Source organism: Trichomycterus rosablanca, chromosome 17 (assembly GCF_030014385.1).
Source record: "Trichomycterus rosablanca isolate fTriRos1 chromosome 17, fTriRos1.hap1, whole genome shotgun sequence".
Classification (NCBI taxonomy): Eukaryota; Metazoa; Chordata; class Actinopteri; order Siluriformes; family Trichomycteridae; genus Trichomycterus; species Trichomycterus rosablanca.
Window position 1 is genome coordinate 6486231 of NC_086004.1, and position 144179 is coordinate 6630409.

Genomic DNA, 144179 nt, shown 5'->3' on the forward strand with positions numbered 1-144179 from the left:
GCCAATTTTAAAAGCCTAATTCTAGTTTGTTTTGGTTATTTTAATATCAGTTTTCATTTGTGTTTAGGGTCATCAACCTTATGAAACTTATGAATTTTGAGGTAACATTTCTTTATTTATGATAAATGCCCTATTCACCGACCATGCATAACATTATAACCACTGACAGGTGAAGTTAATAACACTGATTATCTCTTCATCATGGCACCTGTTAGTAGGTGGGATATACGTATTAGGCAGCAAGTGAACATTTTATCCTCAAAGTTGATGTTAGAAGCAGGAAAAATGGCATATGGATGTGAGTGAGTTTGACAAGGACCAAATTGTGATGGCTAGATGACATCTCAAAAACTGCAGCTCTTGTGGGGTGTTCCTGGTCTGCAGTGGTCAGTATCTATCAAAAGTGGTCAAAGGAAGGAACAGTGGTAAACCAGCGACAGGGTCATGGGCGGCCAAGGCTCATTAATGCATGTGGGGAGCGAAGGCTGGCCTGTGTGGTCCGATCCAACAGACGAGCTACTGTAGCTCAAATTGCTGAAGAAGTTAATGCTGGTTCTGATAGAAAGGTGTCAGAATACACAATGCATCACAGTTTGTTGCATATGGGGCAGCAAAAGGGGGACCAACACAATATTAGGAAGGTGGTCGTAATGTTATGCCTGTTCAGTGTATTTTCTTCTTTAAATACTCCTCTGGTCATTGTGGCCAAATAATGTAATCACATCTGAAAGTCTTTTTTGGTCAGTATACTGTAGTTAAGCTTTAAAGTGCCAATTCTGGACCTGGTGCTTCTTTTTAAACGTACCCAAAATCGGCCTTTAAGCCTGTGGCGGTGTACAGTTTGCTTGCCACCTGTATTCCAGCAGCCTTTATTCATGACAGACCTGTTATTTTGCTGGATCCTGAAGTACATTTGACAATTTGGACAAATTCTCTTAGCTGGCAGTTTTATTTTGTCCTCTAAACTTGTTAGATCTCGCTGTTCTATGGAAGCTAATACTGTATGTATCCACAGACATCTGCCTTTACGGACAGACTGCTAGTCTTGTGGTGAAGCTAACAAAGATGCTTTAAGGGGTTCCAATTCTTGATTTGTGACAATGTATAATCCACTTTCAGACATCTCTACAGAGCTTCCTAGACTTTCACATGGTAATGCTTTTGGCTCAGTCTGATAGGTCCATTAAACTAGCCCTATTTATCAGCACAGATGCATCACCAGCAGTAGTCAATTGTAATTACAAATAAGGAGTTGTGAGACTGTGTCACAAAGTTAAATGGCATTAGAAAACCTTTCACACCCCCAAAAGCTTTGTATGTTTGTATATTTTGACCCAGCAGAGTCTGAGACATCTCACAAAAAACTATTTATTTCATCACAGGAGAACAAAATATTTGCATGAATCATTCGTCCCCTATGAGGGTATGTAAACTTTAAGTGTAGGCATCAAAAGAACAATTAGAAATTGAGCAATTCATCTGTCTGATCTTTCTATTTCTTTTAAAAAAAATAGCCCCTCATAGCCCCCTGCTCTTGTGCTTTTTTTGTTTTAAATCTGCGCATAAATACACTTCTTCATTTCATGTGTAACACACATATACTGGTGTCAGTGCTGCCTTACAGCAAGCAGCTTTGTACTCACCATCTCGCTCTCTCTCGCTCTCTCTCGCGCTCTCTCTCCTGCTCTTTCTCACTCTGCTATCTCGGCTGTGCCACCTTAAGTGGAGCTTAAGCAGGCTGTTCATGTTTGTGTTGAAGCCAACAGGCACAATATATTACAGTCTAGGGCTTGCTGCTGAAAAGCCTGCTGGATCTCCCAGTGACCTGCTGTTCTTTCCTGCTTTCCTGCTTTTTCCTTCCTCTGTTTCCTTTAGATTTAGATTTAAAAAGCTCTCTGCCTCTTACCCTCGTTTCTCATTCCTCAGTTCTTATTTTGTTAAACAATCTTTTTAGTTTTTAGTTTGTGAGTCTTGAGGAAGGAAATTGGTGGGCTGATTCGGATGGAGATGTGTGTTTGTTTTGGGGGCTCGTTATGGTGCTTTAAGGAATGACAGCAAAGGGACAGTCAGATGTGACTACTCATCAGGGCACAAAGACTCAAGAGGAGAATCGAGAGAGGGACTTTTACTTCTTTAAGTCAAAGAGTTTCTGGAATTCATTTTGTACCAACCCTGAGTTTTGTGAATTAGAAAGCATCCAGCCTGGGGTCTAAACCAAGGTCCTACTCCAGATCCTGGACTTTGTACCTAGTTATACCTTTACATCCTATTTACAGGAGTGCAGAGGGCTAAGGAAGCTTACTATCCACTTACTATCCATCAGACTACAACAGACGATTTTTTTCAGCACTGACTATGTACCCACAGGGTAGACACCCGGTAAGTGAATACCACTTCATTTTGTCATGTCTTATCCTGTATTTATTTGTCTTAATTCCTCTAACATTTTATTTCTATACACATGTACAGATACACTTCATATCTGGCAAAAGTAAGAGGAGAAAACGCAGATTAAACAACTTGAGAGATGCCTCTCTTTATAAGCCATCAAACACACACACACACACACACCTGTCAGTTGCACCCAGGTTTATTTTAGGTTGTGTGTGCTGAATATCACTGTGTGTGTGTGTGTGTGTGTGTTAGGGGGAGTTTGTGTATTATGCTTGGTGAACTAACCTTCTGATGGTATTACACACTTGAATTCTTAGAACCAAGAAGAACCAGCCACAGCAAGTAGACTTGTTATCAGTTAGGTGTTGAAAGCACGCAGGTCCTGTTTGATGTGTTCCTGCCAGAGACCCCAGTGAATCCATAATTCAGACTCAGTGGGCTAAAACTGCCACAGTCGGTGTGAAGCGATTACACCAGTGCTGTCTGAATGACATATCTCTCCATACTGCATTAATGGATAACCATCATTCCCCTAAAATTGCTATATTACTGCTTAATCACGGCCCTTCAGAACATCTCACAGTACAGCAGTCATATGGGTCACATCCACAGAGAGCTTTCCTCACAGTGAATAAACTCCAGAGAGCAGTTAAAGCAATATCTCATCGGCAGCAGAGAATATGGAGAAAATATATGAGTCAGTCTGTGCAATTTTGTTAGGGACTTGCTTACTTTTGCTTAAAGAGATCTTCATTTTAGGCTAACAATATAATATTATTGTTACGGGCAAGCCGTAGCCTAGCGGTTAAGGTACTGGACTAATAACCAGAAGGTTGCTGGTTCAAGCCCCACCACTGCCAGGTTGCTGCTGTTGGGCCCTTGAGCAAGGCCCTTAACCCTCAATTGCTCAGACTGTATACTATAATAGTACTGTAAGTCGCTTTGGATAAAGGAGTCTGCTAAATGCTGAAAATGTAATGTAAAAATGTACTGCAACGTACCAAACCATGTAACTGTATTATTAGGTAAAAATGATTATGAAATTCTCAAACTACAAGTTACTTGAGCTAATCATAATTATAGTATAATTGGCAAAGATCAAGTTTATCATCAATTACTATATTAAAAAATTAGGACACAGTGCAATAATTCGTTAATCTTTTGCCCATTAAGTTCTTTAAACTGTTAAGTACAGTACTTTAATACAGTTACGGTATGATATAAAAACCTAAAGCCACTTTGTCCATTTGTGGACAAGATTTAAGGTAAGTAAATTCCAGGAACTAGATGACTTTAATCATCACCATCAGTTTAGTTTACAGAAAGGTAGATCTTAGAGACTTCATACAGTGAGTAAAAATGTGCCAGCCTTCTGTCTGAGCTACTTTCTTCTTTGTTCTGTTAACATGCATGTGAGTAGGTTAACCACTGCTTTGCAAGGCAAACAGTGTTAGGAAGAGTGGTAGTGATCACTGGCGCCCATGGGTTTTTGTGGGTACTGTCAGGGCTGGGTAATATGAGGATAGGATGAGTTAAAATATGTCACAATAAGCTTGTTTTGTAACACTAACTAACTCAGTTCAAAATCAATATACAGTAATATAAATATTTTCTTTTCAGTTTATTTTTTTCTGGTCCTTGTGGCACATGAATGTCTGTAAACAGGCTCAACTAGCTTGCAATATAATAAAACTACAATTAACAGCATTGTTTCTCTTACAACAGGGTGACAGTGTTGGCTCGCCAAGAGCACCCAGAACATAATCAGTCTGCCAGGTGATATAAGTCTCTCAATCATTACTAAACAGATGGAAAATCATTCTTCAAAAAGATATTTCTTTGTTGATGGTAAACAGTACTGTTTAACACATTCCTGATTTTCCAAACCTAATCTACCTCTGCCAGTAAGATAGAAATGCTGTAACATAATTAGATGATTAATTACAAAAACCTTCTATTGACTGGTAGTGGCACAAGTAGATCTACACTGTGTAGTTCACCTGTCTCGAAACATCTTGGCTTGTTAAGGGTTAAGGAAATCTTAAACAAATAAATGGAGGCAACCGAGTGGGTCTGGACTGGCTGCCAACCATCGTGTTACCCATTTCCATACGTCTAAAAGCTATTTAGAACAGCCAATTCACCTACTTGCGTATTTTAGGATGATTGAACAAAAAAATCTGATTATCTTAATCCAAGCATAGAGGTTTTGCTGTTATCTGTTATGAGGCAGAGTTTTTGACTCATTTTAGCTGTGATCTGTTTTAGTCTATGCCAATTTCTACCCACTTGCTTGTTCTCACAAAAGCTGCTTTTCAGAGAGGGCAAGATTTAAAGGTTTATCATAAGTAATGCACCTCTTTATTTTCCCTTTTTGTTTATTATTCCCTTGTCCTTTCAACATAGCCAATCCAATTCCTTCTCTGCTACAGACCCTCAACCTAACTGAGGAACCCCCTCAGTTATTTCATAGATTATGAAATTCTTACATAATGTTAGAGTGTAGTTAAATAATGTATGAGGAGCGCTACCTGCCATATTCTAAGTACATGAGCTCACGAGTGTCTGTGATTGGCTAGTGTAGTTCTTATTTAATAATAAAAATATTCTATGGCTTTGTCATCTATATGTATTTAGGTGAATAGTGCAATGAAATTCTTTCACCAAATGAATAACTATATACCAATAACTGATACAGTGTAAACTATATCAGTAGCAGAGTGGTAGCAGTGACTGTCACTTGTGATTATTGGTCATTTGTACATTGCTCTAGAATGGTTAAGAATGCAAAATTTGATCAGTGCTGAACAGCTGCTGTACATTACAAACCAGAGACTTGAATACACATGTTCATGGTCAAGAAGTGTGAGCTGTTTGAAATGTGAGCTTGCTTATCAAGACAGGAGCTGAAGATCTGTTTGGCAGATGGGCTTTTCATTGTGCATATTTCTCAAGAGCGCTAGTAATTTTATACAGTTAAGTAATAAGAGTCCTGTGGTGTCAACGTGTGTGTGTGCACTGTGTGAAACCTCGGCTACTATCAAGACACTAAGTATGTAAGCAGTGATGGTCTGTGAATGCAGTTAAAGTCAAAGGTTACATACACACGGGACTTGGGATAACAACAAGAAATCTATTCTCTTTTTCTTTTTTTGAGTATCTTTTTATACATTTTACTCTCTTTTTCTCCCAATTTAGCATAGCCAATCCTCTGCTGGGGACCCCGACGGCATCCAAGGAGGATGCATATTTGCCTGACACACACTCCGTCCGCTGTGTGCACAGTACACCAATTCCCTTCTTAATGACCCATACTTCAGTGGATTTGCCCGTGAGGTCGGCTTCACGTACAGAGAGCCACGCCCCAATCTCCGCTTTCCGTCCACTTTCTGTACAGGTGCCCTGGGCAACCAAGGTCCTTACACAGCGTTGATAACCCCACCCCTTAGTCCGGTATTTCCCACCCAGCAAGCCAATTTTGTCTGCTGCAGGCATTTGTGCATGCTAGAGAGCGCCCAGCCGACCGGTAGCAGAGCCGAGATTCAAACTCTCATATCTATTATTTTTTCTACTTGTGAAATGTTTCTCGTGCGACTGGCTGCCACACAAAGCACGATAGATCCACTTCATGCAACAGTTGACAAGGTCTAAGACTGACAATTTCTTTCGATCTGACAGTTGTGACGGTTACTAATCACAATTCTTGACCAGCGTAGTCCAATCAAGTTAATTATTGCCTAACAAGTTTTTAAGCTTTACAACTAAAATAGTGTTCATACTTTTGCACATGTTTTACCCATTGTGTTTTTCAAATATAATGGTTTTAAATAGTTAGCCTCAAAGGTTGTGTTCTCTTTTTACTTTATTAATCAAATAAATAGGGGTTAGGGGTACCCAAACTACACACAACTGAATAAAAAGGATGGCAGTTAGTGCCCTGTTTAGGTTTGATGAAGGAATCTCACCTTTATATGACAGCAGCTATCTTACAATAGGAGAGACTAGAGTCTGGCAATGACTTAATTGAAATAACATTTAGCATAAATCTGCAGTCTTGCTTAAGCTCATTTTTAAACCTGTTATATTTGTATAAATTGTGGGTAATTGTATAAAATGCATACTGGTTTCCAGAACCAACCCTAGCGTCTGCGCTGGAATCTTCGGCACGAAAACGAAGCATTTCATTCTCTTTTTATCTGAGAGAGAACCATTTTTCCCTCACAGTGATCAGGTGGACAAGGATAGTTTCTGTGCCAAATATTCAACCCCAGAATTCACACATGCTCACTTAGCCAGGAGCCTTTCCAAATCCAGGCTTTCTGTTGTTCCATACTGACTATAGTGCACCACAAATCTGTTCCATTTTTATTTTGAATGATTTGCCAATGTACCGGGTTTTTTTTTTTTACTAGCTTTGGATATTAAGATATCCACATCAGGCTTTTTGTGCTGATCTACAATGCTGGGAAAATGGTGAAAATGGTTTTGGAATGGTACCAGACTGTTTCCTGCTGCCAGTTTATTTTCTGATCCAGCATAGAATTGGCACTTGTGGACCAACCTCGCAGAGCGTGGCATTGCACAGAAACATGATACAGTGAAGCCACATACAGTACCTGGTGACTTGCCATAATAGTTGTTGTAGTTGCAGAACATTTCAGAAGTAATGCTGGGGGCATGGGTTTGCACTGGGAGCCAGAAGCTAGCACTATTACCCTGAGTGGCCATTGCCTTTTATTGGAATGTGGAGCGTGCAGAATCCAGTCATGCTTCTCCAGTGAACAGAAGAGCAGAGATGAGAAGCCTGATCTGTCTCACAGGACTTAGCAAGGGCAAGAGAGTGTAGGATGGTTCAGAGTCTGGAAAGCATGCACTTGCACAAACACTTGCATCTCTCAGGATCACAGTTCTTCTTCTCTCCCCTCCACACTCTGCTGTTCTCGTCTCTTCATGTGCCTTTTGTTGCTAAATATTTCACCAGCAGATGATTTTTTCATGTCTCTGGACATTCCCAGTCAGACTGTGAGGATGCAGTGATGCAATTGCCATAGATGCTTTGGAAACAGCTTAGTATCTTCTTACCACTCAGGCTCAGTTCTTCAGCGCATAGAAGGATAAATTTAAAAGCGCATTTTTCATCACTGATACTGAAATATTATGTAAGCCATGTTGATGTTGTCTCTCTCGCTCCTTAATCAGATTAAAATGGCTCTGCTACAAATTTAGTACAAGATTAAACAAGCAATGTCTAAATGAGTAGTATCATAAACAATGACAGTGAATACAACATAGCTAATTATCACAAGATTTATAGACAAGGATCACCAGAACCGTACTGTACATTTGAGACGTTCTCATTGGGTTTTCTATTAATTATATGAAATTAATATTTGGAAGTGTCTTACAATCTGTAATGTTTTCTTTTAAAACCTTAGTTCTCATGCTACACCAAGCATCTGCCCTACTGCACATACAAGTACTAACTGGTGCTAACTGCCACCTGCCAACATTATGTTTGTTTATTTATTAGGATTTTAACGTCATGTTTTACACTTTGGTTACATTCATGACAGGAACGGTAGTCACTCGGTAGAACACACAAGGTTCTTCAGTTCACAAGGTTATATCGAACACAGTCATGGACAATTTAGTATCTCCAATTCACCTCACTTGCATGTCTTTGGACTGTGGGAGGAAACCGGAGCACCCGGAGTAAACCCACACAGACTTGGGGAGAACATGCAAACTCCACACAGAAAGGACCTGGACTGCCCCACCTGGGGATCGGACCCAGGACCTTTTTGCTCTGAGGCGACAGTGCTACCCACTGAGCCACCGCGCTGCCCCTGCTAACATTAAGCTGTATTGCTGTGATCTACAGTATAGTGAAGAAAGAAATGCATTTGCTACATTTGATTCACTCACACATGCAAACCTAAATTATTAAGATGGCAACTATTTGTCATGCAAGACTTTGTCATTGCATCTAAATGTAACAAGTGCATAATTTTTTGCTAAGAAACAATTGGTCTGGATGGTCATATGTAATCCAAGAACTACCAAGATAAGATCTGTCACAAATTGTGTAATTGAATTGTTTGTTATCATTGAAATCCACTGGCCGTGACATTCATGCTCCTCACAAGGGTGTGTAAACCTTTGACTTTTATATGTAGATCGGCTTAAATGTGCCGTAAAGGGAAGTTTAATAATTAGATTTTTGTTACTAGCTCCCGTTCTATAATTTTTTAAGGTTTTTTTCCTTTTTGCCCGTTTTATACTCCTCCCTCTCAGTAGATAATCTCGGTAATTCTCGTCTCACCCGCTCTAGCTCATCTCATTTGTGTCTGATTGATTGACTTCTATTTCACCAGACTCTCTTTCTGTGATTCTTCCCACCAGCACACACACAAACCCCTGGATTAACTGGATCAGTTTGAGATTTCAAGATCCCCCTGCTGTCTGACACCCAGTTTCAAAGCAGACATTCTAAGCCTGTTCCTGTTTGTGCTAATGTGTGGGCATGTGCAGATATTAAATTTCCTATTATGGAAATTACCCAAGCTTTTATAGTAGCATTGCAAGATAGTGTTCAAATGGACTATGTCCTCCTAAATTCTCATTTATCAGTATTTTTTAGAAATAAAACTTTCAGCTTTAGATGATGTGTTCATTCAGTCACATGCTGTCCGACGTTTTCAGTTTTTATGTATGGATGCTAGTGCTGATGTGTCCACAATACAGTGTTTTGAATATTACTTTCCATTGTTTTCACTAGACATAAATATGTTTGTACCCCCCAACATAGAAACCAGAGCATTGTTATTTACCAGTAGTATTCCAGCTTTATCATTTACACATGCAGTCTTTACACTGTAAATGAACAATATGTAATTATTTACACATCAATTATCTACACATTATTTATACCTAACCTTAGTTCTCATGCTGCATGATGCATCTGCTTTCCTGTTTCCGGTGTTAGTGTGCTGTTATTTCCATATCCTGATAATTTACATAAAAATCTATTGTAGGAAAAGATGGCCTGCCCTAATACTGATGGAAATAAATGAAAAAATCTGTCAGAGAGCACAAAATTTTATTCACCTTGGCTGGAAGCAACATTGGAAAATGTAATTTTATTTTTCTTCAAGTAAGGCAGCATAGGAATTTGTCACTATTGAATACTCAGGGGTCGAAGAAAGACTTTAGTTTGTTACAGGGTGGCTTGGTTGTGCAGTTGGTAGGTTTGATGCTACAGTTGCCAGCTACAGGGCAGTTGTAGCCTAGTGGTTAAGGTACTGGACTAGTAATCCAAAGGTCGCTGGTTCAAGCCCCACCACTGCCAGGTTGCCACTGTTGGGCCCTGGAACAAGGCCCTTAACCCTCAATTGCCTGGACTGTATACTGTCACAGAACTGTTTGCCGCTTTGGATAAAAGCATCTGCTAAATGCCTAAAATGTAAATGTGATGTCAGTGCTACACAGCAAAATGGTTTCTGCAGTCCTGGGTTCGAGTCTTGCTTTGTCACTGTCTGTAAAGAGTTCAGCATTTTTTTTTTTGTTTTTTTTGTTTAAGCGTGTCCAATTGCCCAATTGCATAACGCTTCCTCTCCACTAATGCCGATCCCCGCTCTGATTTGAAGAGAACGAAGCTAACCCACACCCCCTCCTACACATGCATCTTTTCACCTGCACTAGGCGAGGGCTAATGCGGATCAGCCCTGTGTACGGAGAGACACACCCTGATCAACGCACTCCTTCCCGCCCCTGTGCAGCCCCTCAGCCAGCCGAGGTCGCAGTCGCATCAGCTACGAGGAGATCCTATCCGGCTTACTACTACCCCACCCCTATATGAACAACAGGCCAATCGATGTATTCGAGATCCCATCTCCGGTGTGCTAGAGTGTGTTTTTACCACTGCACCAAGAGTTCAGCATTTTCTGTTGATATCTATGTGGGTTTTCGTCTAATACTTGGGTCACTGAATTACACTAAATAGCCTCTGTGTGATTCTGACTTACTCCTAGTATTTTGGGTGAACTGTCTCTAATAAATACCATATAGAATGTCACTCTGATGGGCAGGATGACTAGTAATATTATTTTTGCCTGGGTTTGAGATTAAGTTCAGTCCAGTGGTCTCCACATGCTTACTGATACTGTGGACTGAAGCCCGGTGACATTGTGCAGTGTAATATTGCTCTGATGGGGTGTCCTGTCTGTTGGCTAAAGGAAACTTGGAGTGCACAAACTGTGTCTGTGTGAGCGGATAAAGGTCAGTGGGGATGTAGTAGCCCCCCTTCCTTTCCCAGTCTGTCTTGTCTGTACTAAAGCCGTTCAGCCAGTACTGAGCCTGTAGCTTAATTACAGTAAAGCCCACAGAGTGGCTGACCTCCACCGTTAGCTTAATTGAAATTTAATTAAGTTTTGCTTGTCTAGACTAATTACGCTTGTGCTAAAAAAAGGGAATCTTTTTGCTGCACCTTGTGCAACTTGCAGGGTACTCGTCCTACAGTGTGCTATAATAACCCCGACAAAAACAAGCCACAAAATCTAAGGCAACAGAAATAGCAGGCGGCTTTGTGCAGGAATAGAAGCCATTTTATAAAATGTGGGCCAAATTTAAAGGACTTAGCTATTAATAGCTAAAAGGATTAGAGCAGCCGAGGAAATTAATGAAGAAAGGAGTTTATTTAAGGGTGCTGTTGGATCTGGGAAAGTGTGAGGTGAGCGAGAGGCTGACTTGATCTCATTATCTAGAGATGGGATATTTAGGATGCTGCACTGTCATCAGGTTCAGCCGCAGCAAGTTGTTCAGCAAAAAATATCAATATTTTAAAGGCAGGTGTCTAAAATTTGCTTTGGGTTTTTACTGAAGCCATAAAACAAATAAAAGCTGTACAAAAACACCACAATGTTCCATGCATTGACATTTAATTACCAAAAGTTATGTTCAAATCTTGAAAAACAGTTCAATGTCAGAAACCATAAGCCGGTGGGTCTGTTTCAGTAAACAAAAGGCATGAAAAGGCGCCCCAGAGAGGTCGCCAGTCCATCACAGGGCACACACACATACACACTTATGGCAATTTAGTAGCTCTGATTTACCTCACTGCATGTCTTTGGACTTCTGGCAGGAAACCGCAGCACCTGGAGAAAACTCACACAGAGAACGTGCCAACTCCACACAGAAAAAATCAAACCTGGGCCCTTCTCGTCGTTAGGCGACAGCACCACCCACTGCACACTAAAAATGTGTTAGTCGTTATTGATAAACATGGATGCTAAATGAATAGGAAAAGTTATTTTAAGATTTTTGGGTCCTCCACCCTGCTCCTCCTAGGACACCGTGTATTACCTGTGTATTTTTCTTATTAACTTTGTGCTTTTAGAAAGATAAATTATAGAATTGTGCTTTTTACTTAAGAGTAAATGGCTGACAGCGTAGACTGCTCTAATTTGCAAGCATTTTTCTTTTTTCACTATGTTAATTTATTAAGACACCTCAGGTCGGTGCGTAGTATTTACAGTAATGGCCAAAAATATTGGCACCCCTGCACTTGTTTCAGAAAATTCACCATTTCCCCCACATAATTTGGAACTACCATCCCCCACTCTGGCAGGTATAACAGCAGGTATAATGTTGAATAGAAAGGCCTGATTTGCAATCAGATTAACATCAATTGGGTTGATGTTAAGGCTCCATGCTGACCACTGGAGTTCCTCTACCCCTGACTTATCAAACCATGTCTTTATGGGCTTCGATTTGGGCACAGACATGCTGGAACATATGCATTGTTTATTTTATATTATTAAATGCGGAGGGGTGTCCGCATACTTTTGGTATATAGTGTGGATACAGGTATGCAGAGGCAAGTGCTGTACAGACTGATTAATGACGAATATTGTTTTTTTCTTTAGGTTCCCCTACAGCCTGGCCAGTCCTTCAAGTTCACCGTGCTGGAGACACTGGACCGCATTAAAGAGGAGTTCCAGTTCCTGCAAGCCCAGTACCACAGGTTAGATAACTTAACAGCTAGTTAGCCAGGACATGTTAACCTGCATGTGATCAACAAAGATGTGTTTTGTATTGGCAGTGTTTAGCTGCTAAAACTCAGGGCTTGAAATTAACATCTGTCCATTTGCCAAACACGGGTACATGCCTTTAGCCATGTTGACAGGTAACCTTACTATTCAAACACCTGCCAATATAATAGTACAAAATATAAATAAATAAACAATTTGCATGTAGTTTGCTTATGGCCAAGCAACCAAGCAGAGGAGGAGGCGTTAGGGTGGTGCAGCCCACCACTAGCCCACCACTGCTAAGCTCTCTGTTGGAGTCTCAGCTGTCCTGTCAACTGGCCAAGTGCCTACACAGACATAATTGGCTGTGTCTGATGGGGATGGTCGAAGCCCTCAGATAGATTGGTGCCCTGTCCTCTACAGGGTATTTCTGCCCTAGTTACCAGTAAAAGACAATAATACAAGCTCTGCATGTTTTCTGAGAAAATTGCTTTCATCAAAAGAAGTATTAAAAAGTTGCAGTGTGTTTTTATTTGCTGCTAAAATGTATGGTTCTTTTCTCTTAATCCATAGTTTAAAGCTTGAGTGTGAGAAGTTGGCCAGTGAGAAGACAGAGATGCAGAGACACTACATCATGGTGAGTTCTGGCCATGTTTGGTTAAATCAGTTATATGCAGCATGTATGAAACAATGAATGATTAGTTAATAATAAACTAATTAATCCAAAGACAAATTAAATTAAGCAGTGGTCAGTAATTAAAATTGAGAAAAAAGATGAAGGACGCTGCAAAAAAAACATAAAAGGGATAGAAAGTGATGCAGAGCAAGTAAAAAAGCCAGAATTTGAGGACACAAGCAGTCACATAAATGTGAAGCTATAATGATTCTGGGCTTTCAAAGCAGCTAACCTAGTCAGCTATATTTAGCTAGTGAAGCCCATCGTGTACACCAGAAGTTGTCTCAACAGCCACTGCCTTTATTTTCATATATATATAATTCATCAACTCTCAGCTCCCCCTTACACTGTTGACAGTTTACTAAATGCTCTTTTCGGTAAATAATTTATTTGCTGATGGGCATGAAATAGTCCTTCGACCCAATTTGTGACGGTGGATTAGACTCTGGCATACATAAAACCGTAAAGTCAGCAAGCTTTGTCTCACAGTCATATCATCTTTTTCTGTCAGAGCTTATCTGACTAGAATTACAGTCACAGACCATCATGCAGTAGGACAAAAGTATATAATTTTAAGTATTATATATTGCCACTAAGTTTCAAGCCTCATACTTTAAACACCATGATAATAATAAGAAATGTTTAAGTGATTTTAAAATTAAAACGCTAATTGTGATGACGGGGTGGTAAAAAACCACATCAGTGTGCTCACCAACCAGATAATTAGGACTCAAGTGCAGTAAATGAACCAAATCAAAACACCAAACACATGATCAACCAGTGGCTTGAACAAACCAGTGCTATATAGCGAAGTCTCACCTTTTTCAAACCAAGCTATCCTGTCAACACTGATTGGTTAGTGAATAAAGAGGGAAAACCACAACTAATCGACTTTACTGCCTCACGACCTCGATCAGTCCTCGGGAATCTGACAACACCGATCGATTAGTGAAAATGAACAAATGAACACGATCAACCCTCGGCTGTTTGATAACACAAGCCTGTTCTGATAAATCTTGATTTTACTACAACATGCAGATGGTAGAGTCAGGGTTGGGATTTGGCACAAGCGCCCACCACCGCTACAGTGGGTACAGGCTCAGCAAACTAAGAGAGTTAAAGATTGGAAAGACTGGTCTGATTAATCTTGTTTCTGCTACAGCATGCAGATGGCAGGGTCAGGGTCAGGATTTGGCACAAGCACCCACCACCGCTGAGATCTCTCCATACATGATACTGCTCTCTATGAGACTCCGTTACAATCAGGGGAACTGGACACGACTATATTGGAAGGGAGGCATGCAAATAAATAAATAACTAAATACATTTTGGCAGAAGCAGGAGGTTGTCTGACAGGAACGGATTCCTGCTGTAGCCCATCTGCTCCAAGGTTCAACGCACTGAGCATTCTGAAATGCTTTTCTTCTCAACATAATAACAAAGTGTAATTATTTCAGTTAGGATCCTGGATCCTATCCCAGCTTTTCAATGGGCACACAGTAACACCCTGAACGGGGCGCCAGTCCATCGCAGGGCAGACAAACACACACACACACACACACACACACACACACACATTCACCTATAGGGCATTTCAGTGTCTCCAATTAACCTGACTGCATGTTTTTGGACTGTGGGAGGAAACCAGAGCTCCCGGAGGAAACCCACGCGGACACGGGGAGAACATGCAAATCCCCGCCTGGGGATTGAACCCAGGACCTTCTTGCTGTGAGGCGACAGTGCTACCCACCGAGCCACCATGCCGCCTATGTGAAACATTCTTGTTAATGTAATAAAACATTATTAACAGTAGACGGATGCACGTACCAACATCTCAGTAGGATGTATTCCAAATTTGTGTCATGTATTTATTTTTTACAATTTAAAGATTGATTACCTGTTTAATTATCGTGAGTTGATAACGACAGTTGTCAGAACAAGTGTTAAATTTGGTCAGGATATATCCCTAATCATCTTCAAATTTGGTTCTTGGTGCATTTACACCAAGCTGTGCTGTAAACAGGCTCAAATGTCCTTCTGCTGTTCAAGCTTCATGGCAGTTCTTTGTATTTTGCAAATTTAGATGTTGGCTAAATGTGTTAACATGCAGGATTGCCTGTGTGTGAGTGTTTACAGTGTGTATGCAAGTGTGTGTGTTTACACTGTATGTAGTGTGTATGTGTGTGTATGTGTGTGACATAGGTGAAGTCAGTCTACTGTTATTGATATGTGGTGTATGCATGATCACACAGCCACTTGGGTCCATGTGTACATACATACAGGGCCCTGAGGTGTGACAGAGGGATAGATGAAAGAAGAAAGAGGAAGACGGGGAGATGTGTGTGTGTGTTGGGGGGGCATGGTAAAAGAGCTGGAAGGGAGGATTAATGCACTGTTCTGTGCTGTAACTCCCCTAGCCAGCTCATCTGTCTGATTCACACTGACACTCTCAGTTCTATTCAGGAACATTACTGCCACAGATTGCCCTTACACCTACAGAGAGAGGGAGCGGAGAAAATAGAAGGAGATGGAGAGATTGAGAGAGAGTGAGGAATGGGTGTTCAAAACAGCGGAAAAAAAAGGAAAAAAGCAAAACCACAGATGAATACAGATGGACTGGGGGCAGAGGGAAAAAGAATGATAAATAACATAAAAGCATCTAGGTGAGAGAGAAATACTGATTAGGCTAGAGACAAATGAACAACATGGGAGAGAAAAAGAAAGTAAAGGGAGGGAAACATGATTATTCTAAAACTGCTACTCCTCAGTACATATTTATATAAGGAGAGTACATGGGGAATATATTACATTAAATTAGGATTTGCATTTTTTTTATTTTATGGCTTTTTTATTTATACCTGCCAATTTTATTTACAGATTGAATTGTTTTACATAATTAATAATAAATATTTTTTTTACTTTGATTGCATTTAAAGTCTGTACTAGAAGTTTTTGTAAACTTTTTGAATATAAAGCGCCTCATGACCCTGGCTTGTACCTCACTCACTCATGTTTACCATGGTTCTTCTCAAAGGGGCGCTATCATACACATTGGTGCTGAACTGTGTGTCCATGTTGGGTGTAACACACCTTATTAACCTGCCATGTAATTTAGTCACGAACGGTTAGTGGATAGAAGTTTCTCCATAAGTGAAAGCCTTTGTTACTGTAGAAGTTATTTTTCTTTGAAATCCTGCGATATGTAGGATGATACATTTAAAAGAATAGGAGCTTTTGCTTCTAGTTAGCCAGCCCATACTTAAAAGGGTCAATGCACTGTGTTTGTGATTCATACACTTCATTATCAGTGGTAAAATGTACTACAATTTGAGCTACAGGAGCACTTCTGCAGGGCATAGTCCTCTAGCATGAATGTATCCAGACAGGTGAACTGAAGATACAAAATTAACTGTGACATTGAACTTAAACTAATACATCATGTGTAACCTGTAATTACCTGTCCTGTATATATATATACTGCAGTGTTGTCAGGAGGACAGGCTTAGTCGAGGCTCAGTTGTACCAAACCCAGCTATATCTGCCACATGCCGTGTGCAATCTGCTTCAGACCACAACACACATACACACACTTACACACACAGCGCACAATGACAGTAAAGAGGCATATTATGTAACTGTAAGTGGTAGCAGGGGAACAAAATCAATTTAGATCATTACGAGCCCCCAAATATCTTGCAGTGTTGCAGTCTAACTTTAAAGTCAGTTAATGAATATTTGCCTCAGTTATATAATTATTGTAAAATACCAAACATATTAAAAAAAGACCACCGCTTAAATCACTTACCAATTTAAAAATTTTTCGACATTTAGCAGACGCTTTTATCCAAAGCGACTTACAGTATGTGACAGTATATTGTCTAACTAATTGAGGCTTAAGGGCCTTGCTCAGGGGCCCAACAGTGGCAACCTGGCAGTGGTGGGGCTTGAACCAGTGACCCTTAGATTAGTAATCCAGTACTTAACCGCTAGACTACAACTACCCTATCATTCTTTCGGGTCAAATGAAATTTACTGGTCTCTCACATGAGCCAAATGTTGTCATATAAGCTGTTTATGTAAACCAAACTTGTAGCAAGCATTTGAGAAAGAGAAAAAGAGGGGTGTGTGTGAAATAGTGCTCACTGAGTGATACCTCGGCACGGCTAGCTCAGTTTTTAGAGCATGAGACTCTTAATTAACAGGGTCATGGGTTTGAGCCCTGCATAGGGCGATTGCTTCCTGGCAACAGTATGTTTTAATGTTCGTAATAAAGTAGGATAACAGACTATATTTTATTATTTTATATTACTCTTGTTTCTTACTCAGCATTTGTAACTACAGTTAGATCATGTTTTATACAAACAATTATATTTACATAAAATATTAAACTTTTATTTTAATTGGCACTGTATGACCTCATTATAATGGTCTTCATGATTTGTGGATATATCTAATGTAAAGTCAATGACAAATAAACATGGTCTCAAAGCATGACAAGTACAAAATTACTAATAAGCTAGCCTGTTAGGTTACAAGGCAAACACTCCCTTAAAATATAAACTATTAAAAAGTTTTATAAAATGTTTATAAAACTACCAGTTTAGCATCTGAGGTATTACCTACTTATTATCTCTGTTATTGCAGATCTGTTGTAATCATCTGTCACCTCCTCTGGACTGACATATATAAAACATTTTATGAATATTCTGAACTTTTTCTTTAGATTCTGGTTTAGATTTATGATTACGTGCTTTTTGATTTTTCTTTGACCCCACCACCCACCATTTGTCCTCTGGTTAACTCAGCAATATTTGCTTCTGTAGTTTAAATTCACTTCAGATTTCAGCTCTTACCTGTTTTTAAAAGAACAACTGAGAGTTTTTGCTTTGTCTGGTCTGTAAATAAATGGCCCTGAAATGATTTTGTTCAACATGTTTTATGAAAGTGGGCGGCATGGTGGCTCGGTGGGTAGCACTGTCGCCTCACAGCAAAAAGGTCCTGGGTTCGATCCCCAGGCAGGACGTTCTTTCTGTGCGGAGTTTGCATGTTCTCACCGTGTCTGTGTGGGTTTCCTCCAGGAGATCCGGTTTCCTCCCACAGTCAGGGAATTGGAGACACTGAATTGCCCTATAGGTGAATGGGTGTGTGTATGTGTGTGTGTGTATGTGTGTGTGTGTGTATGTATGTCTGCCCTGTAATGGACTGGCGCCCCGTCCTGTGTGCCTTGCTCCCATTGAAAAGCTGAGATAGGTGACCCTAATTGGTTAAGCGATTAAGAAAGTGAGTGAGTGAGTGTTTTATGAAATTTCGGTTGACTCTATGATGCCACCATTGTGGCTTTACCACGCTGTGCTGGCACAGAGATGGTACAGATTTATAGAGTGTAGTTTGGGTCTGAAGGACGTTCCGTTGGCTGGGTGGCAGACGTGTCGATGCTGCAGGGGGATGTGACTGATGGGTCCGGCCTCGCTCAAGGTTGCTGAACAGGACTGAGTCATTAGGAAGTGTGTTTAAGACTTCACAGTCTATTAGCAAAAGTGCAAGACCTATAGTGTGCCATCCCTTTACCGTATTATTAAAATGAGTAGTAAGATCAGAGGAGGGACGACATAGAGGAAAAATAGTACTGTAATAGTAACCTGTAGTGGTGTAATAATTTTAGTAATGTAATATAACCTATAGGGATGTCCAACCTATAGTAATGTCATAATCTTTAGTAATTTAGTAATCTATAGTGATGAGTTTTTTTCTCTTAATTACTGACTTTTTGCTAAATGTCCTGCTTTTAATGTCAGTGTAGCATTTCTTTCCAGCAAAGACAGGTCACTGAGGTAGAAATGTTCATAAGAAATAAGTAAGACCATGAGAATGGATAGCAGGGCTTGAAGGCTGGAATGATGGAAGAAAAATAGATTTTATATAATGATAGAGAAGAAAAGCAAGGATGGATCAGAGGAGCTGAACAGGACTGACAGATAAGAAGACCAAGTAAGAAATGATCAAGTGAGCAAAATAGGAAAAAATGAGCGTGGCTGAATCTAATCACACATAAAAAAAAATTTGGGACATAGAGCAAGGGACAAGTGAGGCAAAGACGAGTGACATGTGAGGAAGAGGCTGTAAAAGCTGGGGAAAGGACAAGTAACAATGAAAAATTAGGAATAAATGGGGGGTGGGGGTAGAAAGGGCTGAGTAAGGAGGAGAAAGGGACGAGTAAGAGAGATGGAGAAAGTGGGAAATAACAAGGAAGAAAAAAACTGAATAAGAATGAAGGGAAAGAGAGAGATGTGAGAGGGACAACTGATGAAGGAGCGAGAGGAAAAAGGAAGAAGAGAGAGGTACAAATGAGCAAAAGTAAAGCGCTGGACAAATAAGGGATAAGGGGAAAAGCGTGTTGAACAGCAAAAACGAGAGGCACATGTAATGAATAGCAAGGAGGGGAGAGAGGGATGAGTTTAGAGAGGGATGAGTTTAGAAAAGGAGAGAGGGATGGGTTTAGAAAAGGAGAGAGGGATGAGTTTAGAAAAGGAGCGAGGGATGAGTTTAGTAAAGGAGAACGGGATTAGTTTAGAAAAGGAGAGAGGGATGAGTTTAGAAAAGGAGAGGGATGGGTGAGGTGAAGTGATAAGGAGACAGAGGAAGAAAGCGATAGGCGTGGTGTAGTGAGGAACAGAGAGACAGAGAATGAGGTTCAAATGAGGTGGAGAAAGGAGTGAGTGAGAGAGAAAGAAGGGCAAAGAAAAAGGAGAAAGCAATTAAGTCAGATCTCATCTCCACACTGCACTGTTCATCTGCCTAACACACACACACACACACACACACACATACACACACACACACATATACACACGCACACACCAGGGTGAAACTGGTATTATTTAGTTGTGATGACAAAAGGGCAGTTGACAGAGGATCATGTGGAAAAAGGTAAAGATGTTAGACCTGTGGCTCATTACATGTTTTGGTTGATTTACTAAGATTTGGGCAAAATGTGGTGGCTGGTTTTGGGCCCAATTTCCTCTACCTCCCAAAACCTGGTGTATATTAATAGCAGCAGTGTTGCTCAAAGTGGTTGCCAGATTCTTGTATTTCCCTGCTCTGATCTCATTTTTCAGCATTAACTGTATAAATTGGTTGCTGATCACCTTTTACACTATTTGTTTGCTCTGTTTGTTGATGTACATCTTTAATCCTAATCAACTTTAGTCTCAAGTATCTTGATTTCTGGGTGGTCATGTTCAAGTTAAGAACATACCCTGAACTGGGGTCCAGTCACAAGGAATTGCACCCTTACCCTTTCACTTACTCTTACATATGGGCAATTTAGAGGAGATTAGCTATAGCATTAGGAAAAGATATTTTAATGTAAGACACATTGGGAACGATTGTGTGTACAAGAAGTCACACTTAGTAATGTACCTTCTCACTTTAGCAACAATTGTGATGCTAAACATTTAAGCACATGTGTGCCTGTTAGGATATTCATTTATGGTCCATTTGGGTTTGTGTGAAAAAAATAGCAATTTAAAAATGTCGCAGGCTAAACCCTAAAGACATGGACATGTAACGGTTTTCAAAGACATGTTTGACTCTTATTTATTTAAAGTAACAAAAATGTCATTACAATGAAAGCTTTTGTCCATCACAAATGTTGGTGATTGGCTGTTTAGCTGCTAAACCATGTTTTGTATATGATATGAACATTATGCTTACTTGAAATGTCCTATACAAGTATAATAATAGGGTGCCCAGGTGGCACCCAGATATTCCGCTAGCACACCAGCACCGAGTTTCTAAACAGATACTAATTGGCACTGCAGGGTGGGGGCCAGACTATGTGTGGGTGGATGGGTCTTCATACGCTGTGTAAGAACCCTGATTGGTGGAAGAGACGCCTGTGCAGAATGCAGGGGCGAGAAGAGAAGGGCTGTACACATGTCAGAAGAGGCGTGTACAGTGACGTGCTCTCCTTGGATGCAATCTGGTATCTCTCATCAGCGGAAGACAAAGTAGAGTACGCTAAATCGGAAGGAAAATAGGAAGAGAAAATGCATTAAAAAACAAGTATAATAATAGGATTTTAATGTCAACAGCCTTTCAGCAGCCTCTAAAACAGAAGCTTTTTTGGACTTATGACCAGGCTTACACCAGTCATTAGTGCTTGCCACTTAGTCTCTCTCTCTTTCTCTCGTCTTCAATCTCTCTCTCACCTCCTCTCTCTGTCTCTTATAATGGATTGTTTGTCCTTGTCAGGCTATAAGTGTGTTAATGTGACTGATGATTTATTCGTTACTCATATTCATCAGCTGTGGTTATGATTAAAGACCCTGGGTTTCTGTTTCCACAGTACTATGAGATGTCCTACGGACTTAACATAGAGATGCACAAACAGGTAAGACCTAGTGTGTGTGTGTAAGTGTGTGCTTTGTCATTGGTGTTAGTACACACAGAACAACACTTATTGATCTCTCCGTGTCTGTTTTTTTCTATGCATTCAAAGATACATGTATCACATTGCTTCCTCTGCTACACACACGTCTCTTTCTCGTTCATTTCCTCCTGCTCTTCAGCTCATTGGCAGCGATGGATGCAGTCAAGCTTTGTTGCGTTCTGTCCTTGATAGATGGTTTACTTGAAGTGACTCAAGGCTTTTGATGAAATCACATGTGTGATTTCGACCCAGTGCTAATGATGCTTAATAAGTGATGTGCGTTATAACAGCCAGCTCATACAGTCAGAAGATTATTATAGGATTCATAAGTGTTAAATATTACAGGTAATATCAGTAAATCAGTGAAAACTGTCCTAATACATAAGACGATTCTCATGTTTTCTGTTTCCAAGTGTTTTCTAAGCTAAATGGAAGAGTACTCTGACTCTTTCCAAACTCTTTGCAACATGTTGACCAGGATAGAATTTGGGCCAGATGTAAAAAGTATTTAATTTAAACATGTCCATTTTTAAAAGTGGAATTTGGGTATATCCACGTGTGTCAAAATCTATCCTGAAACTGTAAATGGTTTTATCATTAAATGTGCATTTGCTTTTCCATTTGTAGCTTCTAAAAACCAAATAAAGTGAAGGCCTCAAATTTGTGAGCGGTGGGTTGTAGTGTAGTGGCTCACTTACCACATCTGTAGAGCTTCAGGTGTTGGGGGTGTTATTAGAGTTTATTTAGGGTTTTTTCCCCACAATACTGACACACACACACACACACACATTATTAAATACACTGACAGAAAGACAGACACACACACACACATTATCAAATACACAGACAGAACGACAGACACACACACACTATGTTGGCAGGAGCAGTGTAATCACTCTGGCTCTGTGTGTGCCAGGAGAGATGAATAGTAAGTGATAGAGAGAGAAAAAGAGAGAATTTCTCTGCGTTCTGTGCCAGCAGCTGGCTCACTTCCCTGTCATATCAGTCCAACATGTCACATGATGCAGACCAGGGTCTGTGTTGGCATCTATCTGTGTGTCTTTGTGTCTGTGTGTGTGTGTCTGTGATGGCATTTGCCAGTGTGTGAGCACAATTAGGTCTTTCTCATATTTGTGTGTATGTGTGTGAAATCTAAATCTACTATATATATATATATTTATACAAATGGTGTATTTTAAAGTTTCAGGATATGTTGTTAACACTGCCATGTTACAATTATTCTCTTACCTAATATTTCTGGTTTTAAACCTACTGCTAGGCTGTATGACCTGCAGTTGGAATACAACATGATTAAACCATTGGGAACCTTAATTTGCTTCAGCTGTGATGTGTTATATAACCACCACCCAGAGAATCACGTGTTCATGGTGTGTTGCAACCATGGTGAAAACTAAATAACTGTCAAAAAAAGCTGAGAGAGGAGATCATTTCTTTGCAAAGAATATAAGATGATTTCCAGGACCTTGAACATTCCTAGAAAAACTATTGGGAGAATTGTCCAGAAGTTCCAAACTCACGCTGCCACAGCAAACCAGGTGTCTGCCTATTCAATCAATAACAATCAATTCAGATTGCATCAGCTGCAGTCTGGTTACGTCCTCAACATAATCTTTTTCAGGAATAATTAAAGCAATCAGGATGCACCTGACCACAATTTGGAGTGCCAGAGCAAAGGGTCTGAATACTTTTGTAAATAATAGAATAGAAAGCCTTTATTTGTCATATATACATATACAGATGTACAGTACAACGAAATTCTTTCTTTGCATATCCCAGTTTGTTTGGAAGCTGGGGTCAGAGCACAGGGTCAGCCATCGCACAGCTCCCCTCAAGCAGAGAGGGTTAAGGGCCAAGAGATTTCGGTTTTTGATTTTCAATTATTATTTTTTTAATTTTCAAATATGTAAAGCATGTTTCCACCCCATCATTATGAGCAATTAGGGGAATTGAATAAGGTGAATTGTGGTGATGAGTATATAAATAAATAAAAATGTGTGTTTGTATTTGTGTGTGTATTTATCTTTGTGTATTTGTTTATATGCTTGTGTGTATGTCTGCATTTGTGTTTGTGTATATGCTTATGTGTGTGTTTGTGTGTTTGTATTTGTGTGTTTGTGTATATGCTTGTGTGAGTGTATTTTTGTTCTTGCATGTTTGTATGTGTGTGTACATTCCTACATGTGCATGTGTGTTTTTATTTGTGTGTTTGTGTAAATGCTGGTGTGTGTGTGTGTGTGTGTGTGTGTAAATGCTAGTGTTTGTGTAAATGATGGTGTGTGTGAGTGTATTGTTGTTCTTGTATGTGTAAATGCTGGTGTGTGTGTGTGTGTGTGTGTTTGTGTAAATGCTGGTGTGTGTGAGTGTATTTTTGTTCTTGCATGTGTAAATGCTGGTGTGTGTGTGTGTGTTTGTGTAAATGCTGGTGTGTGTGAGTGTATTTTTGTTCTTGTATGTGTAAATGCTGGTGTGTGTGTGTGTTTTTGTGTGTTTTATGATTTGTGCACATCTTTAATTTGAATCAGTATATTCACGTCCTAATAGGATTTATTTCTTTGCTTTTAGTCTCTTTTTGTTATTTCACTCTTTTTAAAATAAACTTTCTCTTTTCTTTCTATTAACGATCCACTATTACTGTTTCTCCACTTTTCTTTCTGCTTTATCTCATTCTTTCTTGTTGACTCTATTTTCTCCCTCTTCTGATCTTCATTCTCATTTTCTCCCCCCCCCCATCTTTTTCTCATTTTGTCTTCATTTCCTCTCTCTTTTTTTATTTGTCTCTGCTCTTTCCCCCTTTTTTCTTATTTTATCTTGCCCTTATTTTCCACCCCTTTTTTTATATCCATTTTTATCCATTTTTATCCATTTTAAACACATTCTTTTTATGTCTTATTACACAGGATCTTTCACTCTCGCTCTCTTTCATGCTCTCATTGTTGGTCTTTAACGTTTCTCTACTTTTCACTTTTTTCTGCCCTTTATCTGTTTAGTAATAGATGGATGAACTCTGAGACTGTTTCACATGCTTTACCTCTAGGGAAATCTGGAAGGGTCAAAATACCAGTTTGTTGTTGTTGTTTGTTTTGTGTGTGTGTGTGCAAGCATGTGTGTGTGGTGTGTAACAGAGCTGATTGGTGAATAATGAGGCAGAAGGCAGGAGTGTTGTCAGCATCATGGAATGAGAGGAAAATGTGTGTGTGTGTGTAAAAACACGTAGAGTTTTTGGATGGGATGGATGTGTGTGTGTGTGTGTGTGTGTGTGTGCGTGTGTGCGTGCGTGCGTGTGCACCAGCCTTTTAGCATAATGGCTCTGTTTGTTTGATCAGATGGACTTGAGTAACTGCACATTCCCTGTGGTGTGTGTTTGCATGTGTGCACGCATGAATGCATGTGTATACACAGTCGTGTGTCGGTCTGTGTGTGTGTGTGTCTGTGTGTGTCTGTGTGTGTCTGTGTGTGTCTGTGTGTGTCTGTGTGTGTGTGTGTGTGTGTGTGTGTGTGTGTGTGTGTGCTTGAGCTGTTAGATTTTGTGTGCTTAAAGATGGTTTTTTGTACTTTAATATAAATAATTCTTTTAATAAAAAATAACAGTTATTATTAGCTGATTTCATAAAAATATTATTTGTAATGCAGTATAAAATTATGGGTAAATTACATGCATATTTGTATCTAATTAGATATAACACAAGCATTGTTTGCAATAAAACATAATCTGTGTTAAATTTGGTCATAAACTGACATTTTATTGTTCACAGTTGTATTAATTAAATAATATAAAATCTGTTTGTAAAAAAGTTTTTGCAGCTACACACATAAGGTGTGGTGGGCAATATAATAATCACAAAGAATTTAGAAAATGATCTGTGATTGTACTTAACTCTTAACTAGGGTATTTTAAACATACTAACACTTTGCTAATGATAATTAATTATTTTAGGGAGCTCGGATGGCACAGCGGTAAAATACAACAGTACACTACAGATTAGATCTGGGGTTCGAATCTCAGCAGTGCAATCAGACAGTTGGGTGTTTACACAGACGTGATTGGCTGTGTCTCGGGGGTCAAGGTGGCCAAACAGTCTAGCCATTAGGAGGTGCACAGTGGCAGGAGGGTTGCTTTAGGAAGAGCATCCGATGTAAAAACTGTGGCAAATCAGGTATGCTAACCAGAGTGATCCGCTGTGGTGACTCCTAAATACAAAAATATTTAATCATTTTACCAAAACCACATTTTAAAGAGCTTCATTTATACTAATTTGTTTTGTTTGTTTGGTAGGTGAATTGAAAAATCACAGATTTGATTTCTATATGACTTAATTTGGTAGTTTTTAAACTTCTTGAAGTACCACCATGATTAAACCAAAACTTGACAGAAACATTGATATACAGTAAACCTGTGTGTACAGTAATAATACAGTACAAATGTTAAACCTGTTCATGGTCCTGGTTTGTCCTCGAAAACACCCAAATTGAAATAATTGAATTGTGCTGTAGCATTATGTAGCCATTTTTGCTGTTTTTGACACTTGCTTACATTAGCAGTGCTATCAGATAATTTAAACATCAGATGTTGCATGATCAGCCAACCTAATATATCCATTCAAATATCACAGGTTAATCTAACGAATAAAAACTGGCTTTATCATTATGTTTCTCTCAACCATCATACAATGACAGGTATTATTAGATAGATTTAGGTGTTAGCAAGGTAGGTTTTTCCTGGCAGAAGTGATAATTATTGAATGTAAATCCTTCAGACTGGGAACAACAGAGAGTACAGGTGTATTATAATTGTACTTTTTATTAGGATTTGAATGTCATGTTTTATACAGGACAGGTAGTTACTGGTTACACAACATGCATCAGTTTAAGTTTAATGTCAAACACAGTCATGGACAATTTTGTATCTCCAATTCACCTCACTGCATGTCTTTGGACTGTGGGAGGAAACCGGAGCTCCCAGGGGAAACCCACACAGACAAAGGGAGAACATGCAAACTCCACACATAGTGGACCTAGTCCGCTCCACCTGGAAATTGAACCAATAACCTTCTTGCTGTGAGGTGACAGTGCTACCCATCGAGCCATCATGCCACCTTATTATAGTAATATAGTTTTACATCTGTACATGGATGCTAATTGATTTTATTTTCGTTTGGTTTGGTAAGACAGCAGTACTGATTCAGTGGGCTAGTTTGGAAAAGGGTCACATGACTTGACTTGATTTCTTGATGACCAATAGCAAGTAACAATGTGCACCTTCTCCTAAGCCCCACCTACTCAATAAACTTGTGCCAAATGTTGAAAGCAATAAAGCAAATCCAGAAGCAAAAGGTCTTGGTTAAATTATTCAATTAAAAATGACAAAAAAACAGGAAAATTTACTAAATGTGTTTGATTTAATTTCATTCCGTTGTATCTGTGTTTAGATTTAACTCAAAACCTTTGGCACAAAACGAACTTCAGACTCTGTTATGCTTGGCCCTGGGACAAAATTTCCTTTTGAACAAAAGGGTATGTGTGTGTGTGTGTGTGTGTGTGTGTGTGTGTGTGTGTGTGTGTGTGACATTCTTTGACTTACAGTCTACTTGTGTGTATCTCTGTGTCCACATCTTCCAGTCTTCACAGTGTAATGTTTTCCATGCGTGTGTGTGTATGTGTATGTGTGTGTGCACACATGTGTCTTTTATGACTTTGTTTGTGTTTCAGCCTGAAGACCTTCTTCTTCTGTTTGCACACAGCTTTCCTTCCCTCTCTATCTCTTTTTTTCCATTTTCTCCTTTTCCCAAATGGAGGGGCCATCAATCAGAGAGAGAGAGAGAAAATGGGAGGACGAGAGAGGCAGGAGGATGTTGGCTCAGTGCCAGGAAAGAAATGCTGGCACTCTGCCCGGAGGAAAGGAGAGAGAGGGAAAAGAGAGAGCAAGAGTGAGCCAACTAAGAGCGACAAAGAGAATAAGAGAGAAAATGAGAGAATGAGGGAGCATGCTGAATGAACGGTGAGAGAGAAATAAAGAGGGGGATGATGGGGAAGAGAAAAGAAGGAAAAGAGAAAATGAGAGCTTTAATGAATACCTCTGTGTCTATGGCGGCAATCAGTGATTAGCGCTTCATTTCTAACAAATAATTGCCCTTCAGTGTTTGAAAAGTGAAAGGAGCTGCTCCATTAGAGTGCTGGACCTGGGGGTGGGGGTTAGGGGGTTAGGTGTTGTGGAGGGACAGCTACAGGCCTCTTTGTGTGTGTGTGTCTGTGTGTGTGTGTCTGTGTGTGTCTTCTCTTTGATACCTTTCTGATATTTGAAGCTTTTCTGCATCAGTTTATTTTTTTCTATTCTCATGTCCCCTTTTTCACTCCATTAACTTTTTCATCTGTTCCTCACACACACACACACACACACACCGGTACAACAGTGATTCCTCAGCAAAAGAAAGTCCATAAATAAAACACTTTCAGCTCTAACAAAGTCCTATACACACACACACACACTCACCGAGCACTTTATTAGGTACACCAGTGTGGCGTGTGCATTAATTATTTTATAAGCTACACCTACTTTGTGAGTATAGTTACTTACCGTAGCCCTACTGTTGCTCTGTACACTCTTTCACCACCTGTACCCCGTTTATCAATTGAAAGGGACCCCTGTAGTACCCCTATAACTAAACAGATAATGGACCACTCTAAGTGGCTCCCCGTGTTCCTCTCACAGTCAAAAGACGTGCGAAATTGTCCATGACTGTGTTTGACATTGAACTTGTGAACTGATGAATCTTATGTAATGAGTAACTACCATCTCTGTCATGAATGTAACCAAAGAGTGTAAAACATGACGTTAAAATTCTAATAATTAAATAAACATAATATAATGGCTGCAACACAGTCCGGAAAAAAAGACAGGACATTGTGTTACTTCACATTTTCTTTTAACAAAGACTGTAGTTCTTTAGGAACTGAGGACAACAATTGTTGTAGCTGTAAAAGTAGGATTTTATATTCTTGTTTTATAAACTACATCAGCTACTTAACTGTTCAGGGTCTCTGCTGTCCTGTATTGAACTTCGTATTGCAGCACACAGTTTAATTGAGAGACAGCTCTGTACTGCACTCCCTTACTACAAAGCAATGCTGTTGTAACACATGCAGAATGTGGCTTGATTTTGTCTTGCTGAAACAAGCAGGAAGTTTTGTTGTCTAGATGGAAGCATATGTTGCTCTAGAATTGCATTAATCATGCCTGTACAGATCTGCAAGTGTCCCATGACATTGTCACTAACTCAACCCCATATGAATAAAGATTCAGGCTTCTTTGGCTCAGAGAATACTACACCCATTAGTACATCTATTATTAAAAAAATAAGTAATAATAATTTTCGGGTGGACTCATCAAACCACAGCACATGTCTCCAGTTTACACCAGTCAATCTCAGATAAGCTTAAGCCCATTTCTTTATATAAAAGTCAGCAGCATTTCTGGATGATGTTGTTGTATTCTTCTGATTTGTAGATGCAGTGGCAAACTGTGTTTACTGACAAATGTTTTCTGAAGTAGTTCTGAGCCTATGTGGTTATATTTGTCACAGAAGCATTTTTAGGGCTGTCCCATACAGTTGGTTTACACACACACACACACACACACACACACACAGGCGGTACTGTGGCTAAGTGGGTAGCACTGTCGTCACACAGCAAGAAGGTCCTGGGTTCAATCCCCAGGTGGGGCGCTCCAGGTCCTTTCTGTGTGGTGTTTGCATGTTCTCCCCGTGTCCACATGGGTTTCCTCTGGGTGCTCCGGTTTCCTCCCACAGTCCAAAAACATGCAAGTGAGGTGAATTGGAGATACTAAATTGTCCTTTACTGTGTTTGATATAACCTTGTGAACCTTGTGTAATGAGTACCTACCATTTCTGTCATGAATGTAACCAAAGTGTAAAAAACATGACGTTAAAATCCTAATAAACAAACACACACACACACACACACACACAATGTCAGCTCATCTGAATCCAAATGTTTACTGGTTTTGATGGATTTCTTGACTAATTTTGTTATTTACCTGAATTTATAAGACTCACTGTTGTGTGTAATTTTCTTTGAAGGAAAGTGTGGAGCAGGTGGACTAGACCGTTATCATTTTCCCTTCAGTGCTTTTTTTGCTTTTATGACTTGTTTTTATACATCCTTGCAGGGCGTTTAATCAGAAGCTGATAACGTTCTCTCTTTTTTCTCCTCTTTTTTTAATACCCTTTTTATCTTATTACTGTGTGAAATTTGTGGAGCAGATCTGAAGATATATCAGAGTTTAATCTCTCTTCATGCCATGGTGTCTGCTGCTCATTTACTGGCAGCAGCTGAAAAGTGCAGTACAGTGGTTCAGCGGAGAGAGCAGAATAACTAAGAGAATTGTTAGCATACCAGAACACGCCGCACTTGAGGAATGTGTTTGTACTGATGTGTTCATACTTGGTAAGGACAGTGTTGATGGTGGTGGTATCAGGTGTGGAAAGGCTTGTATGTACACACACACACACACACACACACACACACACACACATTCACATGCTCAACTGAGAGTGTGGAATAGGACCTGCATGCACAGGCATGCTATAAAATATTCTGGATTTTTGATGCAAATGTGTGTGTGTGTGTGTGTGTGTGTGTGTGTGTGTTTGACATGCTGTCAAAGCTCCCTCTTGCAGCGACTGTGAGGACAGGAATGAGAGGAAAGAGGTGGAGTGAGAGAAAAGGATGAAAGGAAAATAATGGCTGTGTGGGAAGATGGGTAGAGTGAGAGAGCCCTATGAGGACAAGTAAATGTAAAAGAGACTGTGCGCACGTGTGTGTGTGTGTGCACGTGTGTGATCTCAGTTATCTCCTTTTTTTCTTGAGTGAGCACATAATTAGCAAATGTTGTTGTTTGTGTTTTCACATGTATACGTGTGCTGGTGTTTGTGTGAACGTGTGTGTGTCTGTGTGTGTTGATGTGTGGCAGAAAACCCTTCAGACTAAGAGTACACTCGGCACACTCATGCAGCTGAGCAAAATAGAATGAATAGCAAACATCCAACAACACAGCTACGCTTAATGGGTCCCATTTTCCCCTCTCTCTGTCTTTTTTTTTATTTTCCATTATCAACACAAATACTGTTTTTTCATCAATATTTTTTATAGAATAGTGTCTTTGTATAGCCATATTTTATAACCATAATAACCATATTTTTTTTAATTGATGATGTAATTAGGTGTGGATGCCTTTGATCAGGAAGATTGTGAATCAGGAGGATTTGTGCCTCTTGTGTCATGATGTAAAGCTTTTGTAGATCAGAATTTTTCTCAGATTTATTTTGTTTACTCAGGTGATTCTGTCTCTTCAAACATTTAGGTAATTATCTAATTACAAATAGCTTCAGACTTTTGGCGTCTTCAGTAAAAATGGGTAAACAAACGTATTTGTAGTTAATTAGCATAATTTTAACCTTTAATTGAAGCAAATGTATTAAAGGAAGGTGCTCCGGTGGTGCAGCAGTCTATTTGGGTTTGAAACTCAGTTGTGCTATTGGCCAGCTGGGCATCTACACAGACGTAATTGGCCATGTCTGAGGGTGGGTGAATGACCAAAGGTGAGGTCCTGCTATGGATTACCACCCTGTCTAGGCTATTCTCAAGTATTCTTAAGCGGACACCCCGCTAATTATTGAGTTCTGGTATTTTAGACACACCTGTTGCTAACAGGTTTATTAAATCACTTGTGAAATGAATTTGATGCTTTTATGAATGCACCCCTTTGCACATAAAGACATGCTTTAACAAGTTTTAGTCTGCACAGGGCTCTGACCCCAATGCCACTAACACCTTTATGATTACCTGAAGCATCAATTGTGAACCAGTCTTTCCAGTTCTCATTCAGGTCAGCAATAGTGTCTGATCTCATGAGCCTGAGGTATTTGGACACCTGACCATGAGCTTGTTGGACATCACAGTTCAAAAACAAATCTTCTGAGAAGGCTTCTCACAGGACTGAAGTATGTCTGTAAATATTTGTGCCCATTAGTTTAAAAAAAATGTTTGTCTTGATGGGCACTGATGTTGGTCAAGAAAGCCTCAGTTGATGTTCCAGTTCATTCCAATGCTGGTCAGTGGGGCTGAGGTCAGTACTCTGAGTAGAACACTGGAGTTTCTTTAAACGAGGCTTCTCTTCATGTCTTTATAGACATCGCTTTTGTGCACGGGGCACAGTCATGTCAAAACAGGAAAGGACCTTTCCAAAACTGTTGCTGCAAGTTGGAAGCATATAGTTTTATTTATATTATTTATTTATTTCACCTGTTTGCAGTTGTTGTGGCTGCAACTCATGAATCCAATAATAAGAAATGGTATCACAATACTTTTGTCCATAAATTGTAGATGTAATGGTCAGGTTTTTACATACTATTGGCCATATAGTGTATATGTACACATATTTATAAAATAATCATTGTGTGTGTGTTTCTGTTACAGGCGGAGATTGTAAAGCGCCTCAGTGCTATCTGTGCTCAGATCATCCCTTTCCTCTCACAGGAGGTAAGCTGACGAGTGACGACTAATCTTTCTACACGACTCTCTACACAACTGAATACTGTTTGGCTCTTGTTGAATCCACCACATTAGCACCTATGTTCATATTCATTGCCAACATTTCAGGCATTTGTCTGGATTTATCACACCTTAAAAGCAGCTGCTGATTGTGATTCCAGATATACGTATATATAAGTGTATATGTATTATCCCTTGTTCTTTTTTCACACACTGTTGTGTATATTCGTGTTACCCTTATATTGTGTCTCTTTGTGTATGTGTGTGTTTGTGCAGCACCAGCAGCAGGTGGTTCAGGCTGTGGAGCGGGCGAAGCAGGTCACCATGGCGGAACTCAACGCCATTATTGGGGTAAGTGACCACTGATCTCTCATCCATATGTACTGTGTTTTGTTTATGAAGTGCAAATGCACAGACTGTGACAGAGTGGCTGGATTGATGAGACAGGTGAATCACTGAAGTACTTACACTGCCGTTCAACAGTTTATCAACATCTGTCATGTTTTATTCAATGCTCATCAATTCATTCGCTAACAATGCATATATTCTACATTGAATATTATGTAGTATTTAGCATTATAGAATATATAATTCTATTTTATGTGATATGTAGTATGTAATATACACTGATCAGCCATAACATTAGAACCACCTCCTTGTTTCTACACACACTGTCCATTTTATCAGCTCCACTTACCATATAGAAGCACTTTGTAGTTCTACAATTACTGACTGTAGTCCATCTGTTTCTCTGCATATCTTTTTAACCTGCTCTTACCCTGTTCTTCAATGGTCAGGACCCCCCACAGAGCAGGTATTATTTAGGGGGTGGATCATTCTCAGCTCTGCAGTGACAATGACATCATGGTGGTGTGTTATTGTGGGTTGTGCTGGTATGAGTGGATCAGACACAGCAGCACTGCTGGAGTTTTTAAATACCGTGTCCACTCACTGTCCACTCTATTAGACACTCCTACCTAGTTGGTCCACCTTGTAGATGTAAAGTCAGAGACGATCGCTCATCTATTGCTGCTGTTTGAGTTTATCCTCTTCTAGACCTTCATCAGTGGTCACAGGACGCTGCCCACGGGGCGCTGTTGGCTGGATGTTTTTGGTTGGTGGACCAATCTCAGACCAGCAGTGACAGTGAGGTGTTTAAAAACTCCATCAGTGTTGCTGTGTCTTATCCACTCATACCAGCACAACACATACTAACACACCACCACCATGTCAGTGTCACTGCAGTGCTGAGAATGATCCACCACCTAAATATTACCTGCTCTGTGGTGGTCCTGTGGGGGTCCTGACCATTGAAGAACAGCATGAAAGGGGGCTAACAAAGCATGCAGAGAAACAGATGGACTACTGTCAGTAATTGTAGAACTACAAAGTGCTTCTATATAGTAAGTGGAGCTGATAAAATGGACAGTGAGTGTAGAAACAAGGAGGTGGTTTTAATGTTATGGCTGATCAGTGTATGTATAGTGTATTAATATTGAGTATATCATATACTTATAGAATATGAATGAGGAATTTTGTGATTCTATAATCAAGGCAAAGCAAAAGTTTGAATTAAGCAGTATTTAGACTTTATAGGATTGGGAGTGTGCTGTCATTATTTGAATAAGTCATTAACAGCCAGAGCAAACAATGAGTCAGCGAGAATATTTATTCAGTTAAAGTATTCAGCGCTTTCACTCATTAGTCAAACCATCAGCTCTGAACTTTATCAAACTGCCATGGGTCTTTTTGAAAGACAAAGTAGGAGTAGAAGTTCAAAGCAGATTTGCCATAATCTTTATCCCTGACCTTAATCTTTCCACGAAGAAGTAGGTTTTCCTGATGAACAATGGTCCACTTTATTAGCAAAGTACAAAAGTTGACTATAAAAATAATGAAAACTAACATGGCCACTCCGTCACTTTGTCTGGTGTATGAATAAACTGTTAATCAATGAAGGAGTTTAAACCAAAACACAAGCACCTCCGACTTTAACAGGCAACCTTAATCTTCAACCCAAATTTTTCAAAACAAGGATGCATAGCTCAAATGCAAACCCTAGTGTTCATGTTTCCATGAATGCAGGATGGTCTCAGTTACGATCAGCAAAAACTCTAAAGCAACAATCTATTTTTTATATCCTGTGGAAAAAATATATTTAATGCTACAGGAACTGAAAATGTATGCTTATCAGGCTGCTCAGGTGGCACAGCAGTAAAATACGCTAGCACACCAGAGCTGGGATTTCGAATACATCGTAACGAATCTCTGCTCTGCCATCCGGCTGAGCTGGGTGGCTATATGAACAACGTTTGGCTGTTGTTCATACAGAGTTAGGGAGGCGGATAGGGACCTCATAACTGATGCAGTTACAACCTCTGCTGGCTGGTTGATGGTGTCTACACAGAGTAGAAAAATAATGCTGATCAGGGTGTGGCTCTCTGTGCACAGGTTCGCATATGAACTCGGCTGGTGTGGGTGAAAAAATCGGCTACTGCTCACATATGAAAGGGGACGTGTGTCAGTTTGCTCTCCTCAATCAGGGGCGGGGGTCAGCACCAGTAGAGAGGAAGCATAACACAATTGGGTAAAAATTGGACAAGCTAAAATTCGGGAGAAAAAGGGAGAAAATGCAAAAAAAAACATTTATGCTTATCAGAGAATTGTTTTTGCTGGATATCTGTATGTTTGCGAAACACACAAATTTACACTTCTACCATGTACACGGACTTTCCATGTGATAATTTTCTAGCCTCTAGAGCAGGGTTTTTCAAACTTTCAAGCGACAAAAACAATGCATTTTATAAAAAAAATTTCGGCTCTCGGCCCACCTAAGGGTCGCGACCCAGGGTTTGAAAAACCCTGCTCTAGAGCTTACAAGTGTGATAGCTTGTCATACTTTACACAACAAACAAGTCATTTCTTTGCTGCGTCCCAAAACCGCACCTTAATTTTTACGCTGTTTAATACGTCCTGACTATATATGTTAAAGTGACACATATGGTTGTAAGGGGTTTTTGGCAGTGTCTAGATCATTTCTAGTCCATAATACAGAATTCTGGTTATTTTTCAACTTTTGAAATAGAAGATTAGAATCCCCCCTCCCCAACACCACCACCACCACCACCACCTTTTTTCCTGTAATGCTATTGTGCTGTGTGAACTGTAACAATGGAGCTTAAGTGGAGTAATATGATCAGTACTGGGAAAACCTGTGCTGAAGAGTGTCTCAACAGCAGCTACCTGCACACACACACACACACACACACACACACACACACCAGCAGCACAAAATACAAAATACACTGTTATTAAGCCCACAGAGTAACAGTCTTTATTCTCTCTTAATCTTTTTTTCTTATTTCCTCTTTCTTTACTCTGTGTCTCTATCTATCTGTCTCTGCCTGTCTCACTATCTGCCTGTATGTCTGTGTATATGTCTATATTTGTCCCCCCCCATATCTTTCTATCCTTCTTTGTCTCTTTCTCTCTCTCTGTACTTCTGGAACAGCAGCAGCAGCTCCAGCATCTGTCTCACCACACCCCAGGCATTCCACTGACCCCCCACCCATCAGGCCTGGCACTGGGAGGAACCTCGGGTCTGTTGGCACTCACAGGGGCGCTTGGTGTCTCCGCTCATTTAGGCAACAAGGATGAGCGCAACCATCTGGATGCCGAGCACCTGCGAGGTATTACAGCTCACTGTATCTGCACAGCACTGTGTGAAAAAGATACATTACAGGAACCGAGTGATAATGCAAAACTAATGGTTTGGTATCTTAACTCAAATGTAGCTGATCAGCAGAGACATATCAAATGCCCCCTTCTTTAGAAATGCTCTCATAACAATAGGAAAACATGTAACAAAGCTAAAACTAGTATTGGTAGCAACTGCAATCCTGAAGATAAAACAAAGATGGTTTAACTTAAGAAATTTTATTTGTTTTTAGCAGATAAATGTCAAAGTGAATGAGCTAAGCCTCATCTTGGAATATTGGAATGTGTGAGTGGGGTCACCTATAAACGTATTACATGAAAGAAGCTGCAGAGCAGGTGAAATCTGTTCACACGCCCTATTCGGCCAGGTGGTCGAGTTTGGACATGATTTATAAAGACAGTCAAAGCATGTTTGGATGAAATTCATCACAGAAATCAAATATAGAACATAAAAATCAAACATAAAAGTTCTCTGCATGAAGATGATTCATTCTGTGGGCAAAACCAAATAGCTGTTTTTGCTTTATACATTATAGCTGTCAACATGCTTGCATTTGCACTTCTGCAAATTTACTGTGGAAACTGAGAAAATGAAAGACATTGATTAAGGAGTGAAGAGTAAACAAACCACAAACCAGAGAAAAAATTAGAGAGAAGAGAGAGATTGTAATGCAGTAATGAAGTGCAGTGGGGCAATATTCCTGATGACTAACATAAACAGGGTGCAGTATAAGATGGGCAGCTGAGCTGTCTACAATAGATGTATTTTTATAGCAGCTGGACAGAGTTGTTCCCGGTGACCCTGACTTGCTCTGAACATTGTTGTTATTATTACCTAGCCTCTCCTTTTTTCTCACTTTTTCTTTTTCTCTGTCTTTCTCTACTCTCAGAGGGTGCACCCAGCAGGGTGAGTAACACATTTTAACAGTACGTGTGAGATTGTGTGTGTGAGAGAGAGTATCCCACTGACACTGATAAATGAGTCCAAATATAAAGTAAGTTTTAAATTTAAAAAGTCTTATAAAATCCTTATGTAATCGTTGTCATTCCTACACTTAGTGATTCACCTGTGATCTGCATCTGGACCTTAGCTGTGTTATCTGTGATAATAATAATAATAATAGCAATTTTATTCATTTTTACTGAGACACTGCAAAGCTATATTACACATTGAACAGGGTGCAGTTCCATTGCAACGTAACATGTTCACTTACATCCAGGGGCAATTTGAAGCAGGCTATCCACCTTCTGCATGTTTGTCACCTTGCTATCAAATAATAATAGTTATACTACACATTACACAACTACACTTAAGGTAGTGGTATATGTATATTACTTTTGTACATCTGTTTATCCAGAATTTGAGCTCTGGTAGTAGCCGGAAGCCCAAAAAAGTATATTGTTGGGATGGAGATTTAGGTCTGCCATGTCAATTAAAGCAGCACTAGTCAATCTTACGCTTTGTTAGGTTCATGTGGGCAGTTAATTGATTGCCCGTTGCTGTAGTTGAAATATTATGCTGTAACTAACTTCATGTGTCTCAGAGGAAGCACGTACTAGCCCTTATCTTACCATATTTGTGGCAGTTGTAGACAGAAACAAGGAAAAATTTGGGAAAATCCATCCAAGAATTAAAGAAAAGTTGTTTTGTATTTCCTGTATTACCTTTAAAGAGCCTATTTCATTAGTTTTAAAAACACTTATTTTTTTATAAAATATTTATTTTTTTCTCGCAGTGCTTTTAACTAAATACCTGTAAAATACAGTTTACAAATAACTGCTCTGAATTTTAGCTACAGTTCCAGCAGTTAAGAGTTGGATTTGTGTTTTGTTAGCAGTTCTTTCTGCTGGCAGTATTTTGCTCTGGATGACATTGTAAAGTTGTTTTGTCTAATGTGCTTCGATGATTCAGCAGAAATGTACTTTAATTAGTTAGAACTTTAATTGCAGCATCATGGCATAAGATCCATGTGTTTTATGTCACCCAAGGAAAATAGAGCCATTATTTTTGTTGATGATAAACGCTTGTTTTACCAAAGGTCGATGACTCTACTCAATATCTTTATGCAGATTTCAGCAAGCAGACATCACAACAAGAATAGTCTTACAGATCTTTAGGGTAGGTCAGATTAAAATTGTTTAGGCAGTTTAAACAAAACTTAAAGCAGATCAGCTTTAGTTTATAATAACAGGGAACAATCACCCAGCCATTTTAAGTAAAGTAGTAGCAGTGCAGTCCATACACAGCAAACACAGCCATGCATCCCAACACAAAAGTCTGGCAGAATCACTTTTACCTGTGGACCTGCAGTAAAACATTATACTGCATCTACACAGCAAAATGTATTTTAAACACTTGTTCCTTTTTAAAATCAGACAAGATGTTCAGGTGCTGTTTATAAAAATTAGAAGTACAGACTGAAAGAGGGATCACGGAGTCCAAATCGGCACTTGTTCATCATTTTAGTGCTGTTGAATGAGGACGAGAGTGTGTGGGGGTGAAAATGAGAGAAGGAATCAGACAAAGATAGAATACAGAAGAGTTGTTAAAAGCACTGCACTCGATTACCTCATCTTAGTCCAACATACTTCCTGTTTGGACCAGGAGGACGTAATTGCAGATTTGAGTATTTGTTGTTGCTGTCGGCTGAGATACAGAACGTGATGAGTACAGAGTAATGTGTTTTGGGAGTTTTTTTTTTTTTTTAGCAAAATGTGGATGATGCGTGTGCCATGCATGCAGATATCGTCAGTGCACTTTGTGAATATGTTTGCATTTATTATGCTAATGTGTGTAAAGTTTGGTGGGTTTTATGTCAGCAATTGTGTTGGAGTTAATTCTGTTTTTTCTCCTCAGAGTAAATCAGTGTCATCGACAGACAGTCAAGCAGTAGAGGAGCGCCAGGGACCCTCAGGCATCTTTGCCTCACATGTCAGCAATGATGCTAAAAGGAGGCGCTGTGATGACAAAGAGGGCCCATCACATTACGTACGTGTCACTGCTCAGCAGCAAAGTTTTCCTGCTGTCTAATAATCAGCTATTAATCAAATGAATAGATTGATATTTATATCGATATCTTTCATACAAATTAAAGTTAAATCTGAATAAAATATTCATCCAGTTAAACAAATCAAACAAATAACATAGAGGGTAAATCGTGAAGCATAATGCTGCAGGACAGACAATTACACTATATGGCCAAAAGTATTTGGACACCTGATCATGAGCTTGTTGGACACCCTATTTCAAAAACAAATGGTATTAAAATAGCCCATCACTTTTTTAGTTCTGTATTTAAAATCTTGAGCTATGATCATTTTAGTTCTGTATTTAGAATTATGAGCTGCATTTAAATGGCATATTGTAATATTTTGTACTTTTTATCAGTGTTCACTTACACACACACACCCACACACACACACACACACACACACACCAAGAAGAGAATTACACTAGATCTCATCAGGTAATGATGTCACTGCAGGGTGTTGTCAACAAGGACATCAGGTCATGATCACATCAAACATCCTGTTGCCATGGAAACTAAGTGCCAGCAATGTCACTCCCGGTTTTAAAAGCCATGGGAAGAAAAGAGAGAGAAAAAAAGAGAGAAAAAGGTTTAAAAGGGATGCATCCGTCCTAAGAGGAAAAATTATTTACACCCCGGGAAGCCAGAGAAAAGTAGAGACAATAGATACAAAGACACAGACGCAATCCCTTTTTATACTCAGAACCTTGATTGTAACTGGTATATCCTTGGAATGTCTCTGATTATTTACTCCTGCACCCTACAAGTTATGCAACAAGGTTTAACTAATCATTAAATACATCAAAAGGTAAATTAGATCACTCCAACAGTGGAATTAGTGGAGTTTACATTTCACAAACTTTGCCTGGTTTTGCCAGGTTTTCTTACTGACCCAAAGTCTCTCCTGGTGTCACTTTAATGTGCTAATGTTTAAAATTACCTGCCTCAAGTGTTAGTGTATTATACCTGATGGTGCATATCATTCTGTTCACCCATGGGCTTTCCTGATAATTACCTGAAAATCACAAACTGTATCATTTGTTTATAGGGTGAATTGGATCATTTTTCAAATTCTTTAGCAAAGTGAATATGTTTTCTAAAGAAAGTCTGTGTGTAAAGGGGGAGGGAGTAAATACGTATTCACAGGTATGGATACGTTATTATCTGAATTTTAACCTACATTGTCCACCTTGTTTTCTTTCAGGACAGTGACGTGGACAAAAGTGATGATAACTTAGTGGTAGACGTCTCTAATGAGGTATGCTCCCATAGATTCTTATACATCTTTTATTGTTTGTGGTAAACATGTTAAGTAAAAGATAACTTACCCCAAAAATACTTGGAACACTTTTACATCTACAGTGTTTAACATACACCAGAAATAAATATCAAGCTGTTTACTTGCATCTTTTTAAATGAACGCTTCAATGTGCAGACTGACTGAACTGGAAGAATGGATACAACAGCATTTGTAAGGATTCAGAAGCTGAAATATCATAGAAAAGTCTGGGAAACTAATAAACATGTCTGTTGTCATGACTGCGAATGTGAAGTGTTATTGCATTATAAAATGTTAAGATCCTGTTTGGTTTCAAAATGCTTTGCTTTAATACATTAGAAATTACAAATATAGGTCAAGATTTATATATAAAGAAAACTAATGGTACAGTTTGTCTATGAAACACGTATTTTTCTAGTTTTGTGCAAAATAAACCTTTATGAAGCTAACTATTCCCTTTTTTGAAACTTTGATGAATGAAAATGTTGTTACATTTATGTACAAAGCTTGCTTACTTACAGTTTGCATCTTTTCACGATGAGTTAACGTGGCGGCAGTGTATTTATTTCATTGTTTGGTGTGACGGCTGTGTTAGTAGTTAGGTTTTCCATTCTGAAGCACCATAATGTTACCTCGCTATTATTTCTCTTACAGACACAAAGCAAGGCACACCAGATGTTCCTGCATAAATGTTGTGCAGACCTGAATAACAGATAACTATTAGCGTGCAGAGAGAGAGAAAAAGAAAAAGAGAAAAAGTGAATGAGATAGGAGATGATAGAGGTGGAAAGGGTCATTATTACACTATTAAAATGCATGATATTTGAGACTTTATATTGTAGGTGGCCATAATAAAGCTGAATGAAATCAATGTGGGAATGGAATATATTGATTTTATTAACACTGCCTTCCTTAGCTTTCTGTAATTACATTTCTATCTCCATGTCTTGTCTCTTTTCTCTCCTCAGGACCCCTCGTCTCCGGTGGGCAGCACCTCGCACTCTCCTCATGGAAATGGCTTAGATAGAGCGCCCGCACTAAGGAAAGAACTCCCCAGGTCCCCGAGCCTTCCTTCTGCCCCCTCACCTCCTGCTCACAGCCCCCCTCTGGGCAAGAGCAAGGACCTGGCACAGGTACAGCCGGGCACAAAGTGCCTACAGCTTTAAGCTGATTTATTTCTCTGCCATCTTACAGTAGTTTCTCATCAACATTTTTTACACTGGTGCCAAATTCGAGCCCCTGATCCACAAAATGCATTATTTATTGTGTATCATATTTTAAGTCTAAGTTATTCACACCTTCACATTTATAAATTATAATCGGATTTGCTCTTTTGCAGTCTGAGAAATGCCAGTCACCTTCCTCTAAGTCAGGCAGTAGTTCTCCATCTCACCGTGATTCCCTTACCCCCGGGCCCAGCACTTCCTGTCTGCGGATGGTTACCAAACCTGCGTCTTCAGCCGATCCTATGGGTAAAATTCAGCAGTTCCACAGTGGTCATTATTCATTTAAATATTATGTTGTTTTAGGTGTGAAACAACTCATGTACTCATCATTGATCCACTAATTTACTGACCTATTTATTTTTTCACTCATTTACTGATGTCTTTGCTCACATTTTCTCATTCAATCTATTTTATCGTTCTCTCATTTTCTATTGCTGTTGCCTTATTTACTCACTTATTACTTTTGTATTCGATTACTACTTCTAGAAAGTGTTCAGACCCTCTGACATTTTACAAAGCCTAATTTGTTGTGGATTAAATTTTGATTGGATTAAGTGGACTGAACGCTAACAATGACAGCCTTCTCCAACCTGGTTTCTCAAATTATAGAGCTGGCAATCTATAAGTCATCTATAAATAGAAATGTTAAACAGCATCCAATATTCTAAATATGTTATGTTTATTATAGCATTTTAAATTGACATTATTTAATACACATCTGAAATATGTAGGTCAGACTTTTATTACAAGGTGTGAAGATGTGCAATGGCAAAAAAAAAAAAAATGGTTTTGCAGTATCATCCTGACCATCTATGCATTATTTTTCCCCTTTCTTCTATTTTTAGCAGCTTTGCGCAGTCCCCTGTCTATGACATCTGCTTCTTATCCAGCACATTTCGGCATGGTGTCTCATGCTGGGCTGAATGGAGAGCTGGCCAGCCCGGGCAGCTTTGGTGGCTCACTCACCCTCTCACCCCAAATCAGTACTGCAGCCAGTGCCTACACACGCAGCCCAATGGTAAATAATAACCCACAAACACACACAATTACACACACTTACACATATACACAAACACACAATTCACTGGCTTGCATTAATTGTGTGTTTTAGGTTTACTAAAATGTCATTTTTGTTGTGACTTATAGGTGGCGTTTGAATCACGTTCTCATCTCAGACCCCCGGGTCTGTCCTCCTCTCTGCCTGGCTCCAGCGGGGGCAAGCCGTGAGTTGATCACTTTAAGGCTTTTGCATCAGGCTTTCTTCAACCTTTATGTAGGCATTAGTTTTGCTAAAGCACTTAACAAAAAACATTTGTCAAAATATAATGTCTTTATGACTTAATTTGGCATAAACATTCTAAATTTGTATTCACACACAGACATTTACAGATGTCTAGGCAATGCTCCACACTACCATCTTTAAAACACTAATTGAGATCTTATCTTTTGAGAGAATTGTGTTTTGTTTCTCCAGTAAAGTTCCAGACATTTGTAAAATGTGTATTCTTGCAGTTTGTGGTGGGCAATTGTTTTTTATTATTATTTTTAAGTTTTAATTATTATTTTTAAACTTTAATTTGTCACCAACTCTTTGCTGCTTGTCCCTATGTGATGTAACTTGTCATTCCAGAAAATGCTGTTTGCCCATCTAGTCTTGCCAAGTCTTTCTGTATGTTCGTGCTTCTAGCAGTGCTGTATGTACTTTATAATTTTTAAATACACATTTTAAGGTCAAGTGTAATCGTTTTTTTTTTTTATTACTGCTAAATACACCTGGTGTTGTAAGGATAAAGTATTTCTCACATTTGTCGTTTGGGCTTGTCATTTCACTCTACAAAATTTGTTTCAGATGTTATGGCTCAAATTTGACTCTGGTGAACCTCCCGTTTGAAATTGATATACAAATAAAGAAATGAAAACAATATTTTTTTATTACCTGAATATAGTTACAAAGCCAAGACTTGTTGGGTGTCTAAAAGTAGTATCTTCAGGAGTGCACTTGCTTGAAGAAGTCTATCAAAGCTATTTAGAAATATTGGGGCCAAAATTGTTGACTCAAAACCTGAGTGTCAGGTTGATTTTAACATGTTTTCCTTGATTCACTGACCTTTTTTTTGTTTTTGGAACATGTGCTGTCATTACAATGTTTTGAATAACTGGTTTGCAGAGTAAGAGTAATTGTGAAAATCTTAGTATTTAAATATCAATAGAAATTTCAGCAAAAACTAAAACCAAGTAACTAAAATTTGCCTAAAAGTATTTTCTGGTGGCACAAATATGTTTTGGTTGATCAGCTACATATAGAAAATATAGTGTCAATTTGATTTTTCCATGCTACAATCAAATAAAATGAACCAGAAATATCTGAGAGGTTTTACATGTTAATTTTTACATATTTGACATTTGTTTTACATATGGTGACAGAAATTCTTTACATTAGTTCAAATATTAATGGTAAAAACTAAATAAAAGGTTTCAGACTTTAGCATACACGGCCGGGCATCACTGTTTATCACTGGACCTTATTATGTGAGTTCAGATAGAGATCGGTACTGCAATTGCTGCTAGAGCGTGAATTGCTTATTATATAAGCGACCCAGCATGCAGAATTAACAGAGAAGCTGTTAAGTAGCACCACAGGGTGCAAAAAATGGAATCCATTGATTTTAATTGGAAAACTAAGTGCAGAAATCCTCCCCCTGTTATTAATTATACCACATGCTGATGAGTCCCTGTAGACTCTTTTGGTTATGAAGCTTTCTGGAGCAACTGAGCAATATATGTTTAAAACCCCATGGCTTGTTTATTGTGTGGATCAGCTAGTAACCAATTAATACACCATTATAAGGTTAATCAATTACATTGTATGTCCTAACACGGGTTATTTCTTCTAATCTTTTATATAATCAGAAGTATTGTAAGTGCTATATTACTTAAGTTCATTTTTATAATTTTCGACAACCTTTACCCAATGTATTAATCAGTCTGAAGAAGTGACTAAATGAGGTATTGTGTTAAAGTACAACTTAATACAATCAAGTCAAAAAAATAAAAGAGCCATTTTTGCAGAATTGTGTTTCAATTGAAAAAACAGTGAGTTTCATTTGAAGGTCTTTAAAATATAATAATAAAATAGGTATAATTGTAATCTATTCTTACAAAGATCTACCTAAAAGTGTTTTTTATGCATTTTCTACCCATTTTCCTCCTGATTTAGCGTACTCAATTTTGTCTCGCTGCTGAGATACCAGATTGCATCCAAGGAGAGCACGTCACTGTAGACACCTCTTCCGACACAGGCACAGCCCTCCTCTTCTCGCCCCTGCATTCTGCACAGGCGTCTCTTCCGCCAATCAGGGTCCTTACACAGCATATGAAGACCTACCCACCCACACATAGTCCAGCCCCCACCCTGCAGCTGCGGTGGCCAATTAGTATCTGCTGCAGGCACTGCCAATTATGTCCGCTAGACCAGCCGACCAGTGATGGTACACCGAGTGATGGAACAGAGAGTTTCGAACCGAGGAGTTCAGAAACTCTGTGCTGGTGTGCTAGCGGAATATCCCACTGTGCCACCTGGGCGCCCCTAAAAGTGTTTTTACCTAACCAATAACTAAAACATTTAGGGCTGCACTGGATCAATGTTGAATTAAGCATCATAATGTATTTTTTCCATAGGCCTCCATAGATGATCATTTATTTGTACTAAGTTTATTAGTAGAAAAAGAAACAGTTCCTTCCAAATAAAGATTAATTAAAGATTAAAATGTTTCTCATAAATGCCACAGTTGCTGTGCCTGTAATATTTCCCTTTAACTTAATATCTCCCAGTCAGTCATTTCCCGATTACTGATACTCAATTGTTAATCTACTGCTGCTTGCACAACCCCCAATCTGATCAAGAAGAGCCAGGTCACCACACACCTCCTCTGACACGTGTTCATTCTGCGGCTGCTTCTTACCACCCTCCAGCGCTGCGTTTTCCACACAGAAAGCCATTTTGCGTACAGAGAGCCACGCTAGGCTCAGTGTGACTCCCCCTGACATTGTATCCGCATATCGTAGAGGCAGCGAGATAAGCCCATGTCCGTTCTTCTCTCAAACAAGGTTGCCTGGCCAGGTCGGTGGCTCTGCTGAGATTCAAACTCATTAGTTATTTAACTTGAGCCTGGGGTTGATTTGTTTGAAGGTTCTGTAGACTTGTCAGTTTCTTTTGAATTGTTTTATTAAAAAAAGTTGCAGTTTAAAGTTAGTAATACTGACACTGACATGATACTGGTTGTGGCATCATTGGGATTTAAACCAGTGATCTTTTTATGATAGGACAAAACCATTATATTATTTACAGTTTACACAGTTGAGTAATTTTACAAGTGTCTTTTGTTTTTTCGTTTTTTCTATTTATTTGAGTTTCAAATGTTAATTATTGAAGTCTTATTGAACTTTAACTATTGGTGTCTGTAATTTTGACCATACACAGTTGTACTGGCCCATGTTATTGACTTTAAGAATTGTCATCTCCTGTATTGGATATTTTTGTCAATATACCCCGCTTACATGATATTTTTAAAGCTAAAAACACTAATGATGTTATTGCAAGACCTTTTATTTAACACACTGCCAAGCCTGGCTGATCTGTCAAGGTTTGTCAAAAATTTCAAGTAACTGTTATAGACCAGGTAGCCTTTAGAGAACTCAGAGATCACACCAAGCTTCTCATCATTCTTTTTCATTGTTATAGCATTAGATTATACTTGTTGGAATATACAACACTCCCTGACAAACCTCCTGCTGGTCAGCCTATCACCATCTGCACAGCAGCATCACTAGTGATTGCCCAGAACAACGGCATTTATAAACGTTAATAAAACGAAATATTCATGTTATAACATACTTCGTCTCTATCACTCCTCATTGAAGTCTGAGCTCCTCCTTGAAAACTGTAGAATCTGTATTTTAGTTACAGGGTACAGGGTTGCCCCCCCATTCCTCACCACCACTAGTGCAGGTGCCTCAACCAGATAGCAATGAAACCCATTCTGTCTGTCTTTATTTTTTCCCGAAATTTATGGTGCCTGAATTATGAGTTTTTACCCAGAATGCCAAGTTATTACAGTTGTTATTCCATGAAGGCATAGTTGAAAAGTAATTGCTTTATTGTTTTTTCTTAATTACCTCTCGTTGTGTTTCTCTCTTTCTTCCCAGTGCCTACTCATTTCATGTGAGTGCAGATGGGCAGATGCAGCCAGTGCCCTTCCCTCCTGATGCTCTCTTAGGTCCAGGCATTCCGCGCCACGCCCGTCAGATCCATACACTTAATCACGGAGAGGTGGTGTGTGCCGTCACCATCAGTACATCCACACGCCACGTCTACACCGGGGGCAAAGGCTGCGTCAAAGTGTGGGACATCAGCCAGCCAGGCAGCAAAAGTCCGATGGCCCAACTGGACTGTCTGGTGGGTTTCTCCTCACACCATCAAAATCTCTCTCTTCACAAAAGGAACAAATAAACCTTCATTTAACCTTCCATCTGTTTATCCAATCAGAACAGGGACAACTACATCCGCTCGTGTAAGCTCCTCCCAGATGGACGCACTTTGATAGTTGGAGGTGAAGCCAGCACTCTGTCTATCTGGGACTTGGCCACGCCCACTCCACGCATTAAGGCAGAGTTAACATCCTCGGCTCCAGCTTGTTATGCACTGGCCATTAGTCCGGACAACAAGGTCTGTTTCTCCTGCTGCAGCGACGGCAACATTGTAGTGTGGGACCTTCACAACCAGACGCTTGTCAGGTAGCCATGAAGACTAGAACCCTGCATATTACTCATGCTATAGAGTTTCAGTTACTGTTGATGGTTGAATTTTGTTTTTGCATGTACCTCCACAGACAGTTCCAGGGTCACACAGACGGAGCGAGCTGCATTGACATTTCTAATGATGGGACCAAACTGTGGACGGGAGGGCTTGATAACACGGTGCGCTGCTGGGACCTGAGAGAGGGCCGGCAGCTCCAGCAGCACGACTTCACCTCCCAGGTACTGCAGCACCACAGTATCATTTTGTTCTACATAGATTATGAAACAGTTTCATGAATTTTTCTTAAAAAGGTTCCATCAGCATAAATGTGTCTCTACTTATTTACTATTTTAAAACTCAAAAGCAAAATTGTTGTGAGATGCTTGTTTTACACAGTCATTTGTGTGTGTGTGTGTGTGTGTTTGTGTGTGTAGATCTTCTCGCTGGGCTACTGTCCTACAGGCGAGTGGCTCGCAGTGGGCATGGAAAGCTCTAACGTGGAAGTGCTGCACGTCTCCAAACCAGACAAGTACCAGCTGCACCTTCACGAGAGCTGTGTGCTCTCACTCAAGTTTGCTTACTGTGGTATGACTGAATGCTTACATAACCAGTCGAACAGTGCCATTTCTCTTCCTACTGATATACAAGCTGTAGACATGTATTGTGCCACCCATTGAGTTTCTCGCTCTTTGTGTGTCATAGGCAAATGGTTTGTGAGCACGGGAAAAGACAATCTGTTAAACGCGTGGAGAACACCGTATGGAGCCAGCATCTTCCAGGTAAGAGAGAGAAGGAGCGAGTGAGAGAGGGAGAGAGTAGGACAAACGATATTTAGGTTAGAAGAGAGGTTGACTAAATACAACTTTTTTATGCATATCTACTTTGACATACTATGTCTGCGGGGACAGAACTGATCAATCAAAAATGACTTGCTGTAACAAATTCCTAGTAGCTGGTAATCACCAAAAGTCCATTTAAACCTTTAAATCATTCAGGTCACTGATGCAACTATAGCAAAAAGGTATTCATACATACTGTCACATTTATTGATGCTTTAGACTAAGACTTATTTAATTTTCAATCTAAGGGTGGTGAGGGTGGCACATTTTATATCAGTGTGATGGCCATGACAAGTGGCAAAGTCAGAGTCCTGATGCCAACCACAATAAACATCTGTGAGAAAACCTCAAAAGAAAGAATTTTTCAACAAGGACTGGGCCTTCAGTGTCAGTTCAAAGTCCTTCAGTATGGGACGCACGGGTGGTACAGCGGTAACACGCAGTGATAAAACACGCCATCACACCAGAGCTAACATCTCGAACTCGCACACATGCTGGATGGGCCGTGTGATTGTCACAGCTCTCCTCGGTCAGGAGTGGAGGTCAGCCCAGAGGAGGAAGTGAAATGGGATTGGGTAATTGGATACAAATTAAAAATTGAGGGAAAATGCATCAATAATATGTCACACTATATATGCTATATGGTCAAAAGTATGTGGACACCCATTCCTATTATTGAGTATAAGTGTTTCAGCCACACTGCAAACGGGTGTAAAAAAATTTATTAATAAATAGTAAGCTTTTAACCTAGTGGCAATGGTTTTAAAAAATGCCTTAAAGACATGGTTTTAGCACAGACACAAATACCTGGCATACACCTCACTAAACACCTGTAGGATGAATTGGATACTTGATTGTGCATCAGGCTTCATCATCCAACAAGAATAATAGAGCGTTTGCTGTGCAGAATCGAAAAACACTGTTCATCGATAAAGACAAGCGTCTATTCAGCAGCTCGAATTAACAATAGATTGTTTACACAGTTAACATTTTAAATAAAGCTAGCTATTTAATCTAATGTGCCATTTTTACTTGCTCCAATCACAATTTGCATTTGCTGTCTGACACACATTTCTTTCTTTTTTCCCTCTTTTTCTTTCTAGTCTAAAGAGTCCTCATCTGTCCTGAGCTGCGACGTCTCCCCTGATGATAAGTATATCGTCACTGGTTCTGGAGATAAGAAAGCTAGCGTGTACGAGGTGGTCTACTGAGCACAGCACAGAGGGAGGGAGAGATGGATGGATAGATAAAAGAAACTCTAAATGAACAAAGCGAACTTGCAGAAGATTGTATGTGACAGCTGTGGTGGGCAACCATGGGTGCTCTTTTTAAACAGTCCTTCCCTGCTTAGTCTTTGAGGAATCATTAACCCAACTTTTTTTTTATTCCAGTCCCATTTTTATTCCAGCCCCTGTGAGACAGAGAGAGTAAAGGAAAGTTTAAGAGAACAAAGAGGGAGTGTAATTAGCACAGTCTCTAGCTGAAGAGCCCAGTAGAGAGCAGAAAGCCCACAGGAAACACAGAGCACTTAGGAAGCTGCATCTTACACAAACAATGCTAATAAATAATCAATGCATTAGTGGAAAAACCTTTACTGTAGTAAATATACAACGCAGCTTCCTGTTTCAATAAGAGAACTGCAGCCAGTGCCACTCTGGCTCTGAGTTACCTGGCTGAGGTATGTTTTTACATTCACAACACGTTCCTGTGCACACCAATTAAATATTCATGTGGTTATTCCCGTCGGAATTCTCCATCGTGCATTTCTGTCTCCTGCGAGAGACTCCCGGGAGAGAATAATAAGAAGCAGCTGGACCTCTATGTGAGCTTCATGCCGAAAGCAGCATTTTTAATGTTAATTCCAGTGTGTTGTTATGTATAAATGCAACTTCAAGAAATTGTTTAGCCCAAAATAAAGACTAAGGAAAAACTGAGTGAATTTTATGTTGTCAGTTTGCCAACACAGCCTGAATTATGTTTCATTGGGTTTTAGTTTTACTAGAAATACAAGGCAAATTATCGGCAGTTAGTGTAGTATGGAACAGTACTGTTACATGTATGAATTACAACTATTCATATCTTACACAAGTACCTGTGTCTGTTCCCAATCACATAATTGTACCTGTAACATAAGAAGAGTACTCTGGACTCCTGTTGCACATCACACAGAGAACATCATAAAAGTGACATGTTTAAAACTAAAGCTAGTTTTGTCAACAAAAATCATTAAGTACAAAATGTAGGTTTTTGGTTGGTGTAACAGTGTGAAACACTAGCCCACAACTGTACAGACAGGATTCACAGTCTGAATGGTTCCACTGGCCTAATCGGACACTCAACAGACCCAATCATGCCATGTCAAATTGTACTACCCAGGTACTAGTTACCCTCTGTCATTTCTGAAGGCTGAAAGTTAGACCATGCACTGGAACTTGCACTGCTTTACATATAAAAAAAATAATGCACAACTGTACAGACAGGATTTATGGTCTGAACGGTTCCACCGGCCTAATCGGACACTCAAAAGACATGTCATGTCATGTCTGAGGAAAAGAGGCCAAGCTTGTCAAGCCAGTGGCTCAAGTGGTGGAGGAATACAGAAGGCATAGTGTTATGCCAGTGTGCACAGGGCATTTCAATGGCTTCTAATTAGTGGATTTGGGTGATTTTAATCATCACATTGTAGACATAACATTTAACTTTTTTTTCATTTAGAAATGTAAAAACCAAATAACAAAGGTGTCAATTTCAGTCTAATTAAGCAATGGTTGTGGAATATCTGAAATGAACATGGGTTAAATGACCAAACAGCAAACAGCAGTTAAATCTCTGACTCTTAGGCGACTGGACAACCAGGAGGGCAGGTTGCTAATATAACTAGATGCAAGGGCTGGAGGTAGTTAGCCAGCTTATCAAATGCATGCTGATATAACCTACATAAATCACAGTAATTGTTTATTTTTAATAAAATGGGGACAATTAAATAACTTACTGGAAGTATAATCTGGTAGACAAATTACAGTGCACATGTGAGCTTTAGTTAGCTGGATTGCTTAGCTGATTTAGCTAAAGGGCTGTGTTAGAAAATGAAAAAAATGGTAAATGTTCAGTTGCAGCTATTGGAGCTTTTATGGAGAGCAGTACTGTGAGATGCATGTGATTTCAGATTTTTTATATATTTTATACACAATAATAACATTAACACAAGTTCAAAATTCTGCTTATAATAAATGCTTCAGAAATAGCCATTATCCCAGTGGCTGTTAAAACTGCCCTTGCTGTACACCGTTGTTTTTAAAGAGATGTGGTTGCCCATCCAACATGCCGTGTTTTAAAGAAGTAATTGTGCAGTTTTATGAGCCCATAGGCAGCAAGCATTGTGCTTCAGATTTAATATTTTTATTTTATGTTTATCTGATCTATAAATCAAAGAGATCACCTTCGAATCTGATATAATCTTTTGCTTGCCAGTTTTCCCAAACAAAACGAACAGGTATGGTTTCAGTAATAAAAATGAGTAATAGTGTTTGGAACAACAGTGTTTTGTTCAGTCTATTGTTATGCATATAGTGTACTTTTCTTTCTTTTCTTTTTCACGTTTTTGAATATTTGCATCAAACGTCACTGAAGGCTTAAATTCAATTCTGAAATCCAAGTATAGTATCCAGAACTCTCTCTCTTCCTCTAAAGCCAAGGACGTTTTCCCCTCAAAACGACTCAGCTGTGATGTACCAGACCTGCATATATTGACAATTAAACTTGCGCTCATCTTTTAAAGTTTGTGTTTGTGGTTCTGTTTACTACATCTGGTCTGAAATGTGGTCCTGATCCATGACATTATTAATAATAAAAAGTATTTAAAACTACCAATATTGTACAACAATTGTGCTTTTACAATGTATCTTTAAACTATCATTTCTCTATAAGCAGTAATGTGGAACTGCAGTAGGTCAGTTGGTGTCATGTAGCATAAAAATGCAATTTCATGCTCAGTATACAAATTTATGTATGAAAAATTGCTAGCTAGTTTGGCTTTTAAGGAGCTTTATTTACAGTCTTTAACACAAAGTATCCAACAAAATACTTTATCATGACCCGACATACAGCATACACGAAATAACACGCCAATGTGGACCTTTTCCCTGAAATCACAAAGCTGTAAAATCATGACCCTTGGTAACTTACACCACACTTCGTCTTCCTGTCATTATGCAGTCATGTTGCTGCAGTACAGTTCGGATTTAAAAACAAATGTCAAAAAATGGTCATAGTTTCTCCTGGCAACCCGTCCCAGACCTGCTCAGTGCATCGGTGCTCCTCGACTGTCCATTTCCATGTGGATTTTGTTTTTCCAGAGGCTAAAAAAAATATTCTCTTTGCTATTTCATTCACTACAGAGGAATCATCTTGTTAAAAAAAGAACAAAAGGAAAAAACAATAAAGCAAAAGAGAAGTCTTTGGAGGAATTCCATGTCTCTGAAGCTTGCTTTCACACAGCATTAAAAACCAGCAAGGTCAGTCCTGCTCTGCAGCTCCACCGTCCTCTCTCATTGCCTGTCCCTAATGGACTTCAAACAAAAAGCGGGTGAGGTTTCTTCATGTCTGTGTCCACTGTGTATTCTGTTCACCAAGTCAAAGACCGATTCTGGTTTCCGCTTTCAGCCACCCAGCTTTTCTATTTTTCGAGATCCAATTTAAGTTTTGGTTCAGTAAATGACTTCATACACTGTGGCTTTTTTGTCTCCTGAGCCGGTTACGATGAACTGGTCGTCAGGTGAGATATCACAGCTGAGGACTGACGACGACTCTTTAGACTAAAGGGAAAGAAATTATTGTACAGTTAAAACTTTAGCTCACACTGTGCATCATGACACAAAAACACTACAAACTAGAATTCCTGATATTGTACAATTTCTTTTAGTTTAACCATGACATCTGCAGAAAAAATGTCATTACTTGATTTGATTCCTGTAGAGTATGTGTAGGAAGGACAATAACTACCTAGTTTAATTCAGCACATACAGTTTAAATCAACAATTGTGCTCAAATTCAAACAGTACAGTACCTGGAATATGCTGGAGCCATACGGAGTTCTCCATGCGTTCAGTAGATTATCTTTACCCGTGCTTACAAACCATTTACCTGCAGAATATAAGATGATAATGTCACGATTACCAAAAAACCTGTTTAAGAACTTAATTATAAATTACACATTATGTTTAGGGCTCCAAAATGAGAAAAGGTTTTAAAATAAACATAGACTCGTACCACAGTAGGCAAACTTGAGTGAGAGCACACAGCTCTCGTGAAGGTGCAGCTGGTACTTGTCTGGTTTGGAGACGTGCAGCACTTCCACGTTAGAGCTTTCCATGCCCACTGCGAGCCACTCGCCTGTAGGACAGTAGCCCAGCGAGAAGATCTACACACACACACACACACACATAAATGAGTTATTTTAGAAAACAAGTATTTCACAACTACAATGTTTAAAATAACATTATAAATAAAGACTAAAAATGCTAATGACTAAATGGTTAATCGACAAAGACATGGTTTAAGTAACATCAGTTAAGCAGCCATTTAAATTCATTGCTAACAGCTGATGCTTTATTTGAACTAAGTGAGAGTTCAGACTGCTGATTTGAGACTCGCCCACCTTCAGTGTGCAAGCAAAATCAAAGAAAGTGCTGCTATTCTAAACTAAAAACATTTTAAATGCATTTATGTTATTGAAATCATGATCAATGGAAGTAGTCAACATTACAATCACAAATGGAAGCTGTTTTGTGTCAGTATTGTGTCTGTATTTACAGAAATAATGTTTCTGTAATAATATTATGCATCCTGTCCAGCATAAAGATAAAACTCTGCTTATCAGCTTATGATAACCAAACTCAAGTTGTCAGGAAGATCTTAAATATACTGTGATAAATATTTAAGTAGAATAAATAACAATTAAACATGAAATATTAAAAAGATAAATAAATCAAAATTGGTATGTACATCATTAAGCTTTAAATCTAATAATAAAGTTTAAGAGCAGCATGAAGCGAGACTGCTTTTTGTTCAGCAGAAATTGCATTAAGCACCATCTTCTCTGGTGCCCCCAGGCTTGCTCAGACTGACTGCCTGTAGTTAAAAAAAAAAAAGAAAGAAGGGTCCATTTCAGGCCATCACTAGTAAAAGATCTGGTGCACGGAAGTTGGCCTTTTATAGAAAGGCACATTGTCTTTGGTTCTTTGGTTCACTGTTTGCAAATAGCCAAGGCAGTTGTGGCCTCCAGGTTTGCATGTCCCTATGCAGCTAAATATAAAGTAAGCACAAGACATTACACAACATATACATTTCATTTTCTATGATACTATGGTGCTGCAGTACCTGGGAGGTGAAGTCGTGCTGCTGGAGCTGCCGGCCCTCTCTCAGGTCCCAGCAGCGCACCGTGTTATCAAGCCCTCCCGTCCACAGTTTGGTCCCATCATTAGAAATGTCAATGCAGCTCGCTCCATCTGTGTGACCCTGGAACTGTCTGTGGAGGTACATGCAAAAACAAAATTCAACCATCAACAGTAACTGAAACTATATAGCATGAGTAATATGCAGGGTTCTAGTCTTCATGGCTACCTGACAAGCGTCTGGTTGTGAAGGTCCCACACTACAATGTTGCCGTCGCTGCAGCAGGAGAAACAGACCTTGTTGTCCGGACTAATGGCCAGTGCATAACAAGCTGGAGCCGAGGATGTTAACTCTGCCTTAATGCGTGGAGTGGGCGTGGCCAAGTCCCAGATAGACAGAGTGCTGGCTTCACCTCCAACTATCAAAGTGCGTCCATCTGGGAGGAGCTTACACGAGCGGATGTAGTTGTCCCTGTTCTGATTGGATAAACAGATGGAAGGTTGAATGAAGGTTTATTTGTTCCTTCTGTAGATAGAGAGAGTGTGATGGTGAAAGTAGAAACTCACCAGACAGTCCAGTTGGGCCATCGGACTTTTGCTGCCTGGCTGGCTGATGTCCCACACTTTGACGCAGCCTTTGCCCCCGGTGTAGACATGACGTGTGGATGTACTGATGGTGACGGCACACACCACCTCTCCGTGATTAAGAGTATGGATCTGGCGGGCGTGGCGCGGGATGCCCGGGCCTAGGAGAGCATCAGGAGGAAAGGGCACTGGCTGCATCTGCCCATCCGCACTCACATGAAATGAGTAGGCACTGAGAAGAAACAATTGAAGGAATTAAACGTTATTTTAATTGCAGATGCAAACAGTTGACGATAAATGAGTCAAAGAATGAGGGAAAATGATTTAAAATAATATTAACTCACGGCTTTCCTGAAGATGCAGGCTGGAGGCCAGCAGCACTAAGGCCAGGGACTCTCATGTGTGGGTGGGGTGATTCATATCCCACCTAAAGAATATAAGAACATATATATGCATTGGTTGCACACTTAATTATATTTTAATTACTTTTACGTTTTTAGACCAAATATATATAAACGCTTATAAACGATTAAAACGCTCGAACATGGACAATAACATTTTATCCATTTCTTTAGATTTCTTTAGACCTTACAATGAATTTCTGCCTCTTATTAGGCAAAACAATGCAGGAAATGCTGTCGATAATTAATACATTCTTTATCAAACCGTCAATATGTGCATTCTCACCACGGGAGAGCGGCCGTATCCGGCAGCAGCAGCAACGGCGGCTGCAGCAGCAGCAGCTGAACCGTTCATCTGAGGAGAGACGAGGTGGAGACCGGCTCCATACGCTGCAGCGGCCCCGGCGAGCTCACCGTTCACACCGGGGGGTAAACCAAACGCTCCAGGTGGATAAACACCCTGCACCGCCAATGGGTTTCTCACACCTAGAGCTGAGTCAGGACAGATCAGTTCATCATTAGTGGATTCTATCACAGCATTCTGATAGTTATTTATATCAGACAAATACCTTAATTATTTATTTATTAGGATTTTAACGTCATGTTTTACACACTTTACATTCATTACACAAGATTCATCAGTTCAAAGGTTTAATGTCAAACAGTCATGGACAATTAAGTATTTTCAATTCACCTCACTTGCATGTCTTTGGACTGTGGGACGAAACCGGAGCTCCAGGAGAAAACCCACGCAGACATTTACATTTTAGGCATTTAGCAGACACATTTATCCAAAGCAACTTAAAGTTATGACTGAACACGGGTTAAGGGCCTTGCTCAGGGGCCCAACAGTGGCAACTTGGTGGTGGTGGGGCTTGAACCGGCAACCTTTTGATTACTAGTCCAGTACCTTAACCACTGAGCTATCACTGCCCTGGGAAGACACGGGGAGAACATGCAAACTCCACACAGAAAGGACCAGGACCGATCAAACTTGTGACACAGATACAATTCAATTAAGAACTGATAGTCTGAGTGTCTAAAATAACTGGAAACATTAAATAATTAAAAACAGATGATTTATCAGGTTCTGCAAAATTCAGGGTCTGGATTAATCAGTTTCCATATCGTACATGCATTATTTAATTAGGCAAATCAAAAAATGACATTTGTTCTGATTTGTTGCAAAAATAGGCAACAAATTATACAGAAAAACCTTTATAAAAAGCCTTTATTCATCATTTCAAACAATAAACCCTATTAAAGTTAGAGAACAGTGAAGATCACTACTGCCCTCTGCTGGGCAGTGATAGCTCAGTGGTTAAGGTACTGGACTAGTAAACAGAAGGTTGACGGTTCAAGCCCAGCCACCACCAAGTTGCCACTGTTGGGTCCCTGAGCAAGGCCCTTAACCCTCAATTGCTCATTGTGTTCAGCTCATTGTGTAAGTCGCTTTGGATAAAAGCGTCTGCTAAATGCTGAAAATGTAAATGTAAATGTAAATGCTGGCTGAGCTGCCCACTGCTCCACTGATAAAGACATCTCCCAGACGAGTGCTCACAGCTCAACTACCCCCACAATAATGTATTACATGAAAACCAAAACTTACCCAGAGGATCCACACCTGGTTTACCAGGAACAGGGCGGAACTGAGGTGGGCCACTGGGGCCTGGGGTGGTGGAATCCTGGGACATGGGGGTGCCCGGCTTCATACCTGGAGTACTTGACTTCTCTCTCTAGGAGATAAAAATGTCATTTATACTAAGATGTGGATGCAGTTTGTGTGTGTGTGTGTGTGTGTGTGTGTCAGTACAAAAACAGAACAGACTCTTTGCTTTGCAATGGTTAATACTGGGGAATGCTCTTTCTTGTTCACCACACACAAAGTGATGTTTACAGAGTAATACTTTATAGAACTTTAATACCTTTTGCATAATTACTAATGACTGTGAGTCGGGTCCAGTATCAATGATCTCATTAGTGCTGTTGTGGCTGTAATTGAGGCATGTGTTATCACAACGACCATATCTATCCGGCTGCTTTGCATACTTTAGCTGTTGAAATTTGAGATGAGATGGCAAGTACGCACTGCTTCTATCAAGGCTGTAGCCATGAATTAAACACTGGGGGAGGGACCAAATCTACAGGGATGAAGGAGGGCAGTTGCTTCCTAAACAATTCCAACGCAAGTGGAATATGTTTATATTGTTTACATTAGTATATTTAAGTCATTTTGAGCATATCTGCTAGTATATATTGTGATAACGGCCTTGGCTTCTACTGACTCTTCTATGCAGATCATGATTTTGCAAACAAGCTAAACAGTGCATTATCACTTCTGTGCCAGCTAAACCTTTTTGCATGTATTTCACCATTATATTGAGATTTTGCTTCACTTTTTTTGACCAGCATATGCACAGTTCTTTGCCTTTCAGATGCATTTGTCTTCTTTGTAGGCAATAAGTAGCTTAATTTTTAGATTCGTAGTCAGTAGCTTAGATAAGCCAAAATTTATTGAGATTTAACACCGTTTTAAAGAGTCAATGAATTTGTAATGCTCTGAAATTATCAGCTTACAGTTTCTACCGGCCTTCCTTAACAAGTCCTAATGAGTCAATTAAGGCCTGATAAGTTCTAAATTTACAGTGTGTCCAACTCTTTGCACATTCCTAAAGATCTTTTTAACTGCATTAAATAAAGTAACTGTGCATAAACATATGCATATTTTATTGTGGTTTGCTAAAAAAAACTTGCATGCATGCATTTCTGTATTGCAATAAACACTGCATTTACCACCTATGTAGGAAAATCTAATAAACAGCAGGACCCCTCATTTCTTTTTCATGTTGCATAAGATGCAGAATTTCTCAATGTTAAAGATCACAACTTTATCAAATTGGTACATGGCTTCTCCAGTCACAGATGATTTACTTATCTTATCTCAGGTTCTACCTACCCACAATGCAGCATTGTTCCTATGCTCAGCAGTGTCACCTCACTGCTGTTCCCTTCACTGACTTTGTAAATGCCCACATTAGATTCAAAACCCTGATTCTTGCTTGCAAAGCCAAATTTTGTCTAGCTACCCCTGCATAGTGGCAACACAAAATCTACAGTCTCCTGAGCCTTCTTTCAAGCTACAAGTACAGTTTGGCTTCACCTGAGAACCGTCCAGACATAAACAAGACAAGGATAAAGACTTTTTCTACTGGCAACCAGATGATTATTTAGCATCCTCTGGCAAAGCAGCAGCGTTTGTATTCAAATACTTAATGAACTCTTAGATGCACAAAAATTGAGCCTTTTCCGTTCCACACTTTGCGATCTTTTGACTAAACTGGCACAAATTTGTTTTTGTCTTGTTTTGATTAAAATGTTCACTCGCTGGCGACATTATGGCAGAAAACTCTATTCATAGCATATATCAGTTTATTATTCATATTATTACCAGATATAGCTATGTTATAGTGATCTTAGATTAGTGTTTTCAATTTTCTGACTGTGAGAATGTTAAATGGGCACAAATCCCAACAGATACAGAGTGTGGGCTGTTATAGCCTCAAAATGGGGGAGTCTAACTCCATGACCACGTTTTTGAATAAGATGTCCAACAAGCTCATGGTTTATTGTACACATCAGCATTTACTCTGGTCTCTGGCAGAACTTTAGCCTGCTGTTCTTTTCAGAATCGGGACAATCCATAGAACTGTTTGCACTAGCATGACATGAATAAATCACTTTGCATTACAACATCTGCCAAATGCAGTAAATGTCATATTTAGAGGATGAAAAGGACAGGCACACAGACATAATACAAGAACAAAAGAAAGAACAAGAGAACAGATTAAAAGGAGAATGGGTAGTACTGAAAGTGTAAAATGTTTCATTGACATTGCATATATCATAGCAAAAACTAAAGTCATGTTTATTGGTTTGGACGTGTGATTTAAACCAGGAAAGATTACCGTGTGTGTGTGTGCTGGGCTTAGGATCAGAGGGAACATGGGGGGGCTGCATGTGTTTCAGAGGAGGTCTAGCTGTGTTTCGCTGGATTAGGATGGGGTGGAACATGCTGGGTGGGTCGATGTTTGCATATGTATTGGAGGAGGATCTACATTTTAAAACAGGAATAACCCCACTGTGTGTGTGTGTGTGTGTGTGTGTGTGTGTGTGTGTGTGTGTGTGTGTGTGTGTGTGTGTGTGTGTGTGTGTGTGTGTGTGTGTGAGTGTGAGTGTGAGTGTGAGTGTGTGAGAGAGAGAGAGAGAGAGAGAGAGAGAGAGAGAGAGAGAGAGAGAGAGAGAGAGAGAGAGAGAGTACCGGAGGGGGCTCTTTTCCACGGGAGGGCGAGGCAGCACTGCTGGAAGAGGCGAGCGAGGTCGGACTAGCCTGGGGCAGGGGTTCTTTTCTTGAGGGGGGTAGTTTATCCAGCCCATTCTCTCTGGAGGAGTAGGACTGTACACTTCGTGGAGATGAGGGGTCCTGCATGGTGAAAAAAATGCAACACATTCCTTTATGTAAGCTCATTTTACGTTATGTTTAAGTTGTGTTCCACACGTTCCCAGTGAAAATAATCGTACCTCGTCCACTACCAAGTTGTCGTCACTCTTGTCAGCATCACTGCCCTAAGACAAAAAAGGCAATTTTAAAAATAATTTTGTTTAGAAAATAGGGCACATTCAGTAATATAAAAATTCAAATTCAAAGTTCCACTAACATAGTCTGTAAACTCCTTCTCTTCCGCTTTCCTTTTTTTTCCGTTGCTGAGGTAGTCTGATGGTCGGCCTTTATCTCCATTTGATAAAGAGCTCTGGGAGAAGTGAGAAATTGGACAAAGAGAGAAAAGGACAAATCAGATCAGCTGGGTAAGTGCTGGACCCAGTGGCAATAAAGCAGCCTAATGCATTCTCGTCTGCTTTAAAGAATCAAGGGCGAGTAAAGAAGATACTTTTAAATGGAGAGGGATGAGAGATCTTGAGGAAAGAGAAAGCATATTTTGACCTGACTCTGACCTAAAAAGCAGACATGTTGGACCTGATCTTTGGTATACAGACTCCACCTTGGCTAATTCTACTTTCAGTGGCTCTAAGCTACATCAATCCCACGCTCATTACATCAGCAACTTTAGATTATACAGCATTTTTGTTGCACCTAGACATTACCCACAGCGCAGCATTGTTCCTATGTTCAGCAATGTCACCTCACTGCTGTTACCTTCACTGGCTTTTTGTTTGTTTATTAGGATTTTTAATGTCATGTTTTACACTTTGGTTACATTCATGACAGAATCGGTAGTTACCCGTTACACAAGATTCATCAGTTCACAAGTTCAATGTCAAACACAGTCATGGACAATTTTGTATCTCCAGTTCACCTCACTTGCATGTCTTTTGACTGTGGGAGGAAACCGAAGCTTCCAGAGGAAACCCACGCAGACACGGGGAGAACATGCAAACTCCACACAGGAAAGGACCTGGACCGCCCCACCTGGGGATCGAACCCAGGACCTTCTTGTTGTGAGGCGACAGTGCTACCCACTTAGCCACCGTGCCGCCCACTGGCTTTTTGTAAATGCCCACATTAGATATAAAACCCTGATTCTTGCCTGCAAAGCCAAATGTTTAGCTTTCCCTACATAATGGTAACACTTGAAATCTAGAGTTTTCTGAGCCTTTCAAGCTACAAGTACAGCTTGTCTTCACCTGAGAACTGTCCAGTCTTTCTCTACATGTACATTTTCGGCATTTAGCAGACACTTTTATCCAAAGCAACTTACAGTATTGTGACAGCATATATTGCCTAAGCAATTAAGGGTTAAGGGCCTTGCTTAAGGGCCCAACAGTGGCAACCCGGCAGCGGTGGGACTTGAACCAGCGACCTTTCAATTACTAGTCCAGTACCTTAACCTAGGCTACAACTGCCATATACTCTCTACTATACTCTCTACTAGCAACCAGATGATTATTCAACATCTCTTGGCAAACCAAGCAGCAGCATTTCAGTCTTTAGATACGTAAAACACTTAGATGCACAGAAAATCAGGTGTTTTGCAAAATTAGGTCTGTGCAAATGTGGTTTAAAAGTTTGGTGTAGAAGAACATCAGTGGCATGCACACAGCCATCACTGACCCAGTAACATCTTTAAACTGACTGTTGATTGCGAGCCAGGCCTCGCCCAACTCATCCAACATTAGTGTCTCACCCCACAAATGCTCTTTTGACTAAATGGGCACAAATTTTAACAGATATAGAGAAATAACTCTTGTAGACTCAAAGGTGGGAGTTTATCTCCATGGCCATGGTTATGAAACATCCAACAAGCTCATGGTCAGGTCAAATAGCTTAAGCCATTTATTGTTTGCATCAGCATTTACTCTGGACTCTGGCAGAACTTTAGCCTGCTGTGATCGTCAGAATCTGGACAATCCATAGGACAGTTTGCACTCGCATAATGACATGAATAAATCACTCAGAATTACAACAACTGCCAAGTGCACTAAACATCATAGTTAAATGAGACACAGACGAGATAAAACAACAAAAGAAAAAAGACAAAGAGAACAGATTAAGCAAGAAGCCTGTGTTAAAATGTGATACTCACTGGTCCAGCTTCTCGATCTGAATGGAGCACAGCAGGTCCAAGTCCACGTCCCAAAAAAATAAATAAATAAAATAACATTAACATCAGCTCATCACCACATGATTTAATATATGCAGCATTATGATCAGAGTATTAAAAGAAGGTATTTGTTCATTCCACCCACCATGCACAGTCATCCAGATTACAACCTTACCTTTTATAGCAGAAACCATAAAGAATAAAGACAGTACTGGTTTTACCAAAAAATAAAAGCATTTCCTCACACAAGCCTTTATTGTTAACTAATACCAGTGAAAAGCAAGAGAACAAGGTTTAGTAAAGCAATGCATTAGGTTACTCCTAACATACAGCACAGTAAAAACCCAAACACATCAGTTATCTAATTACATTTACATTTTCAGCATTTAGCAGACGCCTTTATCCAAAGCGACTTACAGTACAGTATACAATCTGAGCAATTGAGGGTTAAGGGCCTTGCTCAAGAGCCCAACAGCAGCAACCTGGCAGTAGTGAGGCTTGAACCAGCAACCTTTTGATTACTAGTCCAGTACCCTAACCACTAGGCTACGACTTGCCCTTTAATTAAGCTCTTCTCTCAGTGTCTGTGAGGCATACCTCGATGGTGCTCGGCGGCTGCAGCACTTGCTGCCGCCGCCGCCGCTGCTACAGCTTCCAAATGTGCCCTCTCATCCTTAGCAGCCAACTGTGCCCCAAGCGCTCCAGAGAGTGCAAGCAGACTCGAGCTACCCCCCAGTGCCAAGCCCGGATGGGGCAGGCCTGACGGGTGAGGAGCCATGGGAAGACCCTGAGCGGCATGCTGGGAAAGGTGTTGCGCCTGCAGCTGTTGCTGGAGTGGAGAGACAGAAAAATAACAGAGTCTATAGAGGTGCTGCTTAGCTGGTACACATAGAGTATGTGGCCAGCAGTAGGGGGGCATCCTTAAAAGTACCAAACAAACACATACAAAAACTAACTGGAATGGATATCTCAGATGTCAATGGAAAAAATGATCAAAACCTAAACTTCTAAAGCTCTGGCTACACTAGATTTTTAAAATTTGCTGCAATAATTTTAATGTTTAAATTCTAGTAAACCTCAAAAGCTATTTTTTTCTTTTGACCAACTAAATAGGACACTGGCTCACAATATCAACTGCTTTGGTCAAGTTGAGCTCTCAAGGGGTTGATTACAAATGCCAAACATGCTAACTTTAGCAGCATGAGATTTCTGTCTGGAGGGTAGATCAGATAGCACAACCTCTCTTTTTACTGATGTGCTTTTAAGGCATGTGGTTGCCAAGATATCTAGCCTGATGATAACCAACACTAACTAAACAAGTGTAGGAAAGCTGAAGCTCTCTAAATGGAATTTAGTTCTTGAACTTTGAATTAGTCAACACTACAATGCTAAGTCATGGCTAAATAGCTAACTGCACTTAAATTTATTGTGTTTTCCTGTTGCCAAACATTTGAAGTTTTAAGGAGGTTTCTAGTGTGCCCACAGATTTAAGCAGGTTAGTAACTGCTTTTCTCCCAAATTTGTAGCTTTTGCCTGATAATTTAATTAAGCATTAAATAAAATAATCCATTAGGCATTAAAACCTCAACATACTAGTAGCCAATATTGTTACAAGTATTAATTCTTTTATTCTTTGAGCAATTACTATTTTCTTCAGATATGACGAAGCACTGTTCTGGTTTGCTTTATGTTCTGGACATGCTTTTTGCCATCTATTACACTGTGATTTATACAAATGCCAAAAAACACCTGCTCACTGGGAAGTAATATAGCATGGCTCTCTCTCGGTCAACTAGTGAAGCATTAATTAATCACAGCCGTGAAGCTGCTAATAGCTTTATTTGGCTTGAAGGAAGCATGTGTTGGCCATCGGGCTTTCTGACAAAAAGGTGTCAGGTAATGTTGAGATCTAGATAAAGCCATAACATGAGGAAAAAACTAGAAAATTTTTCTCCCCATTTTCCTCCCAATTTTAGCGAAGTCAATTTTGTCTTTCGCTGCTGAAGGATACCCGATTACATCCGAGGAGAGCATGTCGCTGCTCACGCTCTGCATTCTGCACAGGCATCTCTTCCGCCAATCAGGGTCCTTACACAGCATATGAGGTCCCACCCACCCCCACACAGCCGAATTTCGAACTGAGGAGTTCAGAAACTCGGTGCTGGTGTGCTAGCAGAATATCCTGCTGCGCCACCTGGGTGCAGGAGGTGCATCTTTTAAAGCAATACAGCAATTAATCCAGAAAATACAGAAACCCACTTTAATCTGATCTTTCCTGATTTGAAACTAAAACTAACAAAAAAAAACCTTAATATCAGGTAAAACAACAACCAAAAAATGGTGATGAGAAGATGGAAGTACACACTGTGGGAGGCAGGGGGGGGAGTCCACGTACCCCTATCGATGCATTTAACTCCCCCATAGTCACCTGTTTGGCACGTTCCATGGCCTGGACCACCTGCTGCTGGTGCTGTGGACACAATCAAAGAAACGTTCGTTAAACAAACATACTGTACATAAAACCTCAGCAAACCTCAGTAACTGTTTTTTTTTTTTTTTAAGGTGCACGAAGAATTATTTGGAAGAAAGCCTTTGTATACATAGCACAGCACTGGAACATTAGCATGCACCAGTGACCTTCGGATTACTAGTCCAGTGCCTTAGTCAATGGTTAAGGCACTGGACTAGAATCCAGAGGTCACTGGTTCAAGCCCCACCACCGCCAGGTTGTCACTGTTGGGACCTTAAGCAAAGCCCTTAACCCTCAGTACTGTAAATCGCTTTGGTGTCTCTTAAATACCGAAAATGTAAAAATGCATGGGCAGGCAAGTGGCACCGAGCTTTGCAGAATAATGTTACAGAATCCTGCACACAGTTAATTTTTACATACAAAGAATTTTCTTTTCGACAGAAACATAAATGTAAAACATGATATTTATTCAGTGTTAATAACCACTTCATTCTGTGGGTTTGGTGTTGTGTGACAACACTGTCTGAAAGAAAGAAAATTACCTCCACATCAGTTTCTGGTAGCTGAGAGTCTGAATTTCTCAGGTTTTCTTTTAATAAAATTCTAAAGCTTTAGCATTACAGAGCATTTTTTTAATTAAATTTGTCAAATGTGACTGTTTTCACTCAAAAACTTTTTAATGCCTAATCAAAAACATAAACATTCAAATCCCTAAAGTAAGTTCAAAAAACCCTAAAAACAAAGTTTCAACTCATTTGGGGGAACGGGGTGTTCATAAAGCCCCAGTGTTAGTAACACAAGACTGTGTGTGTGTGTGTGTTTACCTCCTGGGAGAGAAATGGGATGAGTTGAGCGCAGATCACATTTAACCGCTTAGCAATCTCTGTCTACACACACAGACACACGGGGAGAGAGAGAGAGAGAGAGAGAGAGAGAGAGAGAGAGAGAGAGAGAGAGAGAGAGAGAGAGAGAGAGAGAGCTAGTAAATATTTTAGCTGTGCACATGTGGTGAGGACTAATTGCTGCAGTGTGAGAGGAGAGCAGTGTAAAATATTCATGCAGAGCATCTGCTGGTCCACTGCAGCCACACTGAACCTCTTTTCTCCCTCGGAGCCATATCGTACAGGTCAGTGCAGAACTTGGTACCTGGAACACTATGCTGTTGACCATAAGGCTAAAAATATTATACAAGGCAGACAGAACTGTTACTCTGCAATGTGCAATTAAATGGGCCATAACGAGTTCATGGCCCATACATATTATAGTATGGTCACCTTCTATTTTACACCAGTTAATTTATTAACAGGTCCCTGTTGAGACTGATTTCTCTCAAGGTTTCTGTCTTGTAGTATTTGGGGAGTCTTTCTGTTACACTGTTGCCCTCAGGTTTTTAGTCCTGGATTCCACAAAGTTGCTTTGAGACAAAGCGCTATACAAATAAATGTGACTTGACAAGAACACCACAATTAGACTTGAAGCAAAATCATCAAAGCATTCTCTGAAGCAAATCATGGTTATTCCACTTGGCAATCTGAAAATCAGTGTTTGGTGGAGAAGAGAAGATAAATACATAATTGCATGCTGATGACTATAAAACAGTCCCAGACTATTTTTGCCAAGCGTAATTTTAATGTTTTGGGTTAAAAAATCTCAGTGCTACAGCACACAATACAATAAGATTTGATGAGACGTGTGTGCTTGGTTGGGAGAAGGTCTTTTCTATTTTATGCACAAAGCAAGGTCTAAAAAGCAATGTTTCGTCAACTGTGGTGTAAAAGAAGAAAGGTTTTTGCCAGATAACCCAACTGTAAAGAATAACCACAACATTGAGAAGTATGGGACATCAATACCTCACAATATCAACCGTCACATAACCAAACCTAGCTGTACAATCATCACCAGACTGGAGCTAAATATCTAGATGGGATGTTGATGTGTGCAGAAATGCTGCAATTCTCCCATAAAATCAAACAAGGATGCAAGCTATGTTAATAATGTGTACTATTCCACCTGCTGTCGTTATTACCTAGGGCTGTTTCTGTTGCTAGCAGTTAGGGAACTGCAGAAATGCTTTTTTAGCTTTCCAATAGAACAGCGCTATTTGCAGCTAAGTGCAATTTATTAAAATTGTCCTTTGATTTTCTATTCCCTCTGCAGACATCAACAACCCCACCAGTTGTGTTCCAATCTTCATCACTCCTCTATCGCCCTGCCTCCATCACCCACTGAGACACATTTCTTGTTAAATATGTCAACTACCAAAAGCCATCCTCAGTACAGAGAGGGGGTGGGGGTCTGGAAAAGGGGAGAAAGGCATTCCAGAGGACAGAGGGGAAAAAAAAGAGAGCTTGCACTCATGGGGGGCAGGGGTGGTGGTGGTGTATAAAGCTAAATAAAGGGTAGAAGGTTTTGATGGTTTTATTAACAGAGGGAATTCACAAGCACTTGGCCGAAGAGGAAGAGAACTGATTTACAATGACAATACTGTGAATTTTAATCCTAAATATAAGACTAAACTTCGAAGTAACTTCCATTCTACACTGTCAACTGCTAAAACATATGTAGAAGTGCAATTAAGAAGCTTTCACCATTTGCAAATTATTCATAATACTCACCTGTTTGTGCATCTCAATGTTAAGCCCGTATGACATTTCATAGTACTGCAAAACAAAAGAGAAGATCATCAGTTCTCAACAATATAACGTATAAAGCTAATATCGGTTAATCTTGACTAGTGTGATCTGGACTGGAGCGTAAAGAGAAGGACATGGATCAGAACTGAGCAGAATTCTGATCAGTTCAGTCCTGTAGTAGTACAGAGCTGTCAGAGCCATAATTATAAGAAAGAGGAAGAAAGTAGTGTTTGTGGTCCAGATGATTGGGGGGTCCGGTTGAGAGAGGCAGAGCCATGACAGTAAAAGAAGCAGTGTGACAGCTGTCTGTCCTAGTCTACAGCCTTGCCATGAATCCACACTGTTGCTAGGCAACTCCAAAAATTATATACCAGAAAAAAACATAGAAAATAAAATAAAGCCAGTAAAAAGAGAACGTACAAAACAGAGACAGCAGGGGTGAGAGGAGTAAGCACACAGAACTGCACCCTGGTCTAGGATACAACTGAAGTGTGTGCCTGTGTGCCAGTGTATTTCTGCACTTTGTTTGCATGTCTTGTGCTTGTGTATTTTTGCCTGGGTCTGTGCCTTTGTGCTCTTTGTATCTGTGTGTTTCTCTCTGTGCATGAATGCACATGTCTCAATGCATCTCTGCACGCCCTGCATTTCTGCATGTATTTTTGCATCTTTGTGTGTCTTGGTGGAGCTTTGTGTATGCATGTGTCTTGGCACATCTCTGCACCTAATTGCCTTGGTGTGTTTCTGTACACGTTTGCACCTCTTTGTGTGGGTGTGTCCATGTTTCCCAGTATGTCACTTACCATCACATAATGTCTCTGGATTTCCGTCTTTTCCGTGGCCAGTTTCTCACACTCCAGCTTCAGGCTGTAAGAGAACAGAGGATGACAGGTTTCATTTTATTTCCGTTCACAAACGTGCCCGCTCTTATTCTCAGCACTGCACATAATAGATCAGTCCAACAGTTTATTTATTTATTAGGATTTTAACATCATATTTTACACACTTTGGTTACATTCATGACAAACGGTAGTTACTCATTTCACAAGATTCATCAGTTCACACAAGGTTATATCGAACACATTCACGGACAATTTAGTGTCGCCAATTCACCTCACTTGCGTGTTCTTGGACTGTGGGAGGAAACCGGAGCACCCGGACAAAAACCCACGCGGACACAGGGAGAACATGCAAAGGACCCAGACTGCCCCACCTGGGGACCAAACCCAGGACCTACTTGCTGTGAGGCGACGGTGCCACCCACTGAGCCACCGTGGCACCCCATCAGTCCAACAGGAAGTCAAACATCATGACGTTGTTTAAAAAGCTCTCTGTCCGCATTGTCATGTACAGCACAGCATTAACATACAGTTTAATCAGACGTCTAGTTATTAACGTGAGCATGCTGCACATTTTTACTTCATAAACTGGTTGTACTGTGAGCCATTTACAATGCTGTGAAAAACCGATGCCTTTTAATTCCCTCTGCTAATGCAAATTTGTCCTGTTTATTAACCTAATGATTATAAAACAATAGATACACAGAGGGGATGTGAGAAATACAATATTGTACATTTGTAAAACATAAATTGCTTAGCAGCAATGACTGCAAATAAAAGCTTTCTATAATATATATTTAGATATTTTTGACCTCTCCAAACTACATCTGTTTCAATTGTTTTATTTATTAACAAATAATAGCTCTCGCTGTGGTTAGGTGAAGTGTTCTCAGATATTTTTCAGTGAACCTTTCCTCACTTTTTTTTTTTTTTTTTCTAAATAAGCTTCTAGCACACAAACCGTGGCATGTCTATATTAAAATTCAGTACAAATTAGATTTTTTGCAGAGCCACTGTCTTAAATTAGCTTGCGTTCGTGGCTGTGGTGTGAAAGGTGCCCTTTACCAACAAGCCCTGCAGCAATTACAATCCCCCAAAAAGTTTTTTTTTTTTAAACCAATAATCGCTTCTTCGATGTGTCTGATGAGCAACATGACCTCAAAACCTCCGTGCACAGCAATTTCTACACTGAGTGACATCTCATCGATGTCCTTTAAACCACAATCCTGTCTTTCTTACACACACCCACACACTGTCAGTTGCTCTCTGATGCTGCTGACTGCCTTGCGAGTGTTAGATTTATGTGCAGCAAGCACGAGGGCCTGGGAAAATTAGAATATGATTAATTTCTCGACATTAGCCCGCCGCAACAGGTAATAACAGCACATCCGCTTCCCTTCTGCAGGGCCGCGCAACTGCCGATAATTGACTCATTTATCACCGCCGGTGAGGGAGAGGAGGAGGGGGAAGCAGGAGATGAAGGAGGGAGGGGAAGGGGGGGATTAAAATCATTCCCCTGATAGATCTTATCACCGTGGAATTGCTCTACTGCAGAAGTCACCAGCGTCGCCAGATTTCTGAGAAGTGACAAATCTATCGGTGTACACTTACACGTGCTGGCTTTTCTAATTTATTCCCTCTCTCTCACTGGATGGTGTCAATAAGATGTTAAAGATCAAGGATGGCATTGCATAGTGTGACTATTTTAGAAATGTAGAAAATACACATGGCCTAGTAAAAGCAAAGGCTGAAAAACTATGACTAAAAAATAAACGTTCTCATAGGTACATCATGATCTGTGATAGAATACTGTAAAGTTTGTGTACATCCATATTAACCTGATAATTACTGGATTATTTAAATAGTGAAGTAAATGTTATAGTCTACTGTCTATTTGTGGGTCAGTTGTTTATTGGAATAAGACACCTGGACTTTGGACCAGTATTCAGGTTATTTAGCACATGTATATTGTTAAATGCATCTGTCTTTTTCTTGTGGTCAAAAAAAATAAAAACCATCAGATAAGACTGCTTTTCTACAAGTTTTTAGCCCTAATGTAAACCAAAAGTGACCAATAAGCACCAAAACAACCCTAGCCTCACACTTGAAGTCTAGATAACCTATTTGAAGCTCTCATTGTGGACACATCATGAGAAGAACCAATTCATTGGAAAAGACAATTATGTTTAAAAGCATTGAAGATAAAAGAGGAAGAGGACGACCAGCAACAAGATGAATAGATACAATTGGTGGAAGCCTGAAAAACCAAACAGAAGACAGAATCTTCTGGAGAAAAATGATCCAAATGGTTACAAGAAGTAGGAATAGACTTGATGGCACTTAACTATTTAGGCAAACAACCAACAAGAAATACACACCAAGCACTGTGTGTGAAGATATTTAGTTGTGCTAAATTTAAAAATAAAACATTCTATTTTGATACTTAAGACACAATATTTTGCCAGCAACGTGACTTCACATAAACTTCACAACTAATTATCAGCATTAAATCATTTACAAAAGGTAGAGCTGCATAAAAGTAGCACAGCAGCACGAGGTTTCAGGTGAAATAAAAAGAGGTCAAACATGGCACAAGGTGAAAGCAATGCCAACCAGGTCACAATTCCAGCAGTACGTTAAGGCAGTACGACAAACAGAGACTGATGAACAACAACAGCGAGTCATAACGAGACCATAGGGAACAGATCCTGCATTCCTGCAAGCCTCAGCCAGCTCCCCTTACACTGCTGCATTTATCACCGAGCCTATGAAAAAAACTGTGCACACACCACACACACACTTTGCTCCCTTTTTCTTCACACTCTGCTAGTCACAATCACAAGGATGTGGGAACATGCACACACACGCGCACACACACACACACACACACACACACACACACACACACACACACACACACACACCATTTCCGGGAGAGATGATTGCATAAAATAATTAGCCTGGAGGCAGACGAGAGTGCAAAAAAAGAGAAAGTGTGAGAGTGTGAGAGAGCATGGTTCCAATCTTGCTACTGCATTGACAGCAGATAAGGTGATCATTGAAACAAATCTGCAAGCTGCCAGCACCACAACAGCTCTGTTGGAACAGCACTGTTACCCACACAATGACCTGGAACAGAACTGGAACACAAAACCACAAAATACCCAGTGCACAATTAATAGAGGAAGCAGATTATTAACAGCATCTGAATTAAAACAATTAGCAAATGCTACAGAGCTCATTTCTAAAGTGTGTAAGAATGCAGCAAATACATTAAACCCATAGGTAACTTTTTTAAGAAATGCACAATGTCTACATGCAGAATGTTAACATCAAACCTGCAATCATGTCATTAATCACACCTGTAATGTTTCATCATAACTTGGCAGCTGAACTGAGCACAGAGTAACTTCAGTTAAAAGTGAGAATCTCCGTATCAGTGTTCAGACGCTACTCAAAAGCTCTGATCTGTATTTAAAAGTATTGTATTGAAAACTGGATTGGCATGTTTTCTAATTGTACATCTAGGCTTTCATCAGTGTACACCAGTTTCCTCTCAGCAAAAGCATGCAGAAGGTAAAGGCTACTCTAAACTGACCTTGGATGTGAGTAAATGAAAATATGCATGATGCTCTGTAATGGATTCTTCTTACCTAGCACCTACCACAAGCCTGATTAAGATGAAGTGCTCACTGAGGATGAATGGATTCATTTTATGTGTAAAATCAATGTAATAAGTAGCTTCTTGTACCAAAGCTTTCAAACCTCCTACTTGGTCTAAATGCTCATGTCTGTACCTGGTGTTAATTATATACTCCTATATTGCAAGGCAACTTGATTTTAGGTTGTTAGATTACAGACCTTAGGCCTGTTGTCTAATGTGCAGTAAATCTTTGCAAAAACAAATGATATGCATCATTATTGTTGCTGCTGCAATTATTGAATCAGTGTATTCCACATGTTGGTGTTTCGATACCTTTGCTTCACACCATTTAACTATTATATGATGTCCATACATACACAATACAAAGAACAGGTCTGCATGAATTAGAAGCTGTGGTGCTGAAAAACAGGTTTCATTTTACAGTCATTACCTGGCTAAAGGCTTGGGCTTATAGGTTCTCACAAAGAAGCCCCCTAACAGTTATAGCCTAGTGGTTGGAGCTTTGGGCTATTAAATGAAAGGTTGTGGGATCGATTCACAGCTCTGCCATGCAGCTGGGCCCTTAACATTGCAGCTGGGTGCCGTACAATGGCGCTCTGACTTCAGCTTCCAAATAGAATACAATAGAAAGCTTTTATTTGTCATATATACATATACAGGTTACAGTACAAGGAAATTCTTTCTTTGCATATCCCAGCTTGTTTGGATCTGGGGTCAGAGCGCAGGGTCAGCCATTGTACAACACCCCTGAACCCGAGAGATTGGTGAGGGGCCCAACAGTGGCTGCATGGCAGAGCTGGAATTCAAACTCTCAACCTTTCAGTTGATAGACCAAAGCTCTACCCACAAGGCCCTTAACCCCAGATGAGCTGGGCTATTTTATTGCACTATACTTGTGTATATGTAAATATGACAAATAAAGGTATTCTTTCTCCTCCATTCTATCTAATAATAGCCCAAGTGTGTTTTTGATGTAGCCAATTTTATTAGTTTGAAAATGTATAAATAAAATTTATTCCAATAAGTCAGCAACAGGAATAGAGATATCTAGTGACACATCCTTACACTTTATTTGAACTGTATGATTACTTTTGACAGGTAAATACTGCGGTAGAAAGGTAACTGAGACACCCAGTTTCAACCATGTTTTTCTCTCTGTACTCTGACCAAGTGCAAGTACTGACAGCTTCAGATATCCCACCCTCCTTTAAACCAATTTATCCTTTTATTGTTCAGAATCAGACTGACACAGATGAAAACAATCTGATTAAACTTAATCAATTATATTTACAAAGTGGTCTGAAGACAAAGAGCCACACCTTCCCTTCAAGCCATCCAGGAGGTAAACGGAACAGTACTTAATAAAAGAAATAAATAAAAAAAAACTCCCCGTTCACGTCAATCAACCCTAACAGGCCCAACACTCTCCAATACACCATCCATCACAGACCACTTCCACCAAACCACCACTAACACATGTTCCAAACACTCATTCTCTCTGGGGAGTGACTGGGCCACACAAACGAACACCATGTGCTGCACAAAAGCCACAACCACAAACCAAATAATAAAGACAGAGTATGCTGAACACACAGAACCCCTGTCAGAGACTATAGAAGCATGTGGCAGCCTGCAGGAAGTCGTGTTGCGTGCGGAACATTATGCAAGCCGAAAGTGAACATGCTGAAATAATCTGATAGCTTGTGTGTGTGTGTGTGGTTAAAGGCATGGGGCAAATGCGAATTATTTTAGTAATTAGATCCGCCTGTCTCTCCCACCCTGCTGATTAAAAAACCACCTCAAACAGACACACACACATGCAAATCATGTGCAGCTAGAATTCTGTAACAGCACTTGACCGTCCTTGTAGTTTGGGTTTTAGCACTTGGCACAAGCTAAACAGGTGGAATGTGAACAGTCAACCAAGTACTGCTGTCACATGATGTGTGTAACATGACCAACCAAGAATCTGCACCATGCTTCCCTCTTCAGCTCACCAATACTGTTCATCTCCATCTATTCCCACATTCTGTAATCCAGCAATCAGCCATCAGCTTTAAAACAGCAGTGCTAAGATTAAAATCAGTGCCACGCTGAGTATAGCTGAGCTCTGTCCGTGACTGTGCGAGCAGCATGTATTATAGAGGACATGATGAACACCCTGGGGGGCTTCAATTATGAGAATGGCAGCTCAGACGAGCACAGTGCAGGCTAGAACAGAGCAGTCTGGACCACCATCACTTGGGACTTTAACTTGAAGGAGACTTTGAGAAATGCTCAGTTCTTTGCATGCAACATTTACAACCTCTTCAGACAAACGTCACCCAACATTCATTCTACAATCTTGCTTGGAACATGGAGTTGTTACTATGGTATTTTAGTGGTTGAAGCTTTGGACCTTTAATTAGAATGGGTGTCAACCTTTAACCACCTAAAGATCTGATTATGGTTCTTCATACCATAAACAATTCTTGCTATATCTTGATTATATACATTAATTATTTTAGTATTGTAGAACCACTTATGGCTTTAATACCATGGCCAGAGTCTATTACTTAAAGTCACACGGTTACTCCTTAAGTTAAAATATCATTGAGGAGTGTTCAAATCCTCATTCAGGACCCAGTAACTAATTATGACGATAATGTTTGTTCTTTAACAGTTCTGTAAAAAGACTGGAAACGTGACCTACGTCAAATTCAAACTAGACTACTTAGTGTGTCCAATGCAGATTAGGATGCAATTTACAACTAACATCTAGAGAAGTAATTTAAGCCGGGTTGGGGGGTAACCTCACACCCCCCCCCCCCCCCCCCCTTATTTCCCAATGTAGTTATTTCCAGTCCAGTGCCACGTGCACAACCCCTGATCTGATCAAGAAGAGCCTAATCACCACACACACCTCTGAGACACGTCCTATCTTCAGTCGCATTTTATCACCTGGCAGCATTGGATTCCACACAGAGCCGTATCATGTACCAGTCTGGGAGTTCACATATCACAGTGGCAGTGGGAAGAGACCATGTATGACCTTCTGTCCCTCAAACCATTTTCCAATTGTGTTTGTGAGGATGCCCGACCAGGTCAATCTGAGGTGGTGTGTAAGCATGTTAGACTGCAGTGGTCTGCAAACGCATTTTGTTTCCAACAAACATGAATATTTCACTACTTTGGTTTAGTTTTCAGATGTCCTGGAAGCATCTTGAACAGCATAATTCATTAAAATGAACTTCTAGCAACTGACTAAATTGTATACAATGCAGCTATATGGTTTGCAGCTGATAAATCCAGGATATTTTTGTAACTTAGCAACAGAAATATTAATTGAACAAAATTTTGGTAGGAAAGCAAATACTGGCTCAGTAGCCACTATAATATGATTATCATACTGATATCAGCATGATATTGAAAAGAGAAAAGCAATAGGTGTCCACCTCCTGGCATACGGCAGCTGTTTTAAGGGGGCAGGACATTTACTTGGACAAATTCTATGGTTTTATTTGGCAAAGAACTCAACGTGTATGCAAAACCAAGCCCACTGACAAGAATTTGTACAGAGAAGGATTCAACTATTCTCTCTGTGGAATTGTAAGTGTCAAATGTGTGCAAGTGTGCCAGGAAAGAGATGGTGCACAAAAAAGACGATGTCTACACAGTCCCAGGTATCCAAGCCAGTCATGCCTGTCCAGGCTACATTCCAGAGATTTAGATCACTCATGAAAACCCCCAAATTCCAGCTGGCAGTGTCGATAAGCTATGGAATATAGTGTCCTATCACCATCATCAAATATCTTCTGACCAAAGACATTCTTATTATAGTACAAATCAAAGCAAATCTAGCTCAAATTAAGTTAAATTAGAGCACAGCAGTGGTTTAGTAGTGGTCCAGGAATTTATCTTACTGTTTTAGGATCTTCTCTGGTTAAAAAAATATTGCAATAGAAAGCTAATACTTAGGCTGAATACAACCCATGCATAAAGCTTAAAAGTTAAGGGTTAGCGAACTTGCTCAGGAACTTAGTGGTGGGTCGCTGACGGACTCAATATGCTAGTTACAATTCCATACACTACAAAGTAAGGGGGAAATTCACTCGATAAATAAAACTGTTATATGACTTGTATCATACTGGACTGATAACATGTTGTACACATACCTGTGATACTGGGTCTGCAGAAACTGGAACTCCTCTTTAATCCGGTCAAGGGTCTCAGGATATGTAAGTTTCAGAGACTGAGCTGTACCTGACGCTGCAGCTGCCGCCACCGCCGCTGCTACGGCTGCAGCCGAGGCTGAAGATCCAGGAGGAGGCTGGAGAGATGCCTGTGAGGGATAAAAATCAGTTTAAGTTTGTAACACTGACAGTGTAAAACTGCTTTAAAAACATACATACCAAGAAGACAGTTATAGACATTAGCCAATGAAACTGAGCTTAGAAACTCATACTCATACCATCTTCTATAGAGGTTTTAGTTGAATGGTGTTCATTGATTGTTGCCTATTTGTATTTGTCAGGAAATATATACTGAAAACTTGTAAAAACTGTGTCTTTCAAATGTAAATATCATAATTCCAGAGATGATGAAGCTGTTGCATATGAAACGGGGCCATCCTGTAAATATGCAAATGCAGTCAAAGCTTAATGTGTATACATATGTAACAGGACATAGCAGATATGTAAATAAGTGCTTGTCTGTAAATTATTAATTGAAGGCGGCATGTGTAAATGCCAAGATACTGCATTAAAACATGAACTTATGATACGTCTGTTTCTATCTTCTACCTTACTTTCTTAATCTTAGTATGTCATGGAGTATCCTATCAAATAAGCACTAATGCAGACTGGAACAGGCTCACAATGTAAAAGCATTAGTGCAGTGTGTGTATGTGTGTGTGTGTGTGTGTGTGTGTGTGTGTGTGTGTGTGTGTGTGTGTACATTGTCTACAATGAAAGACTGAAGGACGTAGATGAAAGACAAGCTTTCTACCAAGAGCTGTAATAAAGCAAAGAGGGAGTGGGTTCGACGCAGAAAGCATTGTTGAAGGATAAAACATAAGAAACATGCATGCAAACAGGGAGAGGCGGAGGGGGATCAGACTTCGTTCAAATTTAGACTTTTGTTTAAAATTTAACCTAGTTTAGAGGGGGTGCAAGCCAGGGGACCCCCTGAATAATCAACACCCACCAGGATACCTAAGCAATTAGGGGTTTAGCCTTAGGGTTATGAAAGACAAGCAGACAAAAACTGGAGGAACTGGAGGACCTGTTCAGCAGTCTATCTGTCTGATTTCTTTGAGTCCATGAAGTTTCCTAATTTGCTTCAAAATGTTTAGTTTTGGCCATAATCATGCAATAAATATGCCAAACACAAAACTGTGAGGCTGACATTTTTTTTTAAATCATGACAGAGGTAACATTGAATGTGTTTCTATCCATAAATGACACAAATTCTATAAAGTCAACAAAGCCGAATCATAGGCAATCATTATTGTAGCAAGTCTCTGGGCAGAAGGGTGGATAGGCATTCTTATTTCTACAAGAAAATAGTCTTCTAATCTTGAATAATCTTCAGTTTAAAAAGAGACAGTGGCTGGCTTCACATGACCTGATCAATGAACCATCTTTGTGTTTATCAGTTTGTTATGCGACTATTTGGAAAAACAATGTGACAAGATGGCATTAGTCAAAGAGTTTCAGCCAAACACATTCAATAAAACACTAGAACACAAGCAAGTCTCATCATCTTTAGAGACCACAAGTTTGGCACCTTGTACTTCACTCATTTGATGCAAATGTTTTGCATCAAAATTGGTAGAAGACAGATCCAGTCAATTGGTTTCTATGCAAAACACAGACAGTCAAGTCTGAAGCTGGAATTGAAAAAGGTGTTGAGGCGTTAGTTGATGTGTTGGGAAAGTCGAATGGGTGAGAAGAGGTGAAGAATGAGATCTTGGAGAGGGGGGATTGGGTTGGGATGAAAAAGGAGGGGTTAATGGAGCCCCCTTGGCTTTTACGCTCACAAGAGAGCCAATGCATTGTTCAAGCTCGTAACGAGCTTCTCTCCCCAACCCCGCAATTCAATCTGCCATCCAGATGCCTGGGCTCAAACAGCTCTGGCCTAGCAGGGAGCACACATACATACACACACACACACACACACACACACACACATCCATTACTCCTTCCATGGTAAAGAAAGGACTAGAGAAACAAGAGGAGGAAGGCCATTTGATGGCAGGAGCTGGCAATGGAGGATGGGAGGAAGACTGGAAGAAAAGAAGAGAGAAGTAGGAGGAAAACATTTGGCTATGTTCTGTTGTTGTCCCTCATTATATTTACTCCCCCTTCTGATAATTCACATCCTATTGTAGGCCACAGATGCATTGAGACTTCCGGAAAAGCACAGTGAACCTTTTTCTAAAAGGCTGGAAAAACAGGGCTGTTAATAGTCTGGAGTATTTCTACAGACGTTCATCAGGATTCGGCATTCCATCACTCCCTGAATGAATTCTGCTTGGAAAAAATATGCCATCAGTTTTTAGATCTGAGCACATTATACAGCAAACTAAATACCTGGTACTGCTGAAAAATAAGATTCTGGCCAAACAAAAAATCCTTGATAGGTTCCATGGTCTTATCTGAATCATCAGATCAATTTCATGTTTTGTTCAGAGATATACAGTGGGGGAAATAAGTATTTGATCCCCTGCTGATTTTGTAAGTTTACCCCCTTACAAAGACTTGAACAGTCTATAATTTTTATGGAAGGTTTATTTTAACAGAGAGAGACAGAATATCAACAAAAAAATCCAGAAAAAAAACATTAAATAAAAGTTATAAATTTATTTGTATTTAATTAAGGGAAATAAGTATTTGATCCCCTACCAACCAGCAAGAATTCTGACCCCCACAGACTGGTTATGTGCCCATGAGGCACACAAATTAGTCCTGTCCCTGTCCCTGTATAAAAGACTCCTGTCACAGAATCAGTTTCTTCCGTTCAAATCCCTCGACCACCATGGGCAAGACCAAAGAGCTATCAAAGGACGTCAGGGACAAGATTGTAGACCTGCACAAGGCTGGAATGGGCTACAAGACCATCATCAAGAAGCTTGGTGAGAAAGAGACCACTGTTGGTGCGATCATTCGAAAATGGAAGAAATACAAGATCACAGTCAATCACCCTCACTCTGGAGCTCCATGCAAGATCTCACCTGGTGGGGTAAGAATGATTCTGAGAAAGGTGGGGTCAGTCCAGAATTACATGGGAGGAGCTTGTCAATGATCTCAAGGGAGCTGGGAGCAGAGAAATGCTGGATATGACCCCAAGAACACCATCCCCACCGGACATTTCTTTGCCTCCAAACACGGCAAGTGGAGTTGATGCCAAAGAGCTCAATTTTGGTCTCATCTGACCATATCACATTCTCCCAAGCTTTCTCTGAATCATTAAGGTGTTCATTGGCAAACTTCAGACGGGCCTGTACATGAGCCTTCTTGAGCAAAGGGACTTTGCGGGCACTGCAGGATCTCAATCCATTACGGCGAAGTGTGTTACTAATGGTTTTCTTGGTGACTGTGCTCCCAGCTCCCTTGAGATCATTGACAAGCTCCTCCCGTGTAATTCTGGACTGACCTCACCTTTCTCAGAATCATTCTTACCCCACGAGGTGAGATCTTGCATGGAGCTCCAGAGCGAGGGTGATTGACTGTGATCTTGTATTTCTTCCATTTTCGAATTATCGCACCAACAGTGGTCTCTTTCTCACCAAGCTTCTTGCTGATGGTCTTGTAGCCCATTCCAGCCTTGTGCAGGTCTACAATCTTGTCCCTGACGTCCTTTGATAGCTCTTTGGTCTTGCCCATGGTGGTCGAGGGATTTGAACGGAAGAAACTGATTCTGTGACAGGAGTCTTTTATACAGGGACAGGGACAGGACTAATTTGTGTGCCTCATGGGCACATAACCGGTCTGTGGGGGTCAGAATTCTTGCTGGTTGGTAGGGGATCAAATACTTATTTCCCTTAATTAAATACAAATACATTTATAACTTTTATTTAATGTTTTTCTTTTGGATTTTTTGTTGATATTCTGTCTCTCTCTGTTAAAATAAACCTTCCATAAAAATTATAGACTGTTCAAGTCTTTGTAAGGGGGTAAACTTACAAAATCAGCAGGGGATCAAATACTTATTTCCCCCACTGTATTACAAACTACCATGAGAAAGTTGGCACATCTTCAGCATCAATAACCATCTGTAACCTATTCATTTCTAGCATCATGTAAAACAGGAAAGAGTTTACCCTAAAGTCAAAAGTTTGAGCCACTAAAAAATCCACAACCCTTTAATAGGCCTAAGAGTGCATAATTAGTTTATGGTAATTCAGGTATGCTGGAGTGAAGAGATGACATTCATGTACCCCCTATTCATCATAGTTACACTAGACAGGATCAGGCATCATGACTAATGTGTATCCAAGTGATAGAACACTCGAAGGGGTGATCTGATCAATGATGTTGCGTGGGCTAAAGTTCAAAAAGGCATTGACTGGCTTTACATAGCTTAGAGGATTTCACCTCATATCTTTCAGGTTGGTAGCTTAGCATTAGTCATGTGATAACGTCATGTGATAAGTCAGAGAGTGGGAGCTGGACACAAATAAACTGGTCATTTCTAAAACAACTAAAAAAGTAAATTACAAAGATGCTGGTCAAACGCTATGAACAGATTTGCTTATAAAGTGCAACAGATTTTAATCTGACTAAATGAAAACCAAAAATTTGTTTCCTAGACAGCCTTTCCAGAAGTATCATTGTAATCTGTATGGATTTAACTATAGAGCGGTTTCAACCACTCTTCCTCTCTGTTGCAATGTGCAGCTTGGCAAATGTGGTGAAAATCCAGAAGGACAGGCTGGGACAATAATACCTTATGAAAGAGTATTTACGGCCTTTAAATAGAAATAAAGCCCAATAATCTCTTTACTTGATTTCTTGATTGGGGTTGGGCTTGAACATTCAAACTGGTCTGCTGATGCTAATTAAAGCTCACACCAATCTAAATGTATCCATGTTTTACTACAAATTGACAGGGCGTAAAGAACGCTGTTAAAACCGCTCAGGTGGCGCAGCGGTAAAAACACATGCTGCAACCAGAGCTGGGATCTCGAATACATCGTTCGAATCTCAGCTCTGCCTTGCCGGCTGAGAATGAGCGGCCACATGAACAACGATTGGCCTGTTGTTCAGATGGGCGGGGCTAAGCCGGATATGGGTCTCTTTCTGTCAGACTGGTGCAATTACGACCTCTGCTGGCGCCTTTAGAGGCGCCTACACAGAGATGAGAAAAGAGTGCTCGTGTCTCTCCATACACAACGCTAGGTGGCACAACACTTGTCAATGTGTGGGTGATAAGATGCATACGGCTTGCTGCCTACGTGTCGGAGGAAGCGTAGGTTAGCTTCGATCTCCTCGGTCAGAGCAGGGATCAGCATAGGTGGAGAGGAAGCATGATGCAATTGGACGTGCTTAAGGGGGAGAAAAAGGGTAGAAAATGCATTAAAAAAAAAAAAGAATGCTGTTAAAGCTACATGGTACCTCACACTAATAATTCAAAAATGTATTATACAAAGAAACCACACACACACACACATTAAAAGGTTCCATTATCCACACCTGCACACCCATTAAGACTTAGATTCTTAAATGTCTAACAAGGAAACTATACAAGGTACCAGCTCTATTGGCTGTGTTCATACAGTCAGGAATTCAGAACTGACAATCACATATACTGAGGAGATTTACTCTCATTTTTAAAAACAAGCCCTTCCTCTAGATACCGTTAACAAATTTCAGAGTAGTTCTTGTTTTCATAAAGGGCGTAAACCACCATGTATCAGTCAGTTCATACACAGGCCGTGCCTTCCCTAACACCACAGTATCATGTTTTCATACTGCACACAGACAGCAGCTTTAAAAACTTTCTACTTTTAAAAACTCTTAAAAAGTCACAGAATATTGTTTAGTAGTTTAACTACTTAGCTTGGAGATTGATATTTTAAGCACTGACACCCCAAACCTTTGGCACAGAATAGAATAAAATATATAAAGACAACCATGTACATGCACATGAATCACTTTATTATGTACACCAATGCACATCCCTAACAGAATGTGTTCCTTATAAAGAGGCTAAACAATGTTTAAAAATCTCAACAACACTGCTGCACCTGATACACTCAAATTAGAACAAACATACCACAGTTTTACCATGCCAGTGCCATTGCAGTGCTAAGAATGGTTTTAGCAGGAGGTGAGAAAGTGTACAGAACAACAAATTGGGAACAGACAGTAATGGTATATCTGTGTGAATGTGTTGGTTATAAAATAATTGACATTTTTTCTTAACCATGGTTTTAAAAATGACATTTCTTTTTATAAAACTGCTGTATCTTGGTACTGAGAACTCTGTAGACAAAATGAAAGTATATCCTGAAGCAGCAACTTCTCTAGCATGTATATTTTTGAGAGGTGGGAGGAAGACCAGCAAACTTCACACAGACTGTTAGCTAATATGAGAGCCGTGTAGCATATTATGCTCATAGTAACAAATTTCTTTGAAATTATTACCACACAGCACTATTCATAAATCATATGGCATATAATGGCATATAATAATGCACATAAAGTGTTATAATACTTTCATCTAAAGCCTTTGATGACATCCACAACATGTGCATGGCCAATCTACCAAAGGATGCCAGGGAACATGCACTATATGACCAAAAGTATGCTGACAAGAGACCAGGAGCTTGTGTGACATCCCAATTCAAAACAGTGGGCATTAATTCATATGCAGCTGTCCCTCCACTACACTTTCGGTGGCCTTCCAGAAGATTTGAGTGTCTGTGGAAATTTGTGATCATTTATTCATAAATTCCCATAAAATAAATTAATGTTTCAATTAATTTCAAAAGTGTTTAAAGAAATCGAGGTTAGGGCTCTGTGAAGGCCACTGGTGTTCAGCTCGTCAAACCAAGTCTTTATAAAACTTTTTTTTTTTTTTTTTTTACACAGACAAGAGGCCTTATTGCCACAACTGAAAGCACATCATTTATTTTATATAATTTATTGTATGCAACTGTTTACAATGCATGTGACTGAACACACTTAATAATCAGAAAAGTGCTTTATAATTAGTACACTATATGGCCAAAAATATGCAGTTAAATGCTTCTTAAAATACGAAAGCATGATCCGATTAGTCGAGCAGATAATTTTTTATCTTAAATATGCACTACTCAAACACAGTGCACATTAACAAGCCAAATAAACCACAAAGTATCGTTACTGAAAGTGTTCAAACATCTATAAATCATTTAGACAAAACCAGCCAGCTATTTGCATACAAAAGTCCCACCCTGGGAATCTGACACAAACAGGGACTACTTTTATTGATCCCTGGCTTCAGCAGCTCAGCGCTCCAAGGAATATATCAGTAATCGCTCACTTAGACAGAGGTTGGGTGGGAACATGGGGGAGGGTGTCGGAGGGGGGTACCAGGCACCTGTTTCATTAGTGCCACACATCTTTTCTCTCCTGTCCCCACAAGCTCGTTATGCAAATTTTTACTGCTGTCAGGATATATTAGCAATGCCAGGCGGCAGGTTTGTCAGGTCTGTTAATTGCTGTAGGCTTCCATACAAGTAAGCTAGAGATTATTTGTTCCATCAACTCCAGAGATTTGTGTAGTGGTGCCTTCTCACAGACCAGCAATTAGAAAATAACATAATACCAACAATGTGCATAGTTCAGGAAACCAAAATAACGTTCTATAGAGATCTGACCATGAGAATAGTCTTCATGATTTTCCAGAAAATTGGTGACCATGAGATTTATGGAAACTTCAGGGACTTGAGTGCTCGCTTTTACTAAAATTTAAGGTCATGGAATGACATGTAGAAACCATACTGGTACCAGAAAACTAGAAATGCTTTTTTCATGAGCCACAATTCCACTACTAAGTGTTTTAGCTACAGAACCAGGATGGTTCTGACATCACTGTCATATTTTCATAAATAGCCTGTTATTGAAACCATTTTAATTTTAATACAGTTCAAGATACATCTCAATCTTAGTGATGATTATAAAGCTGAAGAGCATACGTTGTGGCAATTTGGAGTTTAAAGACATAAGACAGCTAAAAACTGCAATAAATATTTCCAAATGTAGTTAAAATTTTTATACACTGGACAGTCTGAACAATCAGATGACATTTTTTAACATATGCTGCTTTTTGACATCTAATATTTACATTATGAATAAAAACCAGATACAAAAACTACAGAATGATAGTATAGCAAAATGGAGCGATAATGAGCTAACATGTCTGCTAAAGGATGCTGGAGTAAGAAGTCTATGTACAGGACTTATGTAAGAAGACATTTGGGCTGTTTCCCTTGACAGCTCTGTACTGCATGTTGATGTTCTAAAAGGTGGACAGTAAAAGAAAGTAAATTAAGCTACATATAAAGCATGCACTGACTTTTTTTTCTTTCAAAATAAAACACATGATGCATTAATTATTAACATCAGTAAGAATGAGTTTGAGCATGCAGGTGGTGCAATGATCTGTTACACTAGTCCACCACCACTGAGATCAGGGTTCAAACCTCAGCGGTGGTATAGACTGTAAGATGGATTGGCGTCCTGTACAGGGCAAATTAAATAATGATGAAAAACTACAACATGTGGAATTAAAAATAAAACTGCTCAAATCAGTTCTTTATGGCAGTAAAGCCAACTGGTCAGTGTTGTTGTATATCTCATGGACACTGGGGTCAAGGTGAGAATACAACTTCAATAAAATCAAACAAGAAATTATACACTAAAAGCTTAAGTGAAGGCAACTTAGTTGCTAATCGACCAACCAAAAAATTTTGGGAGGTAGGACACTGAATGGTCCACACACAGGAGTTGTAAGGCACATAGAGCCAAACACTTTCATGCAGCATTAATGGGCAAATTAACAAGAAGAGTAATAACTACCCCTACCTTACAGATAAGCTCACAAAACCCATAATTGGCCTAGGTCAATTTAATTAATAGGGAAGTGGTAAATGCCATCCCTCCTGTTTCTTCAAGGACACTCTCTTTACTCCCAGCCACAAATGGCTATAGTGTTGACAGGGATTGGATGTACAAACCCAGAGCCCATGTGAACATTGCAGTGTAATTTAATACCATTTTAATATCATCAAATCAGAAAGGAAAGGCAGGAAAAGTCAAACCACTAATAAACATATTTTTAACTGGTTGTGGCTTCTTGATAGCACACGATGAGTCTAATCCAGATCTGAATACGCTGTGATACAGAACACATCAACATCTATGAGCTAATAATGAAAAATAGCTACAAGGGATCAGTATGTGATTCGCTTGCTCACTGCTTTCTAGAAGAAATGAGACGACTAAATAAAAGCCAGAGCCTAGATTTCTGCAGCAGAACAGAAAATTAAGACACATTTGAGGGGGATAACAACATCATTAACACAACGTTTGACTACACACATCTCTAGGTCTAAAACCCATCCTGGAACATGGTATGTTTTATATGTAGCCATATAAATGAATACATTGCTTGTTATTGTCTGACGGTTTGTCTGCAAAGATAGTTTTAAAATCTATGTGGGTGATGTTTATAGTGTAGAGACAATAGGTGTGGACCAACTGCATGTCAACAGAAGAGAGTGTAAAATGGAGATTCTATTTTTAAACAAGATTGTGAAAAATACAAAACCTTCTTTAGCGTGATTAAACCATTACTGATTCATCAATAATATAAAAAGAAATCTTTAGTGAGCTAATTTGGTCCAATACTTTACCAGCACGGTTTACTTCATGAGCGATGTTAATAGCAGTGTGAATGTGTAATATGCTAAAGTGCAATGCCACTACAGGTGTACTGTTCTACATAGAGCATTTAATGATTTTACTATAGTAACTTAAGAACCTCTACGGGTGCAAGATGGAACCTTTCTTTTTCTTTATTAACCACTGTATTCTATTCAGCGTGGCAGCAGGTCCAGTATAACGGGTAAACACTGGGCACAAAGATGGAATACCCTGGACAGGATGTCATCACATGACTTCAGCCACCCCCGCCCCCACCCAATAGCAAACCATGTCTATAAAGACACCCAGCTTGTTTAATATCTTGTGTAGTACACTTTGCAATTGAAGATGAAGCGATGCCAAAGTATGTTCATAACATACATTTTAATCCAGGCATACGCCTAATTTTTATGGTTTTGTTATATGGGCAAAGTAAAGAACTATGTACGGTGGTAATTTAAACCACACAAATTGTTTGTTAGTATCACAATATTTTTGCCATATTGACAAGCCCTAGATAACCTAAAAGCCATATCATTTGGGTGCTAGTTTGAACTTGGCCATGTGGTCCAATCCTGGAGCACAAACCTCCCACCAAAAGTGAGCATGTGACCATTTTGTCTGTTAGACTAGTTACATACTTTACACACAATATAGACAATGTGTATGTTAACTGTGTATAAACAACAGCATGTAATACAAAACTCTATGTGTATGATTATCTCTATCCTAGTCAAGATGGGTTCAGTTTTACAGAGAAACACTGGGCACAAGGCAGGAACACTCCGGACAGAGTACCAATCAGTCACAGGGCCTTTAAAATACATCTTTTGGGAAATGTATCCAGCATTCCTAAGAGTCTACATAGTACATATAGTGGTTCCTTAATAGGGACAGTTGCATTCTTTCAAATACTAAGGTTATATTTTGATCATATGGCCAACCCCTAACTGCATCAACTATTATCACCAGTAAAGGTAATGGTGTATTTAGTCACACAGGCATTTAATTTGTAGGCCACTGCTTTGTCTCCTAAGCTAGTTTTAAATCTATGTGGATGTTTCAAGCAGACTAGAAATTATAGGTGTGTACTAAATTTATATAAACAGACTAAAACTTTTAGGTCTAAGGATCTACATGGAGTGTTTAATTGTTGGATTCCCCAAGGGTACAACACAGGAATGCTTTAGTGTTAATGAAACCCATTTGTCCTCATACTGTACACAGTGAAAGCACCCTAAAGGTATGGCAAAACAAACATGCTTTTAAAACAAACATGTAATTTCATCAGGCACCCTAAATGGTTCTTGATTGAGCCTATTATGAATCTTCCATGTGGACAAAACAAATAACTCCTGATGGTTACAAGTTTAACAATTATATTTTGGTCATACTGCCCACCTTTATGACTTTAACTTAAAAGCTGGGCCATTCTGGATCATAAAATAACTCATCACTAAAAGTAATAATGAAGCCACAGAGGCCTGTTTTGGTCCAGTGCTTTGTCTCCTAAGTTCGTTTTAAAATCTGTATGTGGCTGTTTGGAGCAGACTAGAAATTATAGGTGTGTACTAAATTTATATAAACAGACCAAAACTTTTTGGTCTAAGGATCTACATGGAGTGTTTAATTGTTGGATTCCCCAAGGAAACACACAGGAATGCTTTAGTGTTAATGAAACCCATTGTCCTCATACTGTACACAGTGAAAGCACCCTAAAGGTATGGCAAAACAAACATGCCTTTAAAATAAACACTTAGTTTCATCAGGCACCCTAAATGGTTCTTGATTGAGCCTATTATGAACCTCCAATGTGGACAAAACAAATAATTCTTAATGACTACTTGTTTAACAATTATATTTTGGTCATATTGCACATCCTTATGATTCTAACTTATAAGCTGGGCCATTCTGGATCATAAAATAACTCATCACTAAAAGTAATAGTTAATGAAGCCACAGAGGCCTGTTTTGGTCCAATCTTTTGTCTGCTAAGCTGGTTTCAGAATCTAGGTGGGGGATGTTTATATAGCAGCATAGGAACAATAGGTTTGCACCAGTCTTGTAGGAAGGTTACAGTACAACACTGTACTGTTCTGGTGAAGTGGAGGAACTTACCGGTGGTCGATTTTGGGGAAACATGGTGTGCTGGGGGTCAGCGTTGTTCTTCCAATGTTTTGTTGCAGAGAGAGAGTTTAAACCGAATGTGGAGCTCAGAAATGCATTTGTCCTCGTTTCAGTTGCTGGTTAAAGCTGTGCTCATTTCCTCACTCCAGTTTCCTTTGTTCTGGTTGTGGTGGAAAACAGCACCGTGCAGCAGCGCGCTAACCGAGATGCGCCCAGCCGCACTTCCACCGGAGAAAGCAGATCAAACCGGCGCTTTTGTGCACGACTCCCGCCCCGATGTGTGATTTTAGTGATCAAAATCAGAAAATAATCAACATAAAGGTTAAAGTTGTAAGTCTGGGAAGGAGGACCAGACATCCAACGCAGCCACAGCCTCTATTGTCTCTGCACTGTCCCGCTCCTGCCCTGCTTCTCCTGCTTTCTTTCTCCTTCCTCTGCTGAACCTCCAGCGCCTTTTCAATGGGACATTTGAGACCACTTCTGTTCTTGTGGGAAACACGCACAAATCCCTCCCGCGGCGCGTAAGAGAGGGAGGGAGGGGTGCCTATCTGCCTGTGCCTATCTAAACGGGTTTTTCTCTTCACCTAGCAGTCATAGGTCTATATCAAAATAGGTCTATTTAATGCGTATCAGACCAGGACTAAACCTGAAGATCATCTGAACACTAATATTACCAAAGATCAAAACCCAAACAATCCATAATCTATGAGTCTCACATTTTGCACATGAACAAAATAAAACCCATTGATCTGATCTCGTTTTTTTTTTTACGTTGATGAACAGTTCGCGCCTCACAGTGCATGTGTGATTAGAAGTGTAAAATTATCAATCAACAACATGCACCAAAATCAACAGCGATAGATCAGAGATTGAATGAAATCTCCACGTGGGGTTTGACCCAGCCACAATCAACCTTAGAACAAGTAGCCAATCATAGAGCAGAACGCCCACGTGGGGTACACCGGCTTGTATTTGATTGGGCAGCCACACTACTACAGCTTCTGACACGTCAATCAACGCTACAACGACCAGAGAAAATAGTTAACCCCTTCACTGTACTTATACTGAGAAGGCTGGGATTGATGCTTTAAGCTCTAATTTAGAATGAATGAATGAATGAATGGACAAATAAATGAATTTGTTAATAAATAAACTAATGTTTTTCATCCACTTTGCATGTATTTTATATGTTAACAGAAAACCATCACCCTGTTTGCATATAATCCCAGCAGCAGCAGCAGCAGCAGCAGCAGTATTGCAAAAACATATAAACTGCATTTTTTTTCTCACTAAAGGCCTCATCCTGGTAGAAATACATCTTTATCTCAAATTTTATAACAGTTTTGTGTACCATCTCTCATGCAGGTGCATCGGCCAGCCAGCAGAGGCCGCAATTGCAGCAGCAATGAAGCAGTTCGACCTCTTCTCCTTCAGGCACAGCCAATCGCTTGAGATCTCAGCCGTTCTGGACTAGCAAATTAGAACGCTGCGCCACCCAAGTGCCCTAGTTGTTTCTAGCTGGAATTCATAACTAAGGTTACTGCTTTAAATTATGTTCCCAGGAAGTAAAGGGTCTTTAGGTCTGGGGCAAAATTAGTGGGATAAATAACCAAATCACGTGTGCTGTATGTACAATTTAAAAATCAGATTTGTACATTCTTTATAAACTAACATAATGTCAGCCACAGAAAAAGAACAGTTGCAGAATACCTCTTATAAGTGTAGGTAAAACCTGAACTCTTTTGTCATTGTGTTAAAAAACAAACATAATTTTCATCTCAGTTAAAGCTAGTTAGAAAACATCTCTGTTGACCCCAAAAATCCTAAAGTTCCTCCTCATCCACTTTCTGTGATGAACAACACTATCTTCTGTTTTCAAGCACCATTGAACTACATATCATTGCTACGTAGGAAAATGTCCTCACATTGTTTATTGGTGCGCCGAGGGCACAAGTGCTTCAGCCAGGCCCATAATTTGAGATTTTGGAGGGGAAAAAAGTCATTTTCTCACAGCAAGAAATCACAACCTGCCTCAGGTGAAAAGAGGAGAAAGCAGTGTAAGAAAAAATGGATATGTTTAAAAGAGTCACAAATTGAGAATGAGCTGGAAATTATTACTTTTTTCTTTTCTATGAATTTTAATGTCATGAGCCGGTCTTGTCCTGCACTGTCAGAACTATAAATACGTTTATACAGAACTATACTGCAGTGTGCTCCATGTTTTTTGTGTGTTCTGCAGAATGTTTTTGCATGCTCTGTGAGATGTGATAATCAGCAGTCTATTCCATATAACTTCTATTATAGTACAAGTGTTTGTGTGTGTATAGAAAAAGCCAAAACTGTGTAATAGCAAACCAAGAACATAATGGCTTGTGTGTTTCTTCCTTTTGTGGAGGGTGGGGGTGGAATTCTGTGAATGAAGAAATATGCTAAATTACAGTTATCTGTCATTTTAGGAGTAAAACAACATTAGGGATAATTATTCTACATTTATTTACAAGTATGTGTTTAGCAGATGCTTTAGTACAAAACTACTTAAAATTTAGAAATGGTACAATCCACCGACGTGAACATTTGCTGGCTGCTTCTTTTACCAGTAAGCAAAACATTCTCACAAGAAGCATACGCAGAGGTCGTATTCTGCAGCAACAATGAGAAGAAGCCCCATCTCCATCAGATACACAATGATCATGGGTCTATGACAAATAAAACTTGCAAAAACTGATAATTAATAAATTCTTGTTTGCAGGCACAAATAGCATGTCACAACACCTGTCACTTTTGTTTGCTATTAAACACAAAAATGCCTAAATAATTTGAATTTAATGTGTAAAAACCTCACATATGGAATACATGTATAATATAATGATATACACAGAATACAAAAATGTGTTTTTATTAAGTTATTGTATTCATTCATTGCCCCTAAAATACTGTATATATCATAATATTCATACACACACACACACACAAACACACACTTTACAGACACTCTCATGTCAGCACAGAGACAGTGGGCTGATTTATTGGATTCTTCTCCCATGAGATTTCCAGCCCCCCACACACTCCCTCATCCATTCACCCACCCCTCCTCTTCACTGCTTTCCCCAGGGGAGAGATGGGTAATGACCCACATCAGAGTGACTACATGCACACACACACACACACACACACACAAACAGATTTGCACCCACAGGCATGTGTAACTGGGGACACAGGAGTTCCACTTCACAATCAGTCTCTTCCTCATTCAGGATCAAGTCTAATTCACTTTATCCGATGAAACCCAATCGATATACGCACAGTAAGTCACAGTAGTTCAACAGTTAAATGTCATTATTAGTACAGTGTAAATAAAACATAGATATTACAGAATGCTGTATCTTTCTTTTGTGTGTATCTCTGTTTTTTTCTTGTATTATCTCCTTATTCTCCCACTTCCTGTTTATCCTGTCCCCTTCTTTGTTTTTTCTTTATACTGAATTTGTCACAAAGTAGTTCTTCTTATCTCTCAAACTGGGAGGAAATGTTTAACATAATATCTGTGTGAGAGTGATGATGAGTATAGTGGAGAAAAGTGATATTCCATTTAACATGGACTCAGATTAAACAGGATTAAAATGTAAAGAGTAACAAAGCAAACTATAACAAAATTAACATAACAAAATTAACATGCCATTCATTCATTTATTGTGTTGGAAAACACACAGAGCAAACAAAGTAAATACAGAAAGAATATTGATTGATACATATAAGCAATTTTGAGAACATAATTTAACATAAATCTGACAAATGACAAATGTCTACGTGCACTATTATTCTACCCCCACCCTCAGTACTTGGTGGAACATCCTTTTGCTTCTAAGCGATTAGAGTAAGTGCTAACAAGCTTCTGACACCTCTTCTCTGAAATCTTCGTCCATTCTTTGTGTGCAAAAGATTTCAGCACATTGAAGTTTGAAGGTTTTGTGCTGCACTTGTTTTCTTTAAATCCAACAAAAGATTTTCTATGGGATTCAAATTTGGTGACCGAGAAGGCCATACCAGGATATTCCTTTACCATGCTTTGGTTGACTTGGGAGTTCATGAGCTTGGAATCATTGTCTTGCTGGAAAATCCAATTATCACCATTTATCCATATCAGGTTCAATTTTACCACAGATTATCTAACGTTTCTTCTCAAAATGCCTTATATTTCTGTAAAACCATGATGTCAGTTACATGGTCAAGATTGCCAGTTGCTGCAGCAGAAAACATCCCCACATCATCACTGACCCACCTCCATGTTTGACCATAAAAAGTAATAATAGTCATAAGCCTTGAATTTCTTTTCACCAGACAAACAGCTGATCCATCTGACCAAACAGTTCCAGTTTTGATTTAAATATTGTCCCACAACTATGCAGTCCTATCCAGATTACTTCTGGCTTATTCTTTCTGGGTCAAGAGTGGTGTGTGTTGTGGAGTCTGGCTTGAGAGATCTTTTTAGGTTTGCCACTTTTGCCCCAGCCTGACCCCCCAGGTCATCAGGTCTTTTGCAGTAACACGAACATTTTCTTTATTGTTTTGATGACAATGCTAAGACCTCTGAATGAATGTTTGGGCTTTCTCCCACAGCCAGGCAGGTTTGCCTGTGTGCCATGCGAGTGGAACAACTGGTGACACTAGGAATCCTCAGTGTTCTGAACATCTTTCTATACCTGTTGCCCTTTTAGTGCAATAAAATGGTCTCCTTTCTCAGCTTTTGTGACAGCTCCTTAGTTTTCAGCATGGTTGCAGCACATTTCTGGGTGGTGGTTATGTAACATATCACAACTGAAGCAAGTGAAGGGTCATTATTGAATTTCCAATGGTTTACTCATGTTGTAACCCAACCTTAGGTCATAGAGACTACTATGAGGTTTTAAGACACCATTATTCTGTAAAGTTGACATGGCTGTGTTAAAAAATATCCAGCTACTCTAAAATCCTACATAATTCATTTTCTTCATTCCTCTTATAACTGATAAAGACTTTATTTTAACCAAAATCCAGCTCTGCAGAAAGGTTTCAAATTATAAATCCTTATTTTCCTTTGAGGGATGAAGAATTCTACCTACCTACCTATCTACCTACCTACCTATCTACCTACCTACCTACCTACTCACCTAGCGCAACCAGCCCATCCAACCATCAATCTACATTCCTCCCTGTTTATATACTTACATTCAACAGAATATGTGCTTCTCCTGTACTTCTTTTCCCTTGGGAACATTTGGTTTCCAAAAATGTTTCTCTATAATCCACCCTGCTGTCACAGGTTTATTAGAAAATACACAGGTTCATTAGAAAATATACCACCCCTGTGATGATGATGATAATCAGCATGCTAACAATGATGATAATAATGCTAAAGTTATTATTATTATTACAATATACTGTACCCTATTCGTTTATAAAAATACACCTTTGTTAAATAGTCGTTCATAATGCTTTGAAAACAGAAATGAAGATTAGTGCACTGAATGAGCTCTGATTGCCCCCCACTGTTCAGTCATGGTATTACAAATCAAAGGCCATGTGACTGCAACCATTTTGGCGCGATGAAATGGAACATGGTGCTCATGTGCTAATCACCAAGCTAAAATTATATAACGCTATTCAATTTTAACTCAGTGCAAAGTGATAAAGCACAAAATGGCTTCTTATATGTACAATGCCTTTAAACATTTGACCAGTCAGAGTTTCCTGGCTGCAATAATGCCCTGTACTAACACTATGCTCACCTGCTCATGTTAAGTTAAAATAACTCCCTCAGTCAGAGGTAACCAAACACAAATACATCTATTGCATTGGGAAAAGGTAAAGAATTTGTTAACACACTAGCCCACCGTAACTGAGATCCAGGTTTGATTGTCATCTTAATGTTAGTGGCTTTTTAACCACAATGTTGTTCTACGTGGTTACAACATCTTGCACCTGGGTTCTGTTCCATTCTTGCAGTACTTTTATTTGTGCACTCTGACAATTGCTGGAGTAAAAATAATCCACTTTAGGTCAATATGCTAACCCAGCATGGGTTGTTGTAATCCATCAGGTTTGGATTGGGATGTTGACCAAGCGCAGTGGGTTTTAACCCAACTTTTATTATTAATATATAATATTTTATATGGTCAAAATCCTGAACTGCCAGTATAAGAAACCCACGCAGACACAGGGAGAACATGCAAACTCCACACAGAAAGGACCCGGACTGCCCCACCTGGGGATTGAACCAAAGACCTTCTTGCTGTGAGGCCGTGCCACCCCTGATGTGTATATAAGATGTCAAACTGGACAGAACATGATGTGTATAAACAATAGTCTGGTTTTGTACCCAGAGATATTATATATACCAATAATATATTATTAAAAACTAGGGTGTATATTACATATGTACATGATACATATTACATTATATAGTAAAAATCCTGCCATAAGAAACCCAAACTGGATATAAATTGGAACGAGAGTTCTGCTTTACTCTATTAATACAACAAAACTCCTGGTAGATACCACAAGCTTCTTAGACTTAAGTCTCACAGTAATACATGTCATGCGCAATACATTGCATGACTCAAACATTTATAAATCTGTTTTTCAATTTGTATTTATGAAACCTGAACCCTGCTATACAAGGAAAAGCCCTCTTGATGCAATAGAAGGAATAAGTGTTAAAGGCTGTGGAAATATGTAGGCTCTGTCCATAATAAATAGGTGCTCAGAGGGCTCAGGGTTGTTTTTATTGCAGGTGCAGGTTTTGATTGAGCTCAGCAGGAGGTGAACGGATTACACAGGTCTCTGCATGTTGGAGAAAGGTTTGGAATTATAATTTCACAGGCCTCTATTTTCTCTTACGTGTTTACAATACAGCTGCCACTGCTGTAACAGATTACATTAAATGTCAGTCCCTAATTACTATAGTTGTATCTTTGACTGTATACTTGTGCTATGCCAAATACATACTATACAAATTTCCACAATGCTACTGTGTCAATAAACATGGACTCACATGTAAAAAAATAACCACTGTTGTGCCACTGTGGCTTATATACTAGTAGGACAATTTGCTGACACACAGCATAATACTGTCATACATGTTAAATGTTAAAAAGATTATGTTTTTTGAAAGGAGACTGACTCAGTTCAAGCATGTTTAATGTTTAAATAAATTTATAAAATAAACCTGGTATATGCAAAATGTCCATAAACTGAAACAGGCAGAAATTCACAAGAGCACAGTTTCCGTGGGGAAAACCATGTACCTGACAAACCTGCATCACTAAACTAATCTAATCTAATGTAATTTAGATTTTATATTTTTCTATATTACATGTAAATATATAAGTATTACATATTTAAAAGGTTTTGCTGCCAGTGCAGCAGTCTGATACGTTAGCCCACTCCTGCCGAGATCCAAGTCTTGAGTTTGGGTTTCAGCGATGCCACCAGCTTGGCCAGGTGCTCAAAAGAAACAGTTGGCCATGTCTGAGGGGGCAATAGCTGCATGGGCAATTGCCTAGTTGCAGATAAAATAGCATCTCTCCGTCTGGCTGGGGAGAACACACAAGTGTTGAAGGACTATGCAGAGAATTGTGGTCATCAGTACATGGTAAAAGCTGTTAACATTCACTGCTGAGCAGTAATAAGGAAATAAAACTAAAGCTGAATTTTGAATACTGTTTTGGGACTGAATACAAACACTTCAGGTTTGTTGTCTAAATAATTTAAATAAAATTAGATTAAGAGAACTCACACTGAACAGAACTTGATGTGTATAACATGATGTGCATGTTTGTTTATTTATTAGAATTTTAATGCCATGTTTTACACACTTTGGTTACATTCATGACAGGACAGGTAATTATTGGTTACTACAATTCATCAGTTCAAGTCAAACACAGTCATGAACAATTTATCCAGTTCACCTTACTTGCATGTCTTTGGACTGTGGGAGGAAACCCGGAGCTCCTGGAAGAAAAAAACACACAGACACGGGGAGAACATGCACACAGACTCCACACAGAAAGTATCTGAACCGCTTCATCTGGGAATTGAACCCAGGACCTTTTTGATGTGAGGTGACAGTGCTACCCCCTTGATGTGTATATAAAATGTCAAACTGGACAGAACATGATGTGTATAAGCAGTAGTCTGGTTTTGTACCCAGAGATATTATACAGTATATTACATGAATATATCATTAAAACTAGGGCAGTATGTTTGAATAGATGGTAAAATAGCAAAATGGGTCAGAAAGACCTGGGTTTAATTACTATCACCGTCTATAAAAAGGGTAAATAAATGAGGGTTTAATTGCCCCTAGGAGTGCCCGAGTAAGTGTGTTGCCCTGCAATGTGTTGGCACTCTGGGTATACGTGCATAATATAAATGATAAAGTACTTCAAACAAACGTTGTTGCAATACTAGAACTACCCGGTAGGTGACACTAATGCATGGCTGTATCTATAGTAGTAAATCAAGGTGTAGACACAAGGTGGCGCTTTAGAACAAGAATTCACAAACTGGTTGTTCGGACCAATTTGGCGTGGAAAGTTTGTTTCTTTAGTTTTGGAGCCTAAAATTATGAAAATTAACAAGTAATAAGATTCTGCATCCCCCCCCCCCCCCCCGCACACAAACAAGAACAACAATAAGTCAGAATGTCCACATACTATTTCAACAACATGAATTGTCTTATTGTCCTATTGTATTTTAAGCACTAGATGTAGTCTGAGCAGTGGCGGCTCCTGCCAAATCTCTCAGGGGGGCAATTGTTGCGATGATGGCCAAGGTGACCCGTTCAGTGGGTAAATTAAAGCTTAAATAATTAACATCTTAAGTCATCTGTCAGTTTGCCCTCACAAATAACTTTGAACATTCAGAGAGACCAGCTTTACCATTAATCATAAAATTAAGTAAAGCTTTCACCCTAACAATTTAATTCAGTCTTCATCAGATAGCATTTTATTTTAGGTGCAGCAGATCCAGAATAAAGATTGGCATCGGGGCTGATGTGCAATGAATAAAGAAGTACAATTAAACAATTATGGAGATACAATAAGTGCAATCACAATTCACAATTTAAAAATTATATTACTAACTTGTACTTTACTTGTAACTTATATGATTTGCCCCCTTCGTAGATGTTTGATGTTTAAATTTGGTCTGGGTGGCCCTAATTCTTAAGTTGCTAATTTATCCTGATTACTATGACGACTGAATGGCACGATGGAGTAGATGGCACGATGGAACTGAGGTAATGGTAGTCATGGTGACGAGATTACGTGTGACGCAAGCACGTAAGTGCGAGCCCTCCCGGAACTCATTCAGATTGTATTGCAGCGCCTGCAATTCGAAAAAAAGAGCCTTAACATGAGAGTCTATGAGAGCAATCCGGGGCGATTTTCAATCAGACTGAAATCGCCCCAAAAGGGGCGGTACTGTATGGAACACAATTCGACGCTGACTGGACGATATTCCGAGGCAAGAGACTGTCCAGAACAGTCACAGCTGTGATAGAAAAATTTCTTCCCTTTCGTCCTTTGGTGGTGCGTCGCCCGATCGCCCTAAGGAACGAGCCGCCGCCCGAGTCTGAGGCATGTGTTTATATAAAATAATTTGTTAGAGATCAATTATTTGTCTCCCACATTAGACTTCAAAACAAGTAAATCTCAGACGCTTACTTTCTTTTAGAATTATTATTTAAATGTTTTGGTAGTGTGTTTGGATTTGATAAAATCCAGTCAAATGGAAGGTGGTCGACAAGGTTGAGCTCTAGTTATTATGGCTAAACCCTCAAAAGTGAATGTACCTGGAAAACGGACTTTATTTGTTGGGGTGGTACCACCTTTTGTACCTTTAGTATTTTACTTGCACTTTTATTTGAGAGAATACATATCTTAAATATATTTTAAATGACCCTACCTGTACTTTTTAACGCAAAACAATACACACTTAAAGCTAAAATGTCAAGTTACACTTAAGAGTACCACTCTTCTAGTTCTGACAATGTACATGAATGTATAATGTACTGAATTAATGTTTACATTTTCAGCATTTAGCAATTGAGGGTTAAGGGCCTTGCTCAAGGGCCCAACAGCAGCAACCTGGCAATGGTGGGACTTGAACCAGCATCCTTCCGATTACTAGTCCAGTGCTTTAACCACTAGGCTACGGCTTGCCATTCTAAAAATGGAAAACATCAATGGAATCAATAGTTAACACAAATAGATTTCCGCTAAACAAAAACACGATATGTCTTTGAAAAACATGAGTCTTAAAGACAAAGCCGTCACTGTCTGTGATGAGTTTTGCATGTTACCCTTGGCATGTGCCTGCTTGGGTTTCCTTCCAGTTCTCCCCCACCTTTAAAACACAATGAGCTGTGCTGACAGTGGGTGCATAAGCAAATGTGTGAGTGTATTTTGATCTGGTATAGACTGGTGCTGATCCAGGTCGTATTCCCACCTCGGGCCCAGCGTTTCCAAGTGATGGTCTATTCGCCTGAGGGAAAACGAGACAGTGAGCGGCGCCCTCTGGCGGGCATGTGGAGAATACACCCGCTCCACATTTGTGTTGAATGAAACTCCGCCTTTATGAGTAGCGGCGGATAATCAGTGAGTGAGTGAGTGTGAGTGAATGAGTGTGGATCTCTAAACGAGATGATCCTTCTACACGAGGTTAGAAAACGCGTTTGAGGTGGATAGAGATCAGCAATAGAAACAGGCTGGACTGAGCTTGATCTGGGAGAGGAGAGGCGATGATGGCGGCGGCTGTAGAGAGAGGAGGGGTCCGGGCCGCCTTTATGAATCCAGGCACGGGAGGAGTGGGGGTCGGGGTCGGTGTTGGGGTCGGTGCTCTCCCTTCGGTTGGACTCTCTGCTCCGGCAGTCATGGCCGGAGCGGCGGGTTCGGGCTCTTCGGGACATGTCCCTGTTCCTATGAATCTCTTTGCGACGTGGGAGATTGACCGATCTTCTCCGAGCTGCGTACCGAGGTACTGCTATTGTTTCTGCTATTGTTTCTGCTTTAGATCATTCAGCTTCAGTACTGTGCATGTAAATGTGCACCAGCCGCAGGTTCTGGACTTGTTTGCATAGTGTAAACCAAGTCAAAACCAGTTTGTTTGGAAGATCACACACAGATCAGATGTGCATATCAGATGTGTCATTCCTGTCCTCTAGCTCACTTCTAAATGTGTGCATATTTTGCATATTTCATTGCAATGTTTTGATGTTTGATGTTATGACTGCACATGTGTTTTCATTACAAACACTGCATGGACAGAACAAAACACTGATACACACTAACAAGCCTGATGTACAAAATCAAATCTGTTCTTTACTATGCACACTCATATCACTAAACCTACTAAATCAATGCAATGGATGTATATAGTATGTGAAACGACATATTTTAAATATATAGCTAAAACAATCCACCTAACATTATGTATAAAGTATGTTTATGTTTATATTTAGACCTGTCATCTATGTATTTATTGCACAGGACATTTAGCTCATATAGCTATAACTGGGGTGACACGGTGTCTCCTCAGAGCAAGAAGGTCCTGGGTTTGATCCCTAGGTGGAGCGGTCTGGGTTCTTTCTGTGTGGAGTATGCATGTTCTCCCCATGTCTGCGTGGGTTTCCACTGGGAGCTCCGGTTTTCTCCCACTGTGCAAAGACATGCAACTGAGGTGAATTGGAGATGCTAAATTGTCCATGACTGTGTTTGACCTTACAACCTGTTCTGTCATGAATGTAACCAAAGTGTGTAAAACATGACGGTAAATCCTAATAAATAAATAAATATATATATATATATAATCTAGCTGGATAATCTAGCAGACTATTTGCTCAAATAGAAGTGAGTCTTCCTTAATGCTGATTACTGACTGAAAAAAGTATAATAAACAGAGCATGATGCATACATAGTAAGTTATACCTATTTAACAGCAATGCTTTTAAGCTCAAACATAAGTATTCTTATCTACAGTGTTATGTAGTATATAATATTTATATGTTCGTTATGTAGTTAAAAATCTTTTCTTGTTACTGTTGACTATGTGGTACTAAAGAAGCATGATGTGCATATTAAATCTGCAAAATGTGTCATCTGTACATCCAAATGTATTGCTTTTATTTCTAGCAATGGCTGAATCTCTAGTCTGCATTTTGTATTTGTAAGATACACCAGCTAAACACTTCAAAACATACATGATGTGCATATTTAAACCCCTGTCCATACAGCCACTGTGTATCTAAACATTAACCATTTGAACAGACGCATGTGGACACCTGACCATGAGCATCGAGTCCCCCTTTGTGCTATAACAGCCTCTACACATCTGGAAAGGTTTTCCAGAAGATTTTTGAAGTGTGTCTGTGGGATTTTCTGAGCATCTGTGAGGTCAGACCTTGACGCTGGGCGAGGAAGTCTGGCTCACAGTCAGAATTAGAATTTCATTTGTAAGGTATCAAAGGCGTCAAGGGTCAGAGCTCTGTGCAAGCCATGGGAGTTTTTCTACACCAAACTCATCAAACCATGTATTTGTAGACCTTAGTAGACCTAGTAATCAGAAGTTTAAATCCCCCCGTTTAATCCCCACAACCACCAAATAATGTAAAAAAGCTGCATGATTTAAATATCTATTTTCTGTCTGTTTTTTTTATTATTGCATAGGTGCTGCATGTATTAGACTCCTACGTGTTAAACCCGACTTGCTTCTTCTTCTCACTTATGTGCACGGTGAGATCTGCAAATCCTGCTTTTTACTGTGCATATGTTGCATAGTATATTTAAATAGCCACACGATCTTAACAAAATCTTCTTATGGTCACATCATGGTTTAGTGTTAATGGCAGATCTGTAATCCCTTTCATCCACCATGTGTTCAGAGCAGATTCTGTATCATTTATCATCATTTATCATTTAGATCATGCATATGACCATCTAAATGTTTAAGCCCTCGACAGTATTTACAGTGCATGATCACAGCTTTTTCAAACCATCCATCAAAATGTAAAACATATTTTTTAGCACATTGTCAGTGGATCTTTAGTTATTACAGTTTTTTATTATATCCTTTGTACTGAATTAGAATTGATGTGACCTATATTCCAAGTGCCGTCTCCCTTTAGGAAACTCACCACTCTCACTCACTACAGCAGCGCTTAACCAGCTCTCCGTAACGGATTTCTTTCACTTCCAGTCCTTTTAATCCTTCACACTGGACTGTTCTGAAAATGTAATGAAATAAAATCCTATGGTCTTATGGTTTATTTTAGAAAATGTAATTGTAGACCAAGGCTTGGAAATAGATTTGAGTTGCAGAGGATGAGCAGAAAGCTCCCAAGGTTGACTCATGTTACCTTTACTTATTATTGGAATGATAATACAAAGTGCTCCATTTCCAGTTTTACATAAGCATGTGCATGTTTTTTCATAATTTAAGTTTGACATAATAAGCAGTTGAAGGTGGACGATCAGGTACGCTTGTAATGGTCATTTATGTCATAGCAGTCTTGGGATTTGTATGATTTCAGCAACATATACATCCTTAGCTATTTTAATGTCTAGGGCTGAAGAATTCTCTGTGCTTATATAAATAGGGTTAGTTTAATGTATGTATTACAATGCATTACGGCATTGCCCATTAGCTTTTTGGCAAGGGTGGGGAAAAAAAATATCAAACTGTTACCGTATGCTGGTTAGGCTAAACACAACCATGATGGTAAACAAAATGTTAATAATTACACAAAGTGGCAAAATCCTAATCCTAATCCTTCTATGATACAAAATCACAAGAAAATAGGTGTCACATACCACCAGTTTGGCCTCAACAGGGACAACTCAAACAGTAGGGTAAAAAATAATAATCTAGGCCAGATGGAATGCCTTTATTTGTCATATGTATACATATAGACATATACAGTCCAATTTAATTAAAACCCACAACCTTTCAATTAGTAGTTAATCAGCTCAGCGACCACTGATCCTTCTATTAAGAATTGATTATTGTTAATACTGTGAATAATAATACGCTTATTTAGTGTTGTAGAAATACTGATGATACACACAGGAATATGAGGAGATGTTTTGTGATACTGAGATACTGCAGTGCTGATAATGAATCGTAAAAAATAACTACTCCTCACTGTGAAGCACTTATTAAGTGTGTATTACATGGTCATAATAGTTAGGAATCGGTGTCTTTAAATAAAAGGCTAAAAGATTAGGATGAAGATCAGGTTGCAGATTTAATTTCGCACTCTGCTTTAGATCAACTATGTTTCGATACACACCCATTTCTTCTCTTATTAAAAATGTTTGCTTTTCTTAACGGTTTGTAAATGCATTCTAACAGCACATGAGCTGGTTTATAACAATGAGTAAACAATAGAATTATGCATATTCACTTGGTTTGAAATGTTGCATCTAGACGGATGTTGTGATGTTGGCTGCAACCACAAGTCATTCGCAGAAACAGTCCGCATGGCATGCACAGGGCGTCAGAGAAGAAAATGTGGGCGGGTTATAAAGGGCAAATTCTCAGAAGTAAGAGACACTTTATACCCGGGAATATCTGGAATGAAGACAGCTGAGCGCTCTGTGTTTGCTCTCAACAGAAGGGAGACTTGAAAACTGATTCTGGATCTGCTCTGTCATTGGTACAGTGTTTGCCTAGACAGATGAACCATGCATCTCAGATGCTATCTTTACAAAATCAGAGAAGCGTGTAACACCAGGAATGCCGAGCAAATGAAACCCAAGTGGTTCATGTAAGATGTAAGGGTCTGGTAAGGGGATGGAATGCATGTCATCCAAACAGGCCTTTAAAAAGACGTAAGCACCATGAACTCTTTAAATGACAGTGTGGCATGTGGTATCAAGTGAGACATGGTAGCAGCCGTATTTGCACTTGCAGCCCAGCTGTCACCTTATTGTTGTTTTTGGCCATGCTGTCCTACAGAACTGGCTCCGACTGGCAAATAGGGACAACCTGGCACAGCGCTGAGCTCCTGAGGGACGTCCTTGGGCTCGGGGGACTCATTTGTTATTTTGGACCAGATGTGTCGTACTTGACTGAGTGTAAGGAGCAGGAAAGTGAAGTGCACACTATTTAATTTAGTGAAGTCTTGGAACTGTCACATGTTGTATGATACGTACATGATATACTGAAATTTAAGCTCTTGAGGACTGACGGTCTGAAATTCAGACAGTAATTGAACTGATTCAAGTTATAAAGGTGTCGTGATATAAATGCATAAAATATTCAGATTAAAAACTCCTAATGAAGCTGTACACAGAGCCGGTGCATGCGTAACTGAATGTGGGTCAGGGCTGTTTCAAATTGACTCTCTGTTTCTGTACAGGTTGTGGCTGTGCTCTTAATTGGAGTGAAGCATTGCTGTTGGAAATTAATATAAAAGACATTTTTAACTGACATCATTATTTGAACAACGACTTCTTGCTTGGTTATCGGGTAACTCTTTAATCATTGGCACCCCAGTAGCTGGGTTTAATCTGGTGAGTTTAAGCAAATGCACAACTGCATCTTTACTGCATTATTATACATTTGGGACAGTGGCACAGCTGGTAGAGTGGGTGTCACATTGGATTTGAAATCCTGGATTTGATGCGTCTGTGGAGTTTTAGTATGTTTTTCACTGGCATGTGGTTGGCTTCTTCCCACCATGTGAAAACATTCATAAGGTGGTTAATCTGCTCTAAATTGCTACTAGGTGAGATATGGCGTATTCCTGCCCAGAGTTTTAATGATAAAGTGGTTATAAGATTGATTATTTAATTATAAATGTGTCTTAGGGACAAAACTCAAATAAATGTTTTTTTCTGTTGTGGGAATCTGGTCAAGTTTTGACTTAGGGACAGTGGTAGCCTAGTATGTAGAGCTTTGGGCAATCAACTGAAAGGTTGAGAGTTCGAACCCCAGCTCTGCCATCCAGCCACTGTTGGGTCCTTGAGCAAGGCTATTAACCCTGTCCGCTCCAGGAGTGCCATACAATGGCTGACACTGCGCTCTGACCCCAGCTTCCAAAGAAGCTGGTATCATTGTACTGTACACCTGTATATGTATATATGACAAAATAAAGGCATCCTATCCTATTCTAGGTTTTGTGAATGATACCAATTTTAATAATAACTGTTTCTGATATAAAAATATTGTGTCAAAGAGTGTGACTTTTTGCTATTAACCACATCAACCCAATAAGCACTTGTTAATCAGACAACCACATCACCACTGAGGTTATATTTTAGCTTTAAATCAGATTAAAAAGACATAACAATAACTTGGACAAGACAATATTCAACACTTTATTTACTAACAGCATAAAACCCTTATCAGATTTCCTGTGACACCCAGTTAACTGAGCTTGGAATGTGATCCAACAACTTTAATTTCCTCCAGCTTATTATGCTGGAGATATTGGAACTCGCTTTTGGCCTTACTTATTAAGTTTAGGTTTTTTAGCCACACCCATTGCTAACAGGTGTATACAGTTAATTATATAACATAAATTATATGCTTCCAGCTTTGTGGCAAGGTTTTGGGAAATGCTCTTCCTTGTTCCAACATGACTGTGCACCTTTGAACAAATCAAGGTTTAATAAGCTTGGTTTGGAGAAACCCCAGTGGCCTGCACAGAGCCCTGAAGACATTTGGGATTAATTGGAAAATTGGTGTCAGGTTTCACAATTGCTCTTTTGACTGAATTAGCACATAGACAAACACTCCAACACACACAAACACTCCAAAATCTTAAAAATGGAATTGTGTATGTCCCCATACATGTGACCATATACTTTGTGACGCATTGTGTATCTAATTTATATTTGTATAGAAACGTTGCAGTTTAACCTAAGATTGGGTGAAATTAACAGAATCAGACTTTTAAATTGGTCTGCACTTTTTTTAGCTGGGCGACACGTGGCTTGGTGGGTAGCACTGTTGCCTCATGGCAAGAAGGTCCTGGGTTCGATCCCCAGGTGGGGCGGTCCGGTTCCTTTCTGTGTGGAGTTTGCATGTTCTCCCTGTGTCTGCGTGGGTTTCCTCCGGGAGCTCCAGTTTCCTCCCACAGTCCAAAAACATGCAGTCAGGTTCATTGGAGACACTGAATTGCCCTATAGGTGAATGGGAGTTTGTTTGTGGGTGTATATGTGTCTGCGATGGACTGGCGCCCTGTCCAGGGTGTTACTGTGTTCCTTGCGCCCATTGAAAAAAGCTGGAATAGGCTCCAGCACCCCCCGTGACCTTGATCGGATAAGTAGTTAAGAAAGTGAGTGAGTGTTGGTTTAGCTGGCACAGTGGGTGCTGCACAGCTCCAGGTTCAAACCTCACCTTCAGTCACTGTTTGGCATGTGAGCTTCCCTCGAATATTTCAGATTTCTCCCAAAACCATGCAGCCAATGTTGATTGGCTACTTTATGATTTTGAAACTCAAAAGTTGATGTTTTGCTTGATTTGGTTTTCGCTGATCTCCTGGGTCTGCCGGTCTGTTTTATTCATGCGCCAAACCACGATCAAAACAAATCTCTGTCGTCTGTAATAAATAATTGCAAATACGTGTGTGATGTTTTCTATTGCCATAACTGAGCTGAGTAAACCTTAGCTGTGTGCCGTTCTTACAAGGAGGAAAAATGACTTTAAGAGAGCACACAGTAATATATCAGTTCTTCCAGTAATTAAAAACGTTGCCTGTATCACTGTAGCTAGCAAATAGCATGTCAATTATTCATTCCTTTTCATTGCGCTCTAATTGGTATGGGATGCCGTGGACAGCCATTATTTTTGATGGAATAGAGTAATGTTGCTCTGTGAAATGGTTCCCTTGCCAGTATGTCGTTCCAAAGACGTGTGTTCCTGTCTATATCCAGACACTCACTGTGGTCACTATCTGGTGTTAAAAAGTTTCAGATTTTTCTGTTTGGATTGGATATTTTCCTGTCCTGTCTCCACTCCCAGCTAGAATGCTTGAATGCCAGCTAGAATGGTTTGGTGGAAAGAGTTGTGTTGTGTAAAGATTTCACATTGTTTTACATTGATGAGCATCGAGGGATCATTTCAGCAGGATCTGCTTTCTTCCCCCGGTCATTTACTGGTACCTGGTTGAGGACATGCCTGCTGGCCAGACTGACCATTGTTAGGAAAGTCAGCAAACACCTTTAAATCCTGGTGTATAAAAGGCTTTTTATTATGTGATTATTACTACACTGTATGGTCAAAAGTATGTAGACACCTTACCCATGGGCTTGCCAGACATCCCATTTCAAAACCATGAACATGGAGTTGCCCCCTCATTGCAACTACAGTGGTGTTCCACACAGTTTGGTGTGTCTGTAGTCATCCACAAATTGGTGGTGATGTCATCAAAAGAGCATAAGTGATGTCAGGCATTGATGTTGAGATGAAAGCCTGACTTGGCAATGGTGTTTAGTAAGGGTGAGGTCAGAACTTTTCTCAAACCAGTTCTAATGTGTTGTGAGTCATTTTTCTGCTGGTTTTCTTCATGGTGTCTCTCCATATTTTTATGTTCTGTGTTTTGGAGTATGGTACTGTTTCTACACTTTTGTCTTTCCCTTCTGGCTCTTGATTTGATCTTTGCAGCATGCCTGCTCATTATAATAATAATAATAGCCCTAAATTATTTGAAATTATTTGAAGTTCAGTTTGTCTTATTGCAGCTTTGCTTTAGAAATACTTTAGGAGTGTTTTCTATTTTTATTTTTGTATTTTTTATTTTTTTTAAATGCATTTTCTCCCCATTTTCCTCCCAATTTAGCGCCCCTTAATTTTTGTCTTCCACTGCTGAGAGATACCAGATTGCATCTGAGGAGAGCACGTCACTGTACACGCCTCTTCTGACGTGTGCACAGCCCTCCTCTTCTTGCCCCTGCATTCTGCACAGGCGTCTCTTCCACCAATCAGGGTTCTTACACAGAGTATGAAGACCCACCCACCCACAAATAGTCCGGCCCCCACCCTGCAGATACGGTGGCCAATTAGTATCTGCTGCAGGCACTGCCAATTATGCCCGCCAGATGGCGCCCAGCTGACCAGTGGCAACACCAAGTTTCGAATCGAGGAGTTCAGAAACTCGGTGCTGGTGTGCTAGCTGAATATCCTGCCGCACAATGTGTGTTTTTTATTATAATTTTTTTATCTTTACAATTATTTTTTCACGGACCAGCACATGAACAAATCTTTCTTAAGAACAAAAGATCCAGGATTTAAGGTTGTAAGACCAGATGATCAGTCTCATTTCCTGAAAAAGAACATCATGTTTTCATTGAAGCTGTTAGCCAGGAAATTTGACTTGTTTATTAAATTACTCCTCAGTTATGTATTCATTCAGTGTGTCTGTGTGAATTTGTGCCAGTTTACTTAAAAGAGCATTTGTAAAGTCAGGACTGATGTTGGATTAGAAGGTCTAGCTCGCAAGTCAAATTATGGTCTAAAATTCTAAATCTCTTGGCAATGAGTATAGCTGAACACCCAAATAATTAAAATGAATCATCAATAAGATTTTGTGCCCACATACTCGTGGCTGTATAGTGTATATCCTGTTATGTAATCTGACCCACTGACCTCCTTTTTAAGTAAGCATATCTGACTTTGGACCAGGGTTTGGTCATTTCATTGTGAGAAGCGCTCGAGGGGTCTGTCGGAGCTCTGCTGTGTCGCTGGCCTCAGCAGGCATGGGAGGAATGGTGAAAATAGTGCTCTAAATCAGAAGCATGTGGCAGTCTTTTCCTGCCTGCTCTCTCAGTGTCAGAGCCCGGGGCAGAGGGGTCTCACCCGGCCATGAGAACAATGTCATGTGTGTGTTTGCTTGTATTTTTCTGGGTTTTTATTCTAAAAGTTAACTCAGTGAATCAGTGTTGACTGTGTGGCTCATGTGTGTAAATGTTTCTGTGTGTGTGTGTATGTGTGTGTGTGTGTGTGTGTATGCTAATGTAGAAACCCCATTTCCACAAAATGCAATAAAAAGAAGAATCTGTGATTTGTTTATTCTCTTGAAATTGTATTTATCTGACAAAAGTAGAAAGAAAAGATCAACTTCATTGTATTTTGTAAATTTAATCACATTTAGAATTTAATGTCTGCAACACGCTCAAAAATATTGGGACAAGCGAAATAAGAGTGAAAAGTTTGTATAATATTCACATTATACCGTTATACGGGTCGTGACTCAACACTTTGTACCAAGCTTCAGGAGATAATTGTCAGTTAGTTCAAAAAGAACATTTAGGTATTTTACCATCTATCGTGCACAATATTGTAAAAGATTCAGGGAATCTGGAAAAATCTAAGTCTGCATAGGGCAAGACCTAAAATTACTGTTGAATGTGCATGACTTTTGAGACCTTAGACAGTATTGCAGTAGAAGCAGTCATGGTAATATAATAAATATATAGTCACATGGTCTCAGTACTTCAGAAAACCAATGGAACTTAACACAGTCCATCGCTGTATTTTACAAAAAGTCTAAACTTTTTGGAAAAGGGGTTTTGTATGTATCTGGCAGTTGAAAGCCTTATTGCTTTCATTTATTTATGCAGCTGTTCAAGTGCTAGACTGCAAACACTTGGGTGTGATGTGATTTCTCAGCACAGCTGTGCAGCCCAACCAATCAAGTCAAGAGTTCAGGCCACTGTTTAACCACTGTTTGGATCATTCAGTAAATAAATATTAAAAACTGAAAGTATTCTGACAATATATTCAGAATGTAAACTTTACACAAAGTCAATAGAAAACAGTTTATTACACGTGTTGACTATACATGGTAATCCAATAAAATACCATCAGTATACTAAAGCTCTTTCACAACATTACTGTGATTATTATAAGATGATACACAGAGCTTTATACTGGTATGAATGAATAAATGATTACGGGTCGCCATAGCAGATCATTTGTTCACATATTTGATTTGGCACAGTTGTTACACTGAAATGTTACACTGTTACCCTTTCTGATGCAACCCTCTTATTTATCCGGGCTTGGGACCAGCACTAAGGGTGCACTGATATATATGTCCCCCAATAATGCCCTGCGCCTTCTGTTTTTGTGAGCCCTGCCTGAAATACAAAATCTCAACATTGTTGTAAAAAAAAGAAACACTTTAAAGGACATTTTAACAGACTGCATTGAATTGATTAATGACGTCTTTGATGATTATGGGTCAACGATTGCCAGTCTATTTTTAAATGACTTCTTGTGTAGGTCCAAAATATCAATAAATATTGTTTCCTTTGTCTTTATGTAGCTTTGTAGATTTCATGAGATTTACTTGCTGGAAACTCAGATTTAAAACCTGTTGGGAAGCCCAGAGGGCTGATTATGGTTATTAAATGGCAGCATTACGGCTCATAGTGATGCTGAGCGGTTACACAGTTTACTAGCATCACTGCTGGTAAAATGTGAGTGCAGGAGGGAGTTGCATTCATCCTGGTTTCCACATGTTCTGTTTTCTCTACAGGAAAGAGCTCAGCTGAGCTGCTTCCTCTGGATCTACTGGCCAGCTGTGTGTGTGTGTGTGTGTGTGTGTGTGTGTGTGAGAGAGAGAGAGAGAGAGAGAGAGAGAGAGAGCAGGGAGAGTCCCTGGCTTTCATCACATAATTCCAGTATGATAAAAAAGGAGGGAACTGCCATGGTAAAGAAACATTTTAACACTGAACAGCTGCATCAGAGCAGAACAGTTATTTCTCTTAGTTTTCCTCTTTATGTAAGTGTGTGTGTGTGTGTGTGTGTGTGTGTGTGTGCGTGTGCGTGTGTGTGTGTGCCTGAGTGTGGTAACATGCTGAATTCTTTTTCAGTTGCATTCATGCATGTGGAAGGGTTGGAATGTCTGGGTTTTGTTGGGATTGTCTTGCTGAGCTTTCATGTTACATGAAAGCTGGACTGTAAGCTGGACTGTATGGCCCTGCTGTAGCTATATTATTCTACACACTTCCTCACTAGCAATGATTGTAGTTTATGGGGTTGGTGATATAACTATACACTATATACTGTACACACACTATATGCACACACTGTATATAATATTTCCTTTTTAGTACTGGAATGTATAATGGTGTCCCTATGAGTGGTGATGATAAGCATCTGGTAGTGATAAGCATCTGGTAGTGATCGACATTACATCTGTAAGCACTGTAGATATAAAATCTTGAGTTACCTGACCCTAATTTTACTGGGTTCAGACCTAGTACTATTTTCAGGTAAAACTCTGCTTCAAATAAAGCTGAATAATTTATGACAGTAAATAATATGAAGGCTTAAACGTAACAATGAACACTGAAGGTTTGCCTTTTGTTAGCGTGTAGCCACATGCTACTGTCGTGCTTATAGATGCTGACCTGAAAATATTTGTGGTGGAATATTTTCTGTGGGTTGCAGTCTAATAAATAATATCTCCATACCGCTGTATAACTGTTGGTGTGACATATTATTGGTGTGCTACAATTCTACAAGTGTCAATCTCTGGGATTTGCTGTTGTGCTACACTGGAACCAATTTGCATAAAACATGAAAATCTAAATTAAATACCACAAATCGCTCTGTCACTGAGTCTGTTGCTGGAATCACAGCTTTGTGTCATGCTGTGATATAGGAAATAAATGCTGGAAATCTGTTGGTTCGTCACTCTCTCACATGAATACAGGATTCATTCATCGCGCTATATAGACCAGTACTATAGACCTGTTAGTGTCACTTGCAGGACAAAAGTCCAATTTTAAAAAGATCCCAGTGTGTAAAATACTAAAGGGTTCATACAGATGCTTATCCGTCTTAATATTTGTTGACTTCAGAGTTTAAACTGTATTTATTTTAAAGTATGCTTGATGATTTTCCCTGTAAGCAGACTAAACAACATTCACTATAAAACAAACTTCATGGGCTCATGTATCATGTATCACAGACTTTATTTTAGTTAAACCCCACTAAAACCTTTACAGGGCTGTTTGGGTGTGCATTATGCTTCATTAGTGGTCAATATGAACTAACTGTTTTGACCTCCACTGGAAAGGAATGATGACGTATTGTTGTAAAAACTGAATTTGACAAGATTAAGCAATTCACTTAAAGTTGATTTAGTTAAAGTTCTGCTGCAGGAAGTGGCATAGACACGACTGTCTGTGCTTTAGGTGCATGCTTACAGCTTAACACTAGTAATGGCTCAGACTGGGGATTGTGTGAATGTAATGTTTACATTCGGTCTTGATCTACCAGTGCAATGTGAGCGTCCTTAAGCATGAGTGTGTAGCACAATCCACACCACTTCCTGTGTGAGTCACTTCCTATGTGTAAGTGTTTGTGGGATGAAGTTAGTCTAGAGGGAGCAGGTCCAGCTGAGTGTGGTGTAAACGTGCCCTTTCTGCAATGTAGGCACACCAGGGTGCAGTCTGCAACAAGTGTTTGTGCTTTAGATAAAGAGCAGCAAGCATACACTGCACACACTGCATACAATGCACACACTGCATACACTGCACACACTGTTTACACTGCATACACTACACACACTGCACTCATTGCACACACTGCATACACTGCTTACACGGCACACACTGCTCAGACTACATACCCGGCACACACTGCATACACTGCACTCATTGCACACACTGCATACACTGCATACACACCATTCACTGCACTCACTGCATACACTGCACACACTATATACACTGCACACACTGCATACACACCATACACTGCACTCACTGCATACACTGCACACACTATATACACTGCATACACACCATACACTGCACTCCATACACTGCACTCACTGCATACACTGCACACAATGCATAAATTCCACATACTGCATACACTGCACACACTGTACGAATCATACACTGCACACACTGCATTAACTGCACACACTGCACACACTGCATACACTGCATACACTGCACACACTGCATACACTACACACAATGCATAAATTCCACATACTGCATACACTGCACACACTGTACGAATCATACACTGCACACACTGCATTAACTGCACACACTGCACACACTGTGCACACTGCATACACTACATAAATTGTATACCTGTGTGGAGTTTGCATGTTCTCTCCATGTCCACGTGGGTTTCCTCCAGGTGCTCTGGTTTTGTCCCACACTCCAAAGACATGCAAGTGAGGTGAATTGGAGATACTAAATTGTCCATGACTGTGTTCAATATAACCTTGTGATCTGACGAACCTTGTGTAATGAGTAACTACCGTTCCTGTCATGAATGTCACCAAAAGTATAAAACCTGATGTTAAAATCCTAATAAACAAACAAACAAACATACATTGTATACACTGCACACACTGCAGAAACTGCATGCAGAGCCGAAATGTTAAATTATGAACCTGAGATGGATAACTAGGATGAAAAGCCCCTGGTGAATATGGGGTGTGTAGCATGACTGAGTAAATGCTTTTTTAAGGATGTAGCTCATTCTTTATGTAAACAGAACGTTTGGTTATTCATTATTCCTGAGTTTGGATGACTTTGTGGAGCATCAAGCTTTTGATTTTACCTCTCAGAGGAAAACAGCTAGCTGTTTCCACATTGTTTACTCATTAGAGCTCAGCTCACCAGATCAGCGTGTATTGTACTTTAATAATAATGAGCTTCAGCACAGATGTTCTAGACTTCGAGTGAACGATGTAAAACTTTTTTCTGAAACATATAGCTTTTATATTATTTTTTGGCACAATCTGGAAGTTATTTGACCTTTTTCAGCAAAACGGTGCTCACATGGCGCAGCAGCATAACACACTTACTACCACAGAGAGTCTCTGTCTCAGTCTTGCCACCGGCCATGTCAGGTGCTTAACAGAGTTCATGTCTGTGTATGAGAAAGGCAAGACCGTATGATTTAAATCTCTCTGTTGTATCCGCTGTTGGTCGTGTGTCTGAGGAGAGGTGTGCTAGCTTCTGGCGATTATCGACCAGCAAGGTTGTGGTGCAGCGGAGGAATTGCATTATGATTAGCATTCTGTTGAAGCAATACTGGTCAATCTTTCACATAAAAAAAAAAAAAAAAAACTGCCAGCGGTTGTGTACAGCAATTAGCGTTCTTGACACAGATGACTGATGAGTTTTAGGATCAGGTCTCTGATTGGCCCACCTAAAAACATCAATTGTTTTTATTCTAAATTATTTAATATGTTGCTGTGTGCTCCTACTTGCCACCATGCCGCATTAGATTTCTAGATTTAAAGCAATTTATTAAGCATATATACTGTATACAGTGGACTCAGAATATATTAAGACCCCTTGAGTTTTTGCACCCGTTATTGTGTTGTGGATTTGATTTTGAATGGATATAATAGTTATTTTTACCCATTCATTTAAACTTAACCATCTATAATGACAAAGTGCTAATATGTTCTAAAACTCAGAAACTAAAATCTCATTCTCAAAAGTATTCAGACCCTCAGTTTAATACTTTGTAGTCAGTAGCAGCAGTTAGAGTTGTTATCATATGTCTTTTTCTCAGCAGTGGCTGGAATGGCTGCAGTCTTATCGTTCTGCAATAATGACTTGATTTATGGAGGTTCTATCTCTATAGAGGTTTTACCATCTCTGGAACTTCTTTAGAGTGACCGGTGGATTCTTTCTTACCTCCTTCACCAATTCCCTTCCTGCCTGGATGGCCAATGCAGTTTAGTGACCGTAGACTTAGCCGTCTGCCTTTCCAAACAATGTCCAATCTATACAAATGGCAACAGGTGGACACCAGCTGAGTTCTAGGCACATCTCAAGGATGATTAAAGCAAACAGGATGCACATGAACAAAATTTGGAATGCCACAGCAAATGGTCTGAATACTTATATGAATAAAATAATGAATTTTAACCTTTTAATTTTATTAAAAAACCCTAGATGGCGCTGAGGTGGCACAGCAGTAAAACACGCTAGCACACCAGAGCTCCCATTTTGAACTTGTCGGTTTGAAACTCAGTTCTGCCATCCGGCTGGGCTGGGCGGCTACATGAACAATGATTGGCTGTTGTTCATACAGGGTGGGAAGCCTGATAAAGACCTCGTAGCTGATGCAATTATGACCTCTGCTGACTGGTGCCTGCACAGAGTCAAGGAATAATGTGTTGATCAGGGTGTAGCTCTCTGTACACAAAGCTGATCCGCATGTGAACTCGCCTTGTGCAGGTGAAAAGATGCAGTCGGCTACGGAAGGGGGCGTGTGTCAGTCTCGCTCTCCTCAATTGGGGCGGGGATCGGCATCAGTAGAGAGGAAGCATATTGTAATTGGGTAATTGAATCCGCTAAAAGTCAGGAGAAAAAAGGGGAAAATGCATTAAAAAAGCCTAGAAACAACTTTTTACTTTGTCATTATGAGTAATTAAGTGTAAATTGATGAATAAAAATGACAATTATATCTGTTCAAACTCAAACCCATAAAACTATGTCCATACAGACGAAGGGTCTGAATACTTTCTAAATCCACTATAAAAGGCAACAAATTTGTGAATTAATTGTAATCTAATTAATAAATTTAATAGTCAGACTTAAGTGTTCTTGCCTTTTCCCAAACGCAGACATAAAACTGTGATTCATCACTACAGTGTGAAAGAGCTGGAAGTGTGAGTAGTTTATTTCAGTAATACAGACTGTATACGGCTCTATACTCACTGCTCACTAGAGTCTCTTCTCTAATGGCTCTCTAAAAGGAATGATTTAGTTTCTCGTCTCTCCTCCCGCTTGTTGTAATGGGCCAGATTGATCGAGTTTGGCTGAAATCACGGCAACGACTGGCCTGCTAATGTGATTGTTTTCTGGTGTTAAAGCCTCGGGCAGCGCTGGATTCATTTGAACTCAATCCGCTCCCAGTTTTGCGGTGGAAGAGACATAAAATCGGTGTTGATGGTCAGACTCGGTGTAATGCATTCTGTTTTGGGATACTGTGAGGCTTTTCTCTGTGTAAGAAATATACCTTATATATATCTTATCTGGAAGTGTTTAAGATGAATGGATGAATGACTTATATGTCATTTTTTAAGTCAGTTTTATTTTGAATTTATTTTCAGAAGCCAAGAATTGCTATTTAAACAAGCGGAGAGTTTGTTCTATAATCTAAATGAATTTAATTGGACTCCCACAATGCACATATTTTAGTTCTTTTCTGCATTAATTTTTCACAACACAGGTGTTGTCAGATTTAGCGCCACACATCCATAAAAAAAGCTTTATTTAGCACTTCATTCAGATTCAGGTCTCACTTTTCTCAAAATGTTTCAGTTACACTTACTTCCCTAAGTTGGTTGTTGGGTTAAAGGTTCGTCTGCGTTAAGTAATGTATGTTAAGCAACTCTGCACATACGCGCAATGTATGTGTGATGTTCATGTCTATGCAAAACACAGCATTAACACACCTATGTTTTAGGAGAATGACTGTAGAGTACATATGGCCAAATCTGTTTGCTTGACAAGCTTTCATAAACCTATTGAAAATGTATAGGATTATTTGAAACATCACAAACAGTAACTGGATTGGTGCTGGAATCAGGGTAAGGAGAGAAATTAAATGTTTGTCAGGCTGTGCATATCCTCTGCACTATCTATTTAAAAATGTCCAACTGAAGTCTTTTATTGTCTGATAGCTTTCAAACAGAGATTTTTTTAAGAGGAACCCTCTAATTCTCATGTACCTCTGTTCAGGCATTTCCTCTCCATTCCCTGCCAGCAAGTGCAACAGAGCCAGCTGGCTCATTCTACATATAAACATCAGCAGGCAACCAGAGTAATGAAAGTGATGCTACTTTGTATAACCATGGATACTGCACAGCGTTTTCATGTACCCAGGGGGGAACCAACTCCATATTAATGCCTATGGATTTAGAATGAAATGTGATAAAAGCTCCTGTAGGTGAGATGTGTAGGTGTCCCAATACTTTTGCCCATATAGTGTACATGTAATATGAACACAACTTTATTACACTGGAAATGTAAGATGTTACGTTGCTGCTGTTACTGTTGTTGTTGTGTTGTTCTGTTATTTGTTTTCAATTGCTTCATTAAAATTACTGTTTTAAATGGCACGGTTTGCCCCTTTGGCAGTCATAAACCACATGTGTTTTGACAATAGATGTTATAGAAGAAGGAATATGTTATAGAATCTCAGCTCTGCTACCGGTCAGCTGGGCACCCCTAGCAGGCACAATTGACAGTGCCTACAGCAGACAAAATTGGCCACTAAAGTCTGCTGTGTGAGAAAAGACCGGACTAAAAAGGGGACAGGGTCTTCGATGTTGTGTAAGGACCCTGGTTAGTAGCCAAAGGTGTCTGTACCAAAGTGGAGGAATGCGGTGGTCGGGGCCTGACTCTCCGTGTGCAAAACTAGCCTCACTCGTGAATCCACTGAGATATGGGCGAATAAGAAGGGGTCGGTGGACTGCGTACGTGTCGAAGGGAGCTTGGGTCTGGCAAATACACCCTCCTCGGAACGCTATCAGGGTCTCCAGCAGCAGAAGACAAATTGTTGAGTAAAAGGGAAGAAAATGCATAAACAAAATAGCAAAATAGATTTTTAATACAGTGACAATAAGAATGTATCTAAAATACAATTTTATATAGATGGAAAACTGCCTTGCGTATCGTTGTGTGTGTGGTCTCTGGTCTGCCTCTAAAAGGCAGTTGCCATTCCACCTTGGTGACCAAATAGGCCTTAGGGTTTGCACTTAATACTAGCTCTCAATAGGGTAGCTGCCTCTCTGTCTGTACTGAACCAGTTCTTTGAAGAATCATCATACTCATTGTGATGTTAACAGGGATTATATAGATGCCTATATAACACGTATGGGCATGATGCCACTTGTCCATCTCTTGTCTCCACCTAGCTCCCAGTTCAACACATCAAGTTGAGAAATGTGGGTTTATACCAATAAAGGGCTTGGAAAAGAGCAACATAGTTTTTTCCATTTATGATTCAGCAGTAATGCAGCAGTAATACTGATCAGATCTGGTGTGAGAGTGTCAGGCTCAATACAATTTGTGTCTCATACTTTTATGCACATGGTTCATGTTGTGTCAGTAAATGTCACACATTTATTGCTTTAAATTTGGTGGATCAGATCACAAAATCTGCTAAGATTGATTCCATACAAATCTATTCAGGACACAATGACCTATTCTCACAGTGAGATTCTAAATTACATGACCTCACTAAGATGCATCTCAGACCTCCTGAAAGGCTTTAAGCATTTAGACTAGCACTGCCAGACTTTCCAGCAATTTGTTTTACTCGTGCAGGCAGACCTCTTAATTCTTAATGCCTGACCCATAAAATCAAGAATTAATTGAACATTTTTGTGGCTGAATTCTAAATGCTTGTCTTTTGGGCTTCTAGTGCATTAAGAAGGTTGTACAATGGTGTCGTGTTTGACTCCATGTAAGTAATGCATAATTAATGTCTAAAAGCCATTTGTGGTTGAGTCTAAGTACTAGAAGCACTGGAAGTGGCCCAGCTCTGTTTTTCTTTAAGAAACTAAAGTACAATAAAATGTGCTTGCTTGGTTATTTTATTTATCCATTAAGCATATTTAAATACAATTAAGTTAGTTTGTAAAATATTAAGTATCTGATTGCTTATTCCTTTAGGTGCAAAAGCATTTGAAATGTCTATTACTAGTTCTAAACTGCTTCAGGCTGGAACCTCTGGCGCTCTTTCAGGCCATCTGTTATTCCAGTGTGATTCCGGAAACACAATCATGTTCAGACTAGAGTATTGCATAACCTTGTCCTCGGATAGGTGAGCTCCTAAATCCCTTAGTGGCAGAAAAGGGATTAGGAGGACAGGCAGGTACTATCACAATAAAGATCGGGTCTAGTTACGGTTCACGCTGACCCTGCTTCAGTTTTACTCTCATGTTTTGCTCTGTTGTAGGGTGTTGCCTTGATTTTTGCATTTTACAGATGTGAACTGCATCATCCCGTGTCTTTGTTTTTGTTTTTCTGCTGCTTGGTGAGGTTGAGTTGTTCACCAGAGAGGATGGCGTGATTGAGTATACACAAAACTGGACGTGTGTGTTGGTGGTCTTTTCGTTGTGTGTTTTACTGGGCAGAAAAATCGCCCAGCTCTCACTGGTAAACATGACTCTGCACTAATAAAGAATTAGGACATTATTTTCAGAAAGCATCGGCTGGTCCAAGCAGCTGTTCTCTCATGCTGTAAAGTATTAGATTGAACTGGGTTTCGTCCCATGTGTTTAGTGTGCTCGTATTTCACCGCCTGTTGCACTTGACAGTTACTGCAAACCACATTCTGCTCATACTGAAGGTGTGGGTCTGTGTGTGTGTCTGTGTAAGTGCTTATGATTTTGAACCCCAGATCACACCCTGAACTTTTAGATTGGTACATGGTGCACCATGCTTACTATTACAAACCCAGAACTATTCGTCCTCTGGCTGTGTTATGTTGTATAGCGGTGGATTTCAAGATTTTTTGGCTAGGGTTTAGCATATATCTGCTAAGATTCCATATACCAATAAACAAGCTCCTTTATCTTGCTCACAGTATCACCTAACACAAAAGACACAAGGCAGGAATGTACAGTGCATGTTAAGGATCTGCTTGGCATTGGACAGTCTTTGTGTTTATAAGGCACATTTTTTATGGACAGTGTGTGTTTGGACAGTGTCTTTTGAACAGTTTATGTTTGTTCATTTTGTGCTCAGTTCCACGGAAACAGATCGGGCATTAGCCACCCCTTTAAGCCTCTTAATCCAGGTAAAGCATTTTAGGAAGCAGCCTATTTTGTTTTGTGCCAAGTGTCTGGCAGAGGATCAAGCAGTGTCCTGTATTAACCCTAAAACTGGGATGTCCAAACAGTTTTCAAAGAGGGTTGAAGTTTGTCATGTAAAACAGACACTCTGTGTCAGTGGCAGGCTACTCTTTGTCAAAATAATATGCTATAATTGTTGTTACAACACATGAGGCCAGAAAATCTAGTTGCTAGTTCAAAGATATTCATTCATTCTCTGTTTTATCGCACTTTGTTTTATTTAGGGTCTGGGTGTGTCCAATTTACTTGGCGAAAGGTAGGAAACACCATGAACAGGTTGCCAGTCCATCATAGGGCAAACACACACACACACACACACACACACACACACACACACACACACACACACATATACCTAGGACAATTTTGAATCTCCGATTAAACTGACTGCATGTCTTTGGACTGTAAAAAAAAACCTGAGTACCCAGAGGAAACCCACACAGACACAGGGAAAACATGCAAACTCCACTCAAAAGGATCTGGACCGCTCAATCTGGGAATCAAACCCAGGGCTTTTTGCTGTGAAAACAGTGCTACCCACTGAGTCACCCTGCCACCTCAAAGTTATTTATATTACAATTAATTTTAGCACAATAGAGAAAACAACTAATTTGAAACAATTAAAGAAAAAGATTACACTTAAAAGCTGTAAATGTAAAGTTTTTAAGACTGTGTAACATTATTATTCAGCATGAAATGTTTATCAGCTGATATGTAACGTTACGTACATGGTGTTCTCACACTGGAATGATGGTGGTTTATTAAGATCATAACAGAGGTCTGATTACAGACCATTCTTGGCTAGTTTACAGATGGATAGTGATGTTTACGTATTAGGAGCCACCTTCAAATACATCGTATCACAGAATCTTTGGTCCATTTAAAATCTGTTCACAAACTGCATCTGGGCCCCATGCTGGACTTCTTCAGACCTGCTTTTTCTAGAAGGTTCCAGGTTTCAAGTTGTTCCCAGTATGTCTAATGTTGGTCTGTTGTGACCATTGGTGTGACTGTGTGGCATAAGGCTGAAATAAAAAATAGTACTCATACTATTGGGACTAGTTTAAAATGTGAAACCTACACTATATAGCCAAAAGTATGTGGACACCTAACCACAAGCTTGTTCAACATTTAATTCCAAAACCATTGATATACAGCTGCCAAATTTTATGGAAATAATTTCCACAAGATTTTCAAGCTTGGTGCCTGAAGAATTTGTACCTCTTCAGTAGTGCTGGACAATAATTCCATATCGATATATATCGCGATAGAAAATGTTTCAATAACGGTGATATGATTTTTAAACAAATTCGAACGATATACAGGTCCTTCTCAAAAAATTAGCATATTTCATCCGACCAATAAAAGTAAAGTGTTTTTAATACAAAAAAAGTCAACCTTCAAATAATTATGTTCAGTTATGCACTCAATACTTGGTCGGGAATCCTTTTGCAGAAATGACTGCTTCAATGCGGCGTGGCATGGAGGCAATCAGCCTGTGGCACTGCTGAGGTGTTATGGAGGCCCAGGATGCTTCGATAGCGGCCTTAAGCTCATCCAGAGTGTTGGGTCTTGTGTCTCTCAACTTTCTCTTCACAATATCCCACAGATTCTCTATGGGGTTCAGGTCAGGAGAGTTGGCAGGCCAATTGAGCACAGTAATACCATGGTCAGTAAACCATTCACCAGTGGTTTTGGCACTGTGAGCAGGTGCCAGGTCGTGCTGAAAAATGAAATCTTCATCTCCATAAAGCTTTTCAGCAGATGGAAGCATGAAGTGCTCCAAAATCTCCTGATAGCTAGCTGCATTGACCCTGCCCTTGATAAAACACAGTGGACCAACACCAGCAGCTGACATGGCACCCCAGACCATCACTGACTGTGGGTACTTGACACTGGACTTCAGGCATTTTGGCATTTCCTTCTCCCCAGTCTTCCTCCAGACTCTGGCACCTTGATTTCCGAAAACAGTACTTTGGACCACTGAGCAACAGTCCAGTGCTGCTTCTCTGTAGCCCAGGTCAGGCGCTTCTGCCGCTGTTTCTGGTTCAAAAGTGGCTTGACCTGGGGAATGCGGCACCTGTAGCCCATTTCCTGCACACGCCTGTGCACGGTGGCTCTGGATGTTTCTACTCCAGACTCAGTCCACTGCTTCCGCAGGTCCCTCAAGGTCTGGAATCGGCCCTTCTCCACAATCTTCCTCAGGGTCCGGTCACCTCTTCTCGTTGTGCAGCGTTTTCTGCCACACTTTTTCCTTCCCACAGACTTCCCACTGAGGTGCCTTGATACAGCATTCTGGGAACAGCCTATTCGTTCAGAAATTTCTTTCTGTGTCTTACCCTCTTGCTTGAGGGTGTCAATGATGGCCTTCTGGACAGCAGTCAGGTCGGCAGTCTTACCCATGATTGCAGTTTTGAGTAATGAACCAGGCTGGGAGTTTTTAAAAGCCTCAGGAATCTTTTGCAGGTGTTTAAGAGTTAATTCGTTGATTCAGATGATTAGGTTAATAGCTCGTTTAGAGAACCTTTTCATGATATGCTAATTTTTTGAGATAGGAATTTTGGGTTTTCATGAGCTGTATGCCAAAATCATCAGTATTAAAACAATAAAAGACCTGAAATATTTCAGTTGGTGTGCAATGAATCTAAAATATATGAAAGTTTAATTTTTATCATTACATTATGGAAAATAATGAACTTTATCACAATATGCTAATTTTTTGAGAAGGACCTGTATGTTACGCCAGCTTTGCCGGTGTTACTTTTTTGCGGAAGCATTTTTGCACGCAGGTGTTCCCACAGGGACGCAATTCAACAGCACACCTTAAGTAGTTCTCCATCAAAACAGTGCAGTAATACACTCAACATAAATGTCAACCACCAACACAATTACAGAAGAAGTGCTACTACTGAGTACTAATGATACTTAGTAGTTATACTAAGTTATAATACTTATTAGTTGTGACGCGCTAAGAGTAAAGGCACCAACGGGCTGCGTGTTCCACTGTTGCCAGATTGGGCGGTTTTCCTCTAAATTGGGCGTTGTTTTTTTTCGAAAAACAATTTAATGGAATTTAAATAACACTTCTATTTAACAGAAAATATTCAGTTTTAAGAAGCCCCAGCATTGTAGAAGGATATTAAAAGTAAAGTCAATTTTCAATGCTGATTTGGCTTAATAGTGTTGGTCAGAATGTGTCATATTCTTGAAAGAAAATTAAAATTAGTTTTCCATGCATTCACACTCACATGTTCTGGGGTTCAGATGAGTCTCATCAGTACACACAAGTTTAAAGTCAAATGATCAAGTATTGCAAAGGAATATCTTTGAAATTCTTCCTCATAATGTTAAGGCTATAGGCTATATTTTAGTTTTTCACTTGTCAGGGAAAATGAGAAAAAAAATAAAAAGCTTATTATGCTAGGCTTGATGTAATTCTACATTACATTCACTGCCTGTATAGGTAAACAAGTGAGTGACCAAAACACTACTAGATCAACAGCCACTTGCCACATACAAAAAATAAGGTATCAGACAGTTTCTGTGCCACCCCTGTGTGAGCAATGGTCTCAGTCTGGCCACCCATATAGAAATTGTCTGGCTCCGCCACTGTACACAGTTGAAAAAGAAGCAGACGAAATAGCTGATAAGAGAGGAAGGACTAATTCAGTGGTGTATTCAGCTTTATTCAGTATTATTCATATAGATATCGGAATTATATCGTATCGACCGAAAATAGGAGTTATATCGTGATATAAATTTTAGCCATATCGTCCAGCCCTACTCTTCAGTCAATGGAGTGTTTGTGGTGTCAGGTAAGAAGACCTGTCTTGCAATCGAAGTTCTACTTTAACCCAAAGGTTTGTAACAGAAATGTTGTCTGAATAGAAATATTAACACATTAAGTAATAAATGGAATTTGCCTGTGGGTTTGAGTTACAGTGCTCTGTATTTCTGTAGGCACATGTGTTATTTAGTGTATATTCTAAAAGCTGGCGAGAGCCAAGGTGCTGGTACTTGATCATTATTTATAGGCGATGCATTTTGCTAGCTTGTAACCAGGGCAGCGGGCAGAATTTATGAGCTGCATTTGCACCGTTTCTGTTTATGTATGTGCGTCAGTATGAAGCTCTAAGCCAATGTGCACTGAATTATGAGGGAGTTGGTTTTTGGTTTCTCAGTTTACAGCGGATATAAAAAGTTTACACACGTCTGTTACAATGCCAGGGTTTTGTGATGTAAAAAATGAGACCAAGATGAACAATTTCTGAACTAATAATAATACTAAAATAGTAATGTGGATGCATAAATATGCACATTCTTGAAACTCACCTTTTGATTTTATGACATCATTAATTTTTTTAGGTCAGAGTGTCAGCATGGTACGTCTTGACTTGGCCCACTATTTTTGCCCACTGTTTCTTGCAAATGCCCTCCAAGTCTGCCAGGGCATCTCCTGTGCACAGCCCTCTTCATTTATTAGAATTTTAATGTCATGTTTTACACTTTGGTTACATTCATGACAGAAACGGTAGTTACTCGTTACACAAGATTCATCAGTTCACAAATTCAATATTAAACACAGTCATGGACAATTTAGTATCTCTAATTCACCTCACTTGCACGTCTTTGGACTGTGGGAGGAAACTGGAGCTTCTGTAGGAAACCCACACAGACACAGGAATAAAATGCAAACTCCACCTGGGGATCGAACCCAAGACCTTCTTGCTGGAGGCGACAGTGCTACCCACTGAGCCAACGTGCCGCCCCCCGCAGATTTTCAATTGGATTCAGGTCTTTGATTATCTTCTGATGAAGCATGCTCCTGTTGACGTGGAGGTATGATTTGGGCCGTTGTCAGGCTGAATGGTAAAATTCCCCATCATCTTAAGCTTTTTAAGGCTTGAAGGTTTTGCACCAAAATTTACTGATATTTGGACCTGTTCATAATTCGCACCATATAGACTAAAGCCAAAGCATAATGCTGCCACCACCATGCTTCACTGTGGGTATGGTGTTCTTTTGGTAATGTGCAATGTTGTTTTTGTGCCAAACATACCTTTTGGAATTATGGCTAAAAAGTTCAGCCTTGCCCTACAAGCCAACCTTGGTCTTATTAGACAATAAACCATTTCCCACATGTTTTGTCAGTTTTGATGTAGGTCTTTGCAAAATGTTACTGGGCTTGAACGTTTTTCTTGCCACCCTACTCCACAGCCCAGACATATAAAGAATACAGAATACTGTGTTGAGCTCTTTAGCTTACTGGCTGAAGCAGTGTTTTTTTCTTCTCTGCTCTTTGTGCAACCTGAGACAGCATGCTTTTTGCTTTTTGACTTTTTGACTCTCTGATTTTTGACTCTCTGATTTGAATATTTTGTAGACTGTTTTTAAACACTTTTACATCACAGTCTTGAAAATTTGCCACATTACACAGCACCATACTGCTCCTAGCATCTCTCCAGCTCATCTCTTATCCTTTTACTGGAATCAGTTTCTTTTGTTTTTGCACTTTTGCTCTATTTTATCAGAGGTTTCCTCAAATGACAGCCTTGTATTATAAGCTGACGCTCCTGTTGGCTGACGCAGTGACACCTGACTGCTGACTGATTGCACAGTGTTGACTAACTGATTACAGAATAACAACCACACATGCCTGGGTTGCTTGGTGTCGACTGTATCACATTTTTTTTGGGGTGCACTAAGCACTAGTTAAAATCTCCAGCTGTCCTTTAATTTCCGTCTCTGAGTGGTAGCAGTGGCAGGCAGTCTGGGATCATGGCTCAGATTTTTATTAGTGTGTGTGGTGAAATCTGTGAGCCTGACTGAACAGAAACCAGATCTGTGCGTCAGCATGCTTTTAATATATTCTTGGGGTGAATGAGACATCATTCATTCATACACTTCATCCTAAAGAGTCCTTAAAGAACCTTTTACACTCAAACATGCAGAGCAGATAAGAGTTCATATGAATGTTGAGGCGTTCTTGGACTAAAGACAATGTTGTGAACCACAGGATGTGTGTATAAGTGTTTGTGTTTATGGAGGAAGTACAGTGGTTTGTTTCACATGTAGACACTGTGCAGTGGTGAACAGTTCTTTGCTGTCTGAAATCATTTGAACATCTGTTTTTACTGTTTGTCAGAGCAAGCCATGAGTGATGTTTCTTAAATGTAAATAAATAGGGGAAATGTAAGTTCTGTTTTTGGTTCATTAAGATATATTATCTGAATATTATGTAATTCTACAGTGCATTAAATTCAGGTTCCAATCCTTTTACTTTGCAAAAATAATTTTTACAATATAGAATTTGTAGTAATTATTAAACGTTTTATTTATTGAATCAGACACTTACTGTATAAAGTGCAAAAAAGTATCTACTTGTATAAAAAATCTCTTTGTATTGTACAGCATTCATCTGTTTTAATTGATGCTTACCTGACAACAAGTCTGTGCTGCTGAAAAACATCATGACAACATAATGCTACCACCACCATACTTCACAGTGTGGATTATATCATCTGGCTAATAAGCCTTGTCATATTTACCACAAGGTGGCACGGTGGCTTAGTGGGTAGCACTGTCGCCTCACAGCAAGAAGGTCCTGGGTTTGACTCCCAGACGGGGCGGTCCAGGTCCTTTCTGTGCGGAGTTTGCATGTTCTCCCCGTGTCTGCGTGGGTTTCCTCCAGGGGCTCCGGTTTCCTCCCACAGTTAATTAAAGACACTGAATTGCCCTATAAGTGAATGGGTGTGTGTGTGTGTGTATGTGTGTCTGCCCTGTGATGGACTGGCGTCCCGTCCAGGGTGTTACTGTGTGCCTTGCACCCATTGAAAAGGGGGGATAGGCTCCAGCACCCCCCCGCGACCCTGATTGGATAAGCGGATAAGAAAATGAATGAATGAATGAATATTTATCACACGTAACATGTTCACATATACAAATGTGAAACTAAATTAATCAAATATTTAACAATCAAAACCAAAACACTGGCCACACCCAAAGTTTATCAAGGGCACGTCAAAGTTACCGAGATAGCTCCCAAATAAAGGTTGCTAAAAAGGAAAAACATTGGTATAGAACATTCTATTATGTGATTGTTTCTTCTGCAGTCTTACAAAAAAAACAGTGACTCAGTTCAACATTAATGACGGTAAGAACATCATCAATTAGACAGTTACAAATTCAGCAACACATGGAATTCGACCAGACTCTCCAAACTTTTGCATTAGACTGTAGATTTAAATAAGTAATAAAGCTGTAAAGAACTTAATTGCAGTAAATAACAGTAATGTTTGCTCAGTGAAGTAGGACAGCTGTGTGTCCTTGTGATTTGATCTCGCTCCGTGTTTCAAGGTGAATGAGAATTGTTCCCTTTAGAGCACGCTTTCAATGCCCACATCTTTTCATTGAGATTCAAATCACGTCGTGACTGACACTCGAGAGTTGGCTTGTTCTTTTTCCAGTGGCTTGTACCCAGCCTGTTCGCTCGGTTAAAGCACCACAGACAGAACTGTTAGACAGAGTGAGAATAGTAATTCTTGGTTCTGTGCTTAAGTACATTTTGGGCTATTTGTACTTTTACTCAACAACAAACATTTGCCAACATTTTCTTTCTTAAGAAAATTGCTTCATTTTACTCAAATAATTAATATTTAATAACTTTTTTTTTTTGTTTTTTTGTTGTTGCTTTTTTCCCAATTTTCCTCCCAATCTAGTCGTACCCAATTACCCGATTGCATTATGCTTCTTCTCTACTGATGCTGATCTCTGTTGCTGATTGAGGAGAGCGAGACTGACACATGCCCCCTCTGACACATGTGCAGTAGCCGACTGCATCTTTTCACCTGCACAAGGCAAGTTCATATGCGGATCAGCTTTGTGTACAGAGAGCCACACCCTGATCAACGCATTATTCCTCGACTCTGTGCAGGCGCCATCAGTTAGTCAGCAGAGGTCATATTTGCATCAGTTATGAGGAGTTCCCCCGTCACCCAGCCCAGCCGGATGGCAGAGCTGAGTTTCGAACCGATGAGTTTGAAATCCCAGCTCTGGTGTGCTAGCTTGTTTTACCGCTGTGCCACCTGAGCGGCCTAATTGCTAGGTTTTTAAACGTTTTGTATAGGTATAGATATTATAGCTTATATACTTTAACCTCTAGATGTCTTTGCATTCTATTTGCAAAAAAAGCCATAACTAAAACTAGATCCATTCTGGTAACATTTTACAAGTCTGTTAATTCTCTTAAACCTTCATTTAACTGACAAAAACACAAATAAAAGATTTCTAATGTGCCTTTTTTTTACTTGTAAATATAAACATTACCATACTTGCATACCATACTTTTCCTTTTACTTTTCCATACATTTTTGCTTGAAACAAACTTAATCTGTTTAACAGTCCGTCTGCACCATTGTTTGATTCATTAAAAATATACAAATTATTTTCTTTGTACTTTTGTTAGTAAGTAAAGGTTCAGAAAAATGTATTAATAATCATTTTGGTTATTTGGGTTCCACATAACATTGCTTATTGTTATCTCATTTATTATAAGAGGAAACAGAGTGCTCGTTTCTTTTGAGTAATTAAGCACTTTAGAAGAGGTGTTGCTGGAAGTTGTTTGTGTTTGAGGATCGTGAGGGGGAGAGCCGGAAGGTGTTTGACCCATCCGTGATTTTATAAAGCTGACAGGCTTAATGTGGGCGATTGCCAGAGGTCACCTACTGCAGGCTGGGCATCTTTTCTGTCAGCCCACATTACACCCCCGTCACATACAAACAGGTACTTAATATTACTGTAAAACACTGAATCGTTTAGCTGCACTATATAGATACATATGTATATATAATACATGGTCACTGTGAGCATTTAAAATCATGGATATTATAATAATGCAGTCCCTAGTTACTGCTATACTGATGTAAACGTGACTGAACATGAGCGTGATGATTGATTTAACCCACAAGAGCACCAGTGATATTGTGCTGTATTGGTACACTGACGGTGGAAAGTTTGGCTCGCACTCAGTGTTTTACTTCATTCCAAAGTTGTTAGATGGGGTTGATGTGCAGACAAGTTCTTTCATTCCAAACTTTGGCTGCATTGCAGAGCTGGGATTTGAACGTTCAACGTTTCAGTTAATAGCTCTACCCACTCAAAGCTCTACCCAATAGGCTACCACTGTCCATTTTTTTAATTGATTACACTGATTCACAGCTGTTGTTGTTCCCAGTCATTACTTCACTATGACAGTAAATTGATCAGAGCAGCTTTAACAGGGCAGGAATTTTGAGAAATTGGCTAATTGGCAAGGTTGCAACTTATGACAGTGGCACAATGAAAGTTTCAGTGCGCTTAAGTATGACCCATTTTGGGGTCAGTGCTTGTCTACTAAAATAGCATAGCTATGAGCTTAATTTTAACATGTTACTACGGGGTGGGGCATTATAATGCAAACCCAGTGATTAAAAGAGATGGAAATTATGATGTAGTATCCTGTATTAGCCCATTAGCTGACTTTAGCTTAGCTTAGATGGACCGTACACCATCCAAAACGTAATGTGATACCAAGCACAACATTCCTCAGCAGGACCATAATGCAGTCTTTCCTTTATTTGAACAATCAGCTAGAATGTGTAAGCCGTCATGCCTGGTCATGTTGTGAGTAAGATATTGTTCTTGAAGCTGGCACTGTGACTTGTGGGAAAGCACAGTATTACGTAACATCGGCAGTGTATCTGAAGAGTTGAGCCGTTTGTCTGACGTTGCCCAATGCTTGTTTTTTCTTTTTTTGTTCCCATGCTCCATGGCACACATCATCCAGCTCTTTCCAGTCTTCTCTCTGTGCTGGGCCTCTCAAAGGCCAGTGGTGAATAGTTTTGGTCAGATGGCTGTGCTTTGTGCTGACTTAGCCCAAATTCTTTTCCCTGGTGCTCCATCAATGCAGCGCTCTGTTTGGGAGAGATGTTTTAGTGGACGTGAGGGGAGTTTCTCGCCATGTGATTGTCAGTCTTTGTGTGTGTGTGTGTGTGTGTGTGTGTGTGTGTGTATGTGTGCTGAGAGGGTTCAGCGAGTTTAGCTTTTAGTTTTAGGGATGAGTATATTTTTTTGGACTGAATGTTTGGGCACCAGTAGTGACGTCTGAATTTAAAACTATGGGACGACATCCGTAAGTTTAATAAAGTATTAGCGCAATATGTAGAAAAAACAGAAGAGAAAACTGTTTCCTAGATGAAAAGCAATGTCATTCATTTAGTCAATACAAATATATTCACAAATCTGATCACCTGATCAAAACAAAATATCATTGCTACTCTGATGGGAGTGGTCTTCTTCAGGATTACCATGCTTCCATCCGTGGGTGGCGGAGCTCACTGAATGTTTTGATAAGTATACAAATAATGTCAGCCCAGTTGAACACCTACATTCATTCATTCATTAGTATCCATTTTATTTTGACCAGGGTTGTAGTGGGTCTAGAGCCTACACAGAAACATTGGTCACAGGACAGGAACACACATGGGACTAACATTCCCATTTACTTACTTATTCACTAGGGGCATAAACAGCAGAGCATCCACCTGCTGGTATGATTTTAGGAGATGGGTGGAACCCCACCTAGACACAGGGAAAACATGCAAGTCCGCATAGTCAATAACAGAGGTAAATTTCAAACCCTGGAGTGGTGCAGCCCCAGCACAACATTTTTATACAGAATGATGCAACATCAAGTGTGCAGCAGTTTTTTTGACTGAAAATGCCTTGTCAACAAGAGAGGTCAGAAAATAATAAACAGCCCAGACGGTATGACCTGACAGCAAGGCTATGGTAACTTAAATAACCACATTTTACAACCATGGCTAGCAGTAATGCATTTCAAAATGCATAATTCATTAAACCTTAAAGTGGATGAAATACAACAGCATAACAATGAGTTTTACTTTTGTCAACCACCAAGAACAGGAACCTGAGGCTACAGTGGGCACAGGTTTACTGAAACTGAAAACCGCGATGAATGCTTATTTTATTAAATGGTCATTTTTGCTTTACAGTAGATGTCCTTAATTTCTGATCGATCCTGAAAAATACAAAAGCTGGCGCCCAGGTGGCGCAGCGGGATATTCCGATTCTGAACTCCTCTGTTCGAAACTCGGCATTGCCACTGGTTTGCTGGCCGACATCTAGTGGGCATAATTGGCAGTGCCTGCAGGAACGGACCGGACCGGATTATGTAGGTGGGGTCTTCAAACGCTGTGTAAGGACCCTGATTAGCAGATAGAGAGGCACCTGTGCAGAATGCATGGGTGAAAAAGGGTTCCACTAAGGGCTGTGTGAGGGTCGGAGGAGGTGTGAGCAGCAATATACCCAGCTCGACTGCAGTCAGGAATCACCCAGTAGCGGAAGACAAATTGACTACACTAAATTTGGAGAAAATGGGAGAAAATGCATAAAAGAAAATAAAAAAATGAAAAAATGCAAAAGCTGCAAACATGAATTGTAGTTTACATTATTATATAGATGCTTTTCCATCAAGCATGTCTTTATAAACATCAGACTTGGTGTGGGAGGTTGTGTTCACACATTTCGACCAGTGTTTGTGCAAACACATTATTGGTTTCACTGGGAAAAAACAAGGACTTTAATAATCAATATTTTTATTCAGCTCTGAGAGTTCTAAAAATGTTAATAACAGACAGGAAATGAGAGAAAGGAAGAGAGACAAAATGAGAAAAGATAAAGTTGCATGAATGCATCATATTTCTGTTCATGGCTTCCATGAGGCGAGACATAGCGAGAGAAAGTGAGATGAAGAAAAATAGAGGAAGAAAGAAAGTGAGAGAGAAACATAGATGAAGGATGTGCTGTAAGAGAGAGACTTTCATAATTGGTTGCAGCTCAGCGTCCTCAGGCAGAGAATCGTGAATATAAGAATGAACCTCTGCTCAGTCTGGGCTGAATCAGTCTTCTCAAAAGCTCTCTGGCTCTTCAGTATTGCAGATCTGAGCAGAGTGGATGCGTTTAAACCCTAAATCCCTCTTGTTAAAGTGCCTTTTTAACTAGAGATGTGCAAAATGCAAAATTGTGCTTTGTTAAGCTATGAATAGTTGTTCATTGTAGGTTACATTTTTGATCAGATGCCACTCTAGTACTGGTGTTGTGAGCTCAGATCTTATCTAACTGGATTAAAAGTCTGGAGGAAGGTGGGAGGAAACGAAGTCTTGCTAGGACAGGATCAAATTCAGTTTACCTTTAATTAGCCAGGTTAATAATAGCATGCTAAAAATACACTGCAAGTCAAAAAAGGGACCTCTGTGACACTGGCAAATGTTGATCATTTTTCACATTTATTTCACACAAACTTTGTTTGAATTTTGCAGTTGAATTTGGTGATAAATTGTCATTTTATTGTACACAGTTAAAGTTGTCCTATATCAGTAATATAAAAAATAAACTTTCACAAAGTATTGTAGCTACACACTTAAGGTGTGGTGGGTAATACACAGTTGAGCCACATTATTATGACCACGTCCTACTTTCAATGGCGGCAGCGCAGTAGCTCATGAAGGAAGTCACGTTTCCTGAGCTTGCTTGGTGGGTATAAAAGGTGTGCAATAGGCTGTCTGCACACTTATCCCTCGCTGCTGTCATGGGTAAAAGTACCATGGGAAAATTGTCTTCCCTAGGGTGGATGGGATCTTCCAGCAAGACAATGTGACACGTCACATGGCTATAAATGTCCGACATTGGTTGGAAGAGCATAACCAAGACTTCCAAGTACTACCCTGGCCCCCTAATTCCTCAGACTTGAACTGGGATCACCTCGATCATCATGTTCGCCCCCACGCACCCTCCAGCTGCCGTGGGATGCATTGCAGTCAGCATGGCTCCAGATACCTGTGACAACCTACCAGGACTTGAGTCACGCCCATCTAGCTGCTGCTGGATATTAGCGTGTGGTCATGTGACTCGGCTGTGTATAAACATGGATGTTAGCTGTCCTATTTAAATCTATGAAATCAGGTGCTTTCAGAAAGCATAGCATGGCTTTCACAACTCCCTCCACCTTTAATTCAAAATCAAAGTCTTGCCAGACTTTAATTTCATCCATCTAGAGTCTAGAGTTCCATAAACATAACCTGTGACCTATACGGGATTGCATTTCTTATTAACAGTCAGGGAGGACTACCTGCATAACAGGAGGACATTAAGTTGTGAGGGGCTAAAGATGTTCCTAGACCAGGATTTAGGGTATAACACTAACACTAAATATTTAAAGTCTTATTCATTATTATTCTGTAAAAAATCTGGTTTAGAAGGAGGCGGCACAGTTGTATAGTCGATAAAGTAAGTACTTCACAGCAACGTGGGTCTTAAGGACCTAGGTTCAGTTGTTTCCTTTGGTCACTGCCTATGACGAGTTGTGTATTCTCCCTGTGTCATTGTGGGTTTTTTCTCAGAAACATACAGCAGGTAGATTGGCTACTCCAAATCACCCTAGATGTGAGTGAATGAATGTGTAAATGAGAGATTGACGCCCCAGGTCCAGGTTTTTTCCCCCTGCACCTCAAATAGTGTGACTGATGATTAAGAAGTTAGTGAAAATTAATGAACAGATATTCAGGAGTTATTGGCTTGGACTGTAAGCTCATACGTCATTTAACTGATATTCCACTACAGTATGGTCCATTGTGATTTTTTTTTTCTTTACTGGTGCTGCACAAACCACTAAGGCGTCATTAAATCTCACCTAGTAGAGTTTTCTACTGCAGGCTTTGTCCCCAGTGACCTGCTGGTACCTTGCATGTGCCGGATGGTGCTAAAACCTTAATATGGCCAATAATTAGCTCCCTACAGACAATACTGGAAATTATGTTTACTTGAGATCAATACGAGCCGTTGTTTATTAACAGTTAGCTAGCCAGCCTGCCTCTGTTAATGGCAGGAGGATGAGGGAGGGCATAAATATAAAGATGTTCCTAGAACGCTAGTTTATTGGGCTTTAAATTAATTTCATAATACTTTACAAGGGACAGTGGTAGCCTAGTGGGTAGGGCTTTGAGCTATCAATCAGCTGATTGTTGGTTCAAATCCAGGCTCTGTTGGGTCCTTGGCAAGGCCTTTAAATATATCTATAAGCTGGTTTTTATATACAGTATATTTATAAGCTGGTGGAACTATATATACTGTATATACTGTATATGCTTTCTCTTCACTAATGTCGACCCCCACTCTGATTTGAGGAGAACGAACACGCCCTCCGACACGTGGGCAGCAGTTGTATGCATTTTGTAACCCACACTAGGTGAGTGCATATATGTGAATCAGCCTTGATCGTGATCCGTGCTCTTTCTCCGCCTCTGTGCAGGCGCCATCAATCAGCCGGCAGAGGTCGTAGTGCATCAGTTACGAGGTGTCCCTGTCCGGCTTAATACCCCACCCCAGATGAACAACAGGCCAATCGTTGTTTATGTTGCCGCTCAGTCCAGCTGGAAGGCAGAGCTGAGACTCGATACGATGTATTCGAAATCACAGCTCTGGTGCGCTAGCGTGTGTTTTTGCCACTGCGCCACCTGTGCGGCATTGAGCAAGACCTTTAACCCTGTCTGTTCCAGGGGCAATAGCTGACCCTACGCTCTGACCTACGCGTGTCCAAACAAGCTGGGATATGCGGAAACAGAATTTAATTGTACTGTACACTGTAGATGTATATATGACAAATAAAGGTGTTCTTCTTCAATGTTAATGTTAAAAATGTAAAGTTTGTGGTGGGCAGCACACCTGACTCACCTGGTGAAGTGAGTGCTGCAAAGCAGCATGGGTCCTAAGGACCTGGGTTCAATGCCTGAGACCTGATACTACCTCGCAAATACCAATTGTACTAAAAATGGCAAATAATTAGCTCTCCACAGACAAATCACTTCCGAGCAAGTCATGAAAAATTAACCTACAACTCATAAACCACAGACAGGCAGAAACACATGTCCAAACACTGAGATGATTAAGTCAGTGGTGTTCTCACATTAAGGTATGTCTTCATCTAGAAGCACTGAATGGAAGTGTAAGTGTTTCAGTAAGATTAAAGCCTCTGGCAGTAACATGACAGATGATGAGTGTAGTGTAGGACTGGTGTTGAAATACTGTATTCTGTTACTGTATTCTGAGCTGTTAGTGTAGGTGTGTGATGTGTGAGAAATGCTTACTGGCATCGTGATGGCGTTATCTTCCAGCTGCTAACATGTGCAAAAGGTAGTAATAAGCACAAGTGACACAATGATTCATTATGATGACACAAACATGCATCAGATAACATAATGTAGTGTTACCGTATCAGGAAATGCTTCGTCCTAATCAGAGCTGGAGGTTAAACCCTAATTAAAAACACTAAGCACAAGACAGGGATACACCCTGAATAAGGGCCAGTCCACCACAGGGGTATTACACACTCCATAAATCACTTATTCACACACCTTAAAGTCAAATTAGATCAGCCAGTCTGGGTTCAGCATGTTTTTGAAAAGGGGAAAAGAGGTCTGAAAGCCAAGAGAGAACAAACTCAAGAAAGTGATTGGAGGCGAGGTTCAAACCCAGTTCCTTAATGATACTAAATCTGAGAAGCACTACACTACCACTGTGTCAACATGCCATCTAGTATTCATTCATTCATTCACTGTCTGTTTTAACACCGCTTTATCCTGGTCAAGGTCAAGGTGGGTTTGATTCATAGGGCTAAAAGAAGGAAAATCACACGGCAGACACACAATTAGAAAACAATTTTAGTAGTGCCAATTAACCTGACGGCATGTCTTTGGACGAGGGAGAAAACCAGAGTACCCAGAGGAAACCCACATGGACACAAGGAGAACATGCAAGCTCCACACAGAAATGACCCTGGCCAGGAAATCAAACTCAGGCCTTTCTTGCTGTGAGGCAACAGTGCTACCCGCAGCACCACCCTGCTTCTCCATCTAGTATAGCATTAATATATTTAATTTCAGTATCTGCTCAATGGCATCTAACAAGCGTTTGTCTTCTTTTGCTTCCTCTCTTCTCCAGACTGTGCAGCCTCACACTGAAGAAGCTGATCGTTTTGAAGGAACTGGATCGAGAACTAAACTCTGTGGTCATCGCTGTCAAGATTCAGGTACGTCAGCATCAGCATCAGTGTCAGCGTGTTTCCACCCGGTGTTTCTTTCTGCCTTTTGTGTGTGTATCTATATGAGCCCGACACACTCGACACTCTGGTAACTGGGTGCTGTTGCCAAGGTGACAGCTTGCTCAGTGTGGAACGTGAAGTGCAATGGGTGGGAGCTGAAATGATGCATGCTGGGATACATAGAGAGGATTAGTTCAGAGCAGCAGCAGGCTCTCGAAATTCCTGGCAGGTCACTTTGGACACGTGTGTGTGTGTGTGTGTGTGTGTGTGTGTGTGTGACAACCAGCTTTTATTTTATAGCAATTAATGAACTATGGACTACGATCTGAGTTTAAATTCAGATACAGCTTGATGTTTTCATGCTCACTGACCTAGTCAGACAAGGGCGTGTCCCAGCCTGCACTCATGGACCTTGTTACCATTATTTTCATTGAAAAGTATCTGCAGACATGCTGTGTATGATGTGTTTCTTTTTTAAATTTAGTTTCATTTTCATTACCACTTTATTCTGGTCAGGGTCGTGGTGGGTCTGGTTCCACTGGGAAACACTAGGCACCAGGTAGGAATATCCTGAACAGGGTGCCAAGCCATCACAGGGCTTCAGCCACTCCACTCCCTCAGACATAGCCAAACATGCCTGTGTAGACGCCCAGCTGGCTGGTAGCACCACTGGGGATTAAAACTTGGGTCTCTGTGTTTTTCCCGCTCTTTTTTCCCAATCTGAATACACTCCCCTTATAAACACACATAAAACCTTACGATAAGTCTCATCACATACAGAGGATCAAGCTATTGTCTTTGTATTCTTTAAGTGCTTGTGACAGCACATCAACCACACAGTAGGAGACAGTGTTGCTGCAGCAAGGCAAGGAGACTATGCCCCTTACAACCTTTCCCCCCTCAGACATGGCGAATTGTGTCAGTTAAGCGTCCTGCCAGACCAAGATCCGAACCTGAGAGTTGAGACTGCAAGCGAATTAGACTGCAGTGCCACCCAAATGCAGCACCATGACACCACTAATAAGCATTACCAGTGTTCTGCACAGAGAACCCATGCAGACATGATTGGAAGGTATGAAGTCCTCATAGACAGTACCTTGAATTGAAGATGGAATGCAGGACCTCGGAAAACATGTTGGTGTGCGGCATCCACTTTTCCTGCTGGCCCACATTGCAGTTTCCTCAGGCTGAATGGTAAATATTTGCTAAATTGCCAACCTCTGGCAGTGGTAGCACAGTGGTTAAGATGCTGGACTAGTAATCATAAGGTTGCCGGTTCAAGCCTCACCACCACCACTGTTAGGCCCCTGAGCAAGGTCCTTAATTGTAGTCATAATTGTAAGTCGCTTTAAAAGCACCTGTTAAATGCTGAAAATGTAAAAGATACTTCTCACAATATGTAATAATACAGTCATAAAGCAACATCAGGCAGATTTATAATGTGCATGCTTTCCAGAAACCCTCGACTAAAAACATCTATTTTCCTCCATTGATTCTCTTTCAAGAAAAAACCTAATGACCCCTCAAGTTTGGTTTTGGAGGAGAGATGGGCAGAGAATTAGGAGCAGATGGAACGTGTTTGATAAATGTAAATAGAACCTGAGCTTCTCAGACTCTGCTGTATTTCTGCCAGATGCCTGATGACCCAGAAAAAGCCCGTGTGCTTTTTCTCCACTCATGCTCGGTAATTTTGAGCCGGTCAGCACTTTTCCCGAGGCCGGTTCACTGAAAGCTTTTTTATCACGTCCATTACGGCTCGGTGTGCGTCTGCATACTTACGCTTCGTTTCTGTGTCTGTCTGTTCTGCCTCCCTCATTTAGTAACTTGTCTTTTTTAGCCATTCTTTCATTTACAGCGTGATAAGAAAAACAAAAGATTCTGAAGTGCTTTAGTGCTTCATGGATACCCGATCGATTCATCATGTGCCTTTCAAAGACCGTGTAAAGAGAAAATGAGAACAAGATGGGCGCTTTCGTTTGTTACAAAGAGTAAGGCGTTTTTTGATCAGTGCTAATGCTTTCCTGCTTTTGTTTTATTGGCATTGAAGTAAGTGCATTTCACTGACCTGTTCACCTGTCCTAGCATTATGTAACATAACAGCACCTGCTAATTATTTTTTATTGGATCTTGTTTATTAATCCACAGGGAAGCACAGACCTATGGATTGTTTTGGAAGTCCAAAGTTACAAAATTATTTGCACATCTACAGCTAGTAAAAAACCAGGCAGACATAGAAATAATAGATAACAGCTGGGTGAGAAATGTGTTCATTCCAAATATCAGTATTCTCTAATAGAGGAAATATGATAAGCCAGAGAAACGTTGTTTATGAAAAAAAAAACATTTGAGGCTTGCACCACCCCACGATGGCAGAGGACGGCCACAGACTACCACCTGTCCATCTTCTATACAGAGAGTGACGTCATGCCCTACGTGTCACTAAGACATGATTGATTGTGTTTGTTCAGAGTCAAACTCGAGAGCTAGGGCTACCATGTTGGACTACCACACCACCCAAGCACCTCCCTCTTTACCTAAAACACTAATGTTTTCCTTTTATTTGTCACCTGTCTGTATATGACATTGGCCCGATTCCTAAAACCATCACTGTGCCAAATATTTGTTCAGCAGAAAGCAATTAAAGCTGCAGCGTCTGAATGCGCCTGCATGTGTGTGTATGCAGCGTCAGACTTGTGCATTTAGTGGGCAAGCAAATATTGCCATCGGATCCCTTTAGGATCTTTAGCTTGGCAGTTTGTGTCAGCGGCTGGCGGTGCAGACAGATGTTGTAACAGCTGATTTGGCTACTGGAGACACAGTAAGTTTAGCAGCATGGATCAGACATACTTAAACACTGGTCATCATCTGAGAAACGTTTTATTATTTATTACTTAACAGTTGTGAGATATAAGATCACTCTACGTACTTCACTAATGGCTTTGGGAAGAAGGATCACTTGGCATAATTTGGAATTATACTCTGGCTTTTAGTTGCTTGTCTGAGCTTTTTTTTAAAACATGTACTCTGTATTGATTAACATTAAGCATTTTTTTATTATTATTTAAATGTCTTTATTAATACACAATAGATTAAAATTATCATTAGAAAATTGATCATCAGTAAACTGATCCTGCGTTAGACCACATGTAGATTATTAATGGTTGGAATGGACCTATTCTGCCAGATTTGCAGCGATCATTATGTTTGCACCTCATGCAGCGTTATTTTACAAAACCCGCTGACCGAAAATGTCCAACCACAAATCCAGGCTGCCCTTAAAAATAAATGTCGGTATGTAACTGCTCACAGCACCAAAGCAGAAAGAATTTAAAAGACTTGGACAGGGGGATGTGTAGAGCAGGACAGACCAGCTGTTTAAAACTGTACATTGGCTGCACAGTGACGCTGCATATGAAAAAAAGTAATCATAACTAAGTCTTTAAACTAGCCGTCTCACAATGCACTGAGAAAAGATGCTGCTACAGCCAGCAAGCTGAAGGGCTGTGTTTCAATATGCTTTTTATTTACTGCACAGTGTGCTCAAAATTAAAGTAAAAAAAGTCATCATTGGTACTTTTGGCACACTCTTTAGCTGTCCTGTGTTATCTGTTTGGAAAAATTCAGTGAGATTATGATAAAATTGATGTAGTTACTGTTCCCAAATGTTTTGATGCCTTCACTGTTTATACATTATTTCAATGTCTGCCTTGTAATTATTCATGCTTGGGTTCTTCATCAGCATATTTTTGTACAAAGATTTAAGAACTTTAAAAATCATGTTGGACATTTTATTGTCCATTTAAATTCCTGCTAGAAAACCAAATCGTATCTCGGAGAACTAGCATTGTTACTCTGATTTAAATTATGTGTACAGAGCCCTGCCAAGTAAGACAAAATGATCACATAATTTAACTGAATAGTAAAGTGCATAGTCAACGGTTTTGATGGAAATTGACTATATGATGAAACCAAAACATATCCAGAGTTACCAAAACACAGCCTTTTCGTCCTTTGGATAGATAATTTACTACAAAGGTACAACTGGTCTTAATATCACTACTTTGTTTGTGTCTTCAGGGTTCAAAACGCATCTTGAGATCCAACGAGTACATGCTTCCTCCCAGTGGCTTGATGGAGACAGACCTGGAGCTCACATTCTCTCTACAGGTAAACCACATAACTAACATAAAAAAAAACAGTAACTGTTAGCCTTGTGGTAAAACCATTTTAGACTTGCTTTTGGGAACAAACCAAAGTGACAGTAGGCAAGCCTGGTGTTTTCATAGCTTTAAAAAGACAGTGACTGCTGGTGTATCTCTTACCTATCTTATCATTGTGATCATAGAGTAAAATGTTCTGAGAATCTGATGCAATATTGGGCACAGAATTACTGAATCTGGACGGGCTAGAATGAGAAAATGTTTAGATAAATTTTGACTTCTGCGGTGTTATGCAGGTGGTAGGTCAGAAGTGTAACGGCATCAGTACGGGGAATCATGCTGCTGCTGGTGTGGATAATGTTTTTCCGGCGCACATTGGGTGCCCAAAATACAACTGGGCATCATTTGACAGACACAGCTTAATAGCTGACAGATAATGGACCATGTCACAAAGCACAAATCATCATACATTTTGAGTTCAGTGTAGCTTAATTACCTGGATAAAAATAAGAACAGTTGTGTCAGGTAGGGCATTTGGTGTAGAAACTGTGCCAATCAGGCAATCAGGTGATCCACTGTGGTGACAACTGATGTGAGAGCAGCCGAAAGAAAGAAAAAAAATCAGATGTGGTCTTGGAGCCACCAAAAACATATCTGGCTCGAATTACAAGTTGCCAGAACACAACCTTCACTGACAAGTGTCTCAATTCATAAACTTAAAACTGTGAGTAAAACTGCTAATTGGTCTTACATTGTATTAGTATCTGGCACTGTTGTGAGAGCAGGGTGGGTTATACCCTGTATTGTTGTACTGTATCCAAAAAAATGGCCAGTGGGTTTATAACAAAATTTTAGGTGTGCTGTATTTATATTTTTGACCCAGCAGATATTTGTCCTGTTTTTAGAAAAGCTACAATGAATTTATTAAAGAACCCAAAGATTTTTTTGGCAAAGACGTGTGTTCTAAAAATTAAAAAGAAATGAATAGAAAAATCTGTCAAAATATTATAGGACCATTTTTACCCCAACCTTTGTTTCAGTGTTTTTTGCATGATATAAAATGATGTCTGGTTGTGGAGGTTTGCACAGACTCCGAGAGAATGGTGTATGTGTGAGATGGGGATCCTTGAGGGAACATTAAAGCTACAGGGCTTCATACCAGAATGATGAAATATTGTGTAAGAGTACAGACAAGATTTTGTGTGAGCGCTCGTTCTCACGTTTTGCTTCTCTTTTTTTGCAGTATCCTCACTTCCTGAAAAGAGATGCTAACCGCTTACAGATCATGCTTCAGAGGAGAAAACGCTATAAGAACCGGACCATCCTGGGGTACAAGACCCTGGCAGTGGGCGTCATCGATATGGCAGAGGTGAGAATAAAAAATCAGTGTCTAATCAGAAAAAAATCTGTGTCTAATTTTTATCAGTTGTACATGTCACAGTCAGGGATGTAATTGTAAAGGATTAGGTCACACCTCGCTACGGAGGTGCCAGGTGGAGCCCTCTACCTGTAAGGATTAAAGATGAACCCAGTGCCCAAGATGCTTAACCAAGTTAGATCAATACTGTGGCTAAAGAGCCACAACCAAAAAGAGGAATGATGAAAGTTAGGTTGGCCAAAATAACAGAAACTATCAACAGTATCAAGAGAAAATGAAAATATCAGCAGACCATTCTGAAAATGGGATTGAATCGGAATGAGAACCGACTGAGACAACTGGGCCAGCTGTTTGGTCTACTGGTGAAAAAATGGGGCGGTCATTCCACCAGCTGATGCAGCCAATATTAAGCTTGGATTCTTGTTGCGCCCGCTCATAAGAGGATCGTCCAAAACTTGTACGAGGTGGTTTGGTTGTGACAGCCAAAAAGTGACCACGGTGAGTTCCCTAGAATGAACTTAAAGTGTGCCGACATTAGTGGTGGTGGAAAATTTGACAGGACTGGGCAGAAAATCTGTGGGGTAAGAACTGTGATTTTATAGACCTACCTCTACCTGGAGCAGATTAATGTTCAATGAGGCACAGAGACTGTGGGATCAAGGAACCGACAAGATGAGTATTCTGCTCCACCGTGTCTCCCTGCTGGCCATTACTGGCATGGCAGGTGGGCATGATACTGTAATCCCTGTATCCCTATAACATTTTTGCTATAGGGATACAATCACTATTAACATAAGAAATTTGTGCTCATGAGTCAATTTTTACACCGTTTCCCTGTCTGTTGAGCAGCGTAACAGTTTTTACTCTTTATGCATGTAGATTAGTTGTGGTTCAGACTTAACTGGCATAAAAGTGAGAACCTTTTTTTCTTTTAGTAATACTCAGTCTGTTATGAAATTATCAAGTAAAGCATTAAAATTTTTTACATTTGTCTCACATTTGTCCCATTTATATGACCTTACCATTAAATATGACAAATATATAAAATATTTTAAAATAGAGATTACTGGCGCCCAGGTGGCGCAGCATATCCACTAGCACACCAGCACCGAGTTTCTGAACTCCTTGGTTTCGAAACTCGGTATTGCCACCGGTTGGCTGGGTGCCATCTGGCGGGCATAATTGGCAGTGCCTGCAGCAGATACTAATTGGCCACCGTAGCTGCAGGGTGGGGGCCGGACTATGTGTGGGTGGTTGGGTCTTCATACGCTGTGTAAGGACCCTGATTGGCGGAAGAGAAGCCTGTGCAGAAAGCAGGGGCGAGAAGAGGAGGGCTGTACATGTGTCGGAAGAGGCGTGTGCAGTGATGTGCTCTCTTCGGATGCAATCTGGTATCTCTCAGCAGCGAAAGACAAATTGAGTGTGCTAAATCGGGAGGAAAATGGGGAGAAAAAGCATTTAAAAACAAAATAGAGATTACTGTGGAAGGGGGTTTGCTAAAGGTTAGCTTCTGATGGATGCATTTATGGAATTACATTAGCTGCAGTTTTCCGTTTGTATTCATTTCACTTGTATGAGTTATGATTTATTTGTCACAATGCTTATTTGATAATTAAATAAAATTAATATAATAAAATTAAATATTAAATAAATATTTACCCAGTTTTTCATTTTTGGTAATACTTTTAATGCTGTTATTTTATTGCTAAATTATGTTGTATTTAAAAAGAAAAAAGCTAAAATGGTTGATATGATAAAGTAGATATTTAGGGCTTTAAAACTGTACCTCAGTGACCTGTAGTTCTCCAGATGTGCTGTTATATAAAAATATTATTCATTCAAAATGACACTGAGGACAATTCCTCAGTAAATAGCTATTAAATTATGATTGCTAGACTGCACAACTGAACGTGTTCTGCGCTGAGATTTTCCACACAAAAAAAGAGAGGTCTTATTTTTCTTCCTTCCCTTCACACCTTTTTTGCAGAATCTGTCTCTGGAGGTTTGCTTCTCAGGTAAATAATGTGTGGAGATGTCCCTGCTGACTGTCTTCACTACACCAACCTGGCATTTACGGTGTGTGTGTGTGTGGGCGGGTGTGCTGGTGCACCACAAAGTGAGTGCGTGGGCACGTTGGCATCATCGAAAAAGCTTTCTGGCGTTTCTTCAACTACCTGCAATTAGATTCACCAATTGTACACAGCAAGCACTAAATTGCTGAATGTTGCTCCACCAAATGCTTGAGTTGCGGTGACAAAGGAGCCGTTTTATTGGCCACACTTGCACCAGGACTGACGGCTAATAAAACTGAACTGAAATTACAAGACGACAGGTTGTCAGTGCTTATAGGTGTTAAGGGAATTCTGCAAAGCGAGCCTTTTATAAGCACAGTGGGATGGCAGGCTTGGTTTTTTTACAGGGTAAAATGATGCATTCACATTCCTGTGTCTCTAGGTGATGCAGCACCCGACAGATGGAGGCCAGATTCTCAGTCTCCATAGCAACGTAAAGGAAGCCCCGGTTCGGGCGGCGGAGTTAAGTGTGTATTCTCTGTCCAGTCAGCCTATTGATCCTGAGTTTGGCAGCGGACAGCCGGGAGCAAAAGCCAAGGCTTCAGGTGAGTCTGTAACTAAAGCTGACGATTCTGAGAGTGTCACGTTGGTTATATAATAAGAAAATCCAAAATTAAATCTTTAAAAACATTGAAATCTTTAAAAAACATGAATCATAAATTGAAACACCAGGGAACTGTATCATATATTCATATTGAACTAGACTAAATTGCGGAAGCTTGAGTGGTGCAGTGCTAAAATATGCCAGCCCAGTACTGCTGAGATCTGAGGTTCAAATCTTAGGGGTGCTATTAGCCAGTCAGGCATCGACACAAACATAATTAGCTATGTCTGTTGGGTTTGGTGGGGTGTGGGGTAGTCAAAATAGCCTAACGCTTGGGAGGCGGACTTGTCAGTGCACTCTTGGTTCTGAAACTGTGATACTGTGCTTGCTTTGGTCTGGTTTTCTGTTGACATGGAATGCCAGCATAACTTTATCTTTTTATGGTAAGCTGGCTGTGGTTGTGGGATTTTTGAGCCTAAATCATTGTGACACCCCACCTGTATGTAATTCCATTGGTGGGGTTGTGGTGGTGCTCATGCATTTTCGTACCTGGCTTGTTTTTTGGGGTTGCCTATCTTTCCTCTTTTTCCGAGAACTGGGGTGTCATAGACGGTTGGAGGACCCTGTCATAGTGTGACAACTAGTTCTCAGTTTTGCACTATCCCTGTTTTATCCACAGTCTCCATTGCGGGCTGCAGTGTTTCTGTGTCTTTTATTTGTTACTTTGTTTTAGTTTTTTAGTTTTTTTTTTAATGCATTTTCTCCCCATTTTCCTCCTGATTTAGTGCATTCCGCTTCCAATTCCGCTGCTGAGAGATACCAGATTGCATCCAAGGAGAGCACGTCACTGTACACGCCTCTTCCGAAACGTTCACAGCCCTCCTCTTCTCGCTCCTGCATTCTGCACAGGCGTCTCTTCCGCCAATCAGGGTCCTTACACAGCGTATTATGAACCACCCACCCACACATAGTCCAGGCCCCCACCCTGCAGATACGGTGGCCAATTAGTATCTGCTGCAGGCACTGCCAATTATGCCCGCCAGATGGCGCCCAGCCGACCGGTGGCAACACCGAGTTTCGAACCGAGGAGTTTAGAAACTCGGTGCTGGTGTGCTAGTGGAATATCCCGGTGTGCCACCTGGACTGTTTTAGTTATTTTGGCCACCACATTTCTCCTTATCCCCGTTTGGTAGTGGCTTTTTAGCCGCATATTGTACCTTGGTGAAACAGTCTGCACTTGGGTTAATTTTCTATTCTTGCAGGTATGAGGCTTCACCTTGCACTTCAGAATAATTTTAACTATAACTATTTACATACATGGTATTAGGTTATATACATAGTAATATACTATATATATAATGTAATTATAATAATCATAATAATATAGATATGTAAAATAAAT

The 144179-nt window shown here is 39.9% G+C and overlaps 3 protein-coding genes and 1 non-coding gene across 5 annotated transcripts in view; 3 read left to right on the plus strand and 1 right to left on the minus strand.

The window, feature by feature from the left end:
* The first annotated feature begins 1821 nt into the window (after positions 1-1821).
* On the plus strand, positions 1822-49937 carry tle2b (TLE family member 2, transcriptional corepressor b). 2 transcript variants are annotated; one of them, XM_063012323.1, is made up of 20 exons: positions 1822-2379; positions 12318-12415; positions 12996-13059; positions 21446-21490; positions 32042-32104; positions 32393-32467; positions 35628-35805; positions 36724-36740; positions 38691-38822; positions 40067-40120; positions 41110-41274; positions 41481-41613; positions 42213-42385; positions 42514-42590; positions 46573-46822; positions 46913-47160; positions 47256-47403; positions 47599-47749; positions 47867-47943; positions 49107-49937. In XM_063012323.1, the coding sequence occupies exons 1-20, from the start codon at positions 2356-2358 to the stop codon at positions 49212-49214; spliced, it is 2280 nt and encodes a 759-aa protein (XP_062868393.1). In that variant the 5' UTR covers positions 1822-2355; the 3' UTR covers positions 49215-49937. The 2 variants fall into 2 exon arrangements, with proteins under 2 accessions (XP_062868393.1, XP_062868394.1); XM_063012324.1 differs by having other exon boundaries at positions 35631-35805.
* Positions 9669-9742, plus strand: trnat-agu (transfer RNA threonine (anticodon AGU)). The gene has a single exon. It is a non-coding gene; the product is annotated as a tRNA-Thr (tRNA).
* Positions 49938-52030: 2093 nt separating the features above from the next.
* On the minus strand, positions 52031-87854 carry tle2a (TLE family member 2, transcriptional corepressor a). Its single transcript, XM_063013303.1, has 21 exons — positions 87612-87854; positions 75756-75922; positions 67902-67965; positions 67084-67128; positions 65293-65355; positions 64364-64468; positions 62596-62827; positions 62427-62430; positions 61981-62032; positions 60097-60189; positions 59960-60004; positions 59700-59861; positions 56991-57117; positions 55668-55873; positions 55325-55407; positions 54963-55212; positions 54625-54872; positions 54382-54529; positions 53272-53422; positions 53069-53145; positions 52031-52817 (listed from the first exon to the last, which is right to left on the minus strand). Exons 1-21 carry the CDS (start codon positions 87633-87635, stop codon positions 52710-52712), a joined length of 2454 nt encoding a protein of 817 aa, XP_062869373.1. The 5' UTR covers positions 87636-87854; the 3' UTR covers positions 52031-52709.
* A 10458-nt stretch (positions 87855-98312) lies between these two features.
* si:ch211-126j24.1 (phosphofurin acidic cluster sorting protein 2) overlaps positions 98313-144179 on the plus strand; it is a 71463-nt gene continuing 25596 nt past the window's right edge. The window contains exons 1-5 of the mRNA XM_063013002.1: positions 98313-98636; positions 134524-134611; positions 138701-138790; positions 140027-140152; positions 142616-142778. Coding sequence (XP_062869072.1) covers positions 98401-98636; positions 134524-134611; positions 138701-138790; positions 140027-140152; positions 142616-142778 — 703 coding nt within the window. The 5' untranslated portion in view covers positions 98313-98400. The remainder of the gene's footprint in view (positions 98637-134523; positions 134612-138700; positions 138791-140026; positions 140153-142615; positions 142779-144179) is intronic.

Excerpts from the sequence above, each read along its gene's own strand:
- tle2b (XM_063012323.1), top strand. The coding sequence starts at position 2,356 with ATGTACCCACAGGGTAGACACCCG. Across the intron at positions 32,468-35,627 it reads AACTCAACGCCATTATTGGG|CAGCAGCAGCTCCAGCATCT; the intron begins GTAAGTGACCAC and ends CTTCTGGAACAG. Across the intron at positions 42,591-46,572 it reads GGCTCCAGCGGGGGCAAGCC|TGCCTACTCATTTCATGTGA; the intron begins GTGAGTTGATCA and ends CTTTCTTCCCAG.
- tle2a (XM_063013303.1), bottom strand. The coding sequence starts at position 87,635 with ATGTTTCCCCAAAATCGACCACCG. Across the intron at positions 67,966-75,755 it reads CTGCAGACCCAGTATCACAG|CCTGAAGCTGGAGTGTGAGA; the intron begins GTATGTGTACAA and ends GTTCTCTTACAG. Across the intron at positions 55,408-55,667 it reads GATACGGCCGCTCTCCCGTG|GTGGGATATGAATCACCCCA; the intron begins GTGAGAATGCAC and ends TATATTCTTTAG.